The following is a 121,896-nucleotide window of genomic DNA, read 5'->3' as shown; positions in this document are numbered from 1 at the left end:
TATATTCGTATTACTCTCTCCCACAGTCTAATTTTTTCACTCCTCTTTAGCACAGACTATGATGAAAGATCTCTTACCTGAGTGGGCGCCGTGTGCACATTCAGAGCAGTGGGCCAGTCTGAATGCTTTTGTGTGACATCAGGAGAAAATATCCAGCGTGAAACTTGCCTTGAACAGGTTCATCTGTTTTCAGTTCACAGTAGATTGTGGGCCATGTAAGAGCTTGAGTAGCTTCTGCAGAAAAACGTGAGAGAAAGGTCATTTTGACTTATACTAAGTGTGATTTTGGTGCTGAAGAGAAGGCATCTCTTTGTGATCATCTGCACACCAAAAACATCTAAAATAAAAATTTCACACCATCTTTTGGCAGTAAATTATTCTTTGCTTTAAAAATGCTGCAGAAACAGTTTTATTTTTGTGAATTCGCAGAGGCACTGCCCCTGGGACTGTATCAGCATGAGCGCCCAGTTCTGTGGTGACCCCTTGTGGCAAGAGCTGAGAGTAGCTTCTTTTTTTATTGCATGGTTGAATACGGTTTTGTTTTTCTGCTTTTACTGTCAGACGTAACAGAAACCTGACACCATTTTCTGTGCTGCTGCTGTCCGGCCTGGCTTTGGATCTGGATTTAAGACTGCTAAATGCATTTTTCTGAGAAACAGTATACTGACAAGTGTCAGGGTTTATTTATTTATCTCATTCAGTAACAAACAAACAAAAACACACAGATATGTTTTGAAATTCTGTGAGATCCTCTACATGCCAAATAACTTTGTCAAATGAGAAGTGTTCATGTTTATGTAAAACATTTGTACATGATAATAAATGTCATATATGAGTAAAGATAAATAAGTTCTCTACGTACAAAGACACAGAACAAGACCAAATCTTTTTTTCTTTGGTTTCAACAGTTCTGACCACAGACGACTGGATCTTTTTAAAATGCTATAAATCCAGCTTTGGCAAAGAAATGTCACCTTACTAATTACTGTAAACTACTCCCCCCCCAAAAAAGACCAACACAGAGCACCATTATATGACTATATAATTCACCTTTGTTCTTCATAGGAATGCCCTTTGATTTTGAACTACTTAGTTCTTTTGAATAACCACATGATGGCGGTCTTATCCTTTTCGTTTTTAATCTCAGCACTAGCAGCAAACTCAAATCCACAAAACTTGTCATCATATGTTTGTTTCAAACGAACCACAGAGACCTTATTGAAACTTTTATTTACTGTGGTAAGAAAGAAGGGAAACAAACTGCCAGACAAATGTGGAAATCCAGCATCACCTTCAGAGACGTTACTTAAGTTTAAAGCAAAAAAGGAGACACTGAGGTTTTAAAATCTTTAGTTGTTAATATTTTTACAAGGCAAAAAGTCACGAAGACACTTTGCAAATGTAACATAATTGTGAAATTGACCAAACTATTAATTAAAACATTAAAAATATTAACAAAGTTATCAGTAAGCTTTAAATGAGCCCATAACCTGCTGTGTTTATGTTTTGAATTAACAAAACTAAAAGGGGCCAATAAAAATATTGTTTTAGATGATAAAAGCTTTTACCAAAGGAAATGAATAAACTTCAGCCCAAACATTCAGACTGCACAACAAGATTTTAAGATTTTTTTATTAAAAATAAAATAGTCTGATCTGTTTAAGAGTAAATCTACGTATAAACATAAGATACACTAAATTATAATGAAAAACTGGCAATACACGATTATTAAAGGCCTTATAAAAACACTGTTTTCACTGTTTACTTGAAAGCACAGTATAGAGCCTTTGTTAATTTTATTAGTACCAACAGTCAGGATTAATACAAGATGCATACACAGTATTTCCACTCACAGGTAAATATTTGTATGCAGACTGACTATTTTTTCCCAGAAGTACACACTGTGTGAGTGTTACGAGTTTAACAACACCCCGTCTACTCACCTGTAGTCACACAGAAGCCTCTTCTGTGAAAGCCCATTTGAAATGGTGCTTATAATCAGCAAATACACTAAAGTGTGCTCAAGTGCACAATTACCTCTCTGGCTTTGCAACAACATCACTGATCTCTTTATAACTTTTATTTTATTTTGGAAGCACAGTGTGGATCTCCAAAAGATCGGCTGCTTTGGCTTCAAAATAAAAGTAATAAATCAAATTGTATGTGGACTGTAGGGGCTGTTGGGAACTTTAAGGATATGTTAGAAATCACGTGGCCCTCAAAATATATAACACTGTCCAGTCATTTTTAGGATTCATGGGTTTGCAGCTTAGCACCTTTAAACGTGTTAACAGAAGAACTTTCAGGTCAAACATTTAACAGAAAGTCTGAAGTGTTTCAAAATACTTCATCCTCTAGCTGGGTTTGAAAAAACAGACAACTGATCAAAATATTGCAGCAAAAATGATAAAACAACATAATAAATGAAATTGTACGAAAGGCTTTTTAAACATGTCTAATGTGCCCACTGCAGGGGCTGATGGGAGCTTTGAGGACCTGTTAGAAACCACGTGGCCCTCGTCTGATCTCACAGCTCGTCCTTGTTTGGCCTCAGCTGCATCAGAGCGCCACTTCTCCCCAGGTTCACCAGAGGAAACACCACTGCACAAAATGCTTTTCCTCCCAGCTGCTGCTCTGTGCTGTCTGTGTTCAGGTGAGTGTTTCCAGCCAATCAGGAGCCAACAAAGTCAACCTGTAACAAACACTGTCACACTAACCTTCATCTATCTGTCTGTGTCTCTACAGCACTGGTTACCATGGCAGCAGAACAGCTGATTCAGGAGCAGTTATCACAGACTGGGAGAGCTGGTGAAACAGTTGCCATAAGCTGTAAAAGCACTGACCAGTGTGACAAAAAACAGATTTACTGGTACCAGAACACAGAAAAAGATCCTCTTAAAGTGATTCTGCGCATTGATCTGGCTGATGGGGCAGTTAACTCACGCTACAATCATCCCCAGAAACAAGATTTCAATGCTTTAAGAAAACCAGGTGGCTGTGAATTGGTCATCAAAGATATTAAACCCCAACTTACAGCCACTTACTACTGTGTTTGTTGGAAAGGTTCCCACAGTGAGAAATGATCCCTGCAGCCTGAACAAAAACCAACAGATGAACAGATGTCAGACAGTGTGACAGGAAGAGAGCAGTAAACCACAGCCAGCCTCTATGTGATCAATAAAAAAGAAGAAATTAAAAGTTTCAAAGAAAATTGTTTTCAGGTACTCTGTTCTCCTTCTCTTACAAACAGCACAAATTTGTGGTGAAATAAATTTTCTTTCCCTCCTAATGTGATATTTTTTTGTTTAATTTTTTTCTTCGAAAATCAAGTTAAATGAAGAGCAAAACACATACCGACATACTATACATACAAAGACAATAAGATAGTTTGGTCTCAGTATCTGTATCACTAGCTTGTAAATAAATCTAAAGATGGACTAGAAAGGACGCTGAGTTGTTGCTACATTTTAAACTAAACTAAAGAGTTTATATGTTCATGTGAGAACGTGCTGTTTGGTTGAAAATGTAATATAAACTTTTTTTTTATTGATGGAGGACGTTAAAGTGATCTTATCTAAAAGTTTATAATACTAAAAATATTCTGCAACATTGCTCCTGAATCCATGTGCTGATCTCTGCTGATGACTGTTTTATATATACATGGAAAGACAGCAGGACGGCGTACTTGAAAACCTAAAACTAAGTGCTGATGAGAACTTGTTTGAAGTGAGTCGGGAGGAGATCATATTAACAGACAAAGAAATGCAAATTAATTTTCTACATGTTACATTTACAAATATTACCTTTATTATTTCATTTTATTTTATTTAAATTGCAGAGAAAATGATGGATATTGGCCCTGCGACGGACTGGTGACCTGTCCAGGGTGTACCCCGCCTCTCGCCCTATGACAGCTGGGATAGGCTCCAGCGCTCCCCGCGACCCTGAAAAGGATAAGCGGACGCAAATGGCTGGATGGATGGATGTCACAGTGTTGGCTGCAAAATGACCATTAGCTGAATCAACCACTCACATAGCTGATGTAGCTGTGGCAAAGCTTTAGTTTCCATTTTATAGCAGATTTACAGCTGAGCACTGTACAAGTCTTAGTTGATGACGTTGTTTTCTAGACACATGCAATGACATACAAAACACAGAGGATATGGATGTTAAAAGCCATAAATCAATAAAAACAGAAAGAACAGCTCAAAAGACCAAAAAGAAAGAAACATAAAAAAATTAAAAGCAACTCTCGTACTGTATAACACTGGAGAGTGTCTATATGGGTCCACACCTCTGAGTGTTAAATACAACACTGTTGAGTGTTAAATTAACACTTTGACAGTGTTATGTGTTTAAAAGTAACCTAGTCAGTTTTGAAGATTAACAATGGCTAACACTGAGCAGTGCTGATTTTCTAACACTGGAAAATAACTCAAAATGTTAGAAATATTCCAGTGTTAGAAAATCAGCACTGCTCAGTGTTAGCCATTGTTAATCTTCAAAACTGACTAGGTTACTTTTAAACACATAACACTGTCAAAGTGTTAATTTAACACTCAACAGTGTTGTATCTAACACTCAGAGGTGTGGACCCATATAGACACTCTCCAGTGTTAATTTAACACTGGAGATTTTGCTGTGTATTGGGGCAGACTGCACGTAGTTCAACTGCAGAAGCAGGCAAAGGCACAAAGGCGCAGTAGGTTTCTTTAAATGTGTCAAATGTGTCCACTGCAGGGGCTGATGGGAGCTTTGAGGACCTGTTAGAAACCACGTGGCCCTCGTCTGATCTCACAGCTCGTCCTTGTTTGGCCTCAGCTGCATCAGAGCGCCACTTCTCCCCAGGTTCACCAGAGGAAACACCACTGCACAAAATGCTTTTCCTCCCAGCTGCTGCTCTGTGCTGTCTGTGTTCAGGTGAGTGTTTCCAGCCAATCAGGAGCCAACAAAGTCAACCTGTAACAAACACTGTCACACTAACCTTCATCTATCTGTCTGTGTCTCTACAGCACTGGTTACCATGGCAGCAGAACAGCTGATTCAGGACCAGAAATCAAAGACCAGGAGAGCTGATGAAACAGTGTCCTTAGCGTGTACAGGCATTAACCAGTGTGACACCAATTTTGTGTACTGGTACATGAGAAAAGATGAGGGAACATTAACAGCGATTCTACGTTTTGATCGTAGTGGTGAAAAAAAGCCCACAGCTTTCAGTCATCCTCTAAAAGACACATTTTCAGCTATGAGGAAAGAAAATAGTGGTGAGCTGGTGATCAGCAGATGTACGATTGATCATTCAGCCACTTACTACTGTGCCTGTTATAAAGGAGGTGCCCACAGTGAGAAATGATCCCTGCAGCCTGAACAAAAACCAACAGACGAGCAGATGTCAAACAGTAAACCACAGCCCAGGCTTCACCTCCATCACAGACGGAGTAATAAAGATGAAGAAATAAGAAAGTCGAGGTTTACTCACAGAACAAGTCAGACTAATATTATCACATAACTTATAATATTAATCATTTGTAATAATAATGGATTGCATTTATATAGCACTTTTCTAGACACTCGAAGCACTTTACAATACCACTATTCATTCACTCTCACATTCACACACTGGTGGAGGCAGCTACAGTTGTAGCCACAGCTGCCCTGGGGCAGACTGACAGAGGCGAGGCTGCCATATCGCGCCATCGGCCCCTCTGGCCAACACCAGCAGGCGGTAGGTGAAGTGTCTTGCCCAAGGACACAACGACCAAGAGTCAGAGTCTGAACCAGCAACCTTCTGGTTACAAGACGAGCTTCCTAAACCCCTGAACCATGGTTTAAGACTGCTGCTGCATAAATGTGATATTCTACGCTGGTTACAATTTTTTATATACATATAAAAATCAGCAGGGCATGTCACTTGAAAACCTAAAGCAAATTACAGAAAAAAAGCAGTTTGAAATCCTGTTTACAGACGAGATGCTGTGATAAGGTTTCATTAATTTTATTTTTACATTTTTGTATTCACTTTATTTCATTTTATTGTACTGAAAAACAGAATATTGGCTGCATACTTACATTTATTCACTTAGCTATGTGGCAAATTGAATCACATGGAAGCTCAGCTGTTACTTGGAATCCAACCAAAAAACGATCATGAACGATTGAAGATTGTTGTAACGTTTGAATGATACGTGTAAGTTTTGTTTGGCTGGAGCAAACATCGAACGATGCCGTTACAAGTTCAATAAGCTAAACGTGACTGTTACACTGAGCATTAAACACTGGGAACCGTGTGAGTACACACGCCAATAGATATATGACAATAAATAAGCTGTTTTTAGATTTGTTAACTGGACATGTCGTATATTATACTTTTAAAAGTATCTCCTACGTTGGCAGGTGAAGGTTTGGAACAAAACGGGTTCAGGACTGATAATAATTTTGGTATCTTTTCGCAATTTTGCATTTTCCAGTTATCAGCCACGGACTCAGTTTCTGTACATCCACAGAAACTGCAAAATAAGGTCATTTAAGAATAGAAATGAAAATAACTGCTCAAAGGACAAAAAGGAAATACAATAATAAAAAGAACAAATCTATAGCTTTAAAAAAAGTGACTCTTTTACTGAGTTTAAAACCACGTTATAACAAAAAGTGTCCATATTAGTGCAGACTGTATGAAGTTCAACTGTAGAAGCAGGCAAAGACACAAAGGCGCAATAGCTTCCTTTAAACGTGTCTAATGTGCCCACTGCAGGGGCTGATGGGAGCTTTGAGGACCTGTTAGAAACCACGTGGCCCTCGTCTGATCTCACAGCTCGTCCTTGTTTGGCCTCAGCTGCATCAGAGCGCCACTTCTCCCCAGGTTCACCAGAGGAAACACCACTGCACAAAATGCTTTTCCTCCCAGCTGCTGCTCTGTGCTGTCTGTGTTCAGGTGAGTGTTTCCAGCCAATCAGGAGCCAACAAAGTCAACCTGTAACAAACACTGTCACACTAACCTTCATCTATCTGTCTGTGTCTCTACAGCACTGGTTACCATGGCAGCACAGCTTATTCAGAACGATTTGACATCTACAAAGAAAGCTGGTGAAGCAGCATCCCTAAAGTGCACAGGGTTCGACCAATGTGACAATAATTACATGTACTGGTACATGAAAAAAGATCGAGGATCATTCACAGTGATTGTGCGTTTTGACCGCATTGAAAAAAAAACTTCAAAGTTCACTCATCATCTAAAAGAGTCATTTTCAGCTATGAGTGACAAGGATGATATTGTACTGTTGATCAACAAATGCAGTGTGGAACATTCAGCCACCTACTACTGTGTCTGTCACAAAGAAGTTCCCCACAGTGAGAAACGATCCCTGCAGCCTGAACAAAAACCAACAGATGAGTCTGTGACAGGAAGAGAGCAGCAAACCACAGCAACATCCTAATCCATTCATACGTGCTGCAAATTTTATCTCTGTTATACGTTTATTTCTTCATTGTCTTCTACATTATTGCAAAATACACTCTGTAACAAACGCTTGTTTTTCTAATCAAAGATATTTAAGGTATTATCTTTTGCAATCATACCCTGATGAGCCTGATATCAGTGCAAAATTACAAATAATATGTAAGCCAGACATTGTTGCCTGTCATCTCAAAAAATCTGATTGGATTTTTACTACTTGTTTGAGATCTCTTACACTGTATGTGAAACTATACTTATTTATATATTAATTTATACAACACTAAAAATCTTCTCCCAATCATGTCAAGTTTCTCTGAACTCTTTTGAAATATGAGTCTTGCTCAAAGCTTTTAACCTTTGAAAAGTTTAAAGAAGGAAAAGAGAAGATTCTCAATGTTTTATGGAGGATTTAAAATGCAGATTTATTTAAAATCTAATATTACTAATCTACGCACTGCAGGGGCTGATGGGAGCTTTGAGGACCTGTTAGAAACCACGTGGCCCTCGTCTGATCTCACAGCTCGTCCTTGTTTGGCCTCAGCTGCATCAGAGCGCCACTTCTCCCCAGGTTCACCAGAGGAAACACCACTGCACAAAATGCTTTTCCTCCCAGCTGCTGCTCTGTGCTGTCTGTGTTCAGGTGAGTGTTTCCAGCCAATCAGGAGCCAACAAAGTCAACCTGTAACAAACACTGTCACACTAACCTTCATCTATCTGTCTGTGTCTCTACAGCACTGGTTACCATGGCAGCAGAACAGCTGATTCAGGAGCAGTTATCGCAGACCAGGAGAGCTGGTGAATCAGTCTCCATCAGCTGTGCAGGAACTGAGTTGTGTAGCAAAAATACTGTGTACTGGTACCAGAAGAAAGAGAGAGAAAAGCTCACAGTGATTCTGACTGTTAACAGGAATAATGGTTATGTTTATTCAGATTTCAACCATCCACAGAAAAATGATTTCTCAGCTGTAAGGAAACAGAATGGCTGTGAGTTGGTAGTTGCAAGAATTAGCTCTGCTCATTCAGCCACCTATTATTGCTCCTGTTTGAAGTCGGGTACCCACAGTGAATAATCATCTCTGCAGCCTGAACAAAAACCAACAGACTAGCAGAAATCAGACACCTGAGCACTTTCCTCATTTCTTTTTCCTTTAACGTTTTAGAAATTCACTGTAAACAAATACAGGTTTGTGCCAGCTTAATCCTTATTTTCCTTAATTATCCTTATTTTTTATTTAAACACATCTTTTTTTATTATGTCATTAATAAATATTGTATACATGTATATTTGCTGTATATACATTTTGCTCTTTATTGCCGTGGCCTTTCCCTTACCGCATGAAGTGCCTCTAGGTGAATGTTGTAGTGATTCAGAAGTGTACAGATATAATTTAACTGAATAATATAAATATATTTGCATTTTTGTTGATATTGCAAAATAAAACTAAACTTTATATAATTACCCCTTTCCAACAAAAAACATTTATTAGTAATCCTATCTAAAAATTTTGTTTAAATGTATTTAAGTGTAATTGCAAAAAGTCAGAGCACTGTTGAGCCAACCATTCCTTTAACATTAAGTAGTCTAAGGAGCTTGGAAAGAAAAGCGTCTGGACTTCTTCAAGTTACTTGAAGACGTTTCACCTCTCATCCGAGAAGCTTCTTCAGTTCTAAGGTCAAATGGTGGGGAGTCCCAGATTTAAACCCAGTGGGAGTTTCCCCCCACAGAGGGACAAAAGGACCCCTGATGATCCTCTAATCGCCTGAGCCAAGGTGTGAAAACAGGCGTGGGTCCCAATCAGCCAGAGTTTCGGGTGAGTTCATTGTGAAACCTGGCCCCACCTTATCATGTGATTTCCTGAGGTCAGATGGCCCAGGATGTGAGTGGGCGTTAAGGCGTCTGGGAAGGGATCTCAAAACTGGATTATAGATGGCAGAGAGTTGGTGTCATAAACCCCGCCTCTGTTCAAAGATGGTCACTCACAGTGGGCATAGATGGCTTCTTTCACTCCTCTTTCAAACCATCTGTCCTCTCTGTCCAAAATGTGAACATTGGCATCCTCGAAAGAGTGACCTTTATCCTTAAGATGCAGATGGACTGCTGAGTCTTGTCCTGTGGAGGTGGCTCTTCTGTGTTGTGCCATGCGCTTGTGAAGTGGCTGTTTGGTCTCTCCAATGTGGAGGTCTGAGCATTCCTCGCTGCACTGTACAGCATACACCACATTGTTAAGTTTGTGTTTTGGAGTTTTGTCTTTGGGATGAACCAGTTTCTGTCTGAGCGTGTTGCTGGGTCTGAAGTAAACTGGGATGTCATGCTTGGAGAAAACTCTCCTGAGTTTTTCTGATACACCGGCTACATAGGGGATGACAATGTTGTTGCGTCTGTCCTTCTGATCCTCTCTCGCTGGTGTCTGATCTTCTTTTCTCCTCCTCCAGTCTATCAATGTGTCTTTTAGATCCCGTTGCTAAAAGGCTGCTCAAGGTCCCACCATTACTTACTGCTTCAATCTTAAATATCGCCAGTCTATCTCTAATAATGTACCACAGGCCTTCAAGCTAGCTGTAGTTAAACCTTTACTCAAAAAGCATCTCTAGACCCAGCAGTCTTAGCTAATTATAGGCCAATCTCCAACCTTCCTTTCATATCAAACATCCTTGAAAGAGTAGTTGTCAAACAGCTAACAGATCATCTGCAGAGGTTTATTGGAAGAGTTTCAGTCAGGTTTCAGAGCTCATCACAGCACAGAAACAGCTTTAGTGAAGGTTACAAATGATCTTCTTATGGCCTCTGACAGTGGCCTCATCTCTGTGCTTGTCCTGCTAGACCTCAGTGCAGCGTTCGATACTGTTAAACATCATGTTCTATTTGTCACGGCCGGCGGGGCGAGCCATGTATTGAAGGACCCAAGATGCAGGCACTACTGATGTGAGTGGGCTTTTATTGAGGAGGACGATGTACAACAAAAGGCAAAGGATGGCAAGAACAGAACTGACAAAACCTAACTGGACAAACTAAGAATAAAACAAACCTGAAACCTAGAGACACAAACGAAGACGCAGGGAAACATAGACAGATGCAGGGGAACCACACAGGATGACAGAGGGCGATAACGTAGACAAACCAGCAACAGGCAGGAGAACACACAGGGCTTAAATACTCACAGCAGTAATCAAGGGATGGGAGACAGGAGAGGAACACACCTGGGAGAAATCAGATCTGACGAGACACGGGAAACGTAAACTAAACACACTCACATGAGACAGAGACTTTCAGAGTAAAACAGGAAACTCACAGACACGGAGAACCAGGCGAGACACTGAACTTAAAAGACAGATTCACGAGCAGACAGTGTGACACCATAGACAGACAGAGGGAACTCAGAGAAGTGGCACCAGGCAGATGGCAAACAACTTGTTCACACCTGCATTTTTAACAAGTTAGACAGTGTGTTTGTGTTGGTCACTCACAGCATGCTGATGACAAGGTGTTTAAAATCAGAACTGACAGGCCATTTCATCTTCTCCACTCCACCGCCTACTGGTGTTGGCCAGAGGGGCCGATGGCGCGATATGGCAGCCTCGCTTCTGTCAGTCTGCCCCAGGGCAGCTGTGGCTACAACTGTAGCTGCCTCCACCAGTGTGTGAATGTGAGAGTGAATGAATAGTGGCATTGTAAAGCGCTTTGGGTGCCTTGAAAAGCGCTATATAAATCCAATCCATTATTATTATTATTATTATTATTAGTGCTTCCACTTAAAGCTGCTAAGCTATTGGTACAATCAGAATAGTGTTCCCCTCATCATCTCCACACTTTAACCTTTCAATCCAAAATCTGGACTCATCACTGAACTGAACATAACATTCGTCCAGATGTTCAGGTTCCAGTGAACATGCTGACACTCTGAATCTTTCCTGTTCTGATGCTCAAGTTCATCAAGGACATATGTAAAACCTGCAGGATACAGGCGCTCGAGACCCGGAGTTCGACACCTGTGCCCCTTAAAAATGAATGCCTAACCCTAAACCTAAACCTACCAATAACTTATTTGCAACCCTGACAATGAAACCACATTCTGAGCCTCAAAAATTCCTTCAAATTTGTGAGGACCGGTATGTGTGTCCTCACAAGTGACTGTTTGTCCTCACAAAGATCGGTAGACAGGAACACACACACACACACACACACACACACACACACACACACACACACACACACACACACACACACACACACACACACACACACTTAGTGATTCTCCTATATATGAAATCCCGGAGATCATCCATATTATTATTTTTCAGGATTTGAGGAAATTGGTGATGATAAATAATAATAACCCACTAATCTGTAATTTAAAAAAAACAAAAACTTTTATGGTTCAGAAAAAGGTAAATAAAAACAAAATATAAAAAGTTACTTGTAGTTTATCCAAGAGAAGCACAGTTTCAAGGCAGTTAGCAGCCAAAATGATAAACTCCATGTGACCTTTCCTGGAAGTGAAATATGATACTTTACGCTCATTCACCTCAGCTGACAAACTCAACGGCAGAAAGGTTTTTGTATCAGTGTGTTTCAGTGTGGGAGGACCCGGTGCTGAGTCCAACAGCTATCTCATCTTTGGCTCTGGAACAAAGCTCTATGTAACAGGTAAGGCTTAAAATGTATTTCACCTACTTGATTTTACTGTTTTTGTTTGTTTTTTTTACTTAAAAGTTTATATTCTGTGCCCTTAAATGTTTTAAATGTTTGTAAAATAGTTTTAAAAAAGCAGTGCACTTAGTCTAACTTTAAAACGACAATCTAAAAGCTGTCAGAAATGTATTTAAGCTTTTTTATGTAGTGTGCTTTCCATCTTAAAACCCTGCAGACATTTAAAGAAGTGTAAGAAATAATTTAGTAACTTGTTCTCTGGTCTCAAACAGCTCCGCTCTAATGAGACGTAAGACTCTGCTTTCTCTGTCTTTCTCTTATCAAAAGAAAATTAGATTCACAAGGACTGTGGGAGATTTTCTTTCTCTCTTCTTTCTCTTAGTGTTGCACAATGTCTAATGTTAATTAAATCAAATTTAAGATATGATAGGAATTTTGGAAATTATGACAGATTAGAAGCATATCTGATCACAAAAATGTTTCTATTTTTTTTATCACTTTGCATTTAAAGGTTTTGCTGATGGAACGATGAGCCACATTTAAGCAGCTTGTTAAAAAAAATCAAACTGTGAAGAATCCTGTGATTAGAAGGTGGTGTAGTAACATCTGTAAAATGATGTGGCGCAAAAATATTCCACACATACATATAATTATATTTTGGTTCATGGTGTTAATATATTTCTTCAATTTTATATGTTTAACATGACCAAATAAAATAACTGTATGAAGGATGCGACAATTAGGAAGAGCCTGCTGCCGGTGCCGTACCTCAGCCTTCATTAGAGAAGGTTTAAATGATTTATTACTAAATATTAGACTTAACAGTTAAAGCGAGTTAAGTGCTAGAAAATATCTCTTGGTAGTTGTTGTGTATTGTTTCAATGATTTTTCATCAAAACAGCACAAATGTGAAATTTACTATTTAGAATGAGAGGAAGTTATCTTTGAATATATTTGATTAGTGATTGTGCAACTATGACAAACATGAAGCAAATATATTCAAAGATAGCAGAGACAGCTGGTTTGCTGAACGGTTGTTTTAAAAAAGTAGATAAAGAAATAAAAAGAATTAATAGTGAGCCGGTGAGCAGGAAAACATACACATGAGCAGAAATTACTTTGCACTTCTAAAGGTGCAGCAGAGCAAGTCAAACATTGTCTTGTGGATTTAAAAGACGTTTCCTTTATCTTTGACGACAATACTTCATGACCTCAGCTGCAGGGGATTCAGATAAAACCACAAACTAGTCTAATCTGGAAAAAACAGGCCAGTGATTTCCCAGGATACACATATAAACTAATATGTATCTTTATGTCATTGTAGACTAGTAATGCATTTATCATATACTTAGTATTGTGGATTCTTTAGCCATAATTCATAGTAATATTTCACTGTAGCTATTATACCAACATAATCTGTATATTTCCATTTATTCACAGGGAAGTTTGGATAATAATGATTATGAATGACATAATTTTAATTTTCTGTATGCATAGATAAAAATTAAATTCTGTTATTAAGATGCACATATAAAACTGCAGAAGATTTGTGATAAATCATGGTACATATGTGCAGTACATAAGTGGGTGAACATACTGTGTATGTGTATATGAGTGGTTAATGATTATGGTCCATGCTGACGGTGTGAATGTGTGTCTGTGCTGCTTGTTGCTGTTAAACTTTAGATAAGCCGACAGTGAAGCCGGAGGTGACCGCTTACAAAGCAGCAAACAGTACCAGCCTCGGGGGGAGGAGCGCCCTGGTGTGTCAGGCCTCAGGAATGATTCCTCCTCTGGTCCAGTTCTCCTGGAAAAGAGAGAAGAACGGCCGGCTGGAGGATCTGCCCCCTGCTGAGGTGGAGCAGCTGGAAATCAAAGAGCCAGGACGCATCACTTCCATCACGGTGCTCAATCAGGGTGATATCTACTCATATAAATACCTCTGTGAAGTCCACCATGAGAAAGGCAAAGTGACAGGTCAAAACAAAATAGGTAACTAACACTTCATGACTGAGTGATTCAACATTCAGAGAATATTCAGAGAGCGAGGAGAAGGTCATTGACATGACTTTGTTAATTCTTTCCTTTTCTTTTACAGAGATTAGAGGACCTTCTCCTCCCCCACCGCCTCCCCCACGCTGGTTTAAAGAGAGGCTGCTGTGTCTGATGTACACAGTGCTGATAGCGAAGAGTCTGGCGTACTTCTGTGGACTCTCTCTGCTCGGGATCACGAGAAAGAAGGGACGTTCAACCAACAGCACACCTGCTAACTGACTGTCTTTATACAGCTTTTATGTCTCAATTACATTAAAATTAAACTTCCGCTATATTAAACATGATGAATTTATGCTACTGACAAACTTGAAATGTTCACTGTCAGCAATACTTTGCATTTGAGTGACATATTCCTTCAAAATGAATGTGATTTATTGTAGATAATTAGAGTTTTGTACACAGTTGTCCTCATGAGAAAACTTCCTGTCATCTATCGCACACATGAAACAGAAGCTGTTATTAATTTGTAAAAACAAAAATACTTTGCTTGTGTTTGCAGTTCAACAGCTTGTTGTGTTTTATAGACAGCAACAAACTGTGCCAAGGAAAACACATTGGTACAAAAGCAGCTTTTAGTAATTTTATGTCGTTCATATTTTAAATATTGTTTTATTAATAATACTTTTTTGTTACTGTAAGAAAAAACATATTATTTTTTATTATTTTCAGCTTTCAGCTGTTACAGAGTTACTTCTGTCCGTTTGACTTATTCTTTTATAGTGTCAAATTTTAATAAATCTATTTCTGCACGAGACTTTCTTCAAGAAAAAATTATTTGAAATATCGCTTTTCATTTTTTCTGTCTTCTGTAGCAAAGTAAGCTTACAAAAATAATTATTGTGGAGTAATTCCCTATGAAAAATCTATGAAAAGCTTTATAGTTTGTTGTAAACACCAGTAAAATATTTATTTAGAATCAGATTTTGATATTTTTGACTTAACCAAATATAATAACTGATTCATAGAGAAATTAAATGGCCAAAAATAAACAGGAAGCTCAAAAAAATTGAGTCTGTAGTACTTGTTAATAAAGTTTTTCATATATGGTTTATTTTTGATTCCTATGCAGTTTCTCTGAGTTCGCTTTAATGTGGCAGAAACATTACAACATTTAAAACATCAGTAACAGTGAACAGAAAATTATTAACCCACATCTAACAAAAACAGTTCTGTAAGTACAAAAATATTTTATTTACTGTAAAACAAAAGCAAATTGAGAACTCACTTAAGTTTTTTTTAAGAAAGTTACCGAGTCTTTTCAATTAGATTAACCTTTAGACCAAGGGTGTCAAACATGAGGCCCGGGGGCCAGAATTGGACTTATTTAGACCGACCAGAAAAACATTTTTAATTTTTCCTCTAAAATTAAAATTTACAATTTTAAGTTAAGAAATAAACAAACTTTAAAGTAGTGAAAATATTATACAGAAAATAAACCGTCCAAATCTGTGATCTGGTTCAAATAATAAATAATAAATCTTCAAGCATGAATTTATAAACAGATTTTACAGACTTAATCTGAACTGTTCAAATAATTCAAGTTTATTTATGCAACGCCGTTTCACAGCAGTGGTCTCGAGACAAAAGGCTGCTGGAGGGAGAAGTCATGACCGAGCACAACACATCCTGAGTCAACAAACCATAAATATGACAGATATCTTAATTTATTTCATGATAATTTAACTTCTAGGTAATTCATATTCTCAGTATTCGACTATATTCAGATTATAGTATGTACGGCGGGCTTGTTGGTTTCGTATCACTTGGTCAAAAACAACTGAAAGTGGGTCATTAATATTGTTTGTTTGAGTGTAACTGAGTGGGTGGAGGGGGCTCAGTGGAAGAAAGAGCTCTTGCATGTGAATCTGTTCTCAGTGCATCAGCACTTCCTTCCTCGTGCAGCAGATGGGCTGCGTGGGTTTCGGCGCTGCAGCCGCCACACCGTTAGCTGCGGTTTTTCACTTTAATGATATGTTGACAGTTACACGCACTGGTTAAAGAACGATTCCAGGAACTCGGTCTGATTTCAGCTGCGTCTGCAATGATCAGTGTTTTTAATCAGTGAGAGAAACAACTCACAGATGAGTTCAAAACAACTGTGATGAAATAAAAGAAGAGGTGAAAAACCCACTCAAGAGTTCGTTGGTGACCATTTACAATGAAAAAAAGTGACACATTAAAAAAACCTTGCACAATAATAACCATTGTGCACATATACAGCTGCGTATAACAATCAACACATGTCACAATTTATGCAAGACATCACATTTGTCCAACTTTTGTTTTTTAAACTAGTGCAGTCGTTTGTGTTCTTGTTTATTTAATTTAATTAATTAATACATTTTTGTGTTATTATCTTCATATGGGAGGGTTTAGAAAAAGGCCTCCTGTACATCTGTTCCTGTTATCAGATCAACAGAACATGAAACCCCCGATACAGAATCACAAAAGTCCCGTTGTTGCCTCATTCTTAGAAAAACAAAGACTTCTTCGAGCTGAAGAAAACATTTGTGCGCATTCACCAACAGTCTCTTTGTTTCCGTTCATAAATATTTAAAAACATCTTTTGCACCTTATTTACTGAAACATATTTACTTCTTCTAACATGAAGTGTCGTTAATATGACACATGCAGACAGATACAGGAAATCCTTTATATTATTATTATTATTATTATTATTATTAGTATTATTATTATTATTATTATTATTATTATTAGTATTATTATTATTATTATTGTTGTTGTTGTTATTATTATTATTATTATTATTATTATTATTATTATTGTTGTTGTTATTATTATTATTATTATTATTATTATTATTATTATTATTATTATTATTGTTGTTGTTGTTGTTGTTATTATTATTATTATTATTATTATTATTGTTGTTGTTATTATTATTATTATTATTATTATTATTATTATTATTATTATTAGTGTTATTATGTAATAAGGACAGTGTGTTTTTGGTAGCACTAGTGTGTGTGTGTGTGTGTGTGTGTGTGTGTGTGTGTGTGTGTGTGTGTGTGTGTGTGTCATTCTGTCCCTAAACAAAAAAGCTTAACAATTAATTAACAATTAAAACTTATTTTTCAGCTTTGTAGAGTAAAGTCATGTTCAAGGTCAGCTTAATGATTTATAAAATACATAAATAAAAAAATAAAAATATTTACATAAAGCCTCATAACCTACAAGAAACACAGGTGCCGTAGAGTGCCAGAAAGTAGAGTGTAAAGGTTTAAAATATCATAGTTGACATCTGACCTTCAAAGTCAATAAATTGATCTGAAGGTCAAAGTTATGATAATGGTATGTAAAGTTATTTAAAACTATGTCTCTTAATGTCATTTTTTGCACTGACAGCATATAGAGAATATTTATATATATATATGGAGATCCTGAATTTCACATTACTTTATTCCTCTGAGCTCTTCTTCAAGGTCAAATAATGTCAAACTTTCATAAAATGTCTTTCAGCTCTAGGATTAAAGCTTAAAATGCTGCTGCCTTTGTGTGTATTGGCAACATTTAGGAAGTAATACGAGCATTCTGCACCTCACATGTGGCCTGCATCCAAATGTCATGTCACATTTGACCTCTGACCTCATGTTTACATTTCACATCTGCCAGTTATGTCAAGCATTTTAATATATACCAAACAAAAAACAAAAGTAAATGTTGAGTGTGAGGTGTTGTGATCATAATTATTTCATTATTGTTTTAAAATATTTTCAAAATTGTATTTTGAAAAAATTATCACTAAGTATTAATGAAGCACAGGTCTGGTTTTCTCTGACATACAAAACAACTCCAGGTGTCGCTGTTGACCAACTTTTCATCCACAGAATGTAAAAACCTATTCAGTCACAGTTCAGATGATTTAGGTTAAAATTTGTGTTTAAATCTTTTACATGTTTTAGTACATTTGGATCATTCATTTGACTTTTGTCTTCTTCTGATGCAGGAGTTCTGTTTGGAAATGGATATAATTTAAAACTAAAGATGTAAATGTGACAAACAAGTGTTAACATGGTTTCATAAATCACAGATTCTTTGAAGTTTTTTGAATGCATGAAAAAACTCACTCTGGACAATAATGTAACTATAACAATGATAAAATATGAAGCTTTATTTTTTTGTTTTAGAATACATGACCAAATTAAAAATCAAAATAAACTAGACAATAAAAATCACATTTATTTTGATCAGTGATCAGTTTATTATAGGAATTTCCATTTGATCCATAACTGTCCATATATACATTACTTTAGAATACAGTGTGCATAAAAATGCAATATAAAAGCAGAATAGAAGAGGAATGAACTACATCATAAACACAACACTGATCCAAGTGATGAATGAGATGAATTGATGAGATGTGATGGTGAGAAAAGGCGAGCAGGAAACAGTCAGTCAGCATGTGTGCAGTTGGTGGACGCTCCCTTGTTTGTGAGCATCATCAGCAGAGAGAGTCCACAGCAGTACACCAGACTCTTCACTATCAGCACTGTGTACAGCAGGCAGAGCAGCTTCACCCTGCACTGAGACTGGAAGGACACTGAAGGACAGACAGACACAAAGAGACAGACAGACAGTCGGGTTATTCCTCTCAGATCAAGGAGAAAAAGTCCAAATAGAAACAGTCACAGCTTCTTCAAGTGGATGAATTGATGTAGTGTTTGTGTCCACTTGGGGGCAGAAGAACTCCACAAGCAGCTAACAAACTGATCTCTGACATATTATGGTCTGTCTGCTGTTTGGTGCTGAGCAGCTAGTGTACAGTGGCTTTATCAGAGCTTGTTGGATGAAGATTTGATCAATTAGTGCAACTTTAAGAGCCTAAACTTGTTCCAGCTGCCTCATTGGACATTGGAGCTGTCCATGCAGAGCAGGTGATCTTACAGTCAGCTGGCTGCAGAGCTGGCAGGTCTGCTGGCTCTCTCTCTGGAGGACAGGAGGCTGCTGGAGCTGGAAGCTCTGAAACAGAAAAGGAGTCAAATGTTTGGAGCTGCAGTGAGAAATGTCAGTCCTCTGCTGCTCTGCTCTCTTTGACAGCATCTCCACATGAAGCTGAATCACTGCTGAACACAGTCACCAAGCCTTCATTACCTTGTTGTGTTCGGGCCTCCACTGTGCCCCCCTCGTGCTTCACCCAGCAGCTGTATTTATATGTGTCAGAATGGCTCCCATCAAGCATCCTGATGGCAATGGTGCGTCCCGCCTCTCTGAGCTCCAGCTGCTCTCCCTCAGCAGGGGGCAGCTCCTCCGCTTCTCCGCCGTTCTTCTTCTGTCTTTTCCAGGAGAACTGGACCAGAGGAGGAAACATGGCTGAGGCCACACACAGCAGGGAGCTGTTCCCCTCCAGGTGGGCTCTGGATGCTGCTGGGTACACGCTCACCACGGGCTTCACTACCTGCTCATCTGAAGTTTGACAGCAGCAACAAGCAGCACAGACACACATTCACACAGTCAGCAGCAGCTTCCAGCACTGCACTGCATTCAGTCTGATCCTGGAAACTACATGGACTCTGATCACTAAACTACTCATCAGCACAAAGTTCACTACATACACTGGATTCAGCTTCATATCAAACACAGTCATCACCTCATGTCATCATGGCTCACATGAGGAACACTCAGCATGGTTTTAAAGTCAAATTAAATTCAGTTTAATTCGTCATGTGTTTGCTTTTTATTGTTTTATAGAATTTTAGTTCAGTCCAATTTTAAAATATATATATTTGTCTTTATACAAGTGAAAATGTATTTTTCATATTAGTCCTGAGACACGTTTTCTGACAGAGATCCTCTTCTGTCCAATAATACAGTCATCTTTTTTCAAAACATATTGTACTGCTAATACATTTTCTTACATGTGTTTTGACCATATTTGTCTTTGTAAATATTTTTGTGTAAAAATTGGAAAAGAGCTACTGTGATTATTTTGTTTTATGTTTGTTATACATATAAAAACTGTAGCAACCATTTCTACACAATAAAAATGAAATTGTGAATTAAATGTTTTCTATAAAATGAGACATACTTTATCATATTTTAGTAATAACGTCCACAGTATATGACAAAGTATATTTAACAAAAGTATGTTTCAAAAAGTACTTTGAAAAGTCAAGTAATAATAGCTTTTTTACTGTCGTGTACAAATCCACACACACCACTCATAGTCAGAAATACATCCATGAGTTTCACAATGTCATATTTTCATATCATGTCTGAATTTTCTAATCAGTATCTGTTTTAATCACTTTATTTACCAAAAGACACTTTTTGAAGTAGCTACATAAATGTTAGAATATTAAAAATGGATTTTTCTTCCTAAATGGTAAATGAACTGATTCTTTTATAGCGCTTTTCTACTCTTCCGGAGTACTCAAAGTGCTGTATACATAAAGTAAAAATCTGCTAACAATATATTTCTTAATCAACATTTTTTTAATCTCAACCTCAAATATGATCTTGTGTTAAAAACCAGCAGAATCACTGAGAGGATCAAATCCTAAATATTTGTAACATCACTAATATTTGCAGAAATAAAGAATAACTTTAGTTGTTCAGTGAGATTTCAACATGTTTTCAGAGATTATTGAGCTTTTCTTATGTAACAATGGCTGCAGATGAATTCTCTACTAATGATGAAAAACTAACATGTAAAGCCTGAAGCAGCACAAACTGACTTTAAACACATTTTCAGCTTCTACAATAAAACAACTGAAGGAAAATAAATGTTTGTTCTTACCTGTTACAGACAGTTTAGTTCCAGAGCCAAAGATGGGGTACCACCATCCCACTCCCACAGTGAGACAGACTGCTACAAAAACCTGTCTGCTGTTGAATTTATCAGATGTTTACAAACGAGGAAGCAGGAGCATGTTCCAGGGTGGACTGACATGATAATTGCTTAAGACGTTTTTCATAATGGACTTTGCTGTTTCTGACTTTCATCTGGTGCCATCATCAAGTCCAATTCTTTCAGTACTTTAGTTCATCATGAAATAATCATAGTTTTACCCACTAGCTCTTTGCTGGTAAATTTAGACCTTTATATGCTGGATCTATACCATCTAACTTAGTGATCCTATGTCTGCTGTCTATTTGTGCTTTTCTTGGATATTATTTTATTTTTATTTATTTATTTATTTTTTAAATCCCAAGTTGTCATTCTGATTGTCTGGCAACATCTGTGTGGCAGGCAGGATGTGAATCCAAATGCAAGACTTGGAAAACAAGAAATCAATTCAAAAATTGAGCTTTAATGCTAATTACTTACAGTAATGCAAAAAAAGACCTAAAACCAGTGAATGAACAGTGAATCCAAGCATCAGCTATCTGTTGGAATGCTACTTTGCAAGTAACCCCAGTGGGTTACGTTGTGGGACCAATGGAATCTTCCATAGTCAGTATCTAGTAGTTCAATTTTCCAACGTTCAGAGGAAGGAACCTTTATTGCTACTGGACATCGATGAGCTGCAACATAAATGGTATGGCAAGGGGGGAGCCAAGTCGAGGTTATCATCACTCCCACCCAAGATTGGGAACCAAGTACAACAGAAGGAGCATTGAGTGTGAGAGGAGCTGACCTGAAAGATAGGATCGTGGTGAAACTACAAGCTTGGAACCTTCTTAACCGGTTACCAAGGCTACGTGAAGGTCTGCTAGAAGATGTGAATGCAGCACTACAGGCAATCTCTACTATGACCGTCACTGAAACCAACCATCTGAGCTCCAGCAGTCATCACGGGGATGCTTGCCTAGAGATGAAGAGCCACAGGGAGCAGTACCTATGGAGAGGGAGACTATAGGCCAAGTTCAAGGTAGCATGGAGAGACATTAGCCAACTGTTGGAGCTACAGAAAGGTACAATGAGGAAAGAAAAGGGTGCCCAAGAAGCGAAGTGCCCATACACGAGGCCTTGGAAACTGCCAGGCAAATACTCATAACCTTTGTTAGCCACTTGAAGAGGTATACCAAAGAGACAGATGGTAGTAGAATAAACCAGCTCTACTCCATGGAACCAGCCAAGGTGTACTCTCAGGGGAACAACATGAAAGTGGCCCCACCAAAGCCAGATACGGACAGACAAAGTGGTTATGGCTAACCAACCAGGCATAGTAGTGGTAGACAAGCATTGAAAGATGGCCCTAGTGATAGATGAAGCCAACTGAATGATAGCAACATCAGGAAGAAATAACAAGAGACGCTAGAGAAGTACCAAGGGCTGAAAGAAGATCTTGGGAAGATGTGACAGGTGATGGCAACACTGGTCCCAGTGGTAATCAGAACATTTGGTGCAGTGACTCCCAAGCTAGGCGAGTGAGTCCAGGAGATCCCTGCAATAACATCCAAAATCTCTGTCGAGAAGAACGCAGTCCTGGGAACAGCAAAGATATTGCACAGGACCCTCAAGCTTCTGGGCCTCTGGTAGATGACCCTAGTTTGAAGGATAAAGACCACCCACAGGGACGAGAGGAGAACTTTTCATATATACACTACGAGTCAAAGGTTTTAGAACACCCCAATGTTTCCAGTTATTTGTTGCAGTTAAAAATATTCAAGTTCAATGAATAGCTTGAACTGCCAGAGGTTGAAAAAAGGTAAAGTTACCCAAAACATTTCAGAATTATACAAAAAAGCCTTTTTAGGTAATATAAAATGGGTTAACAATTTAAAGCTGAGCGCAGCATCCGCTCCGAGCTCCCTGACCTGCACTCAATCTACAGCAGGCGGTGCTGGACCAAGGCCAGGAAGATGGTGAAGGACCTCAGCCATCCCAACAACAGACTGTTCTCTCTGCTGAGGTCAGGAAAGCGATTCCGCTCCCTGAAGACCAACACAGAGAGACTGAGGAGGAGCTTCTTCCCGCAGGCGATACGGTCTCTCAATCACACCACCACACAGTACTGACCCACACATACAGTTCTTACACACACTGGACATTCTGGACATTGTTTATACTAATTCGATTAGATGCGTGGTCATCTAATCGAATCACTTCATCACTAAATCACTTTAATCATATTTGCACTGCAAAAGACACTTACAAATGTGGATTGCACAACACTGGACATTATATTTCTTCATTTCCACTTAATACTGTACAACTGCTGTTATTGAATATATATATTTATATTTCTTCATACATTCTTATATAGTTCTATATTGTGTATTTTGTTGTACAGTTATTTTATTTTCAACTTTAATTTATATATTTTATCTTAATCTTTCCCAGTTAAATTTACCCTTCATTCTAATTTGTTGTTGTACAGTTATTTCATTTTTAACTTTAATTTTCATATTTATTTGCTATCTTATTCATAGCCTTTTTTTCTGTTTTTTTAGGTCACGAGCAGTTGTGTAAGCATTTCACTGCATATCGTACTGTGTATGACTGTGTATGTGACAAATAAAATTTGAATTTGAAATTTGAATTTTAAAGCTGTTCTGCAACAATGGAGGGTAATTAAGCTTTGAAAGCTGGTGTTATTAATTCCTACAAGTGTTCCAACTTTCAACCACCCCTGTCTGCATAAAAGTGATGTTGGGATACACTGTGGTACCATACACTAGTACACTGCAGAAAGTATTGTGTTGCTACAAAGGTGGTAAGAAAAAGGCAATTAATGGAAGAGAGACTGACCATCATAACACTTAAAAATGTAGGTCTTTCCTACAAAGAAATTGCAAAGAAAGTCAGTGAGAAGAGTTTCTTTCACCATCAAAAGGTGCGCAGAAAGTGGGGCAAACTCTGACTGGAAAAGGTCTGGCAGACCCACAGCCACAACTGAATCAGAGGACAAGTTTCTGAGAGTTAACAGCTTTTGTGATAGGCAGCTCACAGGACAACAGCTTCAAGCGCAGTCGTAGTAAGCAAGTCTCAGTTTCAACTATGAAGAGAAGACTTAAATCAGAATCAGAATCAGAATACTTTATTGATCCCTGGGGGAAATTATTTTTTGTTACAGTGCTCCATTTTAAACCAACATTAAGACAAGACAGACAATACGCTAACTAAGAATAGTACAATATATACATATATATACATACATACATACATAAGTCACTTATAAATAAATATTTGGAAAAGAAACATGTGTAGCTGTAGCAGCAAACAGTGTGTTAAGTGGATGCGTTGTACAGGGAGATGGCCACAGGCAGGAATGATTTCCTGTGTCGTTCAGTGGTGCTTTTCGGTAATCTCAGTCTCTCACTGAACGAGCTCCTGTGACTGACCAACATGTCATGGAGTGGGTGGGAGGTGTTATCCAACATTGTCTTTATCTTGGACAGCATCCACCTCTCCGACACCACCTTGAGGGAGTCCAGCTCCATCCCCACAACATTGCTGGCCTTACGGATCAGTTTATTGAGTCTGTTGGCATCTGCGACCCTCAGCCTGCTCCCCCAGCATGCAACAGCATAGAGGATCGCACTGGCCACAACAGACTCATAGAAAATCCTCAGCATTTTCTGGCAGATGTTGAAGGACCTCAGTCGCCTCAAAAAATAGAGACGACTCTGGCCCTTCCTGTAAAGTGCTGTGGTGTTTTTAGCCCAGTCCAGTTTATTGTCAATGTGTACTCCAAGGTATTTATAGTCCTCCACAATGTCAACACTGACCCCCTGAATTGAAACAGGGGTCAAGTGTTTCCTGGTCTTCCTGAAGTCCACGATCAGTTCCTTGGTCTTTGCTACGTTGAGCTGCAGATGATTCTGCTCACACCACGTGACAAAGGAGTCGACCACAGCCCGGTACTCTGTCTCATCATCCCTGCTGATGCATCCAACCACCGCAGAGTCATCAGAAAACTTCTGAAGATGGCAGGTCTCTGTGCAGTGGCTGAAGTCTGTGGTGTAGAGGGTGAAGAGGAAGGGGGAGAGGCGGTCCCTTGTGCCTCTGTGTTGCTGATTACCTTGTCAGACACACACTGTGGGAGACGTACATATTGTGGTCTTCCTGTCAGGTAATCAACAATCCAGGACACCAGAGAAGCATCCACCTGCATCGCTGCTAACTTATCACCCAGGAGGGTCGGCCTGATGGTGTTGAAAGCACTGGAAAAGTCAAAAAACATGACCCTCACAGTGCTCGCCGGCTGGTCCAGATGGGTGTAGACACGATTGAGCAGGTAGATGATGGCGTCCTCTGTTCCGAGACGAGGCTGATAAGCGAACTGAAGGGGATCCAGATGTGGTCTTACTATGGGTCGCAGCTGGTCCAGGATGAGCCTTTCCAGGGTCTTCATGATGTGGGAGGTCAGTGCCACGGGCCTGTAATCCTGGGGGCCACTGGGACGAGGCGTCTTTGGTACAGGGACGAGGCATGATGTCTTCCACATCACCGGGACCCTCTGCAGACTCAGACTCAGCATAAACAGTTTATGAAAGACTCCACACAGCTGGGGGCACAGGTCTTGAGGACAAGGGGACTCACTCCGTCTGGTCCAGCAGACTTGCCTGAGTGAAGTCTCCTCATTTGCATCTCAACCTGGTATTGAGTGAAGGTGATGGGTGGGGGAGGGGTGTCAGGAATCTCACAGGAGGCAACATGTGAAGAGAGAGGCTGGCACAGTGGTGTGGCTCTGGATTCCAGGCTGACTGCAGGTGAGGTTGTGGGGGTGGGAGCATTAAAGCTGCAGGTTTGACAGGACGAGTTGCAGCAAGAAAGCTATTGCTTGGGGGTCCGAACAAGACAAAGAGACTTCCCTGGGCCATGAAACACCACCATTGGACTACTGAAGATGGAAGAAGGTATTATCGACCGATGAATCAAATTTCAGAATAGAATAGAATAGCCTTTATTGTCATTGTACAGAGTACAATGAAATTGGAGTGCCACTCCCTTGGTGCAAGTTTCAATAATAAATATAAATGTAAAATATAAAAAGTATAAAAAAACAATCGTAAGTACAATAGTAAGTACGATATATACAGGATAGCAGCATTAATATAATGACAGTATGAATAGCAGCATAATATAATGGCAGTGACGGTATGGAATAGCTAAGCAGGTTCAGTTGTTTTTGTGCTTATTTACTACGGTGATAGCTCTGGGAAAGAAGCTATCCCTGAATCTGTTTGTCCTGGTTTTATGTGACCTGTACCGTCGGCCTGACGGTAATAGTTCAAACAGTTGGTTGCTGGGGTGAGAGTGGTCCTTGATGATATTGCCAGCTCTGCTGAGGTACCGAGAGTTTGCAGTGACACAAATATACAGTCACCCCCCCCCCCCCCCCCCCAAAAAAAAAAAAAAAAAACACCTTCGATGCTTACTTTGACGTGATGCTGTCAGGTGGGTCTGTGTCCAGCACCAGGGTTCGGCTGCAGGACTGTATGGTTATTGTCTACATCAGCTCTCTCCCGTACCCTATACCCCCCACCCATCTTTTTTTTTTTTTTTGTGTATTTTGTAAGGTGTGAAGATTCATGTGCTTCATTGTGCTGAGCATTTTTGTTTTTCTGTTTTCAAACTGCTTTCCCATTAGGAGATCAGTCTGGGTGGAGTTCTTTTTTTCCCTCCTCTTCCCTCATATATTGTGTATTTCATTGTTTTTCTTACCACCCTGCCGCTCTCTGACCTGTCTTACCAACATCACATTTGTGCAATATGTACAGTCGAAAAGGGTCCTATTTCACTGAATGTACGTGTAACATTGCTAGTGACAATTAAATGGTTCAATCAGTCATGGAGGAGGAAGTGTAATGGTCTGGGGCTGCTTTGCTGGATCCCTGGTCAATGACTCGTACAGAGTGAGAGGCACCCTCAACCAAAATGGCTACAACAGCATTCATGTGCTTCCCTTTACTTCTTGTCAGGTTGCCTGCGTTACTTTGGCGTCTTTCCTGTATGTCATTCCCTCCGTGTCTCAGGTTTTCTAGGTTCAGGTTAGTTTTCTCTTTTCCACCTGTTTATTGTGTTTCATCAGCCGAAATAAACGCTTGTTTTCTGTTTAACCATTCCCCTGCATCTGTGTCTGGGGTCCACTCCTCTCTCTCTCCACATGATTTGCGTCTGCAAACCTACCAGCCGAGTTCCTTCAAAAACTGTGTACAAGTGTACCTTGAAGAATCATGATGTTTTGAAGGCAACGGGTGGTCATACAAAATATTGAATTGATTTAGATTTCTCTTTTGTTAATTCACTGCATATTAAATCATAAAATTAATGATTAACACTTCCATTTTTGAAAGCATTCTTTGTTTACAGCATTTTTCTCACCTGCCTAAAACATTTGCACAGTACTCTTTGTCTAAAAGTAATTTTAAAAAAATGAGACAGAAACACAGGTTCATTTTTAATCAATTTGCTCTCTCTGCTGATATGAGTGAATGGAGCTTGATCTCTGTTTTTCACACTTTTTCTCAGTCGTCATATATATAAAATATTTGTTTAAGTGATTGAATGGTCTATACTGGCCTTGAAAATCCACAACAAAATATTGCAATATAATAATGAGAGAAAGGGTGTTGTCCCTCTCTGGGTCATTACCTTATCATTGTGTGTCCGAGGGATCCCAGGGGCTATGTTGCTTTGTGCCCCCAGGTAGGCTCCATAGCAAATTGGTCCTGGGTGAGGGACGAAGGAGCAATTAAAAACTCCCTATGAGCAGAAGATCGAGGGAACCATTCACTCTGCCCAGGATAGGGTTACCAGGGCCCTACCCTGGACCCAGGCTAGAGAGGGTGCCCCGCCCTGGTGGCCTGTTTACCACCATAGGGTAGCTGACGAATACCAAACACTCACTTAGATCAAAATAGTCCTTCCCCACTCAAGGATTGCCTCCTGGTGATCTATCAGACTGGGAACAGAACAATGGACTGGAGAGGATGGGCTTGATCTGTGAGACATGGAATGAGGTTGAGGGATGATGGGAGCTTTAGCCTCATGATGAAGGGGGCCACTGACAGATTCTATTTTAAAGCAACCAATGAAGCAAGTTTGTGAGATTGTGACTTTAATGGAATATCCTTGGCAGCAAGCCACACCTTTTGACTGGGTTCATACTTGGGAGCAGGTGTCTTACATGATTGGCATAGTGGCGCTGCTGGTCCATGGTACACAGCAATGCTTTCTGGGTTCAAATCCAAACCCGTTGAGTGCACTGCATGTGGTGTTGAATGGTAGCAAATGCCAGGCCAAACTTGTTCTCAGCAAACAGTGGCGGTTGGTATCCTAGTGTTAGTTCAAAATGGGAAAGGCCTGTAGCGGAAGAGGTGATAACGTTATGTTCATACTCAATCCAAGGGAATTGTGAGGACAAGGTGGCTGGGTTGTGAGAGGTAATGCAGTTTCTAGTTCTTGATTAAAACTTTCAGTCTGACCATTTGTTTGGGGGTGAAAACCAGAGCTTAAACTGACGTTGTTGTTTAGTAAGGTGCAGAAGGCTCTCCAGGTCTCTGAGGTCAACTGTGGATCCTGGTCTGGTCTGAAACTACCTCCTGTGGGTACCCATGAAGCCTAAAAACAGGCAGCAGTGGGCAGTTTTTCAAAGATGATCAAGTGAACGGATTTGGACAATCTGTCAACTATGGAGAGAATTACTGTTTCTTCTGGAGGATGGTGATAAACCAGTGACAAATTTTAAGCCGATGTGTGACCATGGTCTGTGAGGGGTGGCTAGTGGTTGGCGAAAGCCAGATGACTGTTGAGTGTTGGATTTACTATGAGCGCAGATGCAGTCCCTGACATCCCTTTCCGATATGTTAAATTCAATTCAATTTTGTTTCTACACTGCCTCTGCCCCAGCAGAACCATTCTTAGGGAGGGACAGCCATCTGCCACAAATAGTATGGGAGGAAGGGAGGAGGACAGGACAAAAAGGCAATTTGTTATTCCCTATCCACAAACATTTTCAACCTGATATTGCCATGCCATACTTTTGTGGCAAACTCAGGTTTTAGTATCTTACGCAACGATACTGTCACGGATTGCCGGGGCAAGCCGTGTGGAATGTAGGAAGGACCCAAAAGGCAGCAGCTCTGGTGCAGGTGAGTGTTTATTTACAGTGGTGGGTAAGTACAAACAGCGGTGGCGACAAAACATGAAACTGGAACCTAAACTGGGTAAACTAAGAAGACAAACCAGAACGAGGATGCAGGGAGGTCCGGAGAAATACATATGGGAAGACGCAGGGAGACCAAGGGGAAACAACACAGACGAACCAGCAATTACTAAGACAGAAAATACAACTTAAATACACTCAGAGAACACAGGGAGATTACACACAGGTGGGAAACACAGCTGGGAGTGATTAACATGACGAGACTAGGGAGGCAAACTGAAAACACTCACATAAGACGCAGACCTTCACAATAAAACAGGAACACACGGGCAGAACAGAGTAAACACTAAACAAAGGAAGAACAGAACCAAAATCGAAGAGAAAACACAAAATGCTGGGTCAAAAGGACCCAGGATCATGACAGATACATTGACATATGGGCTGAAGGAATAATGGGTTGAACATTCAAATATCTAAAGAGTACACGGCATGTACTCTTTAGATAGCATATTCTTAATCTAGAAGTGATTTTAAAGTTCATGTATGTTTCTTACATGCAAACAACAACCAGCCAGTATAACTGTACAATACTTTACATCACTATATATCTGATGGAAAAAGATGTGACAAAATTCTGAAAAGGAAAAAAAAAAAGGTCCCTGAGCTCAGTATGTTTGTGACTCTGAGATGGAGGTGAAACATGTGAAGCTGGGCTGTGGTTTACTGCTCTCTTCCTGTCACAGACACTGTTTGACATCTGTTCATCTGTTGGTTTTTGTTCAGGCTGCAGGGATCATTTCTCACTGTGGGGATCATACTTCCAACAGGAGCAGTAGTAGGTGGCTGAATGATCGAGTTTAACTTTCTTTATCTTCAACTCACAGCTGTTCTGTTTTTTCTCAGCTGAAAAGTCATCTTTCTGAGGATGACCGTAACCTGAGTAAACATAACCACTGCTCTTTTCAATATAAAGAATCACTCTGAATGTTTCTTTTTCTTTCTTCTGGTACCAGAATATCGGGTCATAATCACACTTATTAATCCCTCCACAGCTGAAGGAGACACTTTGTCCAACTCTCCTGGTCAATGTTAAATCCTCCTGAATCAGCTGTTCTGCTGCCATGGTAACCAGTGCTGTAGAGACACAGACAGATAGATGAAGGTTAGTGTGACAGTGTTTGTTACAGGTTGACTTTGTTGGCTCCTGATTGGCTGGAAACACTCACCTGAACACAGACAGCACAGAGCAGCAGCTGGGAGGAAAAGCATTTTGTGCAGTGGTGTTTCCTCTGGTGAACCTGGGGAGAAGTGGCGCTCTGATGCAGCTGAGGCCAAACAAGGACGAGCTGTGAGATCAGACGAGGGCCACGTGGTTTCTAACAGGTCCTCAAAGCTCCCATCAGCCCCTGCGGCCCACAGATAAGACTGCTGCTGCTGATTGACAGCTCAGCTGAAGCTGCTGTGGTTTCATCGTCTTCATTTCAATCTGACAGCAGATCCAAAAATCTGGGTCACATGATGCACAAACACTCAGAAACATTCATGTTGCTGTGAATTTACTAACACACACTGTTATCTGTGGTTTAACAGCTGTGATGAAAACACTAAACTACAAATCCTCACAGCTCCTCAGCTCTGATTGACTCTTCAATGTGTTTCACTTCATTCAATAATGGAACTGGATTTCTATTGACTTTCATTCTTTTCCCACTCTGTCTGATAACATCCTGGATTTTGTTTGTCATGTTGTTCTTCATCATGTTTCCACTGAGTGGAATATTCAAAGCACAGACTTCATCAAATCTTCTGCTGCATCATTTTATACACATTTCCCCCAAATTCACTCGGACATGTTTGTATCTTTGAAACTTTGTGATCTGCTCTCACATTTTAAATAAAGTTCTGCTTTGAATGAGGACTTTGTAAAAACCAAGTCGGCAGAGATTCTTGGAAACACAGTCGACTGCAGCTTTTTGTCACTTCCACATGCATCCTCCTGCTCTCCTCCACTTCCAGGTGAAGTGAAATTCAGCTCAGACCGGGTTCAGTTCTTTTTTCTAAAACTTGTTGAATATGTTCAGTTTTTCATTGTTTTTTGAAACAAAATCAATAAGTAATATTCACAGTATCTCAATTTTAATTGTTAGGTTTTATTGACGACAGTTTGAATTCACAGGAAATACACAAACACAATATCGGCCTCAGATGTTCATCACTTACAAATATTTGATTTAGTTGTAAAATCATAATATACTTCAAACATTTTCAAATAGGTAAAAAGGAAACACAATGAAAGTAACATAGAGAAACATGAATGTGTAGAAACAGGCAGGTGTAGGTCTGCTGCAGGTTCACATCTGTGTCCTCTGATCATTTCATTTGTGTGTTCATCATCTTTATACAAACAAAGAGCAGAAGAAGCTACTTTGAAGCTACAGCTGATAGAAAAATGATCACATAGAGATTAGATTTTTCACAATGATGGATGTGTGTCATGGTCCTGGGCCATGTGGGCCCAGTATTCTTAGTTCTTTGTATTTTTGTATTTCGTTCCTTATTTAGGCCATGTCTTCTGAGTTGCCCTGTTGTGTTGTTCCCTAAGTGTTTTCCCTTCATGGCTCTCTCCCCCCTGTGTGCCCTCTATGTATTGATGAGCCCTCGTCTCCCTTTGTGGTTGTTTCATGTTTCCCCAGCCCGTTATGTCTGTGTTTTCCCCGTGCTCTCTCTCCTCCTGTCGGAACCTCTGTGCCTCTACATGTCATGTTCAGTTCACCCCGCCCTGTCTCGTTATGATTATCAGTGTCACCTGTGTTCCCCGTGTGTGCCCACTTTCCTCGTTTACCCTCTGTGTATTTCTGTCTGAGTCTCCCTCTGTTCGGCGTCGTGTTCTCCCTCATGCTGTGTGTGATTCCCCCGTGTTTCCTGGTGAGCTTTACGTTAGTTTTTCCCAGTTTAGTTTTGTATCTCCCATTATCTTTTGTCAGCAATAAAGCTGCTTTTTGAGTTCATCCCCGTGTGTGTGAGTTTTGCATTTTGGGTCCTCCTCCTGCCTGCCACACAGCCGAGCCATGACAATGTGTTTAATTCCCCCAAATACAAATTTGAACTGTTAGTGACAAGAAATATGATATTTATTCATATTTTTGTTACAAATATATATTTTTAAAAATGCTTTAAAATTATATATATTTTTATAAACTGTTTAATTGATGATCATCAATTCTAATATCTATAAACAGTAATAAAAACAGGGCTGTGTTTCACGTCAGCTTCATTTATTTGTACCCATGGTTAGATTTCATCTGCAGCAGGCAGTCATCCACCTTTACACACACATTTACACAACAGTACAAAAGTACTTTTTGATTCCTGAAAGAGAAATAAGACAAATGTTGCCTTTGTATCATCTCTGATATGGAAGGGATCATTTGAAGATGTGAGTGAAGGACACAAATATTTGGATCTGGTGTTGTTCTACATTTTAGGACTAAAAGACAGAAGGAAGAAAGTGAAAGTGACTGTGCGAGGCGTTGAAGTCATGAAGTCAAGTGGAGGCCGCTGACTGCTGTTACTTTCTGCTGTACAGGTTCAACAGGGACTCACAGTCAGCCTGCTAGAACATTTGGATGAAGAGAAAAAGGAGGAAAAAGACTTTGAGGGACAAATCCAATAAGATCAGCATGTTTTGAATGTGGGAATACAACAGTTTCCTCCACCATGACACACACTGGAGCCTCTTTTTGCTCACAGCTTCACTGTTTGTCTCAAAGTTCAGTTTGGAGGCCAAAATTGTTGCAACACATTTGTAAGTTTGCACTAATTTCACTGTGTGACCCTTAATGGATGTAATGAAAGAATCAGTCAGTGAAATATGAAGCTGTGCTGTAAGTTTGGAGGAGAAAAGTGTCTGAGTGACTTTAATGAGGTGAACACATGAATACAGAGCACTGACTGACACGTACACACTCCTTTAATGAGTCGCACACATTTTTGTGACTTCATGAAATGTCAAAAATGACACAACACACAACAAGCTGCGAGCACATTATTGTGTGTTTGCTGTTTGTGTGCTTTGTTTGCTGTTATGATAGCAGGCATACAGCCATGTTCTCAATGTCTCAGCTATCATTGATTATTGCTGCTCTTCCTCTTCTATTAGGCACTTCAACTCAATGAATGACACACAGAAAGATTTCATGACTGTGTTCTTCACAATAAGGAGAATATGTTATCTGCATCTGAATGACTCATGTTGCCTTGTTTCTACTTTGTTTGCATATTTCTGCTTGTTGGAAAGGATTTTCTGAATCATTCAGTAGTTTTTGTAATAATAACGACATTTAGCAAGACTTCAAAATGATTCTCCAACATTTGCTGTTCAGACTTGATCTGTTCTTACGTGTGTGATATCCAGAATGAAAAACTCAGCTCAGGTAATAAAATGGGAGCTGAGCAGACTGCAAGGGCTTCATGGTCTCTCCTTTGATTCCATTAAAGTTCATTTGTCAGCTGTGAGTTGAGGATTTGAGCTGTTTCTCTCACAGGTGAAGAACACAGATCCTTCCTGGAATCATTCTTGAAGCAGAGTTCCTGCTTGTAACTGTCATTGTGTTATTAAAGTGAAAGCCACAGCTAACGGTGTGGAGGCTGCAGAGCAGAAACCCACACAGCCCGTCTGCTGCAGGAGAGCAAGTTTGGATACAGTCAGTTTGTGCTTCACTCACACGGGTTGTTGTTGATCACACAATGAAAGTAGAATCAAACTCTTCATCTTCAAATCTTTATTGTTCACACAAACACAACTACACTGTTTGACATTTGAAAATCAAACAAAAACTTGTGATAAAAATATTCCTGATGGTTTTTGTTACTACAATAAAAGTCACAATAAGCACAAAAAGAATTCTAACTCAGAGCAACAATACATGTAAAGATGTATTTATTTCAGACAATCTTCTAACTGTTGAAGAAAAAGGCAAAATAAGCTCAACACATCATAACTAACATTTGTGATCAAAGTGATGAATGAGATGAATTGATGAGATGTGATGGTGAGAAAAGGCGAGCAGGAAACAGTCAGTCAGCATGTGTGCAGTTGGTGGACGCTCCCTTGTTTGTGAGCATCATCAGCAGAGAGAGTCCACAGCAGTACACCAGACTCTTCACTATCAGCACTGTGTACAGCAGGCAGAGCAGCTTCACCCTGCACTGAGACTGGAAGGACACTGAAGGACAGACAGACACAAAGAGACAGACAGACAGTCGGGTTATTCCTCTCAGATCAAGGAGAAAAAGTCCAAATAGAAACAGTCACAGCTTCTTCTTCAAGTGGATGAATTGATGTAGTGTTTGTGTCCACTTGGGGGCAGAAGAACTCCACAAGCAGCTAACAAACTGATCTCTGACATATTATGGTCTGTCTGCTGTTTGGTGCTGAGCAGCTAGTGTACAGTGGCTTTATCAGAGCTTGTTGGATGAAGATTTGATCAATTAGTGCAACTTTAAGAGCCTAAACTTGTTCCAGCTGCCTCATTGGACATTGGAGCTGTCCATGCAGAGAGGCAGCAGGTGATCTTACAGTCAGCTGGCTGCAGAGCTGGCAGGTCTGCTGGCTCTCTCTCTGGAGGACAGGAGGCTGCTGGAGCTGGAAGCTCTGAAACAGAAAAGGAGTCAAATGTTTGGAGCTGCAGTGAGAAATGTCAGTCCTCTGCTGCTCTGCTCTCTTTGACAGCATCTCCACATGAAGCTGAATCACTGCTGAACACAGTCACCAAGCCTTCATTACCTTGTTGTGTTCGGGCCTCCACTGTGCCCCCCTCGTGCTTCACCCAGCAGCTGTATTTATATGTGTCAGAATGGCTCCCATCAAGCATCCTGATGGCAATGGTGCGTCCCGCCTCTCTGAGCTCCAGCTGCTCTCCCTCAGCAGGGGGCAGCTCCTCCGCTTCTCCGCCGTTCTTCTTCTGTCTTTTCCAGGAGAACTGGACCAGAGGAGGAAACATGGCTGAGGCCACACACAGCAGGGAGCTGTTCCCCTCCAGGTGGGCTCTGGATGCTGCTGGGTACACGCTCACCACGGGCTTCACTACCTGCTCATCTGAAGTTTGACAGCAGCAACAAGCAGCACAGACACACATTCACACAGTCAGCAGCAGCTTCCAGCACTGCACTGCATTCAGTCTGATCCTGGAAACTACATGGACTCTGATCACTAAACTACTCATCAGCACAAAGTTCACTACATACACTGGATTCAGCTTCATATCAAACACAGTCATCACCTCATGTCATCATGGCTCACATGAGGAACACTCAGCAAGTTGTTAAAAATAAAAACTTTAGTTGAAAATATATCCATTTGTCTTGATACAAGTGAAAATGTATTTTCCATATTAGTCCTTACAGGATTTCTAACAGAGATCCTCTTCTGTATAAAAATGCATTAATCTTAATTCATAATATATCGCACTAACAAGGAAATAAAAAGTAATTCCACATAATTCAATTCATCCAAGAAAATTCACATTCTTGTCATGTATAATACAATTTATTTTAAAGACCATATGTTGTTTTTTCTTTAATTCTTTTAGTTCAAAAATTGGAAGAAAACTACTTTGATAAATGAGTTACAGCTAAGGCGAGCCGTGTGGAGTGAGAGAAGAACCCAAAGATGTAGGCGCTGACTCAGATGAGAAGAGTGCGCTTTATTGACACTGGGTGAAAATGCAGAGTAACACAAGGACAGGAACTAACTACAAAAACCTGACAGCATGACGCGCAGGATGATGTGCGGGATAATGCTAGGGTGAAACACAGAATAACACATCGAGGTAACACAGACGGACCAGTGACAAACTCAAGAAAACACACTATAAATACATATAGGGAAATAAGGAAACTGCACACAAGAGCGAGACACGGCTGAACCAAACTGACATGACGAGACAAGGAGGATGCAACTAAATACACTGACATAAGACACAGACCTTCGCCATAAGATATGAAACTCAACACACATGCAAAGACACAGACGCAGAGACAATGGCTTTAAAGAAAAACCTGACTGAAATAGACACAGAAACAGATCAAAGAGTAACATGAGGGGCAAGTGGAAAAAACCTTATGTCATCACGACTCACACGTGGAACACTCAACATGTTTTTACATGCTGAAATAAAATGTATTTCTTCAACCTTTCCTTGGTGTTATATCAAACTATAATGTATCACAAATGTAAATAAATATACATTTTTTTAATACCACTGAAATGATGTATCTCATCTTACAATAAATAACATACTTCTTTCACAAACTTCATGTTTCTGAAGTATTTTATTACAATAATGACAATAGCAGAACATCAGTTATTTGTTTTTCCTACAATTTTGAATATATGTTAATGTATCATTGAAGACATTTAAATGCAATTAATCTGAAACTTATAGTAGAGTAATACGAATTTCTTAATCCGTGTTTATGATAAAATATCTAAAGAATGTTAAATTATTTTACAAAGTTGTGTTCTCTGCCAATTTTTTTTTTTTTTGCCATTTGCGATTAACACATCAAACAAGAAAGAAATACTGAAAGACTGTAACAATCTCATATTTTATACTGTATTGTTTAATCACATTTTACACAAATTTTAAATGTCTCTGATTATTTTTTATGACAATTAATATATTCATATATCTTTTAAAAAAAAGACTGTTTGAACCAAGAAAATGTCTCTTTGACAGTTATCATAACCATGTCTACATTTTCACTTGAGCATTATTTATATTTACAAATTTACTACTACAATATTAATTTTAACATCAAATATGATTTTGTGTTGAAAAACCAGCAGAATCACTGAGAGGATCAAATCCTAAATATTTGTAACATCACTAATATTTGCAGAAATAAAGAATAACTTTAGTTGTTCAGTGAGATTTCAACATGTTTTCAGAGATTATTGAGCTTTTCTTATGTAACAATGGCTGCAGATGAATTCTCTACTAATGATGAAAAACTAACATGTAAAGCCTGAAGCAGCACAAACTGACTTTAAACACATTTTCAGCTTCTACAATAAAACAACTGAAGGAAAATAAATGTTTGTTCTTACCTGTTACAGACAGTTTAGTTCCAGAGCCAAAGATGAAGTACCATCCTGTTCCTCCCACAGTGAGACAGACTGCTACAAAAACCTGTCTGCTGTTGAACGTGTCAGCTGAGGTGAATGAGTCCAAATGAGGAAGCAGGATCATATTTCAGCTCCATGATGTGTTTCTCTAATGTTCATATCAACATGACTGTCTCTTCTTCTCTTTTCTTTTAGCCACACTAGCAGCACGGCTCTGATGTTAATGTCAGTCTGTTGGTCAGTCCACTACTTTAGTCCACATGAAAACAGAAAATCACTATATAAGCACCAGTCCATTTATCCCATCAATGATGCAACACTACAATGAAACATGCTGCTGATAGTATCATGGTTTGGCCCATCTGGCTCACCATCATTAATCACACAATCAATTTTGAATTCAAGCAGCAAATTGTAAAGAAAACTATCAGAACATCTGTCTGTGAACTGAATCTCAGGAGAAAGTGTGTGTCTGGCTCGGACTCTCTCTTCAGGCAGATCCGCCATCTTTTGTTCAACAAACTTTCCTCTGTTGCGTCTACACCTGATACAACGAGACATGCTTTTCCTGGCAGCAGAATTTGCATTTAGTATCCAGTATTTTTGTCTCAGTTTTGACAGCATGTGTGCTCTTCCTGCATGTCCCAACCTTTGATGGATATGGCGTAAAATCAGTGTTGACACATGCATATCCATCCATCCATCCATTCGCTTCCGCTTCTCCTTTTCAGGGTCGCGGGGGGCGCTGGAGCCTATCCCAGCTGTCATAGGGCGAGAGGCGGGGTACACCCAGGACAGGTCGCCAGTCTGTCGCAGGACACATGCATATCTTTTGTCAAAATTGCAGGATGCTTTACTTCCATAGTCGTGGCTGCTTTATTCAATCGGCCACCCACTCAGAGGATTCCTGCATCCAACACTGGATCAAGTTTGTAGAGACAACTTCCCTTGGAGACTCCTTTGAGGCCATTGCTGATTAAAGCCATTTCAGTTTTAAATATCTGTTGTTGTGCATATTGAATAATAGCTCGTTCTGTCTTTGCTACATATTCTGGAGTCATATTTCCTTTCTTCAAAGTGGTCCTAAACCTTTCCATTCTTATCTCCACTTCTTTCTGACTTTCCAGATCAATCTTATTCAAACCTGCGCCAGCAGCACCAAGGCCTCTTTCAGCTTTAAAAGCCAGGCTACAGAGATTTTAAGTTTTGCCCAAGACGAGAAGTAATGGATAAGATAGTTGGTAGGATTTTGTAATTCCTTCACAACGACATTCATTGTCAGGTCCTTTTTGACCTCTGGATCATCTGCAGAAATTACACTGTATTCCACATCCAGTTTAGGCCATTCCTTTTCTGACTTACAGAGAAATTCTGGCCCTTTTATCCATCTCCTACATTTGAGGAAATCCTCAGCTCTCATGCCTCTGGATGTATCATCTGCAGGATTCTCCTTGGAAGAAACGTATCTCCACTGATTCACATCTGTTGCTTCTCGATTGACAGCAATTCTGTTTGCAACAAAAGTATTAAATCTTCCAGTTTCATTGGAGATGTATTTCAGTACTGTTGTATTATCAGTCCAAAAAACAGATTCTTCCAACCTTACCTGCAGCTCTTTTTGCAGAAGCATATTCACTCGAAAGGCAAGAACTACAGCCGTCAATTCCAGCCTGGATATTGTAGTTTGCTTGAGAGGAGCAACTCTAGCTTCTCCCAGGATAAAAGCAACATGTGCGAGGTTATTCTTTTCCAACTTTAAATATGACACCGTTCCATAACCATCTTGACTTGCATCAGAAAATGATGAAGTTGTGCCTTATCTGGTCTTCCAAAGCAACTTGGTTTAATGCAACGTTCCACTTTGAACTTTGAAATCAGCTGGAGATCCTCCAGCCAATCACGCCACGCTGCGAAAGAGAGTGGGGAATAACTTCATCCCACTTCCAATTTTGTCGGCAAAGCTCTTGTAGCAACAGTTTAAGTGGCATACTGAAGGGAGACAAGATTCCCAAAGGATCATACAGTGAGCTGACCACAGACAAAATGCCCCTTTTGGTTGTTGGACGGTCCAGCAGGGAGGTTCTGAACCAGAACTTGTCTGTTTCTATGCACCACTGTAAACCCAGTGCTCTCTCCTGGAAGCTGATCTGTGTCCAAATCCAGAGCCTTAATTTCCTTTGCTCTTCTTTCCTCTGGGATGGACATGAGTGTTAGGTTTTGTATTGTTAATTGTCATTTATGCTTAGAAATATTTAACCATATATGCTTAGAGGTGCATAATCGATTGTGTAGTGATAGGATGTGTGATCTTTAACAGGCTGCAAAGGCTTGGTGTGTATTCCACACTGGAATGCACACCTACATCCTGGGAGCATAAGAAGAGGTCGTACCTTGTCTTATTGTTTTATGGTAGGATAAACGTGGCTATATCTGTTTTAGGCTAAGTGCCTCTTGTTTAGATGAACTGTTGGACTTCCAGACCAGCAGGTTTAGGGAAGTTATTTGTGGGGTCACACTCTGACCCCACACACACACACACACACACACACACAAAGGCAAGGTACTCTTTGTGTATGTAGACGTCATATGTTAATGAACCTATGCATATTCATGTAACCTCAATAAAAGAGCAGTGTTACGGGGGAACGGACGAGAGCAACTGGGGTCAAGCGAAGGAACGGCGTTTGTCCGGTTCTCTCCCGTGCACGAGAAACATGAAGAACTTTGCCTACTTCGTGTCTTGCTTGCTGTGTAATTATATTGTCTTCAACGTTCCAGCGAATAGGTTCAAGCTACAAACCTATCATTAATTGGTCCTTCGAGAGCCGGAGCCCTGGAGTCGACATTCACCGAGGGGAGAAGAGACACGCTGAAAGACTGACGTCAGCCAGGAAGTTCCTGTAGTAAAGTCCCGAGACGTGAGAATTTGTCATCGGGCCGGTGGATTAGCTGTCTGTTTTCTCTCCTCCATGAATGACGATCGGCGGGATTCGAGGCTATATTACACGCCAAGCAACGCCGAGTAAGTTGAGAGAGCGACTCTATAACCGCAGAACTGGGTTAGTGTCCCGAAAAAGAGGTTTTGGTAAAATCGCCCAAGGGCCCAAGCGTCCGGTGAGTGTCCGGTTTTGAAATCGCCCTGGGTTTGTGTCCCGAGCGTCCCTTTATTGGGCTTTGTCGCGCGACTGGGTGAGGGTCCCAGAATTGGGTGAGGGTCCCGAAAGATTGGGTTGGTGTCCCGAGCGGTCCGGTGCGAGTCCGGATTAGGCCTATTTTGTGTTGTTGTTGTTGTTGTTGTTGTGTTTGAGTGTGTTTGTGTGAGTGGGTGCGGAGCAGAACACGTGGTCTGTGACACCGGCTGTTGTTGTTATCATGGGTTCCTAAGCAACCAAGAGTGTGTCAGAGGGTGACAGATGTTTATGCTGGACTTTAAATAAAAGAGAGCGACGGCTCCTTAGCTGCGCGGGTTCACGCGAGCACGGTCGCGCGGGTTTCACGCGGACCTGAGCCGTGCGGTTAATCGCAGGCTTATAAATGGAAGAGATTCAAATGTCAGAAGTTTTCAGAAAACACACCAGCCTTGAAGAGCGTGTGGAGAAGGCCAGCCCACATCAGCAGCACTTAAGATATGCTCTGGTGAATGGCTTTCCCCCACCCCTTGCTGACACAAAATGTTTATTCTTTAGCTTGCCCTGATCGACAACAGCCTGTGTGCCAGACCATAGATTTAATTGAGGTGGATAGTTGTTAAAAGTAACCTGCATTAAGCTTAGGGTTGCTCAAATTCAGTACAATGACATATGAGATGAAGTAAAATAGGCAAATATTTAAACTAATGATGTGCATAGAGGCACTTGATCTGTGTGAAAGACTGTCGTCTTATTATGAGCCATTGTTGAGATATAGAGCACACCTGTGAAAACAACTAATATGCTGAACCCTGTATGAAACATCTAAAGGTACATGATGGAGAAGCTGAATTGAATATGAAAGTGCAAGTCTTTGCCACTGTGGGCAAAGCACGTGACCATTGTGTGATGTTGCGTTGCGGTCTCTTCTGAGCTGATGAGCAAGTTACACATCATCAGATCGAGAGCTGTCTGAGAACTCCTCAAAGAGAGGGAAACAGAACTATGATAACTGTGATAACTGGAGTGTACAACGTTTCTGTGAGCAGTTTTCTTGCATCTTGACTCATGTGTGTAGAGTGTTCATAGCATCAGCATCATATTTCTGTTTATTTGTTTTGTTGGGTTGAAAATAATTAAATAAACTTGTGATCATACCTATGGATCACCATGGCACATATCACCAGCCATATGATTTATTTATGCAGATGAAAAAGTGAGTGTGAATGTGTCTGACGTCACAGTGTTTTTGTGCGCTGTGTAAAAGTAATTGCCTCTGATTGTGAGAGCGGTGATTCTGCAGGTCACCAGCTATTGTAAAGAAAAAAAAAAGAGTGAAAAAGAGAAAGAATTTATATTGTAGATGAAAAAAATCATAGGAAAAAGGTTTTGTGTTGATCAGCCAAGAACAACCACAATTTCATTTTCTGCTTTTAAGAAAGGATTGTTCACAAAAACACACAGAGAGAGAGATGTGTGTGGTTAAGCAGTGATGATAATTGAAGGAAAAAATGTCCATCCCGGTTTTCCCTCCAAGGCACGAGCGATAAGCAGAGTTCTGTCCTTTCCTTCTAAGATTCCTAATTATTTAAAGTAACACTCAGGTATGCCATTCAGCTGGGTTAGTTACGACGTCGGGAGCAGCTTGGGAGAACAAGGAAACACAGACTGCTTCAGGTTGTCTTCCCAAATCGACTCAAAGGTTTATTTAGTACATAACAGCTTATATAGAGGAAAAAAAGGTTCGTGTGTCAGCAAGTTCTCAGTTCAAACCAGTACAGACCAAATAAGGAAACGTCTTCCTGCCTTGTGAGCAAAGAAGTATCCTGTGTGTAGTTTATCAGTTCAGCTACAATTTATGATCATCCCAGCAAAATACACAGAATACAGAGTTCTTTCATTAGTGAATTCTGAAACAAACCACCTGGCCTTTAACGAGCCTTTTTCTAAGAGATAAGGAAGGGAGGATGGGAGTAAGGAAGTGGTCTCGTCTCTGTGGTGTTTTCGACCTTGGGGTACCAGCCTGTGAGTCTTACACATTAATTCTTGGGTCACAGAGAAAGAGAAAAACAACTAGTAAATGGGCCTTATTGAGTAACAGTTTCATGTATGATATCAACTATAAAACAATATCCTGTAAATGCTACCATGGTATCAAAATATCATAACAGTTCTCCCCTTTTATCATGAAATGATAACATAGTATAAAGACAGAATGTAATAACATAATATAAAGACAAATCATAACTGTAACTGGTCCTTCGAGCAAGCTTAATATCAAAAATTCTGAGAGCGTATACATGGTATCACACAACAGACAATAATCATCGAAAACAAAATAATACATGCTGCAACGGTTACAAAGGCTACAATTAGTTCCTTCCATTTTCCAAACGTGTCCTGCAGCCACTTGTCTAGCCACTGACCGTGGCCTGTATTGGCAATTAGTTCTATCTGCAATGCTTCAAGTTTATTCATAGCTTGTGTGAATGAACCGTTAGGGGCGGTATTATTGGGAATGAAAGTACAGCATACATCAACGGTTACTAGACCACAGGTACCGGTCCAATTAACAGGTAAAGCTAATCTAAGGGTATTATTGCACAACCAATAAGCGTTAGGGATTGCTCTAGTTAGGCGCGTGACCATGTGTGATTCAACTAACTCCCCCCCAGTCAGTATCATTTAAGACACCCTCTGGGGGAACAATGATCGATTCTCTGCTCGAACTTGAACTGTGTGTGTGTTCCTCCAGATATGATAAAACTTCAGCCATAGAGACAGCTAGCCATGTCTCATTACAGCGTGCACCTGGGGAGTCAGAGAAGAATGTATAGTTATCCTTTGTATAATCTACGTGTGTGTCTGGGCCAGTTAACTTTAGTCTGCGCAGACATATCATACTAGTATTAAAATGGAGAGGGATCTGTCCTAAGGGCAGTGAGGGTTTTAACCTATTCTTAGGGCGTTTCATTGGGGCGCAGGTCCCTGCGGTGTCATTAGATAACTTCAATAATTCGCCTAATGGAGTCTCAGGGTTAGTTGGTGTGTGTGTGTGTCTAAGTAAGCAGTCGAGAGGGCTCAGAGTCAACTGTAAAGTGTCTTTAAAGAGAGCATTATCTCCGCCGATTTTCTCTAGTCCCTCAGTGAGGGGGAAACCGGATATGGGGTATCCTACTATTACCTGTTCTGGATTAGCCTTTGAACAGACATAACAGTTACTGTTTCCTAAATCACGAGCGGCTGTTCTGGCATTTTCATACCAAGCGTTAGCTCCTGCTCTAAAGGGTGCATAAAATGGTTTATTAGTGGCGTCTATCTTGTCATTTACTGATTTTAGGGAGCGTTATGAGTGCATTAAGTATGTGTCTTGCAAAATAGAGCATAAGGTATCGTCAGCAAAATATGACCTGCAGAAATATGAACATGGTTGCAGTTTACAATACAAAATAGCAAAGAGAAATCCTAAGGTTAATGCGATAGATATCATAAATAACCTAAATATATAAGAAAGACAGTTCTTCAGTCGTCTTCTGGCCTGGTCCCAGGTTCGAGAGACACAGAATAAGCGTCGTGTGATGACAATGGGCATTTCATTTTCTCCATTATCAGGATGAAATGAGTCTGGCTTTATCAGGTTAGACATCATGTGGTACTTTTGGCTTTCTGTTCCTGCTGGATGTTTGAGTACCTTGTTGTTGTTCTTTCAGACGTTGTGTGTTAATCAGTGATTGCGTGTGTGTATGTAACTTTTGGATCCGGGCGCTGGCTCGCCTGAGATGTCATCTACCCGTGTGTTTATTTGCTCTAGTTCCGGGCGCTGGCTCGCCGGAGATGTCATCTGCTTGATCCGACGCCTGAGATGGTCCGATTGGGCTGGTCTTAACCCTGCTGGCATCAATCCACTGAGGTTGTCCGTCTGTGAGGATGCTGGTTCTTCGTCACTGCCAGTAAAGCCTGGGGGCTGGAACACGCGCGGCCTCCCAGAGTGTCCTTGGTTTTAGTGGCTTCTCCAACATGCATCTCCTTGTCTCCACTGGTGGAACTGTGGAGGGGAAAGGCTGAGAGAGACAAACTTTCTGATAGTTATTATTCAGTTTTTCTACCAGGTTGTGAACATCAGTGGACAATGCAATATACATCACCTTCTACTAGCGGTGCCCCTCTGGAAGCTGACCATGGTGTTGGAAATAGTCTTATTTCAAATGGAAATAATTTGGTTACTGTAGATTGAGTCATTCTAATCTCACACAGGACTTGAGTAAGTAATTTGACCCAGGTCATTAAAGTTTTAGCACACTTTTGAATTACTTCTAATGTGAATGAAGATCCTCTATCACTGTTAATCTGGTGAGGTATTCCGAATCTGGGTATTATTTCATTGCTCAACTTTTGACAGACTACTTCTGCAGTTTCTTTTGATGTTGGATAAGCTTCTACTCATTTACTAAATTGATCCACTATTACCAGTAAGTACTTGATGCTTCCTTGCGCTGGCATATGTGTAAAATCAATTTGTAATGTATGAAATGGAAAATCTGGTTGTGGTAAATGCTGATGTTTCGCTTTTGATTTTCCTACATTAGTTCGCGCACATGTTAGACAGGTTGCTAATATGCTTTTTACTGCATGTGATGTTTTTTCAATTACAAATCTTGATTTTATTGCCCCTATTACCCCTCTTTGTCCGACATGACTCACACAGTGAAAATGTCGGGCAAGGACTGGCATCAGGGAATATGGGAGGGCAATCAAACCCTTAAGATTTTGTATAAGCCATCTCTGTCATCTAAGGTACAGTCATTATTTGTGGCTCCCAGTCATGGGATTACCTGTTAGTGGCGTCTGTACACGTTTTTTTTTTTGGCACAGTGTGTGACATAGAGTACCGGACAAAAAGGATGTTGAGTTCATTCTCTGCTGAGGGTCCAGCTGACACAGAGGATGTTCCTTCTCCATCATGTCGGTACATAGGGCAGAGAAAACATAAGCTGTTATCAGTGTCAGCAAACATTTCACCCTTTATGTTAAATTAAATACACAAATTCATTTTTGCTTTGGGTGTCTGCGGCTGCTGGAAAACTGAGCTAAATTTGCACCTCTAGCTTGTCCAACAGTGCATAAAGCGTTTTATGAATACTAGGATAGATTCATCAGGCTTCTGTTTACACATAGTTACTGCATTTAAGTCAATTTTGTCTCTGGACATTGTTAGCAGGAATTTCTTTAGATTCTTAAAGAAATTGGTGATTTTGTCATTATTTACCCACAAAAACTCTGCAGTTGTGGATGCTTTATCATGCTTTGGGTCTGTTTGTTTACTACCGCGAGTGTTGGCGTAAGGACCTTTGTCATTCCGGCTTTGTTTTTCCTTTTTTCCTTTTAGATAAGTCTTTATTAAAGTTCGGGTAACAGGTATTTCTTTAGCTACCTCTAAACCTCTAGCTACGATATCGTGGCGTTTCATGTGGGTGTCTATTGTGGACACTGCCTGATGCAAAAGTTTTTCTTCATAGTCGTCTGAATTGTTTTTCATAAGTTCCTCACATTCTTCTTTCAAAAGTTTTTCTCTTTTTTTTATGTTCTGCTAATTCTTCCTCGCGGCGTATATATTGTTTTTCCTGATCCTGTTTAAAGAGATGGCTGAGACCCGTTGCATGTGATTCAGGTTTTTTGTCACTGTCTTTTAAGCTGGTTGGATCAAAGCGCTCACGTTGTTTGCATGCGGCTGCTGCAGTAACTATTAATTCGGTCTCATCTTCGTAAGGCGGTGGGGCTGTGGGCTGAATGGCTGAACATGCAAGACTACCTTTTCCCTCAGTACATTTATTTTCTATGCTGGAGCCTGCACTACTTTTATTTTATGTTAAAGCATCTACACCTGGTTCCGGTCCTTTTGTCCATAGCGGTAACATTTGATGCATCACGTCGCGGCATTCTATCATATTTTCTACAGGACTTTTTAAGCAGACTACTTTTCTTATCACAAATGATATTCAACATTTCTACTGACCTGGTTTCTGGCGATAATCGTTCGGGATAAGGCTCCGAAAAGAGATTAGAATGCATTGTACTCACAGTCCGTAAGTTGTAAACAAAGTCAGTCACATAAGCACTTCCGCATGTTCTGGATACGTAATCATGGAAGTCTTCGCCGATTCGTGGACGTGGGTTACACGTAACTGGAAATGGGAGTCGTACTGAGCTGTTGTTTGAGACTTTAAATTTAATTTTTTTTGGTTTTACAGGTAATTTTGATTTTTTATCGGACCTGTCTGTGGTCTTTGAATAATTCTGACCCATGTTCAGTGATTTCCAGAGGGGTTTACACGCTAGGAGGATTTATGTTAGTATTTTCGCTGCGGCACAGCTGAGGTTACTTTAAATTTATTGCTAGCAATTTTTTGTTTGTGTGAGCAACTCTCACTTAGCGAGCAACTTCTCGCTTAACGAGCAACTTCTCGTAAAACAACAGGCAACTTCCTGTGTCTTTCTGCTTTTAATTTACTGCTTTTAACCCTTGTATGGTAATCGGGTCTGTGAGACCCGTTTTCAGTTTTCTTTCGTTTTTTTTTTTTTTTTTTTAACAAAATTAAATTTAATTATTTACTAGCTTTCTGTGAGTGAGCAACTTCTCACTTTTTAACGTACGTTTCAAGATAACAGGCAACTTCCTGTGTCACTCTTTGGTGAGCAACTTCTCACTTAACGAGAAGTATTTAAGACAACAGGCAACTTCCTGTGTCACTTTTTCTGAGTGAGCAACTTCTCACTTTTTAACGTACGTTTAATTAAACAATTAATTATTATTATTATTATTATTTTTTAACAAAATTAAAATATTCAAGACAACAGGCAACTTCCTGTGTCCACCAACACCACACAAGGGTTAATCTACTTTATTCGGGGACTGAGGAAGTCGTCAGTGTATCTCTCTGGATCACTAAGTGAAACTTCGTCAGCATATCCCGTTTTTTTATGGATCGATCACTGAGAGAGGTATAATACGGTCTTTATATAAATATGAAAGACGCATATTTACCTTCTGTCAGTCAATCCCACTTCTGACACCAAATTGAAGGAAAAAATGTCCATCCCGGTTTTCCCTCCAAGGCACGAGCGATAAGCAGAGTTCTGTCCTTTCCTTCTAAGATTCCTAATTATTTAAAGTAACACTCAGGTATGCCATTCAGCTGGGTTAGTTACGACGTCGGGAGCAGCTTGGGAGAACAAGGAAACACAGACTGCTTCAGGTTGTCTTCCCAAATCGACTCAAAGGTTTATTTAGTACATAACAGCTTATATAGAGGAAAAAAAGGTTCGTGTGTCAGCAAGTTCTCAGTTCAAACCAGTACAGACCAAATAAGGAAACGTCTTCCTGCCTTGTGAGCAAAGAAGTATCCTGTGTGTAGTTTATCAGTTCAGCTACAATTTATGATCATCCCAGCAAAATACACAGAATACAGAGTTCTTTCATTAGTGAATTCTGAAACAAACCACCTGGCCTTTAACGAGCCTTTTTCTAAGAGATAAGGAAGGGAGGATGGGAGTAAGGAAGTGGTCTCGTCTCTGTGGTGTTTTCGACCTTGGGGTACCAGCCTGTGAGTCTTACACATTAATTCTTGGGTCACAGAGAAAGAGAAAAACAACTAGTAAATGGGCCTTATTGAGTAACAGTTTCATGTATGATATCAACTATAAAACAATATCCTGTAAATGCTACCATGGTATCAAAATATCATAACAATAATAATGAAAATGTCTTAGTTTGTTAGTTTGTCACTTTCAGGTGAAAAGCAGACCTGAATCAATTTTCCACATGCAGCGGTCGGAAGAAAGTTATAATTTAACATCATTGGAAACATGCAGGCCAAGTTTCTGGCTGACTTATTTACAGTACCATGTGTCTCTCAACCTCACAAGCAAGCAAGCGAGCTCTCACTCCTCCCTGAAGACAAGGAATGCAGCTTCAAAGAGCAATAACATGGCAGATAAAGAGACAGCAGCAAAGTCCTGAGCAAAGAGTCCCAACAAGCAGCAGCAGTGTGGACAAACAGCATCAGAGAAGAAGAGCAAACCCATCATCCTGCCTGATCGGATGAATGGCACTGTGTTTACAACAAGCTGCAAATTCACTGTGCATGTGAAGAAAACGTTTGAGGAGAACTGAGGAGACTGTTGGAGTTTGACATTTGCCACCTGTGGAGTAAAATGGCAAGAAGAGACAGTGGAACACAGGACGAAGCTGAAGGAGAACTGCCGGCTATTGGACTGTTGAAGTGGGAGAGGACAACAGAGTGAGAAGACAACAGAGTGAGAAGACTAGGTGAGAACACATAGGAATTATTTAATGTGGGAAATCAAAATTTGGGTTAGCAAACCTGGGAAAACAAAACTGACTGCTTAAGTTGGAAAATTGTGAAGGAGTCTGAAACACTGCAAAAAAGAAACATATACAAAATCACACACACAAGCAGAACATGCATTAACCCTACTAACACTTCCAAGCACAAGAGAGCTCATGAAGATTAGACAACATCTTAAGCATGTGAGTCTGTTTATCATCTTGTCCAAGTCACCTCGTGTGATGCAAAGACCAGTGGACTCATAGCACATTAGTTAAGAAATGATCAAATAATAGCAGAGAAGTATGTAGGAAAGGCAGCTTTAAGAACATGCTCTGCTGGAGATGCAGCTCCACAGACATGCATTAAACCTGCCTAATAGCACAAACACACATGCAATGAAGATCAGCTTGTTATCTCTCATCAGTGTTAAAATAGTGTCAATTTAGCAGACACTTGTTATCAAATACTGAATTTATCCAATGCAAAAAATTGACTCTCTGGGTTGCAGGACAACAGTTTAACTTTTGTGGGAAAAAAGATTCTGGTTTGACCAACCAGTGATCAGACAATAAATTTAGTCGTTGATATAGTAAACTGAGAGATGCTTCCTGCTTGATTGATGCAGTACAAGTAATTTACTGTATGAGGGAAATTCTATTTTTGTGATAATATTTTGAACGTGCATTTCTGTTGTCCTGTCATCTTAGTGGGTTAATAGCTGATATGCAAATTAGTTGATCGTTCTTAGATTAATGAAAGGTGACTGAATTCTAGCACGAGTGAATGAGATGTGTTGGAGTTTGTTGTGTGTTGAGTGGAGACTCTAAAACACTGAGTTTCCTGTTTTGATGTGTGAGTGAATCCTGTACCTAGATATACAACTCTGAATACGTCAGAACAAACTTCCTTTGTGAAGTGCATGACAACATGTCACATGTTTTATGATGACGGGAAAAAGGAAAACTGAATAAAATCTGTGGCCTAAATGAGTGAAGAGCACAGACCTGGGGATTACAGTCATAGCTAATAAGACATTAGGGTTATGTTGTGTGTTGTGCAGCTGATGGTTGGTTTGGAGTGAATCTAGCTGATGATTTTTCTTTTGTTGTGAAGTTGAGCCTGCCAATTAATATGATGGCATGATGAACCATGCTAATGGTATGATTTACCCTCCTGAGATGAGGAGCTTGTGTCATGACTTAACAAGGCCTTTTTATTTTGATACTTTCACAGTGCACTGAAAGTTTTGTTCGATAATCTGTCGTTTGAGCAGATCTGCACGATTAGAACAGAAAGCGCTGTACGACACGTCGTCGAGGAAATTGTTACAAGTGAGCTTCTCCACATTAAAATGGGCTCAGGAGAAAGCCACTTATTTGGGACAATTAGAAAGTAAGTTCCTGTCCAAAAAGGATTCAGCGATGTAATCCGAACTAAAGTTCTTCTTTTTCTTTTGAAATGACGTCATTTTACTGAGAGTGGAAACTAAATGCGACGATAGTTTCCACTATCAGCAAAGAAAGAATGAATGTATGAATGAATGAATGAAAGAGGAAAAAAAACTGACTGACTGGTAAAAGCTGACAAAAGCTGACAAGACTTTACTGATGTAACACGACTGTGTGAAGTTAACCCCCACCTGACAAAGGTGCAGATGAATCTATGTGTTTTTCCTTTTACAGGAGCAGAAGATGACAGCAACATTCGAGGTTGCGTGATGGTTTTAATAATAATAATAATAATAATTAATTTAAATGCCACTTTCTGTGTCTGTGCATCTACCGGGGTGTTATTCACTACCTTGTGTTGCTCACAGAGATCACTGTGAGAAAGTGTGTATACATCTGCGCAGCGCTAACATTTGCATTTTCTTTTCTACAGCATTACAGTTCTTCATGTGGTTTGATCATGTGATTTATACCAGGACAACTGGTTGATGTTTTTTCCTACTACAGGATTTCTGGGTTTATGTGTGAAGAAACTGTATTTATAGGTTATGAGTGGTGATGCTGTTGCACTGTGTTGATGGGAAAATGTGAAGGTTACTTTGATAATGTGAATAACATGTGAGAAATTTCCTGTGTTGAAAACTAGTGTCACTTCTTTCCACAGCTATGGATGGCTAACTTTATGGTCTTTTTATGGCACCTCTGGAACCTGTTGACCTGCGTCTGACCACCGTCTGACCACAGTCAATGTGTATTGCTAATGTTTGTTTTTCTAAGAGTACATGTAGAGGATTCAGAAGAAGCGGACAAGTGACATGAGAAAAACAAATGAGAGATGCAGTGTTTATGGAATAGTTTAATATGGAGCTCATTTGCTGGCCACTTTTGAGCCCATAGTAATATATGAGTGGAGTGACTTTGCTTAAGAGAAGTCACTGATTACATTAATGTTAACTGAGTACATGGGATGATCCATGTCTGAGGCAAATTATGGTAATAATTGTAGTTTACTGATTTGAGAAAACCTGCACATGACACTTGTCTTGCTGATGTTGAATGCTTTTTACTCTTATGATACAATTGTTTACAAGTGTGAAGTTTAATTTCACTTCCAGATTCTGCTTTCCAGGCCATGATGGTGTGTATGCAGGCTCCTGGCAGAGCCAGGTGTTAAGCAAACTTAATATGCAAAACACGCTAACATCTTTTATTGCAGGGTTACGGAGCTACTCCAGCGGAGATGCTCTGATGTTGCCTGGGACATGATCTAGCTAACCTTTTTCTTTAAGACAGGGATCCAGGTTTGATGAGTTGACTCATGGGAGCGTCCATGCGTCAAGAGGCGGGGTCCAGGATTAACATTAAACAATGTTTTCTATTATTGTTGCAGTGATTTGTGTGATTAACAGTTTATTTACAAGTATTAAACCTATGCAAGTGGTGCATCCAGGTTCAGATGAGGCTTTGATGGCCTATAAGTGAAGTTCACTGAACTAAAGAATGTGGTTTGATTGTTGACATGCTCTCCAAATAGAGGTTTTTCTTCCTAGCAAGTAAATAAAGGTGCAGCATTCTGCTGAAAGGGATCTCCTGAGAAATCTTCAGAGCCCCAGTAAGAAACAAGAACTATTCCAGGCATCGCTGACAGCCCAGGCAGTGGTTGAGGTCAAAGGTCGAGCTGTTTGGGGCCCATCATGAGACCAGACTTTGGAGCCACAGCAAGGACCATGAAACTGCGTTGGAATGAGAGCTGTGCCAAAAGGGCTTTCCAGAGGCCAACAGAGGAGGTTGTGGACAACAGACGGGCACCTGAAGGATGAGGGGAGCGTGCCAAGCTCCATCGACAACGCAGAGGGAGTCTAAGGATGACATCATGATTCTGTGAAAAGCACAGGAACCAGAAGCTATGGTGGTGATGACAGCAGTTTCCTATGAACATCACCTAATGCTGTGTCACTATACTGTGCATACGATGACACTCTGAAGGCTGCTGGGATCATAACAGCAATAAGATAACTGGACCCAGCAACCTTTCCACAGAGGGGTTTTTCTGCAGAGCGTGGACAGTGGAGGAGTCATTAGTATCCCCCTCGCAGGACGAAGGCCTGAAGTGAGGTGATGGGGGTTGGTAGAGGCCATAAAACTAGAGTGCTGAAGAGGTCTGCAGCTTTGGAGATAGCTGAGACCTATGTTGACAAACAACAAAACCAACTGGTATGTTTGAATGTCTATTCTACATACATTTGGACTCTGGTCCTATGGACAGTGATGGAAACAAGCGGAAGAGACATTCATGACGCCCTGCAGAACTCAAACCACTCTGCAGAGAGACATGTGATTTGCACACCCAGAGGAAGCACCACCAAGCTGAGATGTTTTTGAAAATGTTACTTTTTTATTTTAACTATTAATTAACAATTTATTTGTTTGCTTGTAGGATGCAGTTTGCCATTGGATGAGATCAATGAGGAATGGGATAACTGCTAATACATTTGTTAAACTGTGTGATAGGATGTGTGATCTTTAACAGGCTGCAAAGGCTTGGTGTGTATTCCACACTGGAATGCACACCTACATCCTGGGAGCATAAGAAGAGGTCGTACCTTGTCTTATTGTTTTATGGTAGGATAAACGTGGCTATATCTGTTTTAGGCTAAGTGCCTCTTGTTTAGATGAACTGTTGGACTTCCAGACCAGCAGGTTTAGGGAAGTTATTTGTGGGGTCACACTCTGACCCCCCCCCCACACACACACACACACACAAAGGCAAGGTACTCTTTGTGTGTATGTAGACGTCATATGTTAATGAACCTATGCATATTCATGTAACCTCAATAAAAGAGCAGTGTTACGGGGGAACGGACGAGAGCAACTGGGGTCAAGCGAAGGAACGGCGTTTGTCCGGTTCTCTCCCGTGCACGAGAAACATGAAGAACTTTGCCTACTTCGTGTCTTGCTTGCTGTGTAATTATATTGTCTTCAACGTTCCAGCGAATAGGTTCAAGCTACAAACCTATCAATGAGCACTGTGCGACTGTTGCTGATCCATTTTGAAAGCTTAAATCCTCCTTTAGCGCAGATATCTGTCAGCCTCTTCACCGTGTGCACTGCCTCCTCTTCTGAAGCAACAGATTTCAAACAATCATCCACATAAAAGTTTCTTTTGACTGTATCAACCACTTCAGCTGGAAACTGTTGTGCATTATCATCTGCAGTTCTCTGTAGAGCATAATTTGCACAGCTTGGCGAAGATACTGCTCCAAACAAATGCACCTTCATCCTGTTTTCCTGCGCCAACCATGTAGTGTCGCCATGTTGCCACCACAGGAAATGGAGAAAGTTGACGTGTTTTTCTGAGACGTGAGCTTGTGAGCTCGGCATATCCTTGTTCAAGCATGTTGTTTACACATTCAGTGTATTCATCTTTATAATGAGCATCCTTTTCAAATCTCCGTCTGAGACTCTGGAGACGCTGCTCGGTGACACAGAGGTTATTGGGCTAGCTGGGACCTTCTCTCCTGAAAGGCAAATCCATGTGATAATGATTTCCAATAAGTTTTATTGAACTACTAACAATATCCATGAAACAGATCCTCTCTGGACATTTCAGTCTGCTCCTCTGAGGATCTTTCATTAAAATCATGATTGTACTGTTTAATCAACATTTCTTCAAGAAGCTCAACAGAAATCCTATTGGCTGTTACAGCAGTGCAGTTGTTTTTATTTCCAGTGTTACTTCCAGTGCGCAGGGGACCAATTATGACCCAGCCAACTGTTGTTTTTACAGCATAAGGTCCACCCTCCACACTGTTTATCACCTTCCATGGCTCTAAAACATTGGAAGCATCAGTGCCTATCAGTAGCTCCACCTCTGCATCAATGTTGTGAAGTTTAACAGGTTGAAGATGAGGCCACTGATCAATGTCGCCTTGCTGGGGAATATTGACTGTAGAAACTGGCATGGTCCTTTGAGTCAACACTTTTACTTGATACAGATCTTGCATTTAAAAGAGCTAATTTAACTCTCTGTCCATCCATGGTAGCAGGTTGGATATGCAGTAATTGCAAGTTGTTTAATTTCTCCACCTCCCATCGTATCCTGTCAGCATGGCAACCAATAAAACTGCATCAGGTGTGCATGGTGTGATGACGTCGGCTAAACAGGAAGAAGGCAGGGCTGTTTGAGGGCAGCTTCCCAGAGCGCGTGCCACGTACATGTCCACGTCCCCGGCGCCCCTTTCAGAATATATTATATTGTATATATATATATATATATATATATATATATATATATATATATATATATATATACTGAAGGAGCTGTCCCGTCCCTGCAAAAATCTGTTCCAACCTGTGCAATCAGGCAGGTTCTGCACCATCTGCGCAAGGACAGAGGGACTCGAGAGGAGCTTCTATCCCCAAACTAAACCAGAACATGAAAGGCTTTAAAAGCAAATTAAATCATTTTAAAATGAATTCTAAAATGAATGGGCAGCCAGTGAAGTCAAGCTGAAATGGTGGAAATGTGCTCAAACTTTAGAGAGCCAGTTAAAAGACGAGTCGCAGCATTTCGCGGCCTCTGTGGATGAGGAATGTATGAAGCACTGGCTCCTATATAAAGTGCATTACAGTAATCCAGCTAATGCTAACAAAGGTGTTGACAACTGTCTCAAAGAGCTGCAGTGAAAGAATTGCTTTAAAACCCCTGGAGGGTCTTAGAAAAATGCCAGCTGCATGAGCTGAAAGAAGCCTGACTTTATGACGGCCTTAATCTGAGTCCACTTTGACTCTAAGGTTTGTGACAGTTGGCTTATTGTGCTGGGCCAAGGTATCTAAATATACATTGGGGATCTCAGTGGGGCTACCAAAAACCATCGCCTCAGTCTTTTTGTCATTGAATTTTAATCCAGTGCCCACTGAAAATGGTTTGGATAAACTAGAATCGTATTTATTGTCTTCTATTTCAAACAAACCACTGGCACAACCAGGTCAAGGCGGCCATGACCTGCTGGGTTTGGACAACCAGGGAACCCATTGATTAGTCTGCTGACTTAGCTTCAGGATACAACAAGCAATTCTTCTTGGCTTCTGGTTTGTCCAGCAGATATCTGGACAAAGACTTCAAATTCTTGTTATTGCTCATTGTTTATGAAAACAGAGAATTAAAAAAACAACTGAATAAAAAGTCATGTCTGGATTATATTTGATGATGTGATGCATTTTCAGCAGATGGACTCTTTTGTTCTCCTCACAGACTGTTTTCCTGCATGAAACCAAAGCTGCATGTAATTGGTCAGAAGCACAAACAGAGAGCAGAAATCTTGTCCTTTTATTCCAGATTTGACATATTCAGATACAAAATCAGTTTTTTTCTATCAGAGAGAAAAGACGGTGACAGAAAGATGAGGCACCGTGACTGATTCATCCTCTATAAACATCCACAGGAAACTGATGGAAACCTGTCCAACAACATCAGCGTCCTAATGAGCCGCTGCTAGAAGGACAAAATCCTGACCTGACATCAGTCCAAGTGTCTGGTTAAATGTACTGAAAGGTGTTAAACAACAAGTGCTGCTGGAAGAGTTTTCATGAAGAGAACATTAACACTGTGAATGAGGGATGGACTTTGACTCAGTTTGACACAATCTGTTTTTCTTTCACTTTGAATAAATGTTTTTGTGGGACTGAGGATACATTTGTTTACATTTGGAAGTTTGATGTCATCTGTTCCTCTTGTTTCTGTCTTAAAACAGGATGAAAAATCTGTTTAAACAGAAATAAATCGAATTGAATTTCTGACAGCAGTAAATAAAAATGGTCCCTGAGCTCAGTATGTTTGTGACTCTGAGATGGAGGTGAAACATGTGAAGCTGGGCTGTGGTTTACTGCTCTCTTCCTGTCACAGACACTGTTTGACATCTGTTCATCTGTTGGTTTTTGTTCAGGCTGCAGGGATCATTTCTCACTGTGGGGAGCTCTCTTCCTACATGTGCAGTAGTAGGTGGCTGAATGATCAAGTTTAACTTTCTCTAAATTTAGATTACAACCATTATGTTTGTTGGCAACTGAGAAATCTCGTTTCTGAGGATGGCCGTAATTTGAATAAATGCCACAATCTTTGCTATTAATACGCAAAATAATTTTGAATGTTTCTATTTTCTGGTACCAACGTATATAACTATCCGTACACTGTTCAGTCCCTCCACAGCTGAAGGAGACACTTTCTCCAACTCTCCTGGTCAATGTTAAATCGTCCTGAATCAGCTGTTCTGCTGCCATGGTAACCAGTGCTGTAGAGACACAGACAGATAGATGAAGGTTAGTGTGACAGTGTTTGTTACAGGTTGACTTTGTTGGCTCCTGATTGGCTGGAAACACTCACCTGAACACAGACAGCACAGAGCAGCAGCTGGGAGGAAAAGCATTTTGTGCAGTGGTGTTTCCTCTGGTGAACCTGGGGAGAAGTGGCGCTCTGATGCAGCTGAGGCCAAACAAGGACGAGCTGTGAGATCAGACGAGGGCCACGTGGTTTCTAACAGGTCCTCAAAGCTCCCATCAGCCCCTGCGGCCCACAGATAAGACTGCTGCTGCTGATTGACAGCTCAGCTGAAGCTGCTGTGGTTTCATCGTCTTCATTTCAATCTGACATCAGATCCAAAAATCTGGGTCACATGATGCACAAACACTCAGAAACATTCATGTTGCTGCGAATTTACTAACACACACTGTTATCTGTTGTTGAACAGCTGTGATGAAAACACTAAATATAACGAAACTACAAATAAATAGAAAAATCTAAAAATAAATAATATGGTTAAATATTTTAAAAGTTCATAAATTGCACACAAAGTAGTTAAAAAAACAAAAACAAAATCATATATAACAACATTTACAGTAAAAATGTTATTTTAAACAAACACATGTGGTTCTGTTGTGTGTTTAAATATGTGCACACTGTGGTTCTGTTGTGTGTTTAAATATGTGCACACTGTGGTTCTGTTGTGTGTTTAAATATGTGCACACTGTGGTTCTGTTGTGTGTTTAAATATGTGCACACTGTGGTTCTGTTGTGTGTTTAAATATGTGCACACTGTGGTTCTGTTGTGTGTTTAAATATGTGCACACTGTGGTTCTTTCCCACATCTTCTAATGTGTTTTGTTCCAAGTTGGTTTCAGACTGAAGGATTCATTAAAGCCTTTTTAAGAATCATTAAAATGATGATCATCAATTCTAATATCTATAAACAGTAATAAAAACAGGGCTGTGTTTCACGTCAGCTTCATTTATTTGTACCCATGGTTAGATTTCATCTGCAGCAGGCAGTCATCCACCTTTACACACACATTTACACAACAGTACAAAAGCACTTTTTGATTCCTGAAAGAGAAATAAGACAAATGTTGCCTTTGTATCATCTCTGATATGGAAGGGATCATTTGAAGATGTGAGTGAAGGACACAAATATTTGGATCTGGTGTTGTTCTACATTTTAGGACTAAAAGACAGAAGGAAGAAAGTGAAAGTGACTGTGCGAGGCGTTGAAGTCATGAAGTCAAGTGGAGGCCGCTGACTGCTGTTACTTTCTGCTGTACAGGTTCAACAGGGACTCACAGTCAGCCTGCTAGAACATTTGGATGAAGAGAAAAAGGAGGAAAAAGACTTTGAGGGACAAATCCAATAAGATCAGCATGTTTTGAATGTGGGAATACAACAGTTTCCTCCACCATGACACACACTGGAGCCTCTTTTTGCTCACAGCTTCACTGTTTGTCTCAAAGTTCAGTTTGGAGGCCAAAATTGTTGCAACACATTTGTAAGTTTGCACTAATTTCACTGTGTGACCCTTAATGGATGTAATGAAAGAATCAGTCAGTGAAATATGAAGCTGTGCTGTAAGTTTGGAGGAGAAAAGTGTCTGAGTGACTTTAATGAGGTGAACACATGAATACAGAGCACTGACTGACACGTACACACTCCTTTAATGAGTCGCACACATTTTTGTGACTTCATGAAATGTCAAAAATGACACAACACACAACAAGCTGCGAGCACATTATTGTGTGTTTGCTGTTTGTGTGCTTTGTTTGCTGTTATGATAGCAGGCATACAGCCATGTTCTCAATGTCTCAGCTATCATTGATTATTGCTGCTCTTCCTCTTCTATTAGGCACTTCAACTCAATGAATGACACACAGAAAGATTTCATGACTGTGTTCTTCACAATAAGGAGAATATGTTATCTGCATCTGAATGACTCATGTTGCCTTGTTTCTACTTTGTTTGCATATTTCTGCTTGTTGGAAAGGATTTTCTGAATCATTCAGTAGTTTTTGTAATAATAACGACATTTAGCAAGACTTCAAAATGATTCTCCAACATTTGCTGTTCAGACTTGATCTGTTCTTACGTGTGTGATATCCAGAATGAAAAACTCAGCTCAGGTAATAAAATGGGAGCTGAGCAGACTGCAAGGGCTTCATGGTCTCTCCTTTGATTCCATTAAAGTTCATTTGTCAGCTGTGAGTTGAGGATTTGAGCTGTTTCTCTCACAGGTGAAGAACACAGATCCTTCCTGGAATCATTCTTGAAGCAGAGTTCCTGCTTGTAACTGTCATTGTGTTATTAAAGTGAAAGCCACAGCTAACGGTGTGGAGGCTGCAGAGCAGAAACCCACACAGCCCGTCTGCTGCAGGAGAGCAAGTTTGGATACAGTCAGTTTGTGCTTCACTCACACGGCTTGTTGTTGATCACACAATGAAAGTAGAATCAAACTCTTCATCTTCAAATCTTTATTGTTCACACAAACACAACTACACTGTTTGACATTTGAAAATCAAACAAAAAGTGAAAACTTGTGATAAAAATATTCCTGATGGTTTTTGTTACTACAATAAAAGTCACAATAAGCACAAAAAGAATTCTAACTCAGAGCAACAATACATGTAAAGATGTATTTATTTCAGACAATCTTCTAACTGTTGAAGAAAAAGGCAAAATAAGCTCAACACATCATAACTAACATTTGTGATCAAAGTGATGAATGAGATGAATTGATGAGATGTGATGGTGAGAAAAGGCGAGCAGGAAACAGTCAGTCAGCATGTGTGCAGTTGGTGGACGCTCCCTTGTTTGTGAGCATCATCAGCAGAGAGAGTCCACAGCAGTACACCAGACTCTTCACTATCAGCACTGTGTACAGCAGGCAGAGCAGCTTCACCCTGCACTGAGACTGGAAGGACACTGAAGGACAGACAGACACAAAGAGACAGACAGACAGTCGGGTTATTCCTCTCAGATCAAGGAGAAAAAGTCCAAATAGAAACAGTCACAGCTTCTTCTTCAAGTGGATGAATTGATGTAGTGTTTGTGTCCACTTGGGGGCAGAAGAACTCCACAAGCAGCTAACAAACTGATCTCTGACATATTATGGTCTGTCTGCTGTTTGGTGCTGAGCAGCTAGTGTACAGTGGCTTTATCAGAGCTTGTTGGATGAAGATTTGATCAATTAGTGCAACTTTAAGAGCCTAAACTTGTTCCAGCTGCCTCATTGGACATTGGAGCTGTCCATGCAGAGAGGCAGCAGGTGATCTTACAGTCAGCTGGCTGCAGAGCTGGCAGGTCTGCTGGCTCTCTCTCTGGAGGACAGGAGGCTGCTGGAGCTGGAAGCTCTGAAACAGAAAAGGAGTCAAATGTTTGGAGCTGCAGTGAGAAATGTCAGTCCTCTGCTGCTCTGCTCTCTTTGACAGCATCTCCACATGAAGCTGAATCACTGCTGAACACAGTCACCAAGCCTTCATTACCTTGTTGTGTTCGGGCCTCCACTGTGCCCCCCTCGTGCTTCACCCAGCAGCTGTATTTATATGTGTCAGAATGGCTCCCATCAAGCATCCTGATGGCAATGGTGCGTCCCGCCTCTCTGAGCTCCAGCTGCTCTCCCTCAGCAGGGGGCAGCTCCTCCGCTTCTCCGCCGTTCTTCTTCTGTCTTTTCCAGGAGAACTGGACCAGAGGAGGAAACATGGCTGAGGCCACACACAGCAGGGAGCTGTTCCCCTCCAGGTGGGCTCTGGATGCTGCTGGGTACACGCTCACCACGGGCTTCACTACCTGCTCATCTGAAGTTTGACAGCAGCAACAAGCAGCACAGACACACATTCACACAGTCAGCAGCAGCTTCCAGCACTGCACTGCATTCAGTCTGATCCTGGAAACTACATGGACTCTGATCACTAAACTACTCATCAGCACAAAGTTCACTACATACACTGGATTCAGCTTCATATCAAACACAGTCATCACCTCATGTCATCATGGCTCACATGAGGAACACTCAGCATGATTTTAAAACTGAAATAAAATGTATTTCAAATTTCAAAAAATGTATTTTTTATTGTAATTTGGTATATTTATAAAATTTATATATATTTACTATATATATATAAATAAATATATATATGTGTGTCTGTTTGTCGATACTGTTGTTCAAAAAATACATTAATCATTTTTGACATTATTCTGCACTAAACATAACACAACATTTTTTACCATGATTTAATTCCAACAATGAAATTTAAATTTTTGTATCAGCTTTTAAACAGGTGATTTTTAAATGTTTGAATTAATACCATACTTTATTTTCAGATTTCATAATTCTTGGGTTTTATTCTGCAGTAACTGGAACAGCAATACATCTACTGTTTGGTTTATTATGCGCTTTTCATATGTGTGAATAAATAATTACATTTAAATCCAATGAAGCAGAAACTTGAATGAGGATTTTGTACCTTTTTTTAACATAATATAAAATAATTGTCATACTTTATGTTATAACTTTAAAGTATGTGAAAATATCTATTTATTTCTTCATTCTTTTTAAAGAATCATTTACTGGTAACATTTTTCAAGTTTTTCTTTTCATTTGAAATTTAGACTCACACATCAAACAAACCTCAGTAAGAACAATGTCATATTTTAGCCTCATTATTTATATTCCATATTACAAATGTTTTACACGTCCCTGATCAATATCTATGTCAATTTATAGATGAATGTAATTGCAAGAAATCCTCTTTTCATGAAGAAGATAGATCTTTGAAAACTAAATCTAAATTTTCTCTTCAGCATAATTTTTAATTTACAAGTTTGCTGCAACTTATATATTAATATATTTTTTAAAAAAATCACAAATAGAATCTTTCTTTGAATATTAAAAACATGTTTACATTTTCATTTATATTTACAAATCTGTTACTGTATTATTTTAACATCAAATATGATCTTGTGTTGAAAACCAGCAGAATCACTGAGAGGATCAAATCCTAAATATTTGTAACATCACTAATATTTGCAGAAATAAAGAATAACTTTAGTTGTTCAGTGAGATTTCAACATGTTTTCAGAGATTATTGAGCTTTTCTTATGTAACAATGGCTGCAGATGAATTCTCTACTAATGATGAAAAACTAACATGTAAAGCCTGAAGCAGCACAAACTGACTTTAAACACATTTTCAGCTTCTACAATAAAACAACTGAAGGAAAATAAATGTTTGTTCTTACCTGTTACATAGAGTTTAGTTCCAGAGCCAAAGAATAGGTAGCCGTTTCCTCCCACAGTGAGACAGACTGCTACAAAAACCTGTCTACTGTTGAACGTGTCAGCTGAGGTGAATGAGTCCAAATGAGGAAGCAGGATCATATTTCAGCTCCATGTAGACTTGTGGTCAAGACTGCCTAAACCGAAACAAAGACAAGACCAAGTTGAGACAAAAAAGTCTTTAAACTGCAGCCAGATGCTGCTTTGTTTACGGGTGTCGGCATATTTATGTGTTTTTGCTTTCGTACAGCCCTCCTCACCGCTGTCCACTGTCTCACTCACTGAGAGGACAGATGCACGCTCCACTTGACTGTCGCGTCTCTCACCCTCTGTTTTTCACATAATGATATTATCCTATATCCACGCATGTGATTGGCCACAATATGGAGGTATTGGAGCATAGCTGAGCCAGTGTGTGAGAGCTGGGCAGCGAAAGGAAATTAAGTGAGGAGCGGCTCTCGCTCAGTGGGAGTCGACTCTTCTGATTGACTACAAAGCACTCTGTAAGCACGGCTCTTAGACCTGATGCTTTTGCATATGACACATTATCGAACGTTACGTTGTGTGTCATGGATACTGTTGACTCCAGAGGCAGAGCCAGACATGTTATACACCCAGGGCCCTAAAGGGTAGTATGCATGTGGGATGGGGGGGTAGAAATGACTGAAAGATTTATTAGGCTGTGTCTTGAGTTTTGTTCATAAAAGAATGACTTATGTTACGTTTTTAGTCCAGGCGAGTAAATAAACGCAACAAGAAGTTTGCCCGCTCACTCCCCACCCAAGCAAGAACACCAACAACGATACCTTTTAAAGTGTTAAGCAGCCATTTATTTTCGTCGGCAGTGAGCAATGCCAAAAACAACAAACAAAACTCCCTCGTGGTCCCTACGCTTCCCTACACCAAATGAAAAAGAAGCCAAACAAAAGACAAGTCACTTACCTAGCTTTCTAATGAAAAAACAGGAGAAAACTTGTTCAACAAAAATGGCTTCTCACGCCTACTAGGCTGCGGCAGTGAAGGATATACATCAGGTGAACAAAGCGTGATCGCGACTTGACAACCTATTTACAACTACTTACAAAAATGGACATAACAACGCCAGATATACACGCGAAAACTCTACACTGCACTACAATAAAACAACACACAGGTTCTTGGTCGAGTGGTGGAGGTTCGGAGAGAGGGGGCCAGGTGGCTGTCATCGGATAGTTAAAAACCAGAGGTTATTAGTCAATTATCCAATCCGAGGATAGGCCGAGACTCCACCCAGATCCCCAGCAGGCACGCCCAGGTGTCCACCTCCTAAGAGAGAAAAGGAGAAAACAAAAACCCACAGCCACCCTCTGGTGGGAGGAGTTACACAAAACAAACACAACACTGATCATAACACTTCATATAAAAAAATATATATGTCACATCTGCAGGACACCTTAAACTAGTTTTTTAATTAAGCAGCAAGACAGAACAAAATCAGGGCTGCATCAAGACACGAGGACTAAACCCCAATTCAACCAGACCCAAAACTGATCCGGAAATAAAACATTCAAAATCAGGACTACTTAGGATTTAACCAAGACAGAACCAGAATCAGAACTAGATGATAGTAGCACTAAAAATCATCATAGACCTGCACTACACTTATTTTTTAATTCTACCAAAGTACAATATTTAGATTCAGAAAAGTTTATATAATTATTTAGCCTTGTTGTGCAAACAAGCCAGCATAACTTAATAAATATAGAATTTGAAAAGTAACAAATGGTATCTAAAAAGTTACACTAGGTACTAGATACATGTTCTGATGAGTTTTGGCAAACAACCATTTGACTAACAGGTGTGTCTCACCTGGGGTCCGTTCTTCGTACATAGCTTACTACATCCAAGATCAAATCATCGCGCCAACTTTGAGCTCGCTATTCCGGTTACCCGAACACACCTGTTGTTGACGATTAGTATAGCTGGATGAAGTAATGTGAGATCACTGGGTGGCCCAACAGGGGCTACGCATCGATAGTAGAAACATTGATCGGCAACCCTTTGATTGGTCGGCAAAAATGTCGAAGGAGCGCGCTCGGTATTTTTCGGCAGGAGAGCAAGAACTCATGAGTGAGGGATTTCAGGAGTTTCAGAGTTTAAGTAAAACACAAGGGATACTGCAAAGGCTGCAAAAGCAAGGAGAGAGGGCTGGCAGGAAGTTGCTGACAAATTAAACTTGTAAGTAATTTAATAATAACAATAACAATGGAGTGGATTGATATAGTTCTTTTCAAGGCACCCAAAGCGCTTTACAATTCCACTATTCATTCACTCTCACATCCACACACTGGTGGAGGCAGCTACGGTTGTAGCCACAGCTGCCCTGGGGCAGACTGACAGAAGCCAGGCTGCCATATCGCGCCATCGGCCCCTCTGGCCAACACCAGTAGGCGGTAGGGTAGATTTATTATATTACACTATATTATCCAATATTATATGACATTATATTATATTATATTATATTATATTATATTATATTATATTATATTATATCATATTATATCATATTATATTATATCATATTATATTACATTAAATTATAATATGTTATATTTTATCCTCTTTCACATTAGAGCCACAACAGGACCCACTAGAACATGGGAACAAGTAAAAGTGAAATATAAGAATATTCTACAGAATGGTAATATTTATCACTTATATTGCTTTACGTCTCTTGGAAAGAGACCCTGAAATACTCTGTTTGTTTGTTTATAACAGCAACCAAGAAAAGGGCAGAGCAAAAAAAGACAGGTGGTGGTCCTGCACCCCCTCGTCAACAAGTTGGTTAAGTGAATAATACCCTCACGGGAAGATCGATATTTCTCTATGAGCACACTGTCGCGCTGAGCTAAAGGATCCTGTCTATCCCGCAATATATACGCTGAATTCTGAAAACTCTCCTTATCAATCTTGCACCTTCCGCAATGGGTTGCTCGCGTAAACGGACAGGATATGACTGCGACAGGCTTCCCAAATCCACCTTCGCTTTTATAGCCGTGGTCTCTCATCTTGATTACACGAAGTAATTTACAATTACAACTCTGAAATATGAATTACATCTGAAATAATCAAATACATGAAATAGAATGATTAATAGTACATTTCCCTTTTTTTAGGAAATGACCTGTATGTATCTGTATGGAATCAATAAAAGAATCAAGTACTGCATTAACTTTAGTTACATTGATAATATTTATTTATGGAAAAACAGTGGTAAAATATCGCTGTTGCTTTCGTATAAATGAAGCGGACATACCTGCGTGGCCGCGATCTAATCCTGTTTACATAAAGTAAGCCTGCTCCCGAGCAGGTTTACGCTTATGAATCTGTTGCTATGACAGCAAGTCCGGGATGAGCTTCGGGGTCCGTTCTTCGTACATAGCTTACTACATCCAAGATCAAATCATCGCGCTAACTCTGAGCTCGCTATTCCGGTTCTCCGAACACACCTGTTGTTGACGATTAGTATAGCTGGATGAAGTAATGTGAGATCACTGGGTGGCCCAACAGGGGCTACGCATCGATAGTAGAAACATTGATCGGCAACCCTTTGATTGGTCGGCGAAAATGTCGAAGGAGCGCGCTCGGCTCGGTATTTTTCGGCAGCAGAGCAAGAACTCTTGAGTGAGGGATTTCAGGAGTTTCAGAGTTTAAGTAAAACGCAAGGGAACACTGCAAAGGCTGCAAAAGCAAGGAGCGAGGGCTGGCAGAAAGTTGCTGACAAATTAAACTCGTAAGTAATTTAATAATAATAATAATGGAGTGGATTGATATAGCGCTTTTCAAGGCACCCAAAGCGCTTTACAATGCCACTATTCAGTCACTCTCACATTCACACACTGGTGGAGGCAGCTACGGTTGTAGCCACAGCTGCCCTGGGACAGACTGACAGAAGCCAGGCTGCCATATCGCGCCATCGGCCCCTCTGGCCAACACCAGTAGGTGGTAGGGTAGATTTATTATATTACACTATATTATCCAATATTATATCATATTATATTATATCATATTATATTACATTATATCCCCTTTCACATTAGAGCCACAACAGGACCCACTAGAACATGGGAACAAGTAAAAGTGAAATATAAGAATATTCCACAGAATGGTAATATTTATCACTTATATTGCTTTGAGTCTCTTGGAAAGAGACCCTGGAATAATCTGTTTGTTTATAACAGCAACCAAGAAAAGGGCAGAGCAACAAAAGACAGGTGGTGGTCCTGCACCCCCTCGTCAACAAGTTGGTTAAGTGAATAATATCCTCACGGGAAAATCGATATCTCTCTATGAGCACACTGTCGCGCTGAGCTAAAGGATCCTGTCTGTCCCGCAATATATACGCTGAATTCTGAAAACTCTCCTTATCAATCTTGCACCTTCTGCAATGGGTGGCTCGCGTATACGGACAGGACATGGCTGCGACAGACTTCCCAAATCCACCTTCGCTTTTATAGCCGTGGTCTCTCATCTTGATTACACGAAGTAATTTACAATTACAACTCTGAAATATGAATTACATCTGTAATAATCACATACATGTAATAGAATGTTAATAGTACATTTCCCTTTTTTAGGAAATGACCTGTATGTATCTGTGTGACATCAATAAATGGATCAGGTGCTGCATTATCTTTAGTTACATTGATGTTATTTATTTATGGTGAAACAGTGGTGGAATATCGCTGTTGCTTTCGTATAAATGAAGCGGACATACCTGCGTGGCCGCGATCTAATCCTGTTTACATAAAGTAAACCTGCTCCCGAGCAGGTTTACGCTTACGGCTCTGTTGCTATGACAGCAAGTCCCGGATGATCTTCGGGGAACCGAACGATCCAAGATCACGCGAAATCGTCAACAATCAAATCCAGCTAACCTACTTAGCGAGGTACGAAGAACGGACCCCTGCTCTTGTTCCATCTCGTTTTGTCCTCATTCTCCATCTCCCTCTCTGTTCCTCTCTCTCCCTCTTTGACAATCAAGCCAAACACCAACATCATCAAATATACAGTTGAAACCAGATATTTGCATACCATTGTTGTGTTCATCAGTGCATTACTGAAACTGATTTATTTAGCCGTGGAGGGAAACAACTGGAAATATGAAATAAACACACATGTAAGCTAAGACTCTCTAAAAAAAACAGCATTGTTGTTGTTCGCCTTTTCATTTCGCCGTTTGTTGATTCACTCGAAGAGCAAGTAACGTAATATGGGTCAAGTGATCAGTTTGATATCAATCTTTCGTGATTCACCGTCATATTTACATTATTTGTACAGTACGAATGATCAGCTTTGGTACCTGGTCAAACTTAAGCTCTCCTCCGTCTGCCTGTCTGAACTTCTCCTACAGCAAACACGTAGGCAGCAGCTTCTCCCCCCTCGCTCACATAAGTGTTGTGCTCAGTCGCCTAGTGCCTGAACTCAGATCATACCAAAACTAGACTGTGCTCTATGTGCTTCGAATATTGTGTGTAGTTTTTGTTTTATACAGTTGTCAGTCAGGCATCTAACTATGAAACAAATTACTCTCCAAAAGGCCCGGAGACTCCAAATCTCCTGACCACTATGTCGATCTGAGAAAGTAAGACCGAGACAGCGAGACCAAGACAAGACCAAGACCATGTAAAAGTGGTCTCCAGACCGGTCTCGAGACATCCAACTCTAGCTCCATGATGTGTTTCTCTAATGTTGCTGCACAACTGGTGCAGGTCAGGGGTCTGGCATGCTGGGCGAACTTAGATTAACCCTATTTCTTTAACTTGTTACAGTAGGCAATAACACAATCAAAAGTTACATATTAATCCTAGTTATTAATTCTCAGAACAAGCAGTATGCATCAACAGGTGCTCATACCACCAGCTTTCCTAGCGGCTTCTTCATGGTTCCCATTTGCCTGTGGGATCCCCGGGTAATTGTAGCTGTCCTCTAAGTCTGCAATGTTGCCTTCTGGTAGTTAGATCCCCTCAGTTCTGACTACCTTCCCTCTCTTTGTTATCATTGGACTACACTTTACCAGGCAAATGACTTTCCCATGTCATTGCTGTATATCCTGGTGGTGTGGATCAGTGAATCGATGTCTCGTTTACTCTTGGCATACAGGATGATGTCATCCATGTACAGGAGGTGGCTGACAACTGCGCCACTTCATCGGTATTCATATCCAGTCTTGTCAATTATCTCATTGAGGGGGTTCAGGCCTATGCAGAACAGCAGTGGGGACAGAGCATCTCCTTGGTAGATCCCACACTTGATGGTGACTTGTGCTGTGGGCTTGAAGTTGGCCTCCAGTGTTGTCCGCCACATCCCCATTGAGTTCCTGATAAAGCGGAAGGATAAAACAATGTGGTTTGAAAATGCCACGTCACTACCGCCCTCCTCCCTCGCGGATCAGTCCGCATGTTCATGGTGTCCACATTTTTTTTCTGGAATATGTTGAGCAAACCTGGAGAAGCTTCAACTCAAGAGATCATTGCTGTCATTGCTGTGAATCTTTACCTGATACACTGACTTGCTGAGTAAATATTTACTCTTATTCAAAGTGATTTTGTGGCTTCTCTTAGTTTAGCACCAGGTTTATGAACTTGCCGGCTAGCTAGTGTTAGCATAGCGTTGCTGCTGCCACTGGGCTCATGTTACTTAAAAATTAACCCCACAGCTTTAAAAACCTTATATGAAAATCTCTCTGTGAAATTTTCTGTTGATGAAAAGCCCAGACGAGACTTTTTCGGAAGGGGCAGCCGTTAGGAGGGTGGGGGTTATTTTCAAAGTATGTATAATATCATGTTTATATATCATGTTTAAAATGAGTAGCAAAAGACGGTAGGGGGTCTGAAACCAATGTGCCGGGAGTTCGCTGTTCTGAGAACACCGGCCCTAGTGAGCCTTGACATCCCAGTCAGCTATCGCGCTGGTGTGTCACAATCAGCAGGGCTGACTGTGTGTAGAGTGAAGGGTGGACCCAAATGCAGACGGAAACAAAATGTGAAACATGACTTGAATAACAGAAAACGAGCCATTTATTGAGGCTGGCAAAATAACTGTAAACAAAAGGCAAAATGCAAGGCTAACAATAAACTAAACTGGGTGAGCTAAATTAACTTAAAAACCTACAACAGGAACATGGACTTGACATGAGGGGACTTGACATGAGGGGACTTGACATGAGGGGACTTGACGCAAGTTCTTGGCTTGCAAACAAAGCAGACGATCTGACAATGACACACTGAAAACACTCCGAAACCGGGAAGAAAAAGGAAAAGAGAAAACAAAAAAATCCAAAGTGGAATCCCAGACCAAAACACAAACATATGAGACCACCTAACCCAACCCTGGGGGACAAGGCAAAAAGTCCAATATTCAAAGTTTCAGGAGGCCGACACAGATGACAGCAGTACAAGAGTCCACACGGTTCAGGTGGCCGACCAGGTGGCCGACCAGGAGGCCAACGGTTCAGTGGTCCATAGTTCAAGGGTTCAGGGGGCCGGCCACGAGTCCAACGGTGGCGATGGAGCAGATCAGGAGGCCGACAACGTGGAAAATGGCAGTGGCGAAGCGGGCATGGCTGACCACACCTGGAGAGCCTGGCGACTTGGGTATGTACGAAGACGGACAGGGGGCTTGGCTGGCGGTCGACGGCGGCGTGGGCACGTACGAAGACCGTCAGGCGGCTTGGCAGGTGGTCGACAGCGTGAACAAGAATTGGCTGGTGGTCGACGGCGTGGACGATAATCCTTGGATGGTTTGGTTGGTTTCCGTCGACAGGCTGTCCTCACAGGCTCCGGAAACAGCCGCGCTGGACCTGGACGTGGCTTGGCAGGTGGAAGGAGACCAGGCTGAGGCGTGGCAGGCACAGGCGAGGCGTCGTCCTCTGGCTGGGTCGCGTCGAGACCAGGCGGCAGCATGGCGGCTGCAGGTGGTAGACCAGGTGGTGGCGCTGCAGCAGATGTGGCAGGATGCTGGACGGGCTCGGCTGAACCTCCAGCCGGCGTGGCATGGCCAGGCAAGGCGTCGTCCCCTGGCTGAGGCGTGGCAGGGCCAGAAGCCGAGGCTGGACCAGGCGTGGCAGAAGCAGTGGCATGCGGCTGGACGGGCTCCTCGGGCCCTCCAGCGGACACTGGAAAAGGCTGTACAAACTGCCACTCAGCCCCTGGCTCCAACCTGGCCTGGATTACAGTCCCACAGCGGCTTAGCTGAGCCTGATGGCTAGCATTTCCAGTGCAAACAGTCTTATAATTTGGCTTCTTGGAAGCATAGTTCGTGGCATGATCAATGCACAGAGAAGCTAGATAATTTTGCAAAGGGATAAGATGGTCCGAGGAAGACTTGGCTGAAACATTCTCAGTCTTAGTAATTTCAAAATCATAAACACTCTTTTTATAGCCGGGCCCATGAACTGGTAAGGCAGTGTTAGTTTTAATATTCACCTTAGAAAAAACATGAGGAGCCAAAATATAGTCACTCACTTCAAACCTTTGTGAGGTACGTTGACGACGTGAACGCCACTTTTTTCTAGAAGGAGTTGTGACTGAAGCAGGGCTAATTGTGGGGTCTGGCTCCTCATGTGAAGTCTGAATGAGACTGTGAGGGTGAGTGACTAATCCGTGATGGCGAAGAGGAAACTGGCGAGCTGGGGGGCAGTGCCGGCACCGAAGGGAGGGGCGCAGCGGTGGATACGACTGGTTGTGGGGTTGCTGTGACTGGTAGGTGCTGGAAGCCATTACATGACTCGACAGTTCCTGGGCCTGCAGCATCTCTTTTATCCTTGTAAAAGCATCAACTATGGCAGGTGAGTCCGGGAGCTGGAGGAGGCGGGGATCCCACTTCATAATAGCCTCAGCGACGTTTACCATTACAAGCTTGCTCTTCAAATCGGGTGCTGTGAGGACGCGGTTGAGGATCGCTTGGATTCGAGCCATCTCCTCCAGACACTCGGTGAGAGCTGAGTCTGCTGGGTCCATGACTGGTCAGATCATTCTGTCACAATCAGCAGGGCTGACTGTGTGTAGAGTGAAGGGTGGACCCAAATGCAGACGGAAACAAAATGTGAAACATGACTAGAATAACAGAAAACGAGCCATTTATTGAGGCTGGCAAAATAACTGTAAACAAAAGGCAAAATGCAAGGCTAACAATAAACTAAACTGGGTGAGCTAAATTAACTTAAAAACCTACAACAGGAACATGGACTTGACATGAGGAGACTTGACATGAGGAGACTTGACATGAGGAGACTTGACATGAGGAGACTTGACATGAGGAGACTTGACATGAGGAGACTTGACGCAACTTCTTGGCTTGCAAACAAAGCAGACGATCTGACAATGACACACTGAAAACACAGGACTTAAATACACAGGAGGTGATTAGGGGAAGTGGGAACACATGGAGGAACAGCTGACTGACATGAGCCTAATGACAGGACAGGGGAAGTGAAACTAAATACAATGAACAAAGAACACACGACTCCTTCAAAATAAAACAAGAAACACTGAAACTAGACATGACAACACAAGCTTAACAGACCTAACACGTGATGAACGATACAAGAACTCAAACATAGAAACCAAGGAAACAATAAATAATAACTGCCTTTCCTTAACTAAAGCTAAATAGGAATGACACAAACTAATCACATATCTAAAATGAGACAAATACAAAATGAACTCAGAGCGCTGGGTCAGAGACCCAGCCTGTGACATGGTGGGTAACAGAGGCCTCCAAAAATATCGGAGCAATTTTGCAAATATGAGATGTCTTGATAAATCAAGCAGATATTTGATGTTTACACAGCTAAATTCTCACCAGAAATATCTTTTTAATTTTGTTTATTTTGTGACCCAGAAAGAGTAATAAGAGTAATATTAAAGCTAAAAAATGTAGCTGTGTAAACTTCAAATATCTGCTCGATTCATCAAGACATCACATATTTGCAAAAGTGCACTGATGCTTTCGGAGATGTCTGTTACCCACCGGCTCCATCAAGTCTTTCTTTAACAACATAAGCACTAAACTGCTTTTATATTTAACATACATTTCTGCTGAATTACATTTTAAATAATAATAATAATAACAATAGTATTTGTTTTGTTAAAAATGTGTTTAAAAATGGTTTTGTTTTGAAACAGTTGTTCAATTCAATTCAATTTTATTTATGTAGCACCAAATCACAAAGTAGTAGTTGTGAAAGCTATAAACCAGATTAGTGGCCTGTTAAATGGTTAAAATCTAGGTTGGCTTTATAGTTGAAAATAAAGTAATTTAGCTTGTCCTTCTAAAGAATTCAGTTAAATTCCACAGTTGAATCATAAGAAACATTATGTTACATATAAACACTGCCAAATGTTAGATCTGGTTATTGTGCTTATTAGAAACTTTATAAATTGGAAGTTAGCTTTTAACAAGCATGTAATGATTATATTTAAATTAGGTAGTCTTTTTTTAAAAAACACATCTCTTTAGGCCTAAACTGACAGTGTCAATACCACACATTCAGACACAGTAGTAGATGGTGTTTTTAATACTATATGTGTTCGTCTAATTTGGTTGTATGCGGTGTACATTGACCTTCTGTATGGAAAAAATCTCCATACAGATTTTTCACTCTTTTCAGTCTGGCTATCAAAAGTATCACTCCACCGAGACCGCTCTCTTAAGGGTCTATAACGATTTGTTAATGGCTTCTGATGCAGGAAATTGCTCTGTGATCATTTTGCTTGACCTTAGCGAAGCCTTCGATACCATTGACCACAAAATCCTACTCAACAGGCTGAAGGTTTTGGCAGGCATATCTCGCCCCAGACTGGTTTCCTCCTACTAATCAGATAGGACGTCTTGATGCATTCTCAATCATCCAGGAAAGTAAATCTCCAAAAGTTGATTCAGTTCATACGGACGTAGCGTTTTGTGGGAGAAACGTTTCGTCACTCATCAAAGTGACTTCTTCAGTCTCAGCTGACTGCAGAAATAAAGAAGATAAGCTGTTCTGGCATATGGTGTTTTCTGACGTTTATACGGGCCCGTGTATGTAAATAGAATGTAAATTACCCGTGTATGTAAATAAAGTGTAAATCGGCTGTGTAAATTGCTTATGTTGATTATAACTACGTGTGCTGTGAAAAAGATTTAATACAGAAGCTGTGGTTTGTGAGTAATAAGAAAATATGAAAAGAACTATTGATAAGTTTTTTGTTAAGTTAAGGCCTGATCCGTCTGAAATTCATTGCCAGTGCTCTGACTGAAAGCTGAAAAAGCAGCAGTGTATCCAGAAAACATATTATATGCTGCGATAAATGCACTGCCCAAGTGTCCCCTCTCCCCGCGGCCCTTCAGCCGCAGGCAGCAACAAACAGGTCTTCAGAGGAGGCCGATATGATGATTTTGCACCAGTGCAAAAAGTTAGTCTAGAGCCCTGCAGACCCATATGTTGTGAAAAGCAAAGTAAATGACACGGCTGATATTATTCATTCACCTGACAGGAGGCGCCACACACGACTGTGTCATGTGAATATACTAAAGCAGTTTCATTCAAGGGAAGATGCTAAAAAGTCGGCCAGTGGGGGAGAGGGGACACTTGGGCAGTGCATTTATCGCAGCATATAATATGTTTTCTGGATACACTGCTGCTTTTTCAGCTTTCAGATAGATTAAGTCGGCCATCTTGGATACAACTTTAGTTTTTTTCAGTAGGAAGAGGGCCATGTGACACCTCAAACCTATTGGTAATGTCACAAGAAAAACAATGGTGTGCTTGGTTTCAACGTAACTTTATTCTTTCATGAGTATGAGTCTGAGATGGAGGTGAAATATGTGAAGCTGGGCTGTGGTTTACTGCTCTCTTCCTGTCACAAACACTGTTTGACATCTGTTCATCTCTTGGTTTTTGTTCAGGCTGCAGGGATCATTTCTCACTGTGGGTTGCAAACACCCAACAAGAGCAGTAGTAGGTGGCTGAATGATCAGGTCTGATTTTCTCTAGTGTCAAAACACGTGTATACCGTAGATATTTCAATGTTCTTTTTTCTTTCTTCTGGTACCAGTGCACAGAGCCACCACATCGTAGAATCCCGCCACAGCTGAAGGAGGCTTTTTCACCAACTTTCTTTGTCAGTGTTAACCCACCCCGATTCACTTCTGCTGCCATGGTAACCAGTGCTGTAGAGACACAGACAGATAGATGAAGGTTAGTGTGACAGTGTTTGTTACAGGTTGACTTTGTTGGCTCCTGATTGGCTGGAAACACTCACCTGAACACAGACAGCACAGAGCAGCAGCTGGGAGGAAAAGCATTTTGTGCAGTGGTGTTTCCTCTGGTGAACCTGGGGAGAAGTGGCGCTCTGATGCAGCTGAGGCCAAACAAGGACGAGCTGTGAGATCAGACGAGGGCCACGTGGTTTCTAACAGGTCCTCAAAGCTCCCATCAGCCCCTGCGGCCCACAGATAAGACTGCTGCTGCTGATTGAGAGTGCTGATTAGAATCGGCACTATGCACATCGCCATCAGACTCCTACACCTGCCTTTTGACCTGGGAAAAAGGTTTGGTTGTCTGGAAAGGAAATCCATTTAAAATCATTGGCATGCAAAGTAACTCCTCATTTTTGGGGGCCATATGAAATCAAATCTGTCATCAGTCCTCCTGCAGGGAAATTTATATTCCCATTATCCCTGTGAATCCACCCTCCACGTCTCTCAGATCAAACCTTTTCACTCCAGCCCACTGGAGTGCTACTCTATGGTGGTAAATCAGCCTTCATGTTTAGCACTTTGCTTGTTACTCCTTGTGTTAGCCTCGTCTTATGTCTCCAATTTTGATCCTGGTCTAATCTGCCATCACGCTACTGCTGCAAACTCTTCCCTCCTGCTCACCGTTCACCTCCAGTTCATTGGTCAACCGCAAAAAGCTGTTGCTCTATTTACACAAACTCAGAGTATATGCACAATTGAACAGAAATATGAATTACATTTTTTATTTATCAGAGAGGCTGCTTTGTTTAGTATTTTGATTTTGATTTTTGATATGTATTTGATATGTATGATAATACAAGCAGAACACAGACAAAAGCAAGAAAATGTTAACATGCAGCATTTATGTACGCAGAGGCAGAAATAATAATGTAATGTATTATATTTAATGTAAATATTTAGACTATTTATTTTATTTGTACACTGTATTTAATTTAAACATGTTCAATTCAATTCAATTTTATTTATATAGCACCAAATCACAACAACAGTCACCTCAATGTGCTTTATATTGTACAATAGATCCTACAATAATACATACAGAGAAAAACCCAACAATCATATGACCCCCTATGATCAAGCACTTTGGCCTAAGACAGGGGTCGGCAACCTTTCTGATGATGAGTGCATCTAAAATTTCAGTGTGCCATATGATTGCATTTGCAATAAATTTAATAACGCTTTATATTAACAGTTACTCACTATATGGAACCACTTTATAGAATTATATTTGTTCACAGATGTTGGCAGCTGTCAGTGAATAGTTATCAGCTATTATGAAACAAAAAAGACTTTTTATCCATAACAGCAAATGAACTGTACAACAGAAAATGCAAATGCTATTTATGGTATCCTCACAACAATGATAAGAAAAATAAACTGGGCCAATATGGCATGTTTGTTGATACACATGTTAATGTGATCTCTGGTCTCCCACTCAGAGACACAGGTCTCCCAGTGTCCAGCATTCAGAGGCTACCTGAGGACTCATGTGAGAGAAAATCTGCTCACACAGACATGTAGAGCAAAACACTGTCAATAAGGCCTCTGCAATGTTCTGAAGACAGTTAAACTTGTCAGGCAGTGATGTCCAGCAGGTGAACATGCAGCTCCATGAACACGCACAGCTGTGGATTCCAGCTGCTTCGATGTTGCATTAACTGGCATTAACTTCAATTCAATTCAATTCAATTCAATTCAATTCAATTTTATTTATATAGCGCCAAATCACAACAAAAGTCGCCTCAAGGCGCTTCACAGATGCAGAGAAAAACCCAACAATCATATGACTCCCTATGAGCAGCACTTTGGCGACAGTGGGAAGGAAAAACTCCCTTTTAACAGGAAGAAACCTCCGGCAGAACCAGGCTCAGGGAGGGGCGGGGCCATCTGCTGCGACCGGTTGGGGTGAGAGAAGGAAGACGGGATAAAGACATGCTGTGGAAGAGAGACAAAGGTTAATAACAGATATGATTCAATGCAGAGAGGTCTGTTAATACATAGTGAGTGAGAAAGGTGACTGTAAAGGAAAAACTCAATGCATCATGGGAATCCCCCGGCAGCCTACATCTATTGCAGCATAACTAAGGGAGGATCCAGGGTCACCTGGTCCAGCCCTAACTATATGCTTTAGCAAAAAGGAAAGTTTGAAGCCTAATCTTAAAAGTAGAGATAGTGTCAGTCTCCTGAATCCAAACTGGAAGCTGGTTCCACAGAAGAGGGGCCTGAAAACTGAAGGCTCTGCCTCCCATTCTACTTTTAAATACTCTAGGAACAACAAGTAGGCCTGCAGAGCGAGAGCGAAGTGCTCTAATAGGGTGATATGGTACTACAAGGTCATTAAGATAAGATGGGGCCTGATTATTTAAGACCTTGTATGTGAGGAGCAGGATGTTGAATTCAATTCTGGATTTAACAGGAAGCCAATGAAGGGAAGCCAAAACAGGAGAAATCTGCTCTCTCTTTCTAGTCCCTGTCAGGACTCTTGCTGCAGCATTTTGGATTAGCTGAAGGCTTTTCAGCGAGTTTTTTGGACATCCTGATAATAATGAATTACAGTAGTCCAGCCTGGAAGTAATAAATGCATGAACTAGTTTTTCAGCGTCACTCTGAGACAGGATATTTCTAATTTTAGAGATGTTGCGCAAATGGAAGAAAGCAGTCTTACATATTTGTTTAATATGTGCATTGAAGGACATGTCCTGGTCAAAAATGACTCCAAGGTTCCTCACCGCGTTACTGGAGGCCAAGGTAATGCCATCCAGAGTAAGAATCTGGTTAGACACCATATATCTAAGATTTTCAGGGCCGAGTACAATAACCTCAGTTTTATCTGAATTAAGAAGCAGAAAGTTAGCGGCCATCCAGGTCTTTATGTCTTTAAGACATTCCTGCAGTTTAACTCATTGGTGTGTGTTATCTGGCTTCATGGACAGATAGAGCTGGGTGTCATCTGCATAGCAGTGAAAATGTATGCTATGTCTTCTAATGATGCTGCCTAAGGGAAGCATGTATAATGTAAACAGAATTGGTCCTAGCACTGAACCCTGTGGAACTCCATAATTAACCTCAGTGTGTGAAGAGGACTCTCCATTTACATGCACAAACTGGAGTCTATTAGATAGATATGATACAAACCACTGCAGCACAGTACCTGTAATACCTACAGCATGTTCTAATCGCTCTAATAGGATATTATGGTCGACAGTATCGAATGCTGCACTAAGGTCTAGCAGGACAAGCACAGAGATGAGTCCACTGTCAGAGGCCATAAGAAGATCATTTGTAATTAACTCAGCCACTTAATACGAGACAAACCAGCTGCTCACTAAAGCTTTCTGGTTTGATCAGAAAAGAAAAAATTGGTCCAAGCACCTGAAAGTCCCAAAAACACATTGTGAATTCTGTCTCGAGTCTACGGATGTATCCGTGTATCTCCGTGGGGCTGATGCTGAGCGGACAGCTCCTGAAGCTTTTGAGGTGTCGGAATGTGGAACGCTAACAACGTCCCTCTCACCGGTAGGCAAAGTTATTTTTAGCCAGTTACAAGTTGAATCTGGTAGTTGAGGTTGTTAGCTAAGATACTGTCAATGGAAAATTGTACTTAGTAGTCAGTATAAGCTTTAATGATATAAGTTTACATGTGATAGAATACTGCATGATGACCTTTTCCTTGCTTAGAACTGATCTTTATAAAACTTGTTCTGATATTTTTCTCTGAGTCTTCCCACAGCGATAGTAAGAAGCTGAACAAGCAGTTCTGAGCTCTTACCAGGAAAAAGGGCAGCTTCCCACATTCCAACACACACACAATCACATACGCACATGCTCACGTATCAACATTCCACTGAACAAATGTATTCATTATTGTCTTACTTTTCTTGTGTATAAATAAAGACAAGTGCAAGAACAGAGCGCTGATCACAGGGCCCCCACTCTTGTGTGAGCGCTCTGTGACCACCCTGCAAGTAAAAACTACAGCGTCTTCACTCTTAGACTCTCAGCTGAAGAAGTGTCGTTTAGAATAAATCTCTTGACAGATACCGTCATTAAGAAGCGGCACAACTAATGTGTCTGTGCGAGCTCATTTGCATTTTATTTTTTGATGCACCTTCTCAGATTAATTCTCTTCGTGTCGTGCCCAGGGCTGGACTGGGACAAAAAAATCAGCCCAGGCATTTTGACTAGAGACCACCAGATATTATAGGAAAAGCCATAAATGGACCAATATGGCAAGGCCATGATGATCCACTTGGTAAAATAAATCCGCTTGGCATCTTTCTTGGCCTTAAGACAACAATTCTGACGGCTATAGATCCAAACGGGACACAAAAAAAAAAAAAAAAAAAAAAGGAAAAGCCATAAAGAATGAAAAAAGCCACTGTTGTGACAGTGATGTACAGTCTTGTAGGTATATGTATGATTTCTATACATTTTATATCAGATAAAAACTTTGGTTGTAAGATTCAGATAATTATTAAAAGAAAGTGAGACATTTTAAATGAGAATAAGAAAGAAAAGTATTTCTTTGTGCCCCCCTTTCCCTGTTAATGCCCTACATGGACCCCTGGCAACACTTTGCTAGACCCGCCCCTGCACAGTTACCAGCTGTCAGCTACTTAGAAAAGGATCCTGGTGTTATTTCTCAGAAACAGTTCATAACCTAACTGCTGTTGTTTAGCTCAACATCAGCTGGTTTCGTCTTTCTGATCAAAGTAGGAGATAAACAAACGAGAGAAAAGCTGATCAGCTGATCATTGATCAGTTTCATGATTGAAGTGACAACAGTAGACGAAGGGGGAGAGAAGGAGAGAAAAAGAGGCCCTGCACCGTAAAGACCAGAATAACTCCAGCTTTGTGTCTTTTTGCATTCTAGCTGAAGTCTGGGACAAACTGTGTTTAATTCATGAAATGTGTATTTTCTCTGAATACGACACGATTCCGTTTTTTTACGGGACGGTTGGCAGCTCTACTAACTAACCTTATGAATAAAATAAGTTCACTATCAGTAACATCACAGCACCCACCCAGCTGTATAGAAACTCCATCATACTAGTTTTCATTGTTTATATCGTTACAAACAAAACAACAACAACAATAAAAACCCCATCGGCTCATAAAAACTAAAAATCAGTCCAGCTATGATCGTGCCGGCACGCGTGCCCAGGGTTTCCAACCCCTGATTTAGTGTCTTCGTTGTCACGTTGTCTTTCATTCATGGTTGTGTGTTTCTTCGAGTATTTTCTAGTCTAGTTTTGTATCACCAGTCAGCAAATAAAGCTTGTTTTTGAGTTTATATTTTGTTCCTGAAAGTCTGAATTTGGGTCCTTTCCTGCCTGCCCACAGCCGCTCCATGACACATAAGATAATAGTTGAACCAGACAAGGTAGTGTGCTGGAGGAAGCAGATGGCTGCTGAATGCCACAGAATTCTTAAGAATAAGAGAAAACTCAGGTCAAATAGTAAAACATGGGACGTGAGCAGGAGGCAGAGGGTTCAGCGCCTTTTATCATTATTTCATCATTCTTGAAGCAGAGTTCATGCTTGTAACTGTCATTGTGTTATTAAAGTGGAAAGCCACAGCTAACGGTGTGGAGGCTGCAGAGCAGAAACCCACACAGCCCGTCTGCTGCAGGAGAGCAAGTTTTGATTGGCTGTCAACATCATTTTTCTCTTGTCTAATAACCACTGAGAACAGATTCATATCTGAAGCTGCACGCTCATCAACTCTCCTCCCTCTTTGTACTTTAGATTTTCTGTTGTTGTCGGTAAACCTTTTCCCCACTGAGCCCTCCACCCACACACAGCTGAACTCAGTACAATCACCCACCTGAGTCTATGTCTTAAAATGACACAGAGGAGTTTCTTTAAAAATCAGGTGTTAGTGTTGTTAATATCTGTCAGGACGGTTAGAGGAGCATCATCATTAAAGATGTTGTCACTGTCACATCAACTCAAACTTATTTTGTATCAGTGCAGCAGTCTATTTAGAAAAAACAATGTTTATTGTTGTTTTTCAGAAAGTCAAGCGCACGCGTATACCATATTAACACATGAAGAGAGAAATTCATTTTTAGTCATATTCCTGTTTCCTGTTTCCTGCTCATCATGGCCTGTTGTGAGCGAAAACTTAACATTGTTCTCAGACAAACAAACATCAGAATCGATGTCAAACATGAGAAGCAAAGTCTAAACAGTTCTGGCAAACAATGATCAGCAGAGAGAGTCCACAGCAGCAACCGTGGCTCAGGGGGTTGGGAATCGCATCTGTAACCGGAAGGTCGCCGGTTCGATCCCTCTGTCCTAGTCGTTGTGTCCTTGGGCAAGACACTTTATCCTACCGCCTACTGGTGTTGGCCAGAGGGGCCGATGGTGCGATATGGCAGCCTCGCTTCTGTCAGTCTGCCCCAGGGCAGCTGTGGCTACAACCGTAGCTGCCTCCACCAGTGTGTGAATGTGAGAGTGAATGAATAGTGGCATTGTAAAGCGCTTTGGGTGCCTTGAAAAGCGCTATCCGGTTGTTCAGTGATGACGCGACGAATCCTACTTCCGGGTCTAAAGTAGTCTGCGTTTAATATGGCGTTTGTGTTGTTAACATGTTTAATGTTTTGTATTTTCTTCTATTTGATCTCAAAAAGCTCCTAAAACAGTCAGCGACCACTGTTGACCTCCCTCGGCTTTTATTACCGCTAATCATTTATTTAAGCTCAGTTTTTAAAACCTTAGGATGTAACTACAGCCCAGCCCATGCAGCAGCATATGAATGACTAACCTCGTATTGTGGATGGATTATCTCAGTTGTTCTCCTGGCTGAAGTTTGGTCCTTTTACAGCATCCTGCCATGCGATTACATTTGTTCCTGACCACCGAGAACACTCACGGTAACTTTTATCGAGTGGAAAAAAAGTTAGCTTGTTTATATTATGCTAACATAGCTGTGTCGCTAGCAGTCACGTAGCACATCATTATATACCAGCTAGCCCAACTTCAGTAACCCTACAAACGTCTCTGCTGTTTAGTTTTCTATCTTCATTTATGCTGGAAGTGATAACAGAGCTGTACGTTTTAATTTGTTTCCAAAACCCCGCAGTCAGGACATGCTATATTGTATTTAGATAGAAGCTAGCGAGCTAACTCCCTGCTAACTTCTAACTCCGTTAAATGTCATAAATTCCGTTTTCATGGATGCCTGGATGTTAAACTCAATTGTTACACCTGGTAGAGCAGAACGCTGCTCATTTTATTAAAGATGAAAGACTTTAGACAGTTTTTCAACTCTCAGTAATGCCATAGTGATCGTTTGATATATGGACCTGCAGCGGAGTTTAGGCCCAGACACGGCTAGTGACGTCAGACTGAACAACCGGATATAAATCCAATCCATTATTATTACTATTTGTAAAAACCAAGCCAGCAGAGATTCTGCTGGAAACACAGTCGACTGCAGCTTTTTGTCACTTCCACATGCAGCCTCCTGCTCTCCTCCACTTCCAGGTGAAGTGAAATTCATCTTCAACCAGCTGTCTGGATCTCTTTGGACTTCCTGTGACTCACCACAGGATGGCGCTCCTTCTCCTTGAGTCTTCATTTTAAACTTTATGCTGTGAAGAAAATGCCTTTAGTCAGGCGGCAGTCTTATCTGTGGGCTGCAGGGATTAATAGGGCTTCATGGTCTCTCCTTTGATTCCATTAAAGTTCATTTGTCAGCTCTGAGTTGCGGATTTGAGCTGTTTCTCTCACAGGTGAAGAACACAGATCCTTCCTGGAATCATTCTTGAAGCAGAGTTCCTGCTTGTAACTGTCATTGTGTTATTAAAGTGAAAGCCACAGCTAACGGTGTGGAGGCTGCAGAGCAGAAACCCACACAGCCCGTCTGCTGCAGGAGAGCAAGTTTGGATACAGTCAGTTTGTGCTTCACTCACACGGGTTGTTGTTGATCACACAATGAAAGTAGAATCCAACTCTTCATCTTCAAATCTTTATTATTCACACAAACACAACTACACTGTTATTGCTGTTTGATTTTTTGTTTTTATGGGCCGATCGATTTTTTTTTTTGGAAGGGTATAAATAATGAAAGGTGTTGGATTGGCCAATTGGTCATGATCGACTCTGGGCTGGACCAATTACAGCCGAGGAGGTCGGATGCACCCTCCCCCTTGTTTAGCAATCTTATAGACGAACTAAAGAAAATGGAGAACAAAAAAAGGAAAGGAGGTGCAGAAAAAATTAGGGCCAAAAAGAAACAAGCCCTTCAGGCAGACGCTGCCAAACGTGTAAGAATAACTGAACTGTTTGGCGGTAGCTATGGCATAGCTTCCACAGATTTAGCAACATCAGCAAGTGGTGGAGGTCAGCAGGTGGATAAGGGAAAGGGGAGGCAGGAGGAGGAGAGACCCGAGGCGGCCGCCGGTCATAGTGGCAGAGGAACTGAACCTCAGGTAAGAAGTTATGACCTGCTGTCTGTGTCAGATATAAACCAAGTTTAGTTGTAGTTTGTTTTCGTTGTGCTGACTTTTTACAGTCGCTTAGAATAACTGGTACTGCGTACTAGCTAGCATGACGGAGTTTATATACTGCTGGGCGGGTGCTATGAAGTTACTGATAGTAAATTTTATTTTATGCTTAAGGTTAGTTTCTCAAACTCCTCAAAATCTTAACAAATTGTGCCAATCCTTACATGTTGCACCAGGCTGATTTATCATCAAAAGTGGAGAAGTCTGTGACAGAAGAGACAGAAGAGCAGCAGAGAGAGATGGAGAGATGACTTTATGTCATCCATGAGGGATGCATTTGACATATGTTTCACATATTATAGCCCAACAAGTTACTTGTAGCAATTTAAATATGAGCAATCAGTTTTTGGCAAATACCGGAAATCAGTTTTTGGCAGACAATCACTTTTTGGCACAACACCGGCTATTGCAGTTAATAATACAACAGCTTCTTGCCATTTTTTGTGTTTCTTTTTATCGCTGTGTAACTAAATTCAATTGAAAGCCTGCATGCGCTAGTACCTCTTGCCACAAGTTCCCAGAATCCTTTGCTGTTTTACCCCTGAATGACGTCACATTTTTGGTGGGCCGGTCTCTAGTCAAAATGCCCGGGTCGATTTTTTTGTCCCAGTCCATTCTGTGCTTGTTGGACTTTGAATGCATTTCAATCAAGTTTCTGCACAGCTGAATGATTCTGCTGTAAAAACTGAGTCAACGTGTTGCCTTTGTGTTACTTTTGTTTCATCTGCACATTTTCAACTTTTATTTTCAGATTTCACTTTTTACAGTGAGACATGTTAAATGTTCAAAATATTTTTGGAACATCCATAAAAAGACAGTAATATTTAGTATTTGTATCAGTGATCATTTACTAACAGGGATGAGAAGACAGAGACCGAATGTTTAATAATCCACGTTTAACTCTTTCCCTCTCTGGTGCAGTTGAGGATGCTATGTTGTTCTTTCTTTGTGAATTTTCACGTTTAAATGTAGTTTTCACAGATTTTTGTGTTGTTGATGATCTGGGAGCAAACACACACTCACACAAACAGGCTCAGATGAGGTTTTGTGGGATGACAGGAGGAGAGAAGTTTCAGTGAGGTGTGTAAGGCTGCAGCTCTGCTTCCTGATCTCAGCTCTGGATAGTCACATTTCGGGGGATTCATCAAATTTGGGCAGTTTTCTAGAAATGAGAGTTGCTCCATCCAAAGTGGGATGGATGTGGTCTCTGCTAACATGAACTGGTTTCTCCCAGAAGGTTTCCCAGTTATCTCTGAAGCCCACATGACTTGTTGGACACTTTGGTTCCTGCTGGTCTGATTGTGGAGGCCCAGAGAAAACTATGAAGTCTGACATTGTTTTGGTAAAGTTACACATGACTAGTAGTAGAATCAAGTAGAATCAAATTCTTCATCTTTAAATCTTTATTATTCACGCTTACAAACACTACTACACTGTTTGACATTTGAAAATCAACCAAAAAAAAAACAAATAAAAGAGAAAAATATACCTGAATAAAAAGGCAGAGTAAGCACAACACATCATAACTAACATTTGTGAACACTGATCAAAGTGATGAATGAGATGAAACGTCGCGAGCATTCGCTGGGCACAGAGTGCGGATCCAGTTTGCTCCGCCTCCATTACGGATAATTAGACGTGGAAGTAGTGACGTTTTAGTTTTGTGAAAAGAAGGAAAAGTGAGTGTCGTTACATTATCATTCAGTTTGAGAGTTACAACAGAAAGTTATATATTTATTCTTTTCAAGTGTTATCACGCCATCTCTAATATGGATATGCTTCACTCCCTGTTTCATTCAGTTTATACCATTTGGTCTTCAATTAGACTCCATCAGAACGTTTTCACAAGAACTTTCATTTCAGCATAATCCCTTTGATTCAGGTTGTATAGAAATACTTTTTCTTCAAAACTCAGTTTCATGGTCACAATATACTCAATACAATTTATTTTTATAAAATCATATATTTGTAAAGTCAGACATCGTTTGGCTTCTCCACGTCTTTCATTCTCTCCCATCTTTCCACACATGCCAAGCTCTCAGCTTCAGGCCTGTTTTTAGAATCATCATTAGAAATTATATTTTCTTCTTATTGTTAGTTTTTTTAATATCAGTTAAACTTATACCTGGTTATATTTTTATCAGTATCAAGCAATTAAGCACAATTAACCATCAGTAAAACCACATAAGTTGTGATTCTGTGTTTAATCATTAATACACTTGATACCTCTTAGTCAAAAACATGTATAATCATGTGTTGGTGACACATTTCTTATCTTCCACATTCCTGCAGACACAGAATTGCCGAGGTTGAAGCTGGATCATGTGCACACACACATAATATTCAGACATTAGAACAGCCATTTTCACTATTAACATATTAAGCAAAATTATACTTTAATTTATCTTTGAATAAGAATTAAGATCCTTTGCCATTAGCAAATGTGGAAAAGCTCTATTTTAACACTCTGATCATTTTCAACACATAATGCTGGATGTTCTGACCGTGGACAGCTGCAGGGACTTCAGCTTCCCTCTGCCCCACGTCTCTCGACATGCTTTGGTTGGTCTGAGCAGGGAGAAGAAAATTATTTACTTTGATTATTAGGAATGAACGGTGGCCAATGCTGACCACACATAAAAACTGCAGACAAAAGCTGATTACACTGATTATGTCATGGATATTGGGGAGGACACAGGCGCAGACAGTACAGGTTTTATTTACAATATATATACATGTGGAGGGGAATCCGGGGTTCCACAGGTCCAGGAAAAGGAAAGTTCAGGAAAAGTGAAGGTTCTCTCACACTCACACTCCACGATTCTACACAGCCAATCATTCATGTCCCAAGCAGCAGGTAGGTCACAGGTCCAGGGAAAAGTGTCTCGCACAATCATCCAGTGATGAGAGGATCTGTGTCCTGGCCTTAAATGGCAAACACAACAGCAGTGTAATGGGAGACAGGTGCGTGAAGCCCACAGTGAGCTCCGCCCAGTCAGAATGACGAGGAAAAGAGAGAGCAAAACAATAAACACATGTGGCCTTGTGGGGCCAGCCAGGCAGACACAGGGACCACGACAGATTACACTGATTACACTACCCTGCTACAGATAGACGATACAGTGCCAACGTCACAAACAGAGTTGGTTGGAGTCACACTCATACAGACACTTGGACACCAAAAAGAACAACATACAGGAAGAAATACCTACAAGCTTTTGTATCAGTCCCTTCAAACATTTTACTAAAAACCAGAACGACTTCAGTATCTGTAACGAATTTGGGCTGTTTCATCAACGACTACATTTGTAGGCAAATCAACATCAGAATTCACACTTTTGTGAAATCTCAGATCAACAGAACCACTGATCTGAAATCAGCTCTCACCTTTCACAGTAACCTGAACAGTAGCTTCAATCATGCCCACACTAGACATGGCCACACATGTGTAGTTAGCTGATTCTTGAATGTTGGTGAGCTCCAGCACACTGCGCCCTAATGGCATCTCGTCTTCTTTGGACAGGTCCACCAAGCCCGTGGTCCACTTGATATATGGCATTGGTGAGCCCACTGCTACACATGTTAGACTGACACTGCTGCCTGCCATCACTTCCTGGTTGGAGGGTAAAACGGAGAATCTGGGCGGGACTCTTCGTACTAATGAAATAAAAAGAAAAAGGAATATGTGAGGTCATTATAATGCTTTTTGTGATGTTATGAATAGTTACGCCCATACAGCATCTCGAGGGTAAAAGCTAACTCAGAACAGCTGACAGAATGCAGGGCTGATTGCTTCTGTCCAGATGTGCAGACAAGCACAAAGAGAATAATGGAATAACATAACAAGCACATTTAAAGCAGGTCTCACAGCAGAGTGTGTTATTGGTGGGCGTGAGAACAGTGTTTGATCACTCATCCATAAAACAGCCTCTATGATACACGACTGTATGCTTTTAACAAAATCATGAAATGTTAGCCGAGCCCATCTCTTTCTTACCAAAACACTAATAAGCATTTTATAAGTATAATGAGTGATTTGTCTCCCTGTGTCAGGGGCAGCTGGAGTTATACGAGAAGATGCCATTAAAACACTGTCTGCACATTCCCACAGTAGGGCTTAAACCAAACCATGAGGGGCGAGAGTTTAAAGAGTTGTGTGATTTCATGAGATATCACAATGACCTTATTGATTAACTCCACAAATGAGAGAAACATTTTACCTCGTACGTAGAGATTGGCGGGACCAGAGTAACGCACACCAAGGCTGTTTGTGGCGACACATTCATATTTCCCCTGATCCGACTCCTCACTGTTCTCAATTTGCAGCGCTCCTGTGTAGAGAATTAGTGAATTGAGCTGTTTGATAGTGACTTGCTAGAGAGTCAGTAGCCAACTGTAACCCAGTATAACCCAGTTCATGATCAGACAGGATTACAGGTTTGGCAATAAAATACTTAAAGCAATACAAACATCCAGCAGATCAGGAAAGTTATAAAACATGTCTTCTTTACCTTTCTTTGTTAAGAGATGGTTCATTGCAATGAAGCTGCATTTAAAAAAGAAAAAAAAACCTTTCATGTGCTCTCATTTTCCCCAACATGAATTTCTGAAACCCAGTGATTGTTTTGGAAGCACTGTTTTAATTTTCATTAAACATTAATGTATGTAGTGTTTCTGTAATGTTTGAATCCAGTTTGTGCACCCTCCCAGTCCAGCAAGAAGAGAGGATGTGTGCTTCTGAAATACCTTTGGCTGCAGACACTCGTGCTGAGGAAACAGACTGTATGCAGATCCATCTATTTCAGTTTACAGTGAGTCTGCTCACACCTACAGACTAACCTCATACTGCATAGCGTGAACTTTCCATGAATGTGACAACGTGAACATGGAGGCTTCATGACTGAAAGAGCCTCTGGTCAGTTTTCTCTTCTAACTCAGCACCAATCTGAACTTGTCACGGTCCTGAGTTATTATTTTTATTAATCTGTGACTTCATGCGTTTTCATTACTAATGTTTTGGTTTCTGTTTTAGTGCTCTAGTCCTTCTTTGATCTGTTAAGTCTAGTTCTTAGGGTTCATTCTGGCGCCTCCATGTTTAGTGTGGGTTTAGTTCTGTCCTCACCTTTGTTCTTGTTCCCCAGTCAGTCGTCTCTCATGTTGCTCCTGTCCCTGTACTCAGTGTTCCCTCTGTGCGGTGTCTAGTGTGGGCCTCTGTGTCTGTCGTGTACTTCCTGTTTTATTTTGACAGTCCTGTTTTATGTTCGGCCTCTGTTCCCCATCTCGTCTGTGTAATTAGTCCCAGCTGTGTTTCCCTTCTCATTTTCAGACACACACTTTAGTAAAAGTGTGTGTGTGTGTGTGTGTGTGTGTGTGTGTGTGTGTGTGTTAGAGAGTCAAAAAAACAACAAGTCTTTTATACATGTGGAAAACGTTGTGTGGAGTGACTCAGAGTTACAGACATTCTGTACTTAAGTAGAAGTACAAATACTACTGTTAAAAACTACTCCAGTAAAGTACTGGTTCAACTTCTTTACTCTACTAATGTCATGGTCGTGCGGCCATGACTCAGTGACTTTGTGTTTGTGTTCCTTATTGTTATTATTCATGGGCTGTTTTGGGATGGTTTGTGTTTTGGGATTTTAGATACTGGGTTCTGGGTTTGTGCTCCCTCTATTGGTCCCTGGTGTCAGTGTTCCCCTGTCTCGTCAGGTTAATCAGGTCCAGCTGTGTCTCCCACCTGTGTGTGATTTCCCAGTGTCTCTCTGTATACTTATAGTGTGTGTTTGCCTCTGTTCCTCGTCGCGTCGTCTGTGTTCATACCCGGTGAAATCCCCTGCGTGCTCTCCCTGCTGTTCTCCCTTCATGTTCAGGTTTGCCACTCCTTTGTGTAGTTTCGCCCAGTTTAGTTCATCCTTAGTTCTGTTTTTGCCATCTCCACTTTATGTTTGGTATTGTCAATAAATCACCTTTACATCTGAGTAAGTGCTGCATTTGAGTCCTCCTTTCCACTCTTCACACGGCCGCTGCCCCGGACCGTGACAAGTAAAGGTGCAGGCTCTGAGATGTACTCAAAGTAATAAAGTAAAAACTATCTCTTTGAATCAGAATGTCTTTATCGTCGTTGTTGCAGGTACAATGAAATTAAAAGTGGTCCCCAATCAGTGCATGATCCATAGAAATATGAAAATATAAATAAAAACAATAAAACTGATTAAAAATCAATAAATAAATCCCTAATAAGAATAGTATGAGCAAACATTCACATACACCTCCACACACACATGCCTCAGTCAGTGCATAGATCATTTCAAGAATGGCGTGATGGACATTTTTTAGTAACAGCATTCAGACGTGTTATTGTGGTTGGAAAAAGCTGTGTTTGAGTCTATTTGTCCTTGCACTGATTGCTCTGTCCCGTTTCCACGAGGGCAAAGTAGGGTGTGAGGTATCTATTATATTGATCTGAGTTTTTTTAAGACAGCGGGTGTTGTGTAGATCTTCCAGCGTGGCGAGAGGGCAGCCAGTGATCCTTTGGGCGCTGTTAATGATCCCTTGGACTGCTTTCCTCTGAGCCACTGTGCAGCTAGTGTACCACATGCATATGCAATAGGTTAGTACACTCTGGATGGTGGCTCTGTTGGAGGACGTTTCTATTTTTGTGCAAAGCTAACTGAACCTTGTGCTATATTAACATAATAATAAAATAATATTAGAATATGGGAACACAAATTTTTGTCTAACTTCTTTTAATTCTAATTATACTCGGCTTGAATCTGGAGAAAAAGAAGAAAAATGTATATCTCTATTTTCTGTTGCCTCCATTGTACAGGGGGCTGTGACTATAAACAGGAAAATGATTCGGGAAGAGGTTAAAGTGGATTCAGCAGGTGGGGGAAACCTAGAATCAGCTGTAGTGGCTCAGCGTGGGGAAAAGAATCATAACTCAGTCATTCGATTGAGAGCTTCAGTAGATTTTCTTAGTGTGCAGCTGACCTGCTGCTGTGGACGTACACAGCTGAATTCAACCAGATGTCAGCAGATGTTTCATGAGTTGGCTGATTTCATCCTGTACACTGACAGTACGCTGTTTATGCTGTGTGTTTTCTAGATTGTATAAAGTTTCTATGAAGGTGAATGAATCTCAATCTCTGGATGACATAATGACATCAGTTGAACTCATGAATGAATCAAACAATGTCTGAAAATGCTGCTTATAACTGTGGAAACTTGAACTGCATTGGTGGCACAAAAGCCTGATCAACTTCCAGCTTGAATCTTTTCCATCAGGTGAAAATGTCTTTATCTGTATATCTGTAAGGTTACAGACGCAGTCATCGCTGTCAAAGACTGCGGGAAACGTTATTCCAACATCCGCGTTACTTTTAAAGTGGCAGCTGTCCTGATTTGACCAATAAAATTCACAAAAAGAATTCATGCAAATAATCAAAGTGAACTTAAATAAAACATTCATGCCTTTAATGGTGAAAGTGAATAAAAGAAATGGTACGGGAACAAAGATGTGAAAGCTGCTTTGCAACATTCTCAGTATGCCACGCAAATTAAAACCTTAGAGATATTAAATCAGATCATTTTAAAGTCTACCTGAGCGAAGCTGTTTGAGGCGCCCGTCGCTGCTGCTGATATTCACAGGAAGCATGTCCTTGAACCACGAGATCTCTGGGTCTGGGTTTCCACTGGCAGAGCACAGCATTGTGGCAGTTCTGCTTTTTTCAACAACTTTAAGCTCGGGGCCAATGGAGGGAAAGCCATGGGGGATGTTGTTCTCTGAAAAATTGCAAAAGGCAGGTTTAGTACAACCACAGACCCTGAGAGCACCACAGACAGACTGATAATCACTGTTGTGATCACAAGTCGATAAACTGTAGTGAGAGGAGCTGACTGCAGCAAATATGTTGAGCTGGTAAAGACAAAGGCAGCAAATATATTTCAGATGCCACAAAATTAGTGCAAGAGCAGAAGATACCAAAGAGTGATACTTTAGATCTGCTGCTCTTTGTGATGAGGTTGGAAAGTAGAATTGTGTTTGTAACTGATGATAATGGTGAGTTATTAACAACACAAGGAGTCTGAAGTTTAGACAGAAGAAGGATCATTTCAGTCTGCCTCTGATGCATACAAAGCTGCCTTAGGCTTACAGTACAGTAACTAACCAATAAGCCATCTTATGATAACCAACGTAACAGAACAACAGAATACAGAACTTAAACCAAAATTTATGATTCACGTTTTTTTCCCTAAAACACTGACCTTGAACTGATATCCTACTCTTTTAGTCCCTCTTTAAACTCTGGCACTCTCCTGTTTTTTTCTGGTGTTTGTTTGTTTGTTTGGGGGGTTGTAGTATTTCTTATATTTTATAGAAGACATTTTTAAAAATGTCTTCTGAAAGAAATTCTCCTGCTATTCTCCTTATTAAATGTGAGAAAACCACCATGGAAATCTGCATCTGTAAATCTGTAATTGTAATATTTTTTTCTGAAATAGGTCTCTCTTGTAAATGATGCACTGAGTCTCAATGTGACCTGTATACATAAATGTAAGTAAATAAAATGAAATTTTATTTAAAACATTTGGTCTTCATTGAATCTGACAATCACTGTATTTCATTGATGTCAGTGGAAACCATAATCATTAGGTTTTCATTTATATTGTTACATTAGGATATATCAGCTCCTTTGTGACACTTCTAATACCAGGTGTCCACAGATTAGGGAGCTGTTGCAGGAATGAATATTTGCTTTTGGGGGGAAAAAAAGTATAAAATCTTAAAAAATCCTAAAACCTTAAAAAAAAAAAAAACAGGATCCATTTTTACCTTCCAGCACTTCAAGGCTGCAGAGCTCTCTAACTAAGTTCATTTTGAAAGCTTTTACCTTAAATGCTTACACTGAGCTTCAGCCAGAGGCTTACCTTGGCTTTCCTGCAAGTTAAAAGCCAGACTGAAAAAGAAAACAAAACAAAACAAACACAGGAACAAAAACTGAAGTGTTTCTGGGGACACAATAACCTGACGGACCAGACCTGGACATGACAAACTAACAGTAAATGGCTAATAGCAAGCATGTATATGTGCATTATATGAATCATGTGATTAATATACACATTACTTTGAACCTTTTCTCCTCATAACACTAATGAACCGTCTTCTTCTCCTCAACGAGTCTCAGTGCGGTCCTTTGTATGTTTTGGTGCCAGTTCAGGGTCTGCCGGTGTATAGACCGGGTCCTCGAAGACCACGAAGGCCAGAAGTGAGAGGCTGTGAAATCGGACAATCTAGCCCATAATGCGCTGCCCAGTGTGCCTAGCAACACATCATCAACTAGAAACATTTAAAACTGCATTGTTTGATAGAAATGAAGGAGAAAATCTTAATTTGATCTTATTTTTCATTTCCTTTGATTTCCCACTGGTATTTGATGTATCTGAGGCCGACAGACAGTCATTTTAAGATTAGCTAGTAAACAGTGCGCTAATATACTTCATGAGACAAACGACCAACAAACTTCGGTATTATAATGTAAATGTTTGTCCAAAATGAATGAATATTCTTTATTGTCATTGTCACAAGTACAATGAAATTGAAAGATGTCTCCGGTCAGTGCAAGATCACGAAAGATAAATACTTAAAAACTATAATAGAAAGGATATAAAAGATAGAAATACATATAAAATACAGTATTCTCATACGATAAATACACCCAAGCAATCCACGCCTAAGGCCCCATACAGACACTCAACATATGACCTAGTTGATATATCACTCAAACAATCAATCACTCAGTCAATTTGTTAGCGCATCCAACAAAACATGTCTAGAAGCATTCCAACATCAGGGGCACAAATGACAACAGGGGCAATGAGAGTCATCTACTTTTAGTAGCATTAAGACATGATATTGCAATTGGGTAGAAACTGTGTTTGAGTCTGTTAGTCCTTGTGTGTGTTGTTCTATACCGTTTACCTGAAGGCAGCAGTTCGAACATGGAGTGACCAGGGTGTGAGGTGTCCTTTATGATGTTATGGGCTCTTTTGAGGCAGCGGGAACTGTGTAGGTCTTTCAGTTTGAGGAGAGGGCAGCCGATTGTCCTTAAAATATCATTTATTGTATTATTAAATTAAATTTATTTAATTTAAAAAACTACAGCAGTGAAATTTAACAGGAAACAATCAAGGTGAAATTATTTCTATTTCATATTAATTTAAGTTTTGATCTCAAAGACAAATATTTCTACATCACTACATTTAACTGAGAGCTGACTTATACGAGCACAAAGACAACTCGTGTATGCACATACATCCATTATGTGTCTTTATTAAATAAAATGCTGAGCTGTTTGATTTTATCCATAAATTAAATGATTATTGAAAAAACAATGAATGAATGTTGATATTTTAAAACTTGAAGCACCATCCAAATGGAGGTCACACAGGTCCCTCTGACACACACAGAGCATGTGTGACATGTGACCGTAGAAGAGCAGAATGACACAGCGTGAGGTCAAAGGTCGCAGTGAAGTTGTTCTGGAGTTTTATGGGCTCAAAATGTGGTCATAAATATTTTGTACTTGTAAACCGGTTTTGTATGTGTAAAAAAAATTTGTGTGTGCGTAAAACAGATTTGTGTGTGGACTTAGCCAAAAAAAACCCCTGCAAATTACAAGTACAAATTTTGACCCTATTTTTCTTCCTTTCATCTGATTGGTCAATGTCAATCACAAATGTAACAATCCAATCAGAGAACAGATGGGTTTGGCTGTCGAGGGGCGCTTTTTTGAACTGCAGGTCCTTGAAGGGAATAAATGCCCTTTTACATGCCAACCCAGCGTTTTCCTTCATCACCACGAAGGAAAACAGTCTGTGGTCGTCCGAGTTTGGTGATTGTTGTGTCACAGGTTCACGTGCTTACAGGGACCTCCAGAGCCTTTTCAACAGCGCTGCGGGCCGCGGGGGGGGGGACAGTGTTTTGGAAATGACAGTCTTCATTAAAAAGCTTTCTTCGTTATCAATTAGCATACATGTTTTTATTGAACATTTGAAGAACTAGCAAAAAAAAACAGAAACTCTTGTAGAGGACATAAAGTCAGAGATAGAAAAGACAAGGAGCAGGTGCATCTAGTACAGGTTCAAGGTTCAAGGTTCTTTATTTGTCACATACATAGTTATACAAGTATAACACACAGTGAAATGTAGCCTGACACGCTCCTCAGCATGTGCAAAAAATGGGGGGGTAGAGGAAAAACATTATATATATATATATATATATATAGTATATACATTGGGTGAATGTGCAGTAGTAGCAGCAAGCAGGTGAATTCTGTACATTAATATGAATAGACATCTGACTATTTTACAGGATAGACAATATAAACATATTTAAAATTAAAGGAATTTGAAATGTACATTGTGCCTTGGTTTAGAGTGTCTGGAAGAGTACTGTCTCAGTCAATTATAGATGATGTGAGAGGGCGGGTGTGTGTGTTTGGGGCCCGGATGGCTTGGGGATAGAAGCTCCTCTTGAATCTCTCTGTCCTTGCCCGGATGATGCGGAACCTTCTACCAGATTGCAGAAGTTGGAACAGTTTGTTGCCAGGATGGGACGGGTCCTTCAGTATCTGCTCTAGTCCAGCATCTCCTGGTGTAGGTGTCCTGAAGCGGGGGGAGAGCAATCCTGCAGCAGCGTTCTGCTGTACGGATCACTCTCTGGAGAGCTTTTTGGTCCTTCACACAGCTGTTCCCGAACCACGATGTCATGTTCTGTGTGAGGATGCTCTCCACAGCGCCTGTATAGAAAATCCTGAGGATCTTTGGAGAGACCCTGAACTTCCTCAGTTGTCGTAGGTGATACAGGCGCTGCCTAGCATTTTTGGTCTGGACCTGAATGTGGGCAGCCCATGTCAGGTCTGAGGAGATGTGGACACCAAGATACTTGAAGGACTGCACCCTCTCCACTGGAGCTCCATTGATGATAATGGGCTTGTAGTCTCTGTGCTGACTCCTTCTGAAGTCCACCACCAGCTCCTTGGTCTTGCTGACGTTCAGCTGGAGGTGGTTGTCCTGGCACCAAGATGCCAGATTCTTCACTTCATCCATGTAGGCCGCCTCATCGTTGTTGGAGATGGCACCCAACACCACTGTGTCGTCAGCAAACTTCACAATGGTGTTGGAGCCATGGGTGGCCACACAGTCTGAAGTGTAGAGGGAGTAGAGCAGTGGCGAGAGGACACATCCCTGAGGTGCTCCTGTGTTGATGGTGATGCTGTTGGAGAAGCACCTGCCCACCCTCACCACCTGAGTTCTGCCAGTGAGGAAGTCCAACACCCATGCACACAGATGGCTGTTGAGTCCCAGATCCCTCAGCTTTGTGAACAGTCTGCAGGGCACTATTGTGTTAAACGCTGAACTGTAATCAACAAACAGCATTTGCACATAGTTACCCTGTTTCTTGTCCACGTGGCTGAGAGTGGTGTGGAGGACGTGGGCGATGGCATCCTCTGTGGATCTGTTGGATCTGTAGGCGAACTGCAGCGGATCTGTGGTGTCTGGGATGGAGGAGGAGATGATGTTCTTCAGCAGCCTCTCAAACACCTTCATTACTACCGAGGTCAGTGCAACTGGCCGGTAGTCGTTCAGGGATGAGGGTTTGCTGTTCTTGGGCACAGGGATGATGGTGGATCTTTTGAAGCATGTGGGGACCACAAGTAGAGCTGCTGCAAAAACCCACAGAGCTCAGCAGCCAGCAACAAATTCTGGATCCTTTGCTTTTAGTTAGCAGTTAGCATTAGCAGCACATCCTGCGTCTGATGTGAAAGGACTTTTATGCTGCGCACTGTGACTCACAGCAATGGTCCCGGGTCAGCCCTGACTTTGTGTTAAACTAATCCTAAAGTAATAATGGTGTTTCTAACCACTGATGTACCACAACTTTACCCTTTCAACATCTGCTGGAAGTTAGGGGACCTAGCTGCTACCCTTCAAGGACCTGCAGTTCAAAAAAGCGCCCCTCCGACAGCCAAACCCATCTGTTCTCTGATTGGATTGTTACATTTGTGATTGACATGACATTGACCAATCAGATGAAAGGAAGAAAAATAGGGTCAAAATTTGTACTTGTAACTTGCAGGGTTTTTTTTGGCTAAGTCCACACACAAATCTTTTTTACACATACAAATCCTGATTTACAAGTACAACATATTTATGACCACATTTTGAGCCCATAGAGTTTGTCTCCAAACAAACAACATCCTGTATATGGACACATTGATCAAAGAAAGTATGGAAATAAAGTATAAGCACATCTAAATATGGAACTGTTTGTCAAACATGATTTGGACACAAATTGGGGAATAATTGGCGTTTCAAATTTACATTATGAACGAACGAGCTTCAGGTGAACTCCCTGTTTTTGTTGAACTTGTACATTCAATAGAACAGCTCGCATCAGACTATTTTTCTGTACTGCACTCTATGTTTTTGCCCAGTGTTTGGGTTCTAAGTAGGTTTTAAAAAACCTAAATCAACAGCTTTTTAGTCTAAAGAAGTTCAGGAAATCCTTTTAAACGTATGACCTGACATCTTAGACACCACAAAAGACAACACAATACATGCTTTAAAGGATGGAGCAGTTCCCATAGTCAGGTGGGAAACAGGAGGGGATTGGCTCTTAATTATATTACAGTGACCCTATGACAGCAGTATAGGTGAGGTCCCCAACCCCGTCCCCACTGGGCGGTGCTGCCTGGCTGTCCCCGACACCCAGAGGTACCACAAAAGTAAAAGTCTAATGGAGCGCTTTCTGCTGTGCAGTGTGAGTCTGTTCTACACACTCCACGGCATGAAGGTTTGTTCTCTTCATGTAATCAGTCAAAGTGCAACAAATTAGTGCAATAAGTTGAACATTAAATATCTATATCATTCCTTTAAATGAACAGAGCTCCTTAAAATCTGCTGCAGGTGAGCCACTGATCACTGCACTAATTACAGCATAAAATGCACTTTGTGTCAAAATACTCATGAAGCTCAATGTTTTATTGGATGATGATAAGGTGTAAATGAGGACACTTACTCTCTGCCAGAGACGAGAACAGCATGCAGCTGAGTGAAAACAGGACCAGCAGCCCCCCTCGGGGGCGAGGGGACCCTGCCAGGTGAATATTACACACCATGTTACAAACTGTTTCTGCTCAGTCCCCTGCTGGCCACGTCCCAATATGTCAAGGTCAAAGACAAACACCTGAGACAGCAAACACATGCAGAAGAGAGGTACACAGACATCAGCAATCAAACTTACCACATCTCTGCACACAGGCTGCTCAAAACATTAAGGGAGGAGCCAGAGAGTTGATTCTGTTCTAACTTATATTCTGTATGTTGTGTTTTCAGTGGGAGAAACATTTAATTTACCTATGTGACTTCTTCAGCCTTAGAGACTGAAAATGCAACATCAACGTGCAAAGAATCAACTTTCTCTGCTTTCCTTCCCTCTGTGACTGAGCATGTGTCAGGACACTGAGGCAAGCATCAGCTCAGAGACATAAACCACTATGAATCCATTTCAGCTGCATTGGTGCAAATTAGGGCAACAACATGTATCCTGAGAAGACAAGAGCAAGGCAAAGCCCCATAGTGGTAACACTCTGCTCTTATCCCTCCTCCTGACTTTTCTCTGGTTTACTTTTTGTTATTGTCCTCCTCTCTGCTGATGGCATGAGACAGTATCTGCAGCAGATTCAAGCTCCACAGGTTTTCTGCAGGGAGGAAGAGGAGGAGCGGTGCCAGAGCCCTACAAAGTGACCTCCACCTACTGAAGCTACTGAGGCATGTTTCTGAGGGTACTCAGGTCTATACTGAGGAAACGTGACAGACATGAAGGAGTCTGGAGGCACAAACATGACCAGTTTCGTGGTGGTCAGTGATGGCCTGGGGAAAGGAATGGTTGTGTTAGGCTGTGGAAGAAGATCTCAGAGCATCTTTGTGACCTCAAAGAGTGAAATGGAAATCAGTGATTTTGATTCTGACTATATATTTCTTCCGTCTGTGTAAATTTTGGACCCTGTTCTCTCATTGATCACACTCAGCATACCATCAGGTGTCTCACTCTCTGTGCAGGTGGAGAGAGCAGAGCTGTCACGATGCCAGAAATGTGGTAATCACAGAATTACACAATACACCAAACCTGACTTTCACATGATGATCACAGGTACATAAGCATCAGGTTATTTAAGTCTTTTTAAATCACTGCTGCATTTATTTCAATATTTTCTCTATCAATAATTTTGTGGCAGAAACATTTTTGTCACATTTTTGTCAAAATGTTTAACACAAAAAGTCTTTATACTTCAGAGAAGTTTTAAATTTTCTGATTATAATTTGGGACACAGATGTTGAAATAATGCGGATACTGGTCAAAGCAGCCGTTTCTTTCTGTAAAACCAAACACACAGAAACTATCATATAACACTGTCAGCTGTGATTATGCTAGAAACTGCCAACACATGTTCATCCACACTGTGATTGTTCGGTCATTAAAATGTTAAAGTTAAAATTTTCCTGTTAGTAAAAGTTCTGGTTATAAACGCGTCATGTGTTTGATCCCAGAGGAGAAGCTGTATATGTTTAGAAAAGCATAAAACATGTAACTGTTAACAGTTTAAATCATTTTATAAATATTTGCATGTAAAACAAACAAATGTCAACATTGTATATAAACACAAAACTAAACTCGATGAGAACATTCAGGAACGATAACGGTGAACTTACTGAATCTCCTTTTTGTCTCCTTCTCTCAAAGTGTTTCGTTCTTTATTTATTTTTCAGGGAGTCCAACAACCTACTTTATGTAAGCAAACAGGAGTCAGGTGACCTGGTAACGGGCAGACGTGGGCGTGGCTAATTGTCCCAGTGTAACAGCTGATATTTGCTTACATAGTCCATTTTCCTCTAACAGCAGCACAGAGCTGCCAGCATGTTTAATGATTGACAAGATTAAAGACAAAACGTTGCTGTGATCAGTTCACGATAAATCTGATAAATAACTGCTTTAATATAAGTTTGGTCAAGTTGTTCTGGTGTGTATAACTGTGCTCCTCTTATAGAGAACAAATGTGAGATGTTGATTCCTGCCAGCAGAAACCAGCACAGGCTGCTTCATGTGGACTGGAACTAATAACTGCTTTGATATTAGTTCGGGGGAGTTGTTCACAGTCTAAAAAGTAATTCAGAGGCTTAGTAAATATCACGATGAATATAAGTTTTTTTTTTTTTTTTTTTTTTTTTTGAAGTGACATCAGAAACAGCAGCATGTGACATCACGTGATGGCAGAGCTTCAGTTCATCCTTTGTCATCTTTTTTTTTTTTTTTTTTTTTTTTTTTAATAGGACAGGGGGAAAGAATGAAAGAAAGAGGGGGAGAGGAAGAAAGAAAACCAAAGGGGAGAAGAGACGGTGAGAAGGGGGGGAAGAGAGAGAAAAAAAAAAAAACCAAAAAAAAAAAAACCTCCTGGGTCACCTGTATGGAGAGAAAGAAAAACAAAAAAACAGGGGAGACAGCAAACAACAAAGAGCAACATAATAATTTAAAAAAAAAGCACCATCACAATAAACTAGTTAGTCATAGATATCAATAGTTACTAAATAATAAACGATATTGTGCAGCATGCAAGATAGACAGCGCACAGTGTGCTTTGAGGCAGCAGCCAAGAAAGCTGTAGTCCGCATCTGTGAATACCCATGTGTGCACCTGTGTGCATACCTGTGTGGATCAGCATGCTTGCATTCCAAAGGTTTCTCCATGTAATGATCTGCTAGAGAGTGTGGGGGGCCACAGCCCCGTCCTCTATGGTATCAAGCAGGTATGGAGGAGATCAAAACTCCAGACATCCAGAGGCCCCCAGAACACAAGAGATGAATATAAGTTAGATGAGCCTGATAAAATCTATGAATATCCTTTTAGTAATTATTTGAGTTTGATCAATTAAAATAAATGTCTAGAATTTCAACTTGTGTGTTTGTGTGAAATTAAGATATTTATTTACATTTATTGCAGACGAAAAAATCAGTATTTGGTTCACAGAACACCTTTTTTGCATATACTTAATATTTTTGTTTGAAATTGAATCTAAATATTTGAGAAATAGGTATCTATACTTATCAGTATCTTGGACTAAAATCATTAATTATTCAAATCAATATTTTTTATTGTCAGCAACTACAACTTAAAAGTGTAAGTAAAACACGATAACATAGAGTAATTGAGTATTAGTGCGCGGCACGCATAGCCTCACGGGAAAGTTTTCATTTCATCACAACAGCCGTCAGCAGACACAAACTCACGGGGGAACCACCTGGAAAAGTTGCCTCCCATTCTGCTTTTAAATACTCGAGGAACAAGAAGTAGGCCTGCAGTGTGAGAGCGAAGTGCTCTAACAGGGTGATATGGTACTACAAGGTCATTAAGATAAGATGGGGCCTGATTTTTGTCAACAAACTTTTCTGCCCATTAAGCTTTTCCTATGTGAGCTGTTTCTCAGGTGATGAACTCAGAGAATCATTCTTTAAGCAGAGCTCATGCTTGTATTTGTCATTGTGTTATTAAAGTGAAAAGGCAAAGTTAATAGTGTGTAGGTCTGTCTGATGTTTCACTCACATCTGATATTTTGTGTCACAGAGGTAGTTGTGACAGTAGTTCATTCTTTAGCGAGCTCATTGCTTTTACCCATTAGATGTTTCGTGCGTAACACCTTGGTAAGGACACATTTTTACTGGCCATCAGTTGGGACTGAAACAGTTGATATTCATTTCCAGCATTTCCAGATTTTCAGCTGGTGGCATGACTTTCCATAGCTTTTTGTAAATCTCTTTCTTTGCAGGTTCAATATTTTTTCTGTGTCATTTCTCATCATTACATATAACTTAATTTATCGACATTTATGGTTCGATTTCTTTGAAAATCCAACAAGCTAATTCAATTTATGGGAGATGCAAAGTTGGAAGAACACATTCATCATTTCCATTAAATTCATTATTTCTAACTCTGATAATGTCAGTATGTCCAGTTTATTTGCTAATTTTCCTGTTCATACTAATTTCATCAGTTTTCACACTGAATTTTTCAAGTGATCCCAAATATTGATGAAGAACTATAAATGTAGTTTCTCTCTAGATAGATAGATAGATAGATAGATAGATAGATAGATAGATAGATAGATAGATAGATAGATAGATAGATAGATAGATAGATAGATAGATAGATTCTCATCCATTTTCCACTCATGCCTTTTTGTTCTGAGCACAGGGGCCTACACCCTGTTACCCTTACTGCATGCATGTAATTCAATGTGAGGGTTTTTTTTCTCCCACACGCTGTGAATGCATCATTAATCCCGTCCCTCCCAATCGGAAACATTTTCTATCTGGCGCACTGGCACCATAAGTGTTTTTATTCTACCAGATAGGGAAAATATGGTGACAGCGGGAGTTGCAGGCAAGTTAGGGATTGAGACTCACTGTCGTTTGGATTTCACAAGGAGGAAGTCGAAAAAGTTTTGGTAATTTGACAACTATTGCTGCTAAAGGTAGCAATACCACAGATTTATTCCACCAGCGGAAGAGTCATCTACTGCTAATGAAGACAATTGTAAACATTAACGTGTTCAACGTCTCCCCGCACACCAAAGGAAACATTAAATAAACGAGCTGTGATACCTGTGACTGTTCCACGTCAGTCGGTTTGATAGTCACCGTCTAGACTTCTATTTCTGTCATTTGAGGTCAGAAGAGGTTTTTTCTTTTCTTTTTTTTTTACAATTTTACATGTTATAAGCACAAAAGAGCACCTTTGTAATTTCAGTTGTTTTCGTTTGTCTCGTCTACCTTGATGTCCACTTTTGTTGCTATAGTTTGTGTTTGTTAGTGTCGACCACAGAGAGAGTTTACTGTCAGGTGTTGACATTGGTGAAAAACCTCAGTGAGCAACTGATGGTTAAAAGTGGTTATAATAAAAATGTTCAATTCATTCAGATATTTCTGTATTCAAAGCAAAAAATGGTTGATGTGACTGAGTGTACCAATTTTAGACACGATATGGTTGAAACTAAAACTTGTTATTGGAGCTTATTTAAACATACCGTGATATATATCGTGTATTGTGATATAGCCAAAAAATATTGTGATATTAGATTTTCCTCATATCGCCCGGCCGTACACAGGAGCCCTCAAGCTCCCAGATTAAAGACCGCCCCCGGGGCAAGTGGGGAGTGCAGACTGAAGGCCTTATTTTATTCTCTAAACTATATTTACATCTCTGTGGTGAAAACATGACACAAACACACACTACAAACTTCAGTAACAACTCAAAAAACAGATATAACAAAGAGCAAAGCACTCCCCCAGGTTTTGGGGTGTTTTTTACATTTCTTTTACCGCAGACACGCAGTAAAAGATCAAGTGCTCGGGGCCTTCAGCGGCTCTCACTTTTATTCATTTAAATTCCTAAAATGTTCCATCTTGGAAAAACAGACTTTTCAGTCTTTGTTTATCAGCATCAGTGGGTCCGACTCACTTGTATTAACACATTATCTCGTGCTACTGTCTGAATGTCATAACCTATTAAAAACCCACACAAAGCCAAAACATGTGGGCATGAAAAAAATCACTTTGTTGTCCCACACAAAATATCACAAACAATGTTCGACTCATAATGTTGATGACTTGAAATATCCACAAGATGTTTTATATAAAGGGCAATAATGTGTGATACAGTGCAGGTCAAAATCATATTCTAGTGTCTATCATTTTCCCCTGAGCTCATATTTCTATTACAATTCAAAACACCTTAATTCCAGCTGTTTTTCAGCTAGAAGTATGTCCACAAAACACCAAACAGTATCTATAGTTTGTTTATCCCTAAAGTGCTCTGAGGAAAAAGAGAAAAAAATGAATTAAAATTAAAACTTTCATCCAAACAAAATCATTGAATCGCTGAAAATCGTCTCTTTTATTAGTGATTACAGGATATTTATGTTCTTAAATAGAATCTGTATCAAGAAAAACACTAAAACTGATTTTGTAAAATCTATTGATTACATTTTCATTTGCATTTGCATGATGCAGATAACAAATGAACTATGACTGTAGTGAACTTTGTGCTGTATTGATGAGTAGTTTAGTGATCAGAGTCCATGTAGTTTCCAGGATCAGACTGAATGCAGTGCAGTGCTGGAAGCTGCTGCTGACTCTGTGAATGTGTGTCTGTGCTGCTTGTTGCTGCTGTCAAACTTCAGATGAGCAGGTAGTGAAGCCCGTGGTGAGCGTGTACCCAGCAGCATCCAGAGCCCACCTGGAGGGGAAGAGCTCCCTGCTGTGTGTGGCCTCAGCCATGTTTCCTCCTCTGGTCCAGTTCTCCTGGAAAAGACAGAAGAAGAACGGCGGAGAAGCGGAGGAGCTGCCCCCTGCTGAGGGAGAGCAGCTGGAGCTCAGAGAGGCGGGACGCACCATTGCCATCAGGATGGTTGATGGGAGCCATTCTGACACATATAAATACAGCTGCTGGGTGAAGCACGAGGGGGGCACAGTGGAGGCCCGAACACAACAAGGTAATGAAGGCTTGGTGACTGTGTTCAGCAGTGATTCAGCTTCATGTGGAGATGCTGTCAAAGAGAGCAGAGCAGCAGAGGACTGACATTTCTCACTGCAGCTCCAAACATTTGACTCCTTTTCTGTTTCAGAGCTTCCAGCTCCAGCAGCCTCCTGTCCTCCAGAGAGAGAGCCAGCAGACCTGCCAGCTCTGCAGCCAGCTGACTGTAAGATCACCTGCTGCCTCTCTGCATGGACAGCTCCAATGTCCAATGAGGCAGCTGGAACAAGTTTAGGCTCTTAAAGTTGCACTAATTGATCAAATCTTCATCCAACAAGCTCTGATAAAGCCACTGTACACTAGCTGCTCAGCACCAAACAGCAGACAGACCATAATATGTCAGAGATCAGTTTGTTAGCTGCTTGTGGAGTTCTTCTGCCCCCAAGTGGACACAAACACTACATCAATTCATCCACTTGAAGAAGAAGCTGTGACTGTTTCTATTTGGACTTTTTCTCCTTGATCTGAGAGGAATAACCCGACTGTCTGTCTGTCTCTTTGTGTCTGTCTGTCCTTCAGTGTCCTTCCAGTCTCAGTGCAGGGTGAAGCTGCTCTGCCTGCTGTACACAGTGCTGATAGTGAAGAGTCTGGTGTACTGCTGTGGACTCTCTCTGCTGATGATGCTCACAAACAAGGGAGCGTCCACCAACTGCACACATGCTGACTGACTGTTTCCTGCTCGCCTTTTCTCACCATCAGATTTCCTCCAGTCAGCAGTCAGAAATGTAAATTAACTTCTGGTTGCTTCAATGTTTCATTACTGAGCATTTGACCTTTTCTCATTTAATCATCTTAAACTGTGTAATATAAATTTACAGATAAACATGTTTGATGTGTTTGTAAAAGTGTAGATTCTTTATGTGAAGATTTCTTTTGTACATCTCTGCAGAAAAACTCAGCTGATGCATTCAGATCCCACCATAACAAAATAACAGTGTAGTTATTTGTCTGAAGTAAAAATAAAGATTTGAATGTTAAGAATATGCTTCTCATTTCTTCTGTGATACATAACCTGTGTGACTGCAGCATTCACAGATCATAAACTTGCTCTCCTGCAGCAGACGGGCTGTGTGGGTTTCTGCTCTGCAGCCTCCACACCGTTAGCTGTGGCTTTCACTTTAATAACACAACGACAGTTACAAGCATGAACTCTGCTTCAAGAATGATTCCAGGAAGGATCTGTGTTCATGTGTGTGAGAGAAACAAAGTGTGAACTCAGAGCTGTTACACAGTTGATGTTTAGTACGATCACAAAAGACAAATACAAGATGAAGTCTGAACATTAAATCCCACAGAACTCAAGTTGAACCGTTATGATTTAAAAACACTGAAAAAGGGAATAAATTAAGACAAGATTTGTAAAAACAATTTCACAAAACACCATCAGTTCAGATGGATGTTGAGCATCTTTCCATCTTTTTCTAATAATCATAAATATGTAAAATGTTTCATCAAAATGTGTCATTGATTAATCAGCTTAATTATTCAGACTAGTACAATTTATACAAATAATATAATTGAGTTAAAAACTGAAATCATAATTATTATAATTAAGAGCAGCACAGAGAAACCAACTCAAACAAAGAACATTCATCAATTTGATGATTTAACCAGTGCTGAATATTTATTAAGTTCACCCACGCTGTGCTGTAAATTCTGTTGATATGAATATTAAGATTTAACCCTCATAATGTCCCGATTTCCACACACCTGTGGTCCTCAGGGTCACAAATGTCCCCACTTCATTTCAGTGTTTTTAAAGTATAAATTGTCGATCAATTCAGTGTAAAAAATACATGAAATGATCAGTTATTGTGATTATTGTTTCACAACCAGAGTCGGTCGCTTTAACAGATGATCACAGACGGCTTTATGTCAAAGTTAATGTAGGAAGCTGTTTTTAAACGACTTCAAGTTTTTTACTGGCAGCAAATAATCAGGTTTTCCTTTGGGCTCAAAAATGACCCCGTCTGCTTTGACTGTTTATAAATGAAAGGTATAAAATATCATCCATCTCTGTGTTTCAAGGTTTGATTCAACTTTATTCCAACTCATTGCCTGACATGTGTCTGTATGTTGGCATGGTAGGAACAGCAGGGCATGGGTCTGAGTGAAGGCAAACTTTCATGAGGACAAAGGCGTGTCCATATTTGACACAAGTGCAGGAGGACAAATTAGAAATTCGCTGAACTTTAGTGATGCTTTTAAAGAATCTGTGATTTTAAAATCTTAGATGCAAATATAAAATCTGATGAGATTTATTCCACAGATTTGTGTTTTATGTCAGGGTAAATAATCTCTAACAAGTTAAGTGATTTACTATGAAGTGAAAAAGAGCAAATATGAAACAGATGTTGTCATGGAGGAGTGGACTCAGGCGCAGACAAACTCAGACGCTCGATGGCGAAGAATTAAGTGAAGTTTGTTACAGGAGGTTCGGTGTGACGACAACGAGTGATGAAAACAAACATGAACTAAAGGCGAGAGCCTAAAAATCGGCTCTGAGGTAAATGACTCATTTACAAGGTGTCAGGTATCACAGCACGCTGTGAGACGCTGTCAGCAGCACTGAAGGAAACACTGTGAACAGTGTTGAGACCACACCAGCCTCTCCCATCCTTTTGTCTTATAGAGATCACAGAGATGTTTCCAAATATTCCTGCTTTTGTACTGTTGTGTAAATGTGTGTGTAAAGGTGGATGACTGCCTGCTGCAGATGAAATCTAACCATGGGTACAAATAAATGAAGCTGACGTGAAACACAGCCCTGTTTTTATTACTGTTTATAGATATTAGAATTGATGATCATCATTTTAATGATTCTTAAAACTGTCGTCAATAAAACAGAACAATTAAAAATGAGATGCTGTGAATATTATTTATTCATTTTGTTTCACAAAAACAAAGAAAGGGTGAAGATATTCAAAAAGTTAGATAAAGAAGAAAACAACAGATAACAGTGTGTGTTAGTAAATTCACAGCAACATGAATGTTTCTGAGTGTTTGTGCATCATGTGACCCAGATTTTTGGATCTGCTGTCAGATTGAAATGAAGACGATGAAACCACAGCAGCTTCAGCTGAGCTGTCAATCAGCAGCAGCAGTCTTATCTGTGGGCCGCAGGGGCTGATGGGAGCTTTGAGGACCTGTTAGAAACCACGTGGCCCTCGTCTGATCTCACAGCTCGTCCTTGTTTGGCCTCAGCTGCATCAGAGCGCCACTTCTTCCCAGGTTCACCAGAGGAAACACCACTGCACAAAATGCTTTTCCTCCCAGCTGCTGCTCTGTGCTGTCTGTGTTCAGGTGAGTGTTTCCAGCCAATCAGGAGCCAACAAAGTCAACCTGTAACAAACACTGTCACACTAACCTTCATCTATCTGTCTGTGTCTCTACAGCACTGGTTACCATGGCAGCAGAACAGCTGATTCAGGAGGATTTAACATTGACCAGGAGAGTTGGAGAAAGTGTCTCCTTCAGCTGTGGAGGGATTAATAAGTGTGACCATTATTATATATTCTGGTACCAAAAGAAAGAAAAAGAAACATTCAAATTTATTTTTGTTTTTGACAAACGTAACGGCCAAGTCCTATCAGGCTATGAAAAAGATGATTTCTCATCTTTGAACAAAGGGAAAGGCTGGGAGTTAGAGATTAAGAAAGTTAAACCTGATCATTCAGCCACCTACTACTGCTCCTGTTTGAAGAGAGATCCCCACAGTGAGAAATGATCCCTGCAGCCTGAACAAAAACCAACAGATGAACAGATGTCAAACAGTGTCTGTGACAGGAAGAGAGCAGTAAACCACAGCCCAGCTTCACATGTTTCACCTCCATCTCAGAGTCACAAACATACTGAGCTCAGGGACCATTTTTATTTACTGCTGTCAGAAATTCAATTCGATTTATTTCTGTTTAAACAGATTTTTCATCCTGTTTTAAGACAGAAACAAGAGGAACAGATGACATCAAACTTCCAAATGTAAACAAATGTATCCTCAGTCCCACAAAAACATTTATTCAAAGTGAAAGAAAAACAGATTGTGTCAAACTGAGTCAAAGTCCATCCCTCATTCACAGTCTTAATGTTCTCTTCATGAAAACTCTTCCAGCAGCACTTGTTGTTTAACACCTTTCAGTACATTTAACCAGACACTTGGACTGATGTCAGGTCAGGATTTTGTCCTTCTAGCAGCGGCTCATTAGGACGCTGATGTTGTTGGACACATTTCCATCAGTTTCCTGTGGATGTTTATAGAGGATGAATCAGTCACGGTGCCTCATCTTTCTGTCACCTTCTTTTCTCTCTGATAGAAAAAAACTGATTTTGTATCTGAATATGTCAAATCTGGAATCACAGGACAAGATTTCTGCTCTCTGTTTGTGTTTCTGACCAATCACATTTGAGCAGCTTTGGCTGCTTAATTTCATTTACAGCATCGCTGCTGAAGAAGAATCAGAGTCTGACTGGATCAAACACACAGATTTAACAGCAGAAAGAGTGATTCCATGTAAAACACTCTCGTTCACCAGTTTTAACTCACATAACTTCACATTTCCTCAAATTGAATCTTAGTCATTTAATCACAGGAAGTTTCTGGGATTTTGTTCCAGACTGTATATTTATTTATAGATTTTTCTCTACTGAATTTGTTTGAAATATTCAGGTTTAAAATCAGTCTGATGTATTCTTAATGAGTCTTGTTCACAAAGTTACATGTGCAGTACTCTGTACATCTTCCATCCTTAGAGATCAATAATATATGTTGACCAATACTCAGCAGACTGAACCAGGACTGGAAACTTGCTCATCATCTCATCTTTGAGGTCTCCGTTTAAAAGCCGCAATGACTCAAAGGTAAATATTATACTGGATAATGTGTTAGTATATAAGACTTTGTCTTTTTTAACAAACAGCTCATCTATCAGCTGTCAGCAGAACTGTAGAACTTCAGATCCTGAAGTGTGTGAGGACAGAGAAGAGTCAGCTTTACTTCAGGTTTGATGGATAAACTTTCACAGTTTGTGATGATTCTGCTCTCTTTGTGATTTTAGCAGTGTTGGGTGTAACGCGTTATTTAGTAATTCATCTACAGAAGTGCAACTTCAAAGTGTTCTGCAATGTGGACAAAAGCAAACCGTTCTTCTGTTGCTTCAGAGATGGTAGATCATTTTTTCAAGAAAAAACTCATAGTACCTGTTTCAACACGATGGAATTCATTTCACGACGCTCTGTCCAGGATCACTGACATTCCCCTTGCTGAATTAAATACTGTCTGCACTCAGTTTGGAATCAAATGCTTCACTGATCGGGAGTATCTGTTCCTAAAGGAGTATTGTATCATGTTGAAGCCACTCACTGTTGCACTAGACATATTGCAAGGAGAAGAGAACTGCCATTTTGGAATCCTTCTTCTAACTCTGGAGATTCTAATGTCCAGGACGCTGGCACTGCAGGATGAGCTTAAGCTGACAGCATCCCTCCCTGATATCATTGTTATGGTAATCTATATATAGCCTTACCCTAAAATAATTTTTTGTTTTATTTATCTTGCTCTTATGTGAAGTGTCTGATGTATTTTTTTCTCATCGGCGATGAAGGTGCGCTTTTCCTCAATGATGGACAATAAAGAAGCTCTCCTGGCTGCAGTCACTTTGCCTAAATTTAAGTTATGCTGGATCAGAGAAGAAGAGAAAAAAGACATGGTTAGGGCAATGCTTACTACAGAGTGCCGTGGGTTGTCTCTTGAAGACCAAAAACCTGCTCAAGATCACAAGAACCCTGCTAACTCCACTGATGACTTTTTTTCATTTGAGGAGGACGACTGTACCTACTCTGCTGAAACAGAGGTGATGGAATATTTGAAATCTGCTGGGTCTGAGCTGGGTGTTCTTAGCCAGTTTCCCAGGATTAAGGCCATTTCACTGAGGTACAACACAGCCACACCATCAAGCGCACCATTCGAAAGGCTTTTTAGCCTCGGCAATCTTGTGCTTACACCCAGAAGGAACAGACTGTCAAGTGAACGCTTTGAGAGACTTACATTAATGAGATACAACAACTTTTTCAAAAACAACACAGCCAAGTAGTACAAAAAATGTTTTGGAAAACATGAGTGCATACAGCATGCAGGAAATATGGTGCTCATTGGTTTGAGGAAGTTTCAGAGGAATTCTGTTTGTTCAGAGTTAACTTCACTTTGTTGAATCACATGACATGATTACATACATTATGTATGAATATGTTACTCATTGCTTTGAAAATGTAAAAATTTTAATGTTTACTGCGTGAAATATGTCATGTATAACATTTCTTAAGTTGAGCTTTTTTGTTATTCAGATATGTTGCAGAAAAATATATTTGTTATTCTGGAATTGTGTTTCTTAGCTAAAGAAAGTCACATTCCTTACTAAAAAATGTAATTATTAAAGAAGGTTTTTTTATAGAATGTAATAAAGATGATTCAGGAAGCAAAAAGGCTAAACTATTTCATGTTGACTTGTATTTTTTTTAAATTATTTATTATTTAAAGAGTTTAATTTCTATTGTTTGTCCACTCAAGGTTTATGGGGATTTTAATAAGTATTTAGTTAAATTACTTATTGAGTGATTAAGTTACTTTTCAGACACAGTAATTAGATAAGTATTTTAAATACAATACTGATTAAGTAATTAGTAATAGTAATTAATTACTTTTTTAAAGTAACTTACCCAACACTGGATTTTAGGAGCTGCCCTCAGCACCACCCAGTGACATCACACACATCATCCTACATGTTCACTCTTTGTCAGTGGAAGCTGCAGCTGTTTGATTGATAAAGTTAAAGACAAGAAGTCAAAGGGATTAAACATCCATGTAACTGTGTCACTATATAGGAGCATAAATATTAACTCAGTTTGGTGTTTCAGAAAGCTGCTGATCTCAGATCTGCACAGCTTCTGTTTTAAACACTGAATGTCGTCAGCTGCATGAAGTGAGATTTTCTCTGACACAATTAAGTAAAACCTGATGAAGGTCAAAGGTCGTCACTTGTATGTTGAACTAAAAACTTGAATCTGGAATTCACTCACACTGTGTTTTGCCAATATTGTGTTCTTTACCATCAAGTCATTCAGAGTCCTTCATACCAGAGTAACCAGAAAGGATAATATATATTTTAAATAACTTTCTACAGGACTGAATATAACATCATTATGTAAAAGTCCAGAGTCTCTGTGCTTCATCTGAGGATGATGTGAAAACTTCTAACATCACACAAAGTAAAGGTCTCTATCACACTGCTCATGAAATGCAGATTTGTCCATCTTCTATTTTGGGCGTCTAGTGGAGGTCTGAAGATTTCCCTCTGAGGAAGCTGCTGGTGAAGGTGGCGAGTTCTGCTTGATCCCTGCGGTGACCTTCAGTTCCTGATGTTTCTGAAATGACACATCAGGAGTCTTCCGGGTCACGGCACCAAGTGTTAATTCCAGTTCTTTTGATTCTTAGGGCCAAGAAAACAAGGTTCAAAAGTGGTCTTTCACTTTAAAAAATGATCTTTATTTAACATATCCGGATATGGAGACCTGAGCACACAGCACACAGCCCCAGGTCTGAAGCACAAATGGAAGCCTAGATATTTATATACTTGCTCTCACGTCACACCACACTTTAAGTTTCGATCAAACAGCCTAGTTGGTTTCACTTTCACTTCATTCTAGCTGCAAAAACACGCTTCTGCAAAAGCATGCAGTTTCCTGACAGCACTTTTTGGCACAGAGTGTACTCAGAGTTAGGCCTTTCTCATATGAAACAATATAATCAGCATATAAACATTTGAGATGATAAATTTAAACCTCAACAGCTAACAGAAGCTGTGATAAATGAAAGGGAGGACATTTCTCAAACCTCTGGACCCAGGAAACCCAGCGTGGTCCTCATGGTCACCTTCACTTGTTGTTCCCCAGGGTGAATGTAGCTGTTGATAATGATGTGGACTTTGGACCCTGTTATTAAATGAAAAGAACAAATTACACTTCTATCAAACCTTTTGTAAGTCTGCTTTATTTCATTTAAACTTTCCATGTTAGCAGGCTGTAGAGCGCTCTGTGTGAACTGAATCTAAAACTGTTTGAATCCATATAATTCAGATACTAACAGTAACTCTGGGTCTCTGTGGAGTCTGCTGCTGATGTCATCTCTGTCTAAAACAGGATAAGAAAAAATGAGACCTGTGGAATCATTGAAGCATAAAGACTACGGGAGTAACAGGTGTGCAGCATCGCTAGCTAGCAACAACCCTCTAATACAGTGTGGCTAATCTAGCTAATGATCGCTTACAGTTAGAATGACAGAGATGACATTTTGTATAAAAACTGCTAAAACTGTTTCACAGGTTGTTGATCCTGTCGTGTTCTTTGTGTGTTTGGCAGCCATCATGAAGCTGTACGTGTCCATCACTGCTGTCAGTGTGAGAGCAGGACTTCTGTGTATTCTGGCTATCAAACAGCTCTACAGAGCACACTGTTTGTTCTTTAAAACATTTATTTAATCACAGTTCAGTGGCCGTGATATCGCCGCTGTTCTCTGTAATTCCACTTTTAAATCACAGAATTTCACCTTGGATGTCAGGTTGTGTTTTTGTGCCAGCAAACATTTTAAAACTGTTCTGACTTCAGTTCTTCTCAGACTGAACCATCAGGAGGATTCATACCTGCAACACCTGGAACCAGTCAGCTGGAGGCAGCAGCAGTTTGCCTCAGAACAACTTTATGAACAAAAAAAAGTAATCTCAGAGAGATAGATACCAACCTCTCAACATGGATTCAAACCAATAACCTTCATCTGATCGACCTTTCAGGCTACACCTGTTATTTGTAGCTGTCCACTGTAACACAGCAGGCTGAAACTGACTCTGATCCACAAAGCAGGACCTCTGCTAACTGGAATGCAGCCGTCATTATCACACCTGTATTTTTCCTCCTGTGAACTAAAGACATCTGCTTATAAAGAGGTCTGTCTGTGTCCCACATGTCTGTCTGTGACTCTCAGGATCACAAGGATCCACCTGACAGCAAGAACACAGGAGATGGAGGCGAATCCATCAGCAAACCATCTAAAAATCCTTTGTGAGAAAGACGTCTTCTGCAGGTATGAATGCACACTGTAACGTGTACGTCATCACTGATATGTATCAGCAGCTTGCTGTGGTGGATGTTCTGACACACAGTAATCTGCTGCGCTTAAACGATCTTGATATATAACTTGGAATGTAATTTAGGAAAGCTTGAGCAGCATTGTCACAGCCACACTGTGCTGCTAACTTTAAATGACTGTCAGGTGATTTGTGACAGAAGGACAGCAGCAGAGTGAAAGGAAGGTTTACAGGATGTTGGTGAGAGCTGCTGTCAGGTTTGGATCCTGTGGCTCTGACAAAAAGACAGGAGGCCGAACGGAAGATGTTCAGACTTTCACTGGACAAGATTAGAAATGAGTTCACGAGAGACAAAGTCAGAGAGGCTGACATCCTAATCTTTCCTGGGAATAACACTCCAGGAAATATAAATCTAATAAACTAATAGTTCTTAAAGGACACAGACTCATTACTGTAAGATTATTTTTTTAATACTTTAAAATGATAAATTTAATAAATGCTGGAGCTGCAACATGTTAACATGTAGTTAACAGATTAAAATTGATGCTCTCATATTAACAGCTAACTTTCTATGCTGTGCTGATTTATTTGTCACAGTCTTGGTCATTTATTTTGAACTTTTTTGTGGAGGTTAAACTTTCTGTTATAAATTTACCTGTATGTGTATTTTAAATATGATCTGTGTTATTAAATGCAACAGTTTCAAATCCACCTTGAAGGCTGAGTTCTTGTTCTGAAAGATGAGGATGTGTAACTGTGACACTAGAAGAGGTGTGCATCTAATTCTCTGAACTTCCTCTAAACTTATATTTTATGTGACAGTAACTTTGTATTTTCTGTTAACAACACCAGGAGCCACTTGGATGATGTCCATTAGCTTGGATATTCTCTTCTGCCGAGACTTCTGCTGCCTTCCTTCCTCCATAGTCCTCAAGTGTCCACATTATTCATCTCATCAACACAGAGATTTTTAAGGAGAACATCCCACAGATGATGTTCCCACATGCTGGGATTGTTGTGTGTGACCCTGGTTGGACATCCACAGAGAAAGGTGAGTGTTATTATCTTTATTATCATATCACCACCAACAGCTGGTTTTTGTGATCATTAAAATCTTCTAAAGTGTTTCAGTTACAGTGAGAACATTTGCACTAATACTGAACCATTCATTAAAATCTTTTACATACAAAACATTTTTACGGAGCAGGTCGCTATGATCAGCCAGCAAGACGCTAAGCCGACCGGGAGATGAAGGCTGTCGTGAGGTGACCAAGGATCCATCCCAGAGCTGATTGGCTGCCCCACACTTTCCACAGAGGTGGAGGCCAACCCAACCTAATATCCAGAGCTGTGAATGCCCTATCCACCTCAAAAAGTATGTGCTGGTTTAGGTAGCAGCCTGCGGAGTAGAGGATGGACTCAGCCTCAAAGTCCTCCTGATAGCTGTCCTCCAGTAGCCCCTGGCTGGCGAGAGAGGGAGCTGGCTACCCAGCATATTGAGGACACTCTGCCATTGCCTGTGAGGCATCCACCTTCCCTACATTAGCCTTAGGCATGTCGGGAAGTGGTTGGCTGGTACGCTTAGATTAAATAAAGCGAGCACGAGCCTCTCTGGTATGTGCTGGCAATATGAAACAGTCCATGCAGGACTGCAGAGCTTCCCTTCTCTGCTTGGCATGTTCCCAGCAGCGAGCATGGAGAGGGCACCGAGCACGAACTCGTGAGACTGTGAGAACAGCTCCATGTCCACCAGAGAACTCCCACACACTGGGCAGATGATCCACAGCGGATCCACTGGATACGTGAACCTGCGAGGCCACGAGCAATATTCCAGGGGAACGCTGGCTGCAGGACCCTCAGCAAGCACCGAGTGTGCGACCTGCAGCTAGTCACCGCAGAAGAGCTTTTGCATTGTGGATCGGGGCAACAGAAACTTGGGAGGCTGCTGACAAAGGCTCCCCATCACAAAGGTAACGAACACACCCCAGCCACACACAGTAATTCAATTCAATTTTATTCATATAGTGCCAAATCACAACAAAAGTTGCCTCAAGGCGCCTTATAGATAATGTAAAAAGTGGAGATCCAACGATCACCAGTTTCACATCTGCACAGCTGATTTATAGTTAAGCTGGTCTGTAGAGTTCACATGGAGCCGGTGTGGGTGAGGGGACTCGCCCAGCTCTAATGACCAAAGTCCAGGTGTTGTCCCTCTGTCCACTGACAAGAAACAAAGAGCTGAGTAGCCTTGCAGGTCAAATCCTACCAGTCCCCTCAGTATGACAGCCCCCCCTAGATCGTGGAACTTGTTAGTAACAGGGTTGATGTCAGAGGCCTGAACAGTCAGTCCCAAGGGAGAGTTATATTTAAAGGCCCGGAGTAACCTCTAAGAACTCTTTATAATAAAATGATTAATATTCTTATATTTGCCTTTACTGTTTCACAAAGGTTTAAAAAGGGTATGTCCACAATTTAGACTGTAATTACAGGATATTTTACTTTATTTGGCAGGAGTGAAGCAGAGGCAGAATTAAATGATAATAACAGTCACAGAATAATAAGCAAATCACATCAATCATACTTATCTCATTAACCTACTCTGAGCTAATGCTGATTTTAAAGGATGAGAGAGGTTGGAGGAGAGAATGAGCAGATCTTGTGCTGAATTTTGTTTCATCTCAGTGTTTTGTGCTAATGGAAACAATCCAACAGGAAAGCAGGAATCCTGAATATTCGATACTTCAGGAAAACAGCGAGACCCCAGATCTTCTCAGTGTTGGGAGAAGCTGCAATCCACCAGTAGAATGATGGGAGTCCAAAGAGATGGATGGAGCCAAATCCAATGTCTATGTCCACTGTCTGGGCAGCTGCTTGATGTCTCTGGTGTCTCTGCCAGAATTTCCAAAGGTGAATTTCTGGTATCCGATCATCTGAACTGTCATCACACAGAACTGCTGGAAACAGAACCTGAACATCTCTGAGGCTCCAATTTATGCTCTGACAAGTGCTCACTCACCCCACCTCTCCTCCCTCTGGCAGGTCGTCACCAATCACTGTGTTTAAAGAAGATCAGCAGTTATTTTACTTACTACATTTATTATTTAACATATTGATCAGGATCACACTTTGATTATAACTTTGAATAGAAATAAAGTTGATTTACTACAAGGACATAGGGAAAAAGCTCTTTTCTTACAGTGATACCACAAATCTGGGTCTAACACATGAGGCTGGATGTTAAATCCTTTTACCCCCTCAAAGATGTGATGACAGGGGAAAGTGAAGGAGACTTCAGCCTCTCTCACTTTTCTTCCATCAGAAACTTTTTGTTTTTTTAATGAACTGAGATCAGATTTGTGATCGTCACTCTGATAACTGGATGTTGTTTAAACCATTTTGCCAAAGTTTCTGTACAACTGTGTGTTTATAACCTCAAGTTCAGCTCTTGAAGGTCTTCAGCTGCTCATGTTGCAGATCCACTGTGAGCTGAACTTCCAATGAAGCTGTTAGAAAAATCAAAGTGATGTTTCAGATCAGTCAATGAGCTCGTTAGTTAATAACTGTGTAAGATGGTGTTATGGTCCCCTGATTCTCTGCTGCCTACCCACCATCTATCTTTCCTTTTTTGTCATTGATTGATTGATTGATTGAATCTTTATTTTGAACATGTTGAAAAAGTACAACAACATAGAATTAAAAGAGACAAATGAACCAAGCAAAACAAAAGGAAAACGAGCAACCACAACTACAAATAACTTTCATGTTCAAAAAGGAGCAGGAAGAAGCATAACGTATGTGTATATGCATACGCACATATACACATTTTCAATAACCCCAGTAACACCTCAAAGGATACACAACCTACAAATATATATATATACCCATACCAACATACCCGTGCACCCGCACACACATGAAAATATTAGACAAGAACACCCTATCAAATCTCTACCTTTTCCCTGTACCCTGTAAAAACCATATCCTTAAACTGCTTTTTAAACTGCGCCATGCTTGGACATTGCTTCATATCTTTACTTAGTCTGTTCCACAGCTTCACTCCACACACAGAGATGCAAAATCTTTTTAATGTTGTACGGATACGAGGATGTTTTAAATTTAATTCCCCCCTCAAATTGTATCCCCGTTCCCTTTTAGAAAACATTTTTAGAATATTGTCAGGAAGCAGGTTATTTATTGCTTTATATATAATTTGTGCTGTGAGAAAATGAAGCAGATCTGTGAATTTTAGAATTTTTGATTTTAAGAATAGTGGATTTGTATGATCTCTGTAACCAGTTTTATGGATTATCCTTATGGCCCTTTTTTGTAATATAAAGATTGATGATAGCGAACATTTGTAAGTATTGCCCCAAACCTCTGCACAGTAATTCAAATACGGTGCAATCAGGGAACAATAGAGAATGTGGAGTGATTTGTGGTCCAGAATGTGTGTTACTTTACTCAAGATTGAAACACTTCTTGAAATTTTGTTATGTATATGATTTATATGAGACTTCCAGTTTAATTTATCATCTATAATCACACCAAGAAACTTATGTTCAAGTATTCTTTCAATTTCCACACCATCTACATGAATCTGCACTTGTGCATTTCTAAGGGAATTCCCAAATAAGATAATTTTAGTTTTACTTAGATTTAAGCTTCCTAGTTTTTGGTTTCTTTGAGTTCTGTCTTATGGTTTATGTCTCTGTCTTCTTTAGTTGCTCTGTCTCCCGTATCACCTGCATCCCCTTGTCTAGTTCGCGTCTATGTGTATCCTAAGTTCCTATATCCCCTTGTTCAGTCAGTGTTTGTGTCTGCCCTGTTCCCACGTCTCTGTTCCCTTTGTAGTGCCTGCATATGAGTCTGTGTCTTTGTTCAGTCTGTGTTATGTGTTTCCTGTTTTACTTTGAAAGTCCATGTCTGATGTTAATGTGTCTGGTTTTGCTTCCTCTTGTCTCGTTAGGCCTGATTTGCCCCAGCTGTGTTTCCCTCCTGTTACCCATTCCCTGATTGCTCCCTCTGTGTATTAAAGCCCAGTGTTTCTCTGTGACTGTGTCGTGATCTACTGTTTTCCTAGCTGTGTGTTCTGTCATTTCTCTAGTTTAAGTTTGTTTTGAGTTTTTTCAGTTATGTTATATTTTGAGTATTAAATTAAAGCCTTTTTTGAGGTCACGTCTGTCTCCGGAGTCTGCACCTTGGGTCCTATTCCTGCCTGCACACAGCCACACCTAACACCTATCAATCAGGTTTTCACTACAGTCTACTGATGGCAGTGACTCAGGAATTTGTTCTGCCAGTTTTGGTCCAATATTTACAAAATAATGATTAAAGCTGTTGACCTTATCAGCAGTGTTTTCCATAATATTGCCAACTTTGTTGTCCAGAATTATTTTTAATGATACTGTTTAAAACATCCCATATCCCTTCATATTATCTTTATTGTTGTTCAATATTTTACTATAATACTCCTTTCTACATACACGTATAATATTGGTCAACTTATTTTTGTATTTTTTATATTTATTTTCAGCATCTTTTGTTCTTTGTTTTAGGTATTCCCTATAGAGTGTATTTTTCTTTTTACATGCATTTTGTAAACCCTCAGTGATCCATGGTCTATCTGAATATTTGTGCTTTCTGTTGTATTTTATTGTTGGACAGTTTTTAATCGTATAACTCCATGAACATTCTTAAAAATATGCCATATGCAATATCAATATCAGCTTCTTTGTGCACATTGTCCCAGTCCTGATTTAATAGATCGTTCTTAAATGCAGTCATAGTTTCTTCTGTCCTTACACGTCTGTATCTCAGTTGTTCTTCATGCTGATTTTTCTTATAATTAGTGTCATAAACTGCAAAAACTGGTAGGTGATCACTGATGTCATTAATTAATATTCTGCTCACAATGTTGTTTTCCATATTGTTAGTGAAAATATTGTCAAGTAAGGTGGCACAATGTGGTGTAATTCTGCTGGGCCTGCTTATATTAGGATGTAAACTCAAACTGTACATAGTGTTTAGGAATTCGTCGCTCATTTTATGCTTTTTCAGGTTCAACAGGTCAATATTAAAATCACCACAGATAAACATAACTTTTTGATTTGTTTTAGAGAATATTTCCTCTATGAAGTCATTAAATACTTGAATACTAGAGCCAGGTGTTCTATATATACAGCTAATTTTGACATTTTTCTCATTTTCCTTATAAATTTCAATTGTTATACATTCTAATAAATTATCAATTACAGTTGTCATACTTTCTACCACCTTGTAATTTAGGTTTTTATCCACATACACAGCTACTCCCCCTCCACTCTTGTTCCTTCTATTTACAAAATTCACATCATAACCCTTGTTGAGAAATCAGTTTTACCCCGGTTCTTTTTATTCCTCGAGCGTCCAGAGATGGCACCGGACTCAGTAGTCATTTTCACAAAATCTTTATTCATCTTTATTTATCTTCATTTACTCATCTTCATTTATCTTCATTTAAGCATGCACCTCTAGAAGGGAAGACGAGGCCGGTGTCCCTCTGCAAAAATCTTCACCCCTTTGTCTGTGAAACACAGTTTTATAGGGGCGACCCCATCATAAAACCCCTACGGTGTGCCGCAAACTCTGTCTGTGTCTATGTGCACGAGCACATGAATGCCTACATGTGCGCGTTCCCATGTGTCTATGTGAGTGCTAGTGTGTGCCTGTGTGCACATACCTGTGTGTATGTGTGAGTGCACATGAGTGAGTGTGCGTGTGGATGTGTGTGCGTGACAGTTAAAACACTGTGGGTGTAGGTAACTCCCTAGAGGTCATAAAACCCCTCTCCCTTCCAGACCACAGGTATCCAGTTACAATGTTGAGACCCCCACCCATACATCCTCTGGGGAATTTCCACTCAGCATTAACTCTTCTCTGTTTTACTTTCACAGCTCAAGTGGGGGAGGGGTCTCCTACAATCTACTCCTAAGTTCACGACACAATCAGCCTTTATTATATTGAGGGCAGTGTCTCTACAATAGTTCTACATTCTATGATAACACATTTCTAAACTCTAAAATAAGCTAAACATTCTACACCCTCCAGTCCAAAGTCCAGTCCTTTGTCCGCATTGATCCATGTTTCAGAAATGGCAATAATTCCAAATGGATTTGTCAACTCATTTAGATATTCCTTTATATTGTTGAAGTTGGCATACAGACTTCGGCTATTAAAATGGATTATTGATAATTTATTTTCCATGTTGATGGTGTGCTTAAACTGTTCATCAGTGAAGTAGCAGCAGTTACAGCTGATGTTGTAGAAGAAATTATTTTCCGGGTCTATATCCTTTTCTAAGTCTAGAGCATTATGGTCTGTGTATCGAAATGTTCCCAGTTCCAGATTATCATAAAGAGAATTCTAATGAGTCATGTTGATATTGTTGCTGTATGCAGATGAAGTTCTTTTGGACTGTGCCATGTGTTGTGTTGTGTGTCACGTCACATGTGTATTCATACCTCCAGAGTAAGTTGACCTCAGTATTTGTCCAGCTCTTCCATATTTCTGATGACCAACACTTTGGCTTGTTCCGGTGTTCCATTGAGTTTAATGAATACTTTGCAGTTGGTGGTCCATGTATTTTGAATTTTTCCCTGTTTCTTCAAGTAACGTGCTTTCCTGGCAATGTCCGCATTTCTTTTTATCAGATGTTCGTTCATGAAGACATCGGATCCTTTCAGTTTCTTTCCTTGTTTTAACAGTGCTGTTTTCTGTTTTCTGTTTGCAAATCTCACAATGATGGCTGGTTTGTTACTGTCATTTTTTCGGGGTAGAGGGTGGCAAGCCTCAATGTTGTTATAATCCACTTCCACACCTTTGGACCGTAGAAAGGTAACCACTTGATGCTCCGTGGAGTTGACATCTTCCTCTCCTGGCCCTCCTACATTGTCAGCGGCGACCGCCCGGGCGTATGACCGGGGTTTGATGCGAAGCCCCGTGATGATGACATCGTTTATCCGGGTGTACTGCTCCAAATCCGCCACTCTGTTCTCCAGGTACGCCAGCCGCCGATCCTTCTCGGCGTTCTGGATGCGGAGAGCCTTAACTTCCTCGACCAGGTCCAGGATGGCTTTCTGCTGCAGTTTGACAGCAGAAATCTCCTCTGTCATAAACTCCAGCGACTTCTTAATATCGTCACCTTCCTCGGCTGAGAGAACTTTTTTCGGGCCCATGCTGAGAGACGTTCTTGTAGCGTTGCCGTGACGACCGGCTAGCTAGTTGATGCTAGCGTCCTTCCTCTCTCTCACCGCTACGGTTCAAAAACATCAACTTCTGAGTTTTCGAGAGGTCGCAAATGATGAGCCACCACTTCTGGACGGTTTCCCACACACGCTCTCAAAGTTTAGTTTCCGCGGAGAGCTGCCGTTTTCAGGAGATATGTTAAGTTTGCCAATGATTCTGCTCAGAGAACCTGTTGCTGACAGCTCCATTGCTGCATGGCCCACTTTCTCCTGAGATTCAGTTCACAGACAGATGTTCTGATAGTTTTCTTTACAATTTGCTGGTTGAATTCAAAACTCATTGTGTGATTAATGATGGTGAGCCAGATGGGCCAAACCATGATACTATCAGCAGCATGTTTCATTGTAGTGGTGCATCATTGCTGGGATAAATGGACTGGTGCTTATGTAACATGGTAGACTAATGTGCCTGTGTTAATTCAGCTCCATATTATTGTGTGAAGTTGCACTGGGTTGGGAGTGGTTGTGTGTCACATTTTTGGTGAGCCAGTGGCTGGAATGGGGTTGGACTAGAGGCAGGTGTACTTGATTGCACTGATACACTGGTCTACTTATAGCCCACACTACAAACACTGCTGTGTCGTTTTGTCTCTCTGTGCAGGTTTGTAATGTGATGAAATCAGATATGTTTGGGATGGATGGGTTTTGCGCTATGGATTTTATACTGAAGGTGTCATTTTGTATCTCTGTGCAGGCCAGGGCCTATTATATGCCACAGCCTAAAGGCAGCAGAGTTGCCGAGGCAGGAGTGACCACTGGCTATATGCTTGCAGGGTGGTGGGTCTCCGAGGAAAACTTCTAACCCTGTTAAAAGCAACACGTGGAGTGCAACTGGACGTGTGGCATAGCTGGCTCTGGCCTTGGGACTGTGTTTTTATTTGATTCATAAATGGGACACTGGACTGTTTTATCTTTTATCTCTTGATTTTTTTTGTCAATAAATTATCTTTTAGAATTTTATTGACTGTCATCTTTTTGCCCACGACTGAGACAGTTGGTCAGACCTAGAATCTTTCTTTGGGTGTGTTACACTTATATAGTGATTTTCTGTTTTCATGTGGACTAAAGTAGTGGACTGACCAACAGACTGACATTAACATCAGAGCCGTGCTGCTAGTGTGGCTAAAAGAAAAGAGAAGAAGAGACAGTCATGTTGATATGAACATTAGAGAAACACATCATGGAGCTGAAATATGATCCTGCTTCCTCATTTGGACTCATTC

At 40.5% G+C, this 121,896-nt stretch overlaps 7 protein-coding genes across 13 annotated transcripts in view; 3 read left to right on the top strand and 4 right to left on the bottom strand.

Annotated features, from left to right (window-relative positions):
* Positions 1–8,050: 8,050 nt before the first annotated feature.
* Positions 8,051–14,900, top strand: LOC146647414 (signal-regulatory protein beta-1-like). Its single transcript, XM_085389973.1, has 5 exons — positions 8,051–8,093; positions 8,186–8,506; positions 11,982–12,098; positions 13,788–14,093; positions 14,200–14,900. The coding sequence occupies exons 1-5, from the start codon at positions 8,051–8,053 to the stop codon at positions 14,373–14,375; spliced, it is 963 nt and encodes a 320-aa protein (XP_085246099.1). The 3' UTR covers positions 14,376–14,900.
* A 3,615-nt stretch (positions 14,901–18,515) lies between these two features.
* Positions 18,516–21,004, bottom strand: LOC146647413 (uncharacterized). 3 transcript variants are annotated; one of them, XM_085389004.1, is made up of 4 exons: positions 20,914–21,004; positions 19,269–19,580; positions 19,062–19,136; positions 18,516–18,717 (listed from the first exon to the last, which is right to left on the bottom strand). In XM_085389004.1, the coding sequence occupies exons 2-4, from the start codon at positions 19,483–19,485 to the stop codon at positions 18,569–18,571; spliced, it is 441 nt and encodes a 146-aa protein (XP_085245130.1). In that variant the 5' UTR covers positions 19,486–19,580; positions 20,914–21,004; the 3' UTR covers positions 18,516–18,568. The 3 variants fall into 3 exon arrangements, with proteins under 3 accessions (XP_085245130.1, XP_085245128.1, XP_085245129.1); XM_085389002.1 differs by lacking the exon at positions 20,914–21,004 and having other exon boundaries at positions 19,269–19,714; XM_085389003.1 differs by lacking the exons at positions 19,062–19,136; positions 20,914–21,004 and having other exon boundaries at positions 19,269–19,714.
* A 13,137-nt stretch (positions 21,005–34,141) lies between these two features.
* LOC146647412 (immunoglobulin lambda-1 light chain-like) lies at positions 34,142–37,762 on the bottom strand. Of its 2 annotated transcripts, XM_085388985.1 has the most exons (4): positions 37,284–37,762; positions 34,959–35,270; positions 34,752–34,826; positions 34,142–34,398 (listed from the first exon to the last, which is right to left on the bottom strand). In XM_085388985.1, the coding sequence occupies exons 1-4, from the start codon at positions 37,423–37,425 to the stop codon at positions 34,250–34,252; spliced, it is 678 nt and encodes a 225-aa protein (XP_085245111.1). In that variant the 5' UTR covers positions 37,426–37,762; the 3' UTR covers positions 34,142–34,249. The 2 variants fall into 2 exon arrangements, with proteins under 2 accessions (XP_085245111.1, XP_085245112.1); XM_085388986.1 differs by lacking the exon at positions 34,752–34,826.
* Positions 37,763–59,209: 21,447 nt separating this feature from the next.
* Positions 59,210–63,006, bottom strand: LOC146647411 (immunoglobulin lambda-1 light chain-like). 2 transcript variants are annotated; one of them, XM_085388987.1, is made up of 5 exons: positions 62,761–63,006; positions 61,782–61,955; positions 60,027–60,338; positions 59,820–59,894; positions 59,210–59,466 (listed from the first exon to the last, which is right to left on the bottom strand). In XM_085388987.1, exons 2-5 carry the CDS (start codon positions 61,918–61,920, stop codon positions 59,318–59,320), a joined length of 675 nt encoding a protein of 224 aa, XP_085245113.1. In that variant the 5' UTR covers positions 61,921–61,955; positions 62,761–63,006; the 3' UTR covers positions 59,210–59,317. The 2 variants fall into 2 exon arrangements, with proteins under 2 accessions (XP_085245113.1, XP_085245114.1); XM_085388988.1 differs by lacking the exon at positions 59,820–59,894.
* A 21,048-nt stretch (positions 63,007–84,054) lies between these two features.
* LOC146647410 (receptor-type tyrosine-protein phosphatase F-like) lies at positions 84,055–98,431 on the bottom strand. 2 transcript variants are annotated; one of them, XM_085388978.1, is made up of 6 exons: positions 98,391–98,431; positions 96,697–96,864; positions 90,216–90,398; positions 86,834–86,944; positions 86,001–86,270; positions 84,055–85,181 (listed from the first exon to the last, which is right to left on the bottom strand). In XM_085388978.1, the coding sequence occupies exons 2-6, from the start codon at positions 96,794–96,796 to the stop codon at positions 85,138–85,140; spliced, it is 708 nt and encodes a 235-aa protein (XP_085245104.1). In that variant the 5' UTR covers positions 96,797–96,864; positions 98,391–98,431; the 3' UTR covers positions 84,055–85,137. The 2 variants fall into 2 exon arrangements, with proteins under 2 accessions (XP_085245104.1, XP_085245105.1); XM_085388979.1 differs by having other exon boundaries at positions 96,697–97,550; positions 98,391–98,426.
* Positions 98,432–102,870: 4,439 nt separating this feature from the next.
* Positions 102,871–104,180, top strand: LOC146647409 (uncharacterized). Its single transcript, XM_085389001.1, has 3 exons — positions 102,871–103,222; positions 103,355–103,429; positions 103,783–104,180. Exons 1-3 carry the CDS (start codon positions 102,871–102,873, stop codon positions 103,929–103,931), a joined length of 576 nt encoding a protein of 191 aa, XP_085245127.1. The 3' UTR covers positions 103,932–104,180.
* Positions 104,181–121,846: 17,666 nt separating this feature from the next.
* Positions 121,847–121,896, top strand: part of LOC146647408 (immunoglobulin lambda-1 light chain-like) — a 2,797-nt gene continuing 2,747 nt past the window's right edge. For both annotated transcript variants that reach the window (XM_085388984.1, XM_085388983.1), the window contains exon 1: positions 121,847–121,896. This exon is cut by the window's right edge and continues 115 nt beyond it. In XM_085388984.1, coding sequence (XP_085245110.1) covers positions 121,867–121,896 — 30 coding nt within the window. In that variant the 5' untranslated portion in view covers positions 121,847–121,866.

The sequence above is a fragment of the Rhamphochromis longiceps genome, linkage group LG18 (assembly GCF_057381845.1).
Source record: "Rhamphochromis longiceps isolate RC_006_pf linkage group LG18, R_longiceps_female_GT1.1, whole genome shotgun sequence".
Taxonomy (NCBI): domain Eukaryota; kingdom Metazoa; phylum Chordata; class Actinopteri; order Cichliformes; family Cichlidae; genus Rhamphochromis; species Rhamphochromis longiceps.
Note: the sequence above shows the minus strand (reverse complement) of the source record. Positions and strands in the feature narration are given on the sequence as shown.

Bases quoted from the DNA above. Each gene is read 5' to 3' on its own strand.
- LOC146647414 (XM_085389973.1), top strand. From the start codon at position 8,051: ATGCTTTTCCTCCCAGCTGCTGCTCTGTGCTGTCTGTGTTCAG. The intron at 8,094-8,185 runs GTGAGTGTTTCC...GTGTCTCTACAG, and splicing joins TCTGTGCTGTCTGTGTTCAG to CACTGGTTACCATGGCAGCA. The intron at 8,507-11,981 runs GTACCCACAGTG...CATTCACCTCAG, and splicing joins TTGCTCCTGTTTGAAGTCGG to CTGACAAACTCAACGGCAGA.
- LOC146647413 (XM_085389002.1), bottom strand. From the start codon at position 19,620: ATGTGTGTCTGTGCTGCTTGTTGCTGCTGTCAAACTTCAGATGAGCAG. The intron at 19,137-19,268 runs GTAATGAAGGCT...TTTCTGTTTCAG, and splicing joins GGAGGCCCGAACACAACAAG to AGCTTCCAGCTCCAGCAGCC. The intron at 18,718-19,061 runs GTAAGATCACCT...TCTGTCCTTCAG, and splicing joins AGCTCTGCAGCCAGCTGACT to TGTCCTTCCAGTCTCAGTGC.
- LOC146647412 (XM_085388985.1), bottom strand. From the start codon at position 37,425: ATGATCCTGCTTCCTCATTTGGACTCATTCACCTCAGCTGACACGTTC. The intron at 35,271-37,283 runs GTAAGAACAAAC...GTCAAACTTCAG, and splicing joins AACTAAACTGTCTGTAACAG to ATGAGCAGGTAGTGAAGCCC. The intron at 34,827-34,958 runs GTAATGAAGGCT...TTTCTGTTTCAG, and splicing joins GGAGGCCCGAACACAACAAG to AGCTTCCAGCTCCAGCAGCC.
- LOC146647411 (XM_085388987.1), bottom strand. From the start codon at position 61,920: ATGATCCTGCTTCCTCATTTGGACTCATTCACCTCAGCTGACACGTTC. The intron at 59,895-60,026 runs GTAATGAAGGCT...TTTCTGTTTCAG, and splicing joins GGAGGCCCGAACACAACAAG to AGCTTCCAGCTCCAGCAGCC. The intron at 59,467-59,819 runs GTAAGATCACCT...TCTGTCCTTCAG, and splicing joins AGCTCTGCAGCCAGCTGACT to TGTCCTTCCAGTCTCAGTGC.
- LOC146647410 (XM_085388978.1), bottom strand. From the start codon at position 96,796: ATGGTGTGTAATATTCACCTGGCAGGGTCCCCTCGCCCCCGAGGGGGG. The intron at 86,945-90,215 runs GTAGACTTTAAA...TTCTCTACACAG, and splicing joins CCTCAAACAGCTTCGCTCAG to GAGCGCTGCAAATTGAGAAC. The intron at 85,182-86,000 runs GTGAGAGCTGAT...CTCCCTGCTCAG, and splicing joins TGTTCAGGTTACTGTGAAAG to ACCAACCAAAGCATGTCGAG.
- LOC146647409 (XM_085389001.1), top strand. From the start codon at position 102,871: ATGTGTGTCTGTGCTGCTTGTTGCTGCTGTCAAACTTCAGATGAGCAG. The intron at 103,223-103,354 runs GTAATGAAGGCT...TTTCTGTTTCAG, and splicing joins GGAGGCCCGAACACAACAAG to AGCTTCCAGCTCCAGCAGCC. The intron at 103,430-103,782 runs GTAAGATCACCT...TCTGTCCTTCAG, and splicing joins AGCTCTGCAGCCAGCTGACT to TGTCCTTCCAGTCTCAGTGC.